Source organism: Asterias amurensis, chromosome 10 (genome assembly GCF_032118995.1).
Source record: "Asterias amurensis chromosome 10, ASM3211899v1".
Classification (NCBI taxonomy): Eukaryota; Metazoa; Echinodermata; class Asteroidea; order Forcipulatida; family Asteriidae; genus Asterias; species Asterias amurensis.
Window position 1 is genome coordinate 15,651,012 of NC_092657.1, and position 144,179 is coordinate 15,795,190.

Sequence of the window (144,179 nt, forward strand, 5' to 3'; positions counted from 1 at the left end):
ACCGATCTTCGTAAGGAGGTGGAGAATGACTTGTGAACGTAGTGAATTTGTGGAGATGTTGTGAGTTTTTAGCAATTGTTAAATATTTCCCTTCGTAAGCACATTCGCTAGCATATTCTCCCTAGTGTGAGAGTAGTTTTGTGGCGATGTTGTGAAGTTTAAGCGATTGTTAAATATTTCCCTAGTGTGAGAGTAGCGTTAGCATTAGTGTTACGCACGGGCCATCTTAGCAGTAGTGTTACGCACGGGCCATCTTAGCATTAGTGTTACGCACAGGCCATCTTAGCATTAGTGTTACGCACGGGCCATCTTAGCATTAGTGTTACGCACGGGCCATCTTAGCATCAGTGTTACGCACGGGCCATCTTAGCATTAGTGTTACGCACGGGCCATCTTAGCATTAGTGTTACGCACGGGCCATCTTAGCATTAGTGTTACGCACGGGCCATCTTAGCATTAGTGTTACGCACGGGCCATCTTAGCATTAGTGTTACGCACGGGCCATCTTACACTGCAAAAACGTTGGTTAAATCATTTGTTGGGCAAAGTAACTTCAACAATTATTGGTCGATAATTGGCCAACAAAACAAATAATTGGTCTTGTTGGGCAAAAATTTTGTTTGCCCATTCTTTGTTTAAAAAGCGGAACAAAAGTTGGGCAAGTGTTGGGAAAATATTTCGTAATCTGAATTCATCATAACTGTTGGTTACACTTTTGCTTATTTATTGGGCAACTTTTTGGTAATCTTGATTGTTGGTTAAAATTATGCACTTCAGTTGGTCAAAATCGTCCGATCATGCGCACTACGATTAAAGAGTTGCCAAAAAGTAGGGCATTAAACAGTAGAACAAAGATATTTTCCAACATGGCGAGTGGAGGAGTGGCTGTGACAAGCGGGGTTGTCCAGTGGATACAGATCCAATTTGAAGGTGAGTTTTTAACTAAATATGAAGTTGTGTTTTCTATTCAGTCGCACATATAGTCGTGACAATTGCAGAGCGAGCAACACATTGACACTACTGCGATAGTTTCAGTTTTATCATGCCATTATGTGCAACGACGGTTGTGGCATGTATGCGTGGTTGTGTTGCTTTGTGTATGAAATACATGCATGGAACTATCACTGCATTGCTTGCGCTGCAACTGTCACGACTGTGTACAACAACTGAACAGGAAACGAACTGTATTTAGTTAAAAACTAACCTTCCAAAGCATCTACAAACCACTGAGCACCCTCACGATTTTGAGAGAGATGCCAAGGTCACAACTCACCACCGTTTGCCATCGTGGAAAATATATTTTATATGCCTGGTTGTATGACGTATCACAGGAGAAACTGTAAATCAAAGGGTTAAATACATTAACCATTTGTTGGATAACACCGAAAATGGTTAAACATATTAACTAGATCATGAATAAAATCATCGCCCAATAAGTGGGTATTGATAATTATTAAATACCCAGAAAATGGGTAAACAAAAAATTACCCAACTGTTGGTTACCAAATTATACCCAACTATTGATGATGAAATATTACCCAATTATTTGGCAATCAGAGCGCCCAACTTTGATGGGTAATACTTTGCCCAAAAGTTGGAGGAGTTCACTATTCGCCCTTAAATGGGTAAAAAGTTGGGCATTTTTTTACCCAATTTTTTTACAGTGTAGCATTAGTGTTACGCACGGGCCATCTTAGCATTAGTGTTACGTACGGGCCATCTTAGCATTAGTGTTACGCACGGGCCCATGACACACAAAGCAATACAGTTAAATACAATAAAATTAAATTAAATACAATACTTTAAATAAGATACCATTCTTAAAACATAGTTTTTTTGTCTCCACAGTTTAGTAAAACGTATTGTTTCTTTTAAGGCCTTTGTGCCACGTTTTTCTGTTGAAAAATATGTTACTTTAATTATTATTCTGCTCAGTCGCAGCTTACATGTAATAACTTTTAAAAACTATTTTTTGTTTAAACCTAGCTTTAAAAAAGGTTTCCGAGATGAAATTTTTACCAGTTTTATCGTAACAATTAACACCAATAGTCTTAAAACACAGATATTAATACGACTGGTGCAGATATTAATTAAATAATAATTAATTAATTAAATAAGTTACAATTGAGTGAAAACCGAATGTGACATAAGTTCTTGAATCAAGCTGGAATGTGATACTGGACAGTTTTGGTAAAGGTGTTCCCAGTATGTTAAAGCACAAGTACCACTTCTCTGCTCGTTTATTATTTTAGCAGTCGTTTTTGAAGGTTTCTGTTCACATTGCAAAAACAATTTGTTTTCCCTGTCCAGGCTAAACTTGTTGTCTAGTGTCATACAAGGCAATACAGTCAACCAGTTCCAAGCAAAATCCACAAAGAAAAGCCATTCACAATTCATTGTTCACATATTATTTTTCTTGTATTAAAGGCACCTGGAAATATGATTTTGTTCTTTTTTAAACATAAGAGTATATGTTTATTAACAATAAAACAATTTGTTGAGTAATTGTTTGTCACGATTTATATGTTAAAAAAAATAATAAGTGACTGTGGGTTGACTCCGCCTACCCCCTTTGTGACGTAGGAAAAGGAAGACTTTGCCTCGATCAAACATAGACCCCCCTCGATGCATAGATAAACACACGTGCAAAAGTACCTGTAATTCTAAGACGTGACTGAGTTTGTACGCTGCGAAAAAGTTTGTTTTTTCTTGCATTTTTCCGGCAATGTCGACAAGGTGTATTGCTGCTGGATGCAGCAAAACAACTAAAGATGGGGTCAGTATTCATGTGTTTCCTGCAGATCCCAAGTATAGGCGGTTGTGGGCTGCGAAAGTCAGATTAACTAGAGCAAAGTAGTCCGGTCCGACGTCTTTTTCAGCGCTGCAGCGAACCCTTAGAGCCGTCGTGCTTTGAATCCTGGACCCACATCTTACAACCCATTTGGTCACTAAAAAGTCGCATAGTTAAATAAAAATAGCAGCAATAGCTTTTGTACAAACCACTAGGCGTTCAACATGTTCAAGTTTCAATGTACGTATGTGTGTAAAATCGTGTCTAAATTTGTTTTGATGTGCCAAGACGTAATGTACGGGGGCCCGACTACAAATTTTCTCTCCAAACATCGCGCCTTGAAGTACGTCACCAACAGCGCCCTCTCGGGTCGGGGCCTACTCGTAAATTTGTAAATACAATCAAAACTAATATTTTTAAACCTTAGTTAATTTTTTATTTACATTCCTCTCATAAAAACACATATATTAGTGACAAAAGCTTTATTTAAAAAAAAATACCACTTCCAGGTGACTTTAAAAAGTACTCATGCGCCACCAAAGTAGTGCTGTTACATTCACAGCAGTTGGTGTGCCTCCCTGTAAAAGTTGCCTCGTGTGACAAGGCCCGTACACTATTTATAACGGAATAACCTTAACCCGCACGAGAATTAGGCATGTGGACACAATGTCATAATATTCCTTCAATGTTGTTATGGTATGTTGGGGAGATGTTGATCACCGCAGAGCGCATGACCTGTTTTAAGAATGTTTTAGTTTTACTGTAAAACAAAAAAAACAAAAAAAAACAGGGCAACTCTTTCATTTTTTTTTTGTCACGGTACCCACAGTTTGATATTGTTGTTTTTACAAGCTAGATTAAAGAGTAATTTAAGCTTGGGAATAAAGGGAAAAAATGCTGTGCCGTTTTGTTTGTATGAAATAACAGTCAAAGTATTGCGTTATTTTGATGAAGTCACTTGACAGTTATCTGATGTAATAACTATAAAAGCGGCAATGCTAATTACTTGTTACTTCTACTTTGCAAATTGTGCTGAAAAAGTAAATCGTGCGTCGCTAGGTTCTTAAACACTTTTAAATATGTTGTTTATATCAACTTCTACAAGAAACCATTCTTAAAATTAGAAATCTGTAAATACTAAACTCAATCAATTACAAAGGTTTGGTTTTCTTTAAGTTAAACCGCACTCATTGCTGATAAATTCATTTCTAGACATGTGTTTCCCCTAAACTGTAACTTGTTTTACCAGTTTCCCTTGTGTACGGAAGTAAACTTTACTTTACATTAATGTAATAAGCAGCTATCTTCGAAATACAATACAAACTTACTACAATTAAAACAATGCTTAATGAGTGTAACATGAATTAATTAAGATTTAAGGGCAGATCCGGCAAAACTAGTTTACGTATATCAATACATTTTCATCCGAAAACCGTTTTTGTTACCACACTGAGAGCATGATTTCAGTAGAAGAGCTATGAGATAAATTATAAGATAACTTATAACTTACTTGTCTACACAATTCGCCATCTGATGAACATGATCTCTCGTCACACCAGTGCAACACAAGTTTGTTAAACACACTACACCGAGTTGTGCCGATAATGCGTCCGTTGCTTTTAAATTGTTCTACTATTGCACCATTCGTATGTTCTTGTATTTTAGTTAGCTCCGTCTTGACTGGCATCAAGACTCTTTCGAGACATGGATGCTTTGCTTGTATAAGAAATTCATCGGTGTAGACGTATAGATGGTGCCGAACAGGATGAGCAGACCAATGAAGACCAAGACGCTACATCAGTGGTTCCAATGACTATTATTAACTGATACTGGCCTGACAGTTTAGTTAGAAGCTAAAAGGATCATAATTTATGACGTTGGGCTGCCGGACCAGTTTATTGGGTGCTGAATAACACTGTAGTATATTGCTAACATTAACATATATTTAGTTAGTTGTTTATAATAATGCTTATGCGAGATCTTAAACAAAAGGCATAGCAACTTAAAATTATACAGAGTAATTACCAATAGTGTCCAGTGTATTTAAACTATGTACAGTGTGGCTATAGTTTATCCTGGAAGATTTCCCGTTAACGCAGAAGTATACATTTGTAGAATACACTCAGCCCGGTGCAAATGTTTTAGAAAATTGCGTGAAAACAGTGTTTACAGACAGGAACATCACACGAAGTTGTTTGAAACCTTACCCGATTCTTGGTGCCGAAACATCCTGTGGCATGAACCTAGACCTTGTCAAATGTTGATTATCAAATAGAGTAACTACCATTTAGCCAACCACTCTCTTGTAAATTTAGATACATGGGATTCATGCTGCACCCTGCTGCATCAGCATACCTCAAATCAATCAGTCTTTGATGTGTTGTTTCCCGTTAGTTACAGTCACCTTGAAGTGGTATTTTTTTTAAATGAAGCTTTTGTCACTAAGATAATGTGTTTTGATGAGTGGAATGTGAATAAACAGCTAACTAAGGTTCTAAAAAAATTGTTTTAATTTTGTTTACAAATTTAAGAGTAGGCCCCGACCCGAGAGTGCGCTGTTCGTGACGTCAATCGAGGCGCGATATTTGAAGGGAAAATGTGTAGTCTGGCACCGTACACTACGTCTGGGTACCTGATCGGTATGATGCCTACGTACATAACTACGGTCACGGAGCAGACTGCACGCACTACGGCTGTTGTGCGGACGATCCACTCGGATTACCCTGCACGGTGACTCGCAAGCTAAAAACATGCCCTCAAAGTTCAAACTTACATGAACTGTTCACGTTTGGCATACGCTCCTCTAGGTTCGTGACGTCTTTCAGGTACCTTCTTTGACTTCCCACTCTGGAAAAGTTGTTGGGATGGCGTCATGTTTTATAATAACTTTTATCTTCATGTCAAATGTGTGGTGTACTCCGGATTCGAAGCACGACGGCTCGAAGTGTTCGCTGCGCAGCGCTGAAAAAGACGTCGGACCGGACCACTATTGCTCTTGTGAGTCTGACTTTCGCGGCCCAAAACCGCCCATACTTGGGATCTGCAGGAAACACATGCAACCTGACCCGATCTTTAGATGTTTTGCTGCATCCAGCAGCAATACACCTAGTCGGCATTGCCGGAAAAATGAAAAAAAAAAAAAAAATCGAAACGTAAAAAAGTCGAAACGTACAAACTCACGATTTCCTGTTTTAGGGGGTCTAATGTTATTAAACATTGAGACTGGAATTGGACTTTACTAACATAATGATAAACTGGGTAATATTTTACGAGTTTTTTTCACCGCATTATTGAGTTTATCATTCACTGCTGAACTAAATGTATAAACGAATGGGTCTTCCGTTATGGTCTGAAGGTTCAATACTCCGGAAGGTTCGATAGTCTGAATGCAAATTTTTTCCACAACAGGGGGTTCATTAGTCCGAAAATGAAAAAGGGTTCGTTTATCCGAACATTTAATACGATAGTTCGAAGGTTCATTAGTCCGAAGGTTCGTTGATCCGAAGGTTCACTGTTCCGAAAGTTCGGTAGTCCGAATCGACGATAAGGTCCGATAGTCCGAATCGACAATCGAACCTTATTGTCAATTCGGACTATCGGACCTTCGGACTATCGAACCTTCGGACTATTGAACATTCGGACGAACGAACCTTCGGACAAACGAACCTTCGGACTAACGAACCTTCGGACTAACGAACCTTCGGACTAACGAACCTTCGGACCATCGAACCTTCGGACTATCGAGCTGTAACCGATAGTTACAGGGCCCTTTCACGTAAATAAAAACAACTGTTTAGCATTTTAATGTTATACCAAATAAAAGTAAAGGGACTTCCTAAGCGGTATGAAGCCACTGGGTCATATTAAAGACCTGCTTGCGCGAAAGTGTCAAGTCGTGAACTTTGCTGAATTTCACTTCAAATGTGTCAATCAATAAGGAAATCCAGTCATATGACTAAACATGTAAATACATTTTAATTGTGTAAACAAAATCATTTCGAATAATTATTACCCTCCTCCCGTGCTTTTCATGAAAGATTCGCGAACAGCTCCGTTACGTTTTTACACACAGACATGTTACGTCATAGTTGGGAGCTCCAATTTGTATAGCCTCCAATTAGTTTGTTGCAGCAAGTAGGTATAACAAAGCAAATTCCCAGACATTACATCAAAGCATTGTCATTTTAGGTTGGGGAATGATGTTTTAATCGATAATTACGAAAAAATCAGAAGTGTACACATATCAAAATTACATTTAAATGGTGAACAAACGCATCATAAACAAGTTAAAATAGCATTTCCGTAAAAAAAAAAAATTCCGCTCAAGTAGCTGTTTAACCTTGCACTTGTTGGTTCAACCCAGGACAACAATCGTCATGGTTCATTTGTCACAGTATTTCGTAATTTGGTAAAATTTATTGGGAAACCCCACTCCCAGCCAAACATGAAATCTTTTGTTAGGTACCATTCATACAAAAACATGAATAGAACTGGGATTTTTACGTACAATGCACACGTAGCTTTAGAAAGTACCCCTGAGTTGTGTAAACAATAACACGTCTCGTATGATGATGTAGTGTTATTTCCTTTATAAACTTGAATTTATATAGTTTCGATCAGAACTATCAGGACAGCGGTCACTGTGGTTTTCTGTATAAATAATAACCTAATCCCGGTAGTTTACAAATGGCGAAGGGAAATATTGTTTCCCCCCTTTAGCCATGTGTCTTCGTTTCGTGCATGTGACCTCTTAATAGTGACCATTGTTTTGTTTTCTCGGGGAAGTAATGTTTAAATTTTAAATTCAAATATTCAATTTCTAGGAGATTTTACATCCGAGTGTTGCTTCTAAAACAGCCCTTGACTCCCCTGAGGAAGTTGGAATGTGCATTCAGCTCCCTAGATACTTGAGTGGGGGTTGGGTGTATGTGGGGTGTACATTTACTCGAGGGACACACATGAAAAAATTAATGTAATCAATAAATTAAAAAATTCACACAAAGCATAATTCTAGTACAGAATTCTACCCTAAATAGTTGAAGGTATTGAACACGTTTGGTTAATTTGTCAAAGACCAGTATTCTCACTTGGTGTATCCCAACATATGCAAACAAATAACAAGCCTGTGTGAATATTTGGACTCAATTGGTCATTGATGACAAGAAAAAGCTGGAATAAAAACAGTAATAAAAGGCTTCTGGTCAGAAGTCTTTGAAAATTTTAGTAAGAATATACCTCTTTCTCAAAAACCGTGTTACTTCAGAGGGAGTCGTTTCTCGCAATGTTTTATACTATCATTAGCTCTCCGTTGCTCGTTACCAAGTAAATTTGTATGCCGATTTATATTTTTTTTATTTACTAAACGTGTACAGTGTCTTTAACAAGCTAACCAACAATAAATAAATAAATAAATAAAATGGCGCGAAATGGACCAAAATGGCTTAAAATTGCCCCCCTGCTTAGTATTGCAGGCGATCGGCGGCACTAATTTTTTACAAACTCCCGGGAAAATCCCTGGAGTTTTTAACCCCACCGTCACCACAGCAATCGTTCTCACCATCCCATTTTATATAGGTAACTTCCGGGAGTACTATTTCAAAAGGAATATGCACGGCCGTTTCATAATTACGATCAAACCCAAGAAAATACTTATGGTGTGAAAAGGGCTTTTCTTAGTAGTTCAAAAAGATCGACCAAAGGTTCCCGGGAATTTTCCCGGGAATATCTCGGGAATGACTATAGTGCGAAAAAGTAACATGAGATTCTACACTTCACTCAATTCAATTTGGCGGGTTGAACCAACGTCATGTGGTTACACGTGCCGGGGCTCTAAGTTGTCCCACTGCACACGACTATCTCTTCTGTCAGGAGGTATGCCCATCCTTTGTGTGCCACAATTGGACAATAAGGCTACAGGTTAATCTGGGCATGGTCGTGGTGCGCCCTGCAGACCGCCTCTCGGACAATACAGATTTGCATACGTTCCAGATGGTTGCAGTAATGAGGGGACAGGCAGTGCTGCTGGTGCAAGAGTATCGAGTGACCAATCAAATTCTGGTTACACGCCCGAGCATTTATCATACGTCCTATTTAGGTTTCGGTACGTCCTTTCGTTTAGATTCTGGTACATCCCTATTTTGACCAACGAAACCTTTAGTCGCATACGCACACCCCGAATCACTGATTCTACAGAGATTTTTTTTTTTTTTTTTTTTTTTTATGGGGGGGGGCGCTGTATACATAAACGAACTCAAAACAAATAAGAATCCTTGCTTTTAAATTGTTCTACTATTGCACCATTTGTATGTTCTTGTATTTTAGTTAGCTCCGTCTGGACTGGCATCAAGACTCTTTCGAGGCATGGATGCTTTGCTTGTATAAGAAATTCATCGGTGCAGATGTATAGATGGTGGCGAACAGGATGAGCAGACCAATGAAGACCAAGACGCTACATCAGTGGTTCCAATGACTATTATTAACTGATACTGGCCTGACAGTTTAGTTAGAAGCTAAAAGGATCATAATTTTTGACGCTGGGCTCCCGGACCAGTTTATTGGCTGGTGAATAACACTGTAGTATATTGCTAACATAATCATATATTTAGTTAGTTGTTTATAATAATGCTTATGCGAGATCTTAAACAAAAGGCATAGCAACTTAAAATTATACAGAGTAATTACCAATAGTGTCCAGTGTATTTAAACAAAGATACTATAAAAGGAAGATAGGACACTGAGTGCGCAACCGTGAAACGCAAAATGGCGGGAGCATGGAAGGGCGCCCGCTATTGTCGGGCAAGTAAAACCAAAGTCGGCTCTGCGCTACTACACTGCACACTATGGCTATGGAAAACTTGCAACCAATAGGCGCTAGCTCAGCACAGCAAACATGTCACTATGGTGCTCTGCAGTGAATTGTGTGAACAATTCACAACGGAATATAAATATTCACTTTTACAGGTTTCCTAAAAGCAAAGAAAGGTAGGGCGAACTTTATGGCAGAACATTTTGATGTAATAATGACATTAACATCGACATCGTCCAGGCAGAAATTGGCAATGATTGGCTGGAGTTGTTTTCTGCAAAATGTTATCAATGTTTACACAGAAAGGCATGATTAATTATTATATTAGGCTACTCTACAATCATATCGTTTTTTTAATGATCAGGAAACAAACATTCATGACCCCAAAGTGTACAATGGAGTAGCTGTGTAGCAGTGTTCTTGTATTTATTCCAGCCATTTAAGTGTTTATTTTGTAATCGACTAACAACAGTATTATAAATTTGTGAATGTGATGGTAGTCTTGAATAATTTATTTGTAATGTTTTGATAAACCAGGTCAACCCAAATAATCAATCAAGATGGAGGTGTTTGATTTTAATTTGGCCTCTAGTATTAAAATCTGCACAGATCACATGGGGTTTATTATGATGCTTTTGTTTATTTCATTTGTGGTACCACAAATCAGACCGATGGGTTCAGTCTACGAGAAGATCAGATCAGCTTAGAATAGGTAAGCAGCGTTTGAAGGGCAGACGATACACAAACAAGGATAAACTCTTTGCCTTTGCCCTTCACTACCAAAGTCCGAGTGCTTACAGGTATTGCCGCAAAAATGTTGCTTTGCCATGTGAGAGATCTCTTCGAAGATGGCTGGAAAAAGTGAGAGTACAACCTGGCTTTAATAACACAAGCTTTGAAATATTGCAGCGAAAGGCTAAAACTATGTCCGAAAGAGATCAAGTTTGCGTACTAACACTAGATGAAATGAGTCTCAAGTCAGGGCTGTACTATGATTTGCAAAAGGACATCATTGAAGGAATGGAAGATTTTGGCTCTCTTGGCAAGTCCAACAATTTTGCGACTCAAGCACTTGTATTCATGGTACGAGGCCTTGCATGTAAGTGGAAGCAACCAGTGGGCTATTTCTTGGCTAATGCAGCCACACGTGGCAGTAAACAAAAGGTTATCTTACTTGAATGCATTGAGAAAATAGAAGAGGCAGGCTTCACTGTAAAGGAAGTCATTGGGGATCAGGGATCAAACAATCGAAAAATGTTTCGTATGATGGGTGTGAGTGCGGACAAGCCATTCATTGAGAGAAAGGCAAGTGAAGGTAATGTCCAGAAGGTATATTGCATGTTTGATCCACCTCATCTGTTAAAGAGTGTCCGCAACAACTTGAAACAGCACATTTTTGTAGTTGATGGATACGAAGTTAATTGGAATTACATTGTTGAGTTTTACAATCATGATTCCAAGTTGCCTCTCAGAACGGCACCTAAGCTGACAGCCAAACATATAGAGCTCCCACCATTCACAAAACTGAGGGTTTGCCTTGCTTCCCAGGTCTTGAGCCATAGCGTTGCATCTGGGATACTAACCTACTCGTCACTTGGTAAATTACCATCAGAAGCAGTGTATACTGCCGAGTTTCTAGAGCGGATGGACAAACTGTTTGATTCCTTTAGTTCCAGAAAGTTGAGGGAAACTAAAACATACAGAGCAGCAGCAACACCAAGCTCAGTTCATGTTAGCTTCTGGAAAGATTGTATTGAATGGATAAAGAAATGGAAAGTTAAAGACGGGTCTACAGACAAAATTGCTTGCTTTCAGGGATGGGTAACCACTATCACAGCTGTTGTCCAATTGTTTAATGAGTTGAGTCAGACAGTGATAGTTTTCTGGACTTGACAGCTTCTTTCAAATCACAGGGAAATTTTGGAACCTCTGAGGGGTCTACAGAAACAAATGATGACCATTTCAACCATAGCTGTGATAACTTGGATAAAATGATAGACCAGCCTCAAAAAAAAATGTAATAGTGTATGTGGCTGGTTATCTGGCCAAGCAGATACTTGTCAAGCATAAAACTTGTGAGACTTGTAAAAATGCATTGTTGAAAAATGCTGCATTCATGGAAGATCCATCTGAATTACTATTAAATTATGAGGCCTACTGTGTTGAAGAATCGGATTTTGGTGGTTTAACTGTTCCAAGTGACAATTTTTCTGACTTTGTTGTTGTATGTGAGAAAGTGTTTGTCAAATGTTTTAATGATTATTTCCACATCAATGCCATCGGCGAAAGGATTGTAGAGAGAATCCATATTGGTTTGACCAATAATAACCTTCATCTTGATTTGTGCAGTAGTGAAAGGGCAACATCGTTCATCTAATTTTTTGTGAGATTTAGGTTGCATGCTGCAGTAAAGTTTATAACAAGAGCTTGTTTAACAAGAAAGTTGTGGACTGTGAAAAGAAAGTGGAAAGGAAGAGTAGAAAGTTGGTAAAAATTTCTCCTCTGTAATTCCTGTGATCTGTAATCGATAATGACTGACAAGGCTAGTAGTGTGTGTGTGTGTGGGGGGGGGGGGGCAAGCGGGACAAGTACATAATTTGGAGGGGGCTTTTTAAGTACCAAACCATTCATTTGTTCATTTGTTCGATCTCATTTGGGATCAAGAAGGGTGCTGAGCAGAGGGGCTCTGTTGATTAAAAGAAAGTAATAATGACTTAATATGTTTAAGAATATAATATGTTTATTAAATTATATAAACATTAATTAAATTAATATATAATATATTTATGTTACAAAGATTGGTAAAAAAGCGGAACAAAGACATAATTTGGAGTGGGCTGTTTAATGTAGCAAACCATGCTAACCCTACTCATCATTAAATGTGGTATACCTACTAACTCATGTATTTATTGTTTACAAACAGAGTTGTGAATCTGGGCCGAATTGCATGGCTTTGCTTACTGCGTAGAAACCTGCATAAGCAGAGTCATGGATTTGGTCCCAGCTGGTCATTAATTGAACCTTGTTATCGTCTGTAACCAACTTGCAAGTGATTATTAGAAATGATTGATGCACAGGATACAATGTCATACTTTTGCACTTTGTTGATGTAATTAAAAGATCCAAGTATTCAGTATCCCCATATCACCACATTTACTATGAAATTAAAAGCTTTTTGTAAACTACCTCAAATAATAGTAATACAAAGGCAGGGTCAAAAATAAAACAAGATTAATTGGAGTCAAAGATTACCACTTGTAGACAATTGTGCAGAAAAACCTCATCGACCAAGAAACACTCTTTTATCTAAGACACATCCTTTGAAATCCCTAAGAAACACCCTTTTGAATTTTTAAGAAAAAAACCTTTAAATCCCTAGTAAACACACTTTCAAATCCTTCAGAAACACCCTTTTAAATCCTAAGAAACGCCCTTTTAAATCTAAGAAATCTTATTGTTTTATCGCAAATTGCCAACATTTGCCATGACCATCCTATTTATTTCTATACTGCGCTTAACGTCGCCTGCTTCGTTTTACTTGCCCACCGAGTGATGGCGCCCGTCCCCACGTTCCAATTGTGCCGAGTCATCGCGTTACAACGGCCTGCGTGTAAAACAGAGCTAGTGTCCTATCTTCCTTTTATAGTATCTTTGATTTAAACTATGTACAGTGTGGCTATAGTTTATCATGGAAGAGTTCGCGTTAACGCAGAAGTATACATTTGTAAGAATACACTCAGCCCTGTGCAAATCTTTTAGAAAATTGCGTGAAAACAGTGTTTACAGACAGGAACATCACACGAAGTTGTTTGAAACCTTACCCGATTCTTGGTGCCGAAACATCCTGTGGCATGAACCTAGACCTTGTCAAATGTTGATTATCAAATAGAGTAACTACCATTTAGCCAACATCTCTCTTGTAAATTTAGATACATGGGATTCATGCTGCACCCTGCTGCATCAGAAAAAAATCGAAACGTAAAAAAATCGAAACGTACAAACTCACGATTTCCTGTTTTTGGGGTCCAATGTTGCTAAACATTGAGACTGGAATTGGACTTTATTAATATAATGATAAACTGGGTAATATTTTACGAGTTTTTTTCATCGCATTAATGAGTTTAGCATTCACTGCTGAACTAAATGTATAAACGAAAGGGTCTTCCGTTATGGTCCGAAGGTTCAATACTCCGGAAGGTTCGATAGTCCGAACGCAAAATTTGTCTACAACAGGGGGTTCATTAGTCCGAAAATGAAATAGGGTTCGTTAATTCGAACATTTAATACGATAGTCCGAAGGTTCATTAGTCCGAAGGTTCATTGATCCGAAGGTTAACTGGTCCGAAAGTTCGGTAGTCCGAATTGACGATAAGGTCCGATAGTCCGAATCGACAATCGAACCTTATTGTCAATTCGGACTATCGGACCTTCGGACTATCGAACCTTCGGACTATTGAACATTCGGACGAACGAACCTTCGGACAAACGAACCTTCGGACAAACGAACCTTCGGACTAACGAACCTTCGGACTAACGAACCTTCGGACTAACGAACCTTCGGACCATCGAACCTTCGGACTATCGAATCTGTAACCGATAGTTACAGGGCCCTTTCACGTAAATAAAAACAACTATTTAGCATTTTAATGTTATACCAAATAAAAATAAGGGACTTCCTATGAGCGGTATGAAGCCACTGGGTCATATTAAAGACCTGCTTGCACGAAAATGTCAAGTTGTGAACTTTGCTGAATTTCACTTCAAATGTTTTCAATCAATAAGGAAATCCAGTCATATGACTAAACATGTAAATACCTTTTAATTGTGTAAATAAATCATTTCGAATAATTATTACCCTCCTCCCGTGCTTTTTTGATGAAAGATTCGCGAACAGCTCCGTTACGTTTTTACACACAAACATGTTACGTCATAGTTGGGAGCTCCAATTTGTATAGCCTCCAATTTGTATGTTGCAGCAAGTAGGTATAACAAAGCAAATTCCCAGACATTACATCAAAGCATTGTCATTTTAGGTTGGTGCATGATGTTTTAATCGATAATTACGAAAAAATCAGAAGTGTACACATATCAAAATTACATTTAAATGGTGAACAAACGCATCATAAACAAGTTAAAATAGCATTTCCGTAAAAACAAAAAAATCCGCTCAAGTAGCTGTTTAACCTTGCACTTTTTTGTTCAACCCAGAACAACAATCGTCATGGTTCATTTGTCACAGTATTTCGTAATTTGGTAAAATTTATTGGGAAACCCCACTCCTAGCCAAACATGAAATCTTTTGTTAGGTACCATTCATACAAAAACATGAATAGAACTGGGATTTTTACGTACAATGCACACGTAGCTTTAGAAAGTACCCCTAGAAAGTACCCCTGAGTTGTGTAAACAATAACACGTCTCGTATGATGATATAGTGTTATTTCCTTTATAAACTTGATTTTATATAGTTTCGATCAGAACTATCAGGACAGCGGTCACTGTGGTTTTCTTGATAAATAATAGCCTAATCCCGGTGGTTTACAAATGGCGAAGGGAAATATTGTTTCCCCCCTTTAGCCATGTGTCTTCGTTTCGTGCATGTGACCTCTTAATAGTGACCATTGTTTTGTTTTCTCGGGGAAGTAATGTTTAAATTTTAAATTCAAATATTCAATTTCTAGGAGATTTTACATCCGAGTGTTGCTTCTAAAACAGCCCTTGACTCCCCTGAGGAAGTTGGAATGTGCATTCAGCTCCTTAGATACTTGAGTGGGGGTTGGGTGTGTGTGGGGTGTACATTTACTCGAGGGACACACATGAAAAAAATTAATGTAATCAATAAATTAAAAAATTCACACAAAGCATATTTCTAGTACAGAATTCTACCCTAAATAGTTGAAGGTATTGAACACGTTTGGTTAATTTGTCAAAGACCAGTATTCTCACTTGGTGTATCCCAATATATGCAAACAAATAACAAGCCTGTGTGAATATTTGGACTCAATTGGTCATTGATGACAAGAAAAAGCTGGAATAAAAAACAGTAATAAAAGGCTTCTGGTCAGAAGTCTTTGAAAATTTTAGTAAGAATATACCTCTTTCTCAAAAACCGCGTTACTTCAGAGGGAGTCGTTTCTCGCAATGTTTTATACTATCAATAGCTCTCCGTTGCTCGTTACCAAGTAAATTTGTATGCTGATTTATATTTTTATTATTTACTAAACGTGTACAGTGTCTTTAACAAGCTAACCAACAATAAATAAATAAATAAATAAAATAGCGCGAAATGGACCAAAATGGCTTAAAATTGCCCCCCCCCCCTAGTATTGCAGGCGATCGGCGGCACTAATTTTTTACAAACTCCCGGGAAAATCCATGGAGTTTTTAACCCCACCGTCACCACAGCAATCGTTCTCACCATCCCATTTTATATAGGTAACTTCCGGGAGCACTATTTCAAAAGGAATATGCACGGCCGTTTCACACTTACGATCAAACCCAAGAAAATACTTATGGTGTGAAAAGGGTTTTTCTTAGTAGTTCAAAAAGATCGACCAAAGGTTCCCGGGAATTTTCCCGGGAATATCTCGGGAATAACTATAGTGCGAAAAAGTAACATGAGATTCTACACTTCACTCAATTCAATTTGGCGGGTTGAACCAACGTCATGTGGTTACACGTGCCGGGGCTCTAAGTTGTCCCACTGCACACGACTATCTCTTCTGTCAGGAGGTATGCCCATCCTTTGTGTGCCACAATTGGACAATAAGGCTACAGGTTAATCTGGGCATGGTCGTGGTGCGCACTGCAGACCGCCTCTCGGACAATAAAGATTTGCATACGTTCCAGATGGTTGCAGTAATGAGGGGACAGGCAGTGCTGCTGGTGCAAGAGTATCGAGTGACCAATCAAATTCTGGTTACACGCCCGAGCATTTACCATACGGTTTCGGTACGTCCTTTCGTTTAGGTTCTGGTACATCCCTATTTTGACCAACGAAACCTTTAGTCGCATACGCACGCCCCTAATCACTGATTCTAGATTTTTTTTTTTTTTTTTTTTTTATGGGGTGGGGGGGGGGGGCGCTGTGTACATAAACGAACTCAAAACAAATAAGAAGCCTTGCTTTTAAATTGTTCTACTATTGCACCATTTGTATGTTCTTGTATTTTAGTTAGCTCCGTCTGGACTGGCATCAAGACTCTTTTGAGGCATGGATGCTTTGCTTGTATAAGAAATTCATCGGTGCAGATGTATAGATGTTGCCGAACAGGATGAGCAGACCAATGAAGACCAAGACGCTACATCAGTGGTTCCAATGACTATTATTAACTGATACTGGCCTGACAGTTTAGTTAGAAGCTAAAAGGATCATAATTTTTTACGCTGGGCTCCCGGACCAGTTTATTGGCTGGTGAATAACACTGTAGTATATTGCTAACATAATCATAAATTTAGTTAGTTGTTTATAATAATGCTTATGCGAGATCTTAAACAAAAGGCATAGCAACTTAAAATTATAAAGAGTAATTACCAACAGTGTCCAGTGTATTTAAACTATGTACAGTGTGGCTATAGTTTATCCTGGAAGAGTTCGCGTTAACGCAGAAGTATACATTTGTAAGAATACACTTAGCCCGGTGCAAATGTTTTAGAAAATTGCGTGAAAACAGTGTTTACAGACAGGAACATCACACGAAGTTGTTTGAAACCTTACCCGATTCTTGGTGCCGAAACCTCCTGTTCCATGAACCTAGACCTTGTCAAATGTTGATTATCAAATGGAGTAACTACCATTTAGCCAACATCTCTCTTGTAAATTTAGATACATGGGATTCATGCTGCACCCTGCTGCATTAGCATACCTCAAATCGATCAGTCTTTGATGTGTTGTTCCCCGTTAGTCACCTTGAAGTGGTATTTTTTTTTTAAATGAAGCTTTTGTCACTAAGATAATGTGTTTTGATGAGTGGAATGTGAATAAACAGTTAACTAAGGTTATAAAAAATTAGTTCAAATTTTATTTACAAATTTAAGAGTAGGCCCCGACCCGAGAGTGCGCTGTTCGTGACGTCAATCGAGGCGCGACATTTGAAGAGAAAATGTGTTGTCTGGCACCGTACACTACGCCTGGGTACCTGATCGGTATGATGCCTACGTACATCACTACGGTCACGGAGCAGACTGCACGCACTACGGCTGCTGTGCGGACGGTCCACTCGGATAACCCTGCACGGTGACTCGCAAGCTAAAAACATGCCCTCAAAGTTCCTGTTTTTGGGGTCTTATGTTATTAAACATTGAGACTGGAATTGGACTTTATTAACATAATGATAAACTGGGTAATATTGTACGAGTTTTGTTTAACCGCATTAATGAGTTTAGCATTCACTGCTGAACTAAATGTATAAACGAAAGGGTCTTCCGTTATGGTCCGAAGGTTCAATACTCCGGAAGGTTCGATAGTCCGAACGCAAATTTTTTCCACAACAGGGGGTTCATTAGTCCGAAAATGAAATAGGGTTCGTTTATCCGAACATTTAATACGATAGTTCGAAGGTTTATTAGTCCGAAGGTTCGTTGATCCGAAGGTTCACTGGTCCGAAAGTTCGGTAGTCCGAATCGACGATAAGGTCCGATAGTCCGAATCGACAATCGAACCTTATTGTCAATTCGGACTATCGGACCTTCGGACTATCGAACCTTCGGACTATTGAACATTTGGACGAACGAACCTTCGGACAAACGAACCTTCGGACAAACGAACCTTCGGACTAACGAACCTTCGGACTAACGAACCTTCGGACCATCGAACCTTCGGACTATCGAGCTGTAACCGATAGTTACAGGGCCCTTTCACGTAAATAAAAACAACTGTTTAGCATTTCAATGTTATACCAAATACAAGTAAAGGGACTTCCTAAGCGGTGTGAAGCCACTGGGTCACATTAAAGACCTGCTTGCACGGAAATGTCAAGTATGAACTTTGCTGAATTTCTCTTCATTTTCAATCAATAAGGAAATCCAGTCATATGACTAAACATGTAAATAAATTTTAATTGTGTAAACAAAATCATTTCGAATAATTATTACCCTCCTCCCGTGCTTTTTTGATGAAAGATTCGCGAACAGCTCCGTTACGTTTTTACACACATACATGTTACGTCATAGTTGGGAGCTCCAGTTTGTATAGCCTCCCATTTGTTTGTTGCAGCAAGTAGGTATAACAAAGCAAACTTCCAGACATTACATCAAAGCATTGTCATTTTAGGTTGGTGCATGATGTCTTAATCGATAATTACGAACAATTCAGATATGTACACATATCAAAATTACATTTAAATGGTGAACAAACGCATCATAAACAAGTTAAAACAGCATTTCCGTAAAAAAAAAAAATCCGCTCAAGTAGCTATTTAAAGCCATTATACACTTTTGGTGAACAGTATTGTCCAAGTCCCACACTTCGTGTATCACAACTTATATATAAAACAACAAACCTGTGAAAATTTAGGCTCAATCGGTCATCGCAGTCGGGAGAAAATAACGGGAAAACCCACTCTTGTTTCCGCGCATTTCGCCGTCTCATGACATGTGTTTTCTATAAATTCGTAATTCTTGTTAACGAGAATTTATATTGTTTTACTGTTTTCTCAAAAAGTAAAGCATTTCATGGACCAATATTTCAAGAGAAGTCTTTCACCATTACCTTCTGTAAACCCTGTAAATTAGTTGTAAATCTATGAACTTTTATTTTTGTTTCTGTACCGAAAGGGTCCAATGGCTTTAACCTTGCACTTTTTTTTCGATCCAGAACAACAATCGCCATGGTTCATTTGTCACAGTATGTCGTAATTTGGTAAAATTTATTGGGAAACCCCACTCCCAGCCAAACATGAAATATTTTGTTAGGTACCATTCATACAAAAACATGAATAGAACTGGGATGTTTACGTACAATGCATACGTAGCTTTAGAAAGTACCCCTGAGTTGTGTAAACAATAACACGTACCATATGATGATGTAGTGTTATTTCCTTTATAAACTTGAATTTATATAGTTTCGATCAGAACTATCAGGACAGCGGTCACAGAAGATTGGAACAAATTTCCAGAACAACATCTCCTGATATTGGTTACATTTAAACCTCATATCTTATGTTAAAGTTCATCTTACAGATTAACGCCAGAAATTTCCACAAACAGGCTACAGGTGACTTGTTATATTTGCAAGAAGGTTGCTTTGGGAAAATATGGCCGACCGTGGATTTAAAGGCGTCTTGCAACCTCTTTGTTTAGGTGTGATTGCTTGTGTACTGATCATTGGACTAGTTGGAGCCAGGGCTACGGGGGACGCGTGTGAGGTTTGCCATTGCGATAGACAGCCTATGACTGTTGACTGCAGCATTAGGGGTCTGACAGAGCTACCAATCGGCATACCAAATGACACTGCAAGACTGTAAGTAATTTTTAAATTAATGTTAATAATTATTTCAAGATGTGTTTAGTTAGAGTTGATATTATTAAGTATTTGGATTGGTTTTCGTTCTGTTTTTTATTGAGGTGAACGTTTCAGAAGAAAAACATAATATTTCGAATGACAACCAAACGGACAACGGACCTGTTTACGGAACAGCGGTATGTTAGAGTTACAGAGTGAGCACTGTACTCGGAATGAGCCTCACGCAGTTTGGTCACTCGGCTGCCGCAGTCCTTTAGTACAGACGTATCGATACACAGACGGTTGGCCAAACAATTTAAAGTCACCTGAAAGTGTTATTTTTTTTGTTTAAAGATAAAGCTTTTGTCACTCAGATATGTGTTTTGATGAGTGGAAGGTGAATAAACAGTTAACTAAGGTTCAACAAAGTTAGTTCTTATTTTATTTATAAATTTAAGAGTTTGCCCCGACCCGAGAGGGCGCTGTTCTTGACGTCAATCGAGGCGCGCTATTTGAAGAGAAAATGTGTAGTCTGGCCCCGTACACTACGTCTGGTACCTGATCGGTATGATGCCTACGTAGAGAACAAAGGTCCACGGAGCAGACTGCATGCACTACGGCTGCTGTGCGGATGGTCCACTCGGATTACCCTGCCCGGTGAATCGCATTAGGCCATGGGCCGAAGGGCAAAAAGTCCTCTAGAAATAGAAGAATGCTGCAGCCCCAGGGGTGAAGGGGAGATCTATACATCAAAATGTAGGGAATGGTGCCCTCTCCAAGAAAAAACAATGTTCATATAAAAAATATTGGTTCGCAAGCGAGAAATCCAAGATGGCGGCTAAAATTCAAGATAGCGGCTATTTATTTGTAGAAATGTCTAAGAAACACCCTAATATGAACAGCTCTTATACAACAATTTTGTCCTGTTGCATAAAAATTATGATCTGGAAAGATTTCACAAAACGTGGAAAGTGCCCGTTTACAAAATGGCTGCCATTTTTTAGTTAAATAGCTCATTTTAAGCAAAAAGTCAACAATTTACTATAAATACAGTCATTACATGCACAACTTTTGCATGCAGTGATGAAATTTTGTTGAGCCGAGTATAAAGTCGTTAGTTTTCCCTAACTGGCATACATAAACTAGTTTTATATGCTTTGAAAATCCAGAAAACCAGAAACTTTGGGGGGGGGGATAATGTGCCCCCATTTAGCCCTGGTAAGCCACGCCCACAAAAAATCTCAAAAATTTCACAATTACAAATGTACAAGTTTCCTCCAATATTATGAGGGGGAACAATATTTTGTGAATTGCATAATTTTTACAGTATGTACAGGTAAATGTAGATCATGGAAGTGGCTGCAGTGTCTGTGTCCCCCCCCCCCCCCCATCCCTGACAGAGACTTTTTAGAAGGAACCGCTGGCATCAATATGGAATATTGGAATAAAGTGACGTTTCTCACTTTAATGATTTAGCTATTAAAGGGAAGGTCACATAGAAGTCATGGCTGACACGAAAGAAAACCTGAACTAGCGCCCTGACTAGCCCAGCACAATTTTAAAGGGCAAGTTTATTTTCTAAGCCACCTACTGTGTTTGGAAAAGAAGAGTGAGATCATACTGTGAATTAAAGGGAAGACAGTGAAGCCACATATACAGTTCTATTTGTAATTTTCACAAGACACAGGTGCGTCAATTAACTTTGTTAGTGTATGTAAAGGCCTTAAGACAAACATAAAAAGTAAAACCGGTACATACTCGCATACTTTCAGATATCTGTAATAGTTAAGGCGCAATCATTGTAAAATGAAGAGCACTTTTATGGGACAGGCTATTCTGAAACTATTGGAGGCTTGTTTTTGTTATAAACAAACATTTGGACTGGAGAGAGGGAAGGGCATTGGATAAGTGGTGGGGGGAGAAAGGTGTGGTGAGGAAAAGCATACATCTTCCATGAAGTTTCCGATATATACGGTATGCCTAGAAACATTCCAAGTAAGACGTTGTAGTTTCTCATAACGTTTGAAATGTCATATATGTATTAAATAATAATTATTATTACGTAAAATGTAAGGCACCTTGTCAAAACTATCCCCGGGAAAACACAGGGATATTCTAACCCGGGGACGTTTTTCCTCCCGGTCCAATTAGTATAGCTTTCAAATTCATAACGGGATTATTCCGGGACACTTCACTGACAGCTGAGCTGTATGTTTACATTCTTTAAGATTAGCCCCAAGCACTCAGATCGTTATCTACTGGAAGCCTTGTTTGCGGTCACCACTGAGCGAGGTCACCTGCTTGTGGTTTTCTCCACCAGATAAAGCCAACACTGGGATATGAACTGGGATCTACACAAGTACACTAGTTTTTATGCAGTTATCATTTAGCATTTTGGTAAATCCTGGTAAATCCATCATGAAAACAATTCTCTCAAAACATTGTATAAGAACTATATGCGTGATGAAAACACTTTAATAATTTGCAGAGTTGGTTTGTTTTGTACTTTTTTGTTACTGATTTGTTACGTGTAAACATTAACTAACTTGGATTTAACTTTGAGTTTTATTTGCAGCGATTTTGTTTTGTTTATAATCCTACACACTTCGGACACAGTTCACATTTCTAACCATTTAACAAAACAAATTCCCACATAAGTAATAGTCTCACATATTTTTTACCTCACAGTACTTCAAACATCATTACATTTTTTTTTTTGTGGTACTGTACCTTTTTATATCTATTGTACTTGATTTTACTGTGGTTTTCTTTCACGTTTATTTTGAAAAGTCAGCCGCCCGTAAAAACGATCGCAACCTCCCCACACCCCGCCACGTTCAATGATTTAGCCGCCCTATCAATCATTTAACAGTGTTGAATGAAAGCAACTTCAAACATTTTTTTAATACTATTAAATGCTTCTCTATTATAAAAATATAAATCGAAAAGTTATGCTTCCAAAATGAGCATGCAACTATTTCAGACCGGTCTGCAATACTAGTATTTTTCAAAAGCTACTCTAGTGTATTCCATGCAGGGACTGATTATATTTTCCCGCAAGAAAAACGACGCTAAATTATTAATAAAAAATCACCGGCGACGACTAAAGCTTTCTTCCGCGATTTCATATACTTGTTTACACCGCTCTGTCAGTAGGGCAAAATTGACCAATGAAAACAATTCTTACGCGCTATGTGGATATTCAACAGCCTATGGAAACATTCGTCTCTGGGACAGTGGCGTCTCCCACACAGACACACACACACACACATTGTAGGCCTATGTACACAACTGGTGTGGACGAACTGCATGGAGACATATACATGTACATGTAAAGTTGTCACACACGTGTAAAGTTGTCACACTCCCTGTTTATTCTGAGCATGGACGGTGACTTGGGATTTTATAACTAAACTCTTATGAGTCAGTTCAGGTAAATAGTTGACATAGTTGCTCACGGTCAAAAAATGAATTTTTTTTATACTTTGTTGGTGGAAGGGCCTTGGGGTGCAAGTAAACAAAATTGCATTTTCAATTCTATATATAGCCCGTTGCCATGGTTACGGCTCATTTTGTTTTTTGGCCATTTTAGGCCGATTTTGGGGTCTAAAAAACTGGTTTTTAGCTCATATTTACAACTCCACCCCACCAAAATGCAACATTATTTCAAAAAACCTTTTATATCACTACAAAGTATCATCCTTGGCCTTCCTTGAGAAAAAAAATTATTGCTTTAAATATCACCCTTGTGCTATTTTTGCATCATGCATTACAGTATGTTTTTAGAACTTGCAAAATCGACATTTTTACCCTATTTTTGGACCCCAAAATGTCAACTTGCCAGGGGTCTCAGAAAATTTTCCTTTCGGCTGTGATTAGGGCCAACATGGGTCTTTCCATATCTGGTGTAAAAAAATTGGGCAATTGTATCCTGTTGTGACAGTACTGCCTCAAAACTTTTTTCCCCAAAACGTGAAAAATGCCTTTTTAAGGGTCTTTTCACATAATATCGAAATACGTGTCCATGGTAAAAAAAAAGGGAATATTTTTCTTATACTTTGTGGATGGTAGGGACTTGGGGTCCAAATAAACAACATTTACATTTCAAATCATAATATAACACGTTGCCATGGTAACAGTTCATTTGTGTTTAGGCCACTTTAGGCCGATCTTGGGGTATGAAAAACTGTTTTTTTAGTTAATATTTACAACTCCACACCACCAAAAAACAAAAATATTTCATAAAACCTTTTACATCACTACAAAGTATCATCCTTGGCTTTACTTGAGACAAAAAATACTGCTATAAATTTCACCCTTGTGCTATTTTTAGAACGTGCATTAGAGTATGTTTTTAGAACTTGCAAAATCAACATTTTTACCATATTTTTTGCCCTCAAAATTTCATTTTTTTCAGAGGTCTCAGAATATTTTTCTTTCGGTTTTGATCAGGGCCAAAATTTGTCTTTTTTATTTGAGGTAAGAAAAACTTGGGCAAGTGTATCCTGATGTTAACAGTACTGTCTCAAAAATAGACTTTTTTCCCCAAACAGAAAAATGCATTTTGAATTGTTTTTTCTTCATATTGAATTTCTAACATTAAAAAGTAATAATTCTATCAATCTCGCTGCTTTTCCTAAGCACTAGTGGATTACCCAACATTGATCAGGAACTGTTGATGACCTTAATTTTACAATTTGCCCGGCCCAGCCCCAATCATATATTTCTTGACATTGCATAAAACAATGTTTTGTGAATAGCGCCTCTTTTTTTGAAAGTGTTCCCTTTCGGTTGTTATTGGTGTTTTCATGTCTTCTGGGTAGAAACACTGTGTTTATTGTATCCTGTTGTGACTGATCATGCCTTAAGTATAGTAATTTTTCTAAAAACAATGCATGCTTGTTAAAAAATCTGGCACTGTTTCCATGCCCTTTGAGTAATGAATACAACGTTTTTATTTAAACATAATGGTATCCAACCAAACCATAACCAATGCTTTGCCACTGAGAGTTCTTGATTTGGCTACTTTACCTATTGTACATGGTATGATTCCCATTGCAAGTAGAGTGCGATGAGCATTCTTTACAAGTTGTCTTTAATACAGGGCCTACTCTCCTTGGTCCCTGCCTGCTACCAAATGTAAAACTTTTCATAGAGATAGAGATCATAAACAATGCAGTTTCTGTGCTTGAGGCAGATGGTTTGGAGCATCCAATCATGCCCAACACAAATGTGGGAAATTAAAAAGCCCGCTTAAAAGTGTTGGAAAAGTTTGCCAAGATCTTATTAAAAACAATGATACTAACGGTTTGCAAGATGAGCGTAAGAGATCATTTAAAAGGAACACGTTGCCTGGGATCGGTCAAGTTGGTCTTTGAAATGCGTTTGTAACCGTTTGTTATAAAATGCATGGTTAGAAAGATGTTTTTGAGTGATACTTGTATGGATCATTATATTCTACTTTTAAAATATCTTTCTAATCATATGCATTTTGTAATAAACGTTTACAAACGCTTTTCAAAGACCAACTCGACCGATCCAAGGCAACGTGTTCCTTTAATGAAACAACATTGAAAGAAGTTGTAAATACTTGCACCTGCTCAACATTAATAAATAAGATGCATTTGCAGTGACAAAAGTCTATTCAGGCTAGTTTGATTATTTTTTCCATTCACTATCTTACTAATTCATAATTATTATATATGTCTCTGAGAACGCTCAACAAAAAACATTGTCAAACATTACCTGCTGAATTGTTTATCACGTTAAATAAACCAACTCTTTTGTTGTTTGCAACAGTTCAATTGAAAGGAACCCCACCATAGAAGGGTGAACTGCTTACAGAAGGCCAAAGCAGGTGAATGGCCATTTAGATACTTTGGATACAGTACTTGCTCACTTTTAGAGCCTCTTTGTTCTGATAGGGATGAAAATGTTTAGTTTGGTACCGGGCAGGGGACCAAGAAGACTGTTATAAGGCCATGTATAGACAAGAATAGTAAAGAATGCTCATCGCACTACTTCTCTTCTTGCATTGTGAATCATACCTGTACAACTAGGTAAAGTAGTCATGACAAAACAAGAACTCTCAGTGGCAAAGCATGGTTATACACTTTTTATTTGTTACTTAAAGAGCATGGAAACAGTGCCATACTTATTTAACAAGCATGCTCGTTTTTGTTTTTTATCAATTCAAACTAAGTGATAACTTCAAAATGCATTTTTATTGTTTTTGGAAAAATTACCATGTTTGAGGCAGAAGTGTCACAGGATACAATAAACCAAAGTGTTTCTCCCCAGCAGACATGCAAACCATAATGATAGCCCAATCACAACAAAAAGGGAAATATTCTGAGAACCACCAAAACATTAAGACAGTACAAACTTTCTTGATGTGCAAGGGGAATTAAAAAATGTGACTTTCAAAAAAGAGATGCTGTTCACAAAACCTTTTTTTTATTTTATGCAATGTCATGAAATATGATTAGGCCGGGGTCGGGGTGAGGCCGGGGCGGGGCAAATTATAAGATTTAGGTCATCAACAGGTCCTGATCAATGTTTGATAATGCACTAAGCCTACAGAGTGCTTATGAAAAGCTGCCAGATTGATGGAATTATTACTAACTTCTTAATGTTAGAAATTCAAAATGCATTTCTCTATGTTTTCGGGGAAAAGGGTCTACTTTTGAGACAGTTCTGTTACATCAGGATACAATTGCCCGAGTTTTTCTTACCAGAAATAAAAAGACAAATTTTTGCCCTGATCAAAACCGAAAGGAAAATATTCTGAGACCCCTGAAAAAATGAAATTTTGAGGGCAAAAAATATGGTAAAAATGTTGATTTTGCAAGTTCAAAAAACATACTCTAATGCACGTTCTAAAAATAGCACAAGGGTGAAATTTTTAGCAATAATTTTTTTTCTCAAGTAAAGCAAAGGATGATACTTTGTAGTGATGTAAAAGGTTTTATGAAATATTTTTGTTTTTTGGTGGGGTGGAGTTGTAAATATTAACTAAAAAAACAGTTTTTCATACCCCAATATCGGCCTAAAGTGGCCTAAACACAAATGAACTGTTACCATGGCAACGTGTTATATTATGATTTGAAATGTAAATGTTGTTTATTTGGACCCCAAGTCCCTACTATCCACAAAGTATAAGAAAAATATTCCTTTTTTTTTTAACGTGGACACGTATGTCGATATTACGTGAAAAGACCCTTAAAAAGGCATTTTTCACGTTTTAGGGAAAAAAGTCTAGTTTTGAGGCAGTACTGTCACAACAGGATACAATTGCCCAAGTTTTTGACACCAGATATGGAAAGACCAATATTGGCCCTAATCACAGCCGAAAGGAAAATTTTCTGAGACCCCTGGCAAGTTGACATTTTGGGGTCCAAAAATAGGGTAAAAATGTCGATTTTGCAAGTTCTAAAAACATACTGTAATGCATGATGCAAAAATAGCACAAGGGTGATATTTAAAGCAATAATTTTTTTTCTCAAGGAAGGCCAAGGATGATACTTTGTAGTGATATAAAAGTTTTTTTGAAATAATGTTGCATTTTGGTGGGGTGGAGTTGTAAATATGAGCTAAAAACCAGTTTTTTAGACCCCAAAATCGGCCTAAAATGGCCAAAAAACAAAATGAGCCGTAACCATGGCAACGGGCTATATATAGAATTGAAAATGCAATTTTGTTAATTTGCACCCCAAGGCCCTTCCACCAACAAAGTATAAAAAAAATTCATTTTTTGACCGTGAGCAACTATGTCAATTATTTACCTGAACTGACTGTTATGTTTTCTACTTGCAAAGTAAGAACAAACAGTTGTTTATTTATGTTAAGAAATCATTTAAACTGTTGCTTTTTGGCATATATGAACTGGAGAAATGGAAGAACTTTGACCTATTGTTTTAATCGTGTGAAGAAATATCGCTTCACTATTGAGTCCTGCTATTAATGCTGCACAACTTTTGCGACGATCGTAGTACGTAACCCTCCCTCTCAAACTAAATATCATAGGTTCAAAAACAATCAACGTGTAGTTCATATGTTGTCCATGGAGGTAGGTTGTCCTAACAAAGGTTTTCCATGCAGTCTTCTTCCATGATGGGTAAAAAAAAAGCTCCACGTGAAAAAAATGTTGTGCCACGATGATGCCTAATCAAACAACTTTATTCATGATGGTTTTTTTCACAATAGGGGATCAATTGTAATACAAGTTATTTAAACACCATCCTAGCATACCAAAAACTAGCAGCACAGATTGATGTTTGGAACATTATTGTTTTGGCAAAGGTTATTTAAAAATCACAGTTGATAGATTTCAAGCCCCGTGCTGCTGAAAAGCCCTGGAGGGTGTGAGATCCCGGGGATAGTTTTGACAAGGTGCCTAATGCCGGCATGTTATATGTTTGATGAGTGCAAGGCATTAGTTCTTATACTACAACGCTTCATTTATATGACTTGGGAGGTCAGATGGTTGAGTTTAATGGAGGGGGTGGGGGTTGAGTGTAAATGATTAGAACATCATCTCTATATCTCATGACAACACCTATTGTTTGTTTATAGAATCTGTTATTAAACTCAAAGGCATTTGCGCCATTGATTAGTTCCAAAATACAACGTGCTTGTTTTTTATTTTATTTTTATTGTACAGCGTATAGCCCTGGATGTCCTCGTCTAAAGCATCACAAACTGAGTAGCCTCTTTTTGTAGACAGTTTGTTAACATTGAAACAATATCCAAGTTGATTAGGAGATAGTCTTTGTCCAATGTCAAAGTGTCAAGTTTTTGGAGAACCTGTGAAGAGTCTCGTGTGTATGTGCTTTGTTGCTTGACAATTGGAAGCAAGGAAAAATCCATGTATTTTGAAAATTGTTGAGTTGGGGCCCCGCAACCACTGATGGATCTTCAGCAGTAGGTATAGGCTGGGTGTTTTAATCATCTGGTGGTTGTGGGGCCGGGGTCGAGAAACTTGAATATTTCCTTGGATATTATCCATTCTTTGAACAGATTAGTTACGGCCTGGTAGACCGCAGCTGTGATTTCACTTGTTAAATCCTCGTCAACCAACTTATAGTACGGCCCAGATAGTTGCCTAGTCCCCTCGTGTATATAGTCTGATTTATTGAGAACGCAAACACCCCTGGCTTTGTCAGATGGTTTTATGGAAATTTTTTGTTTTGTTTGACTTTGACGTCTGCTTTAGTCAATTTGTCGCACATTTTTTTTTTTTTTTTTTGAACAACTCCTCCAGTGTACCTTCAATGTACGAATCTAGGTATGTGTCGGGCGACTTGAAGATTCCGTATTGAGGGCATTCGGAAGGGGTGTACATAGGCTCCACCTTTGTTTCCCCGCCATTAAAACGCTTAGTCTTATTTTCCTGAAAAGCAGTTTCAAATGGCGTAGGATGGTAGACCGTTTGGGGATGAAGTTCAAACCACGCAAAAATACGATTAGCTCAATATCTGTAAAATGCGTGTCTGACAGACTTTTTTACAAATTGCTGATTTGTTTTGCTTTCTGCTTAAGAATATCCAAGAAGATCTAACCTCTCCATTCTCTTATTGGTTTTGGATATAACTGTTTCTGGAGAGGATAGATATAACATCTTCCTTCAACTGAAACCCATATCCAATACGCCTCCAGTAAAACGTTGGTACATGTAGTAGTATTAATATGTAACTAATACATACATGATGTTGTATGTCATACCCGTACAAATGTTTCTTTTCTAGGTCAAATTCCATGGCAGCTTTCTTCTCTAAACCATCTAACTCTTTCCATGTACTTACACATTCAATAACTTTATCCCAAGAAGACTCTTTAAATGCAATAACAGGTTCAAATTCGTCTTTTGTTACGCGACAAACACCCACTGCAACCCCTCCATTGCATGCACTGTCTGACATCTGTGTTGTTACACAAACAAACAAACAATCTCACACTCGTTCCCATGGGTAGTGAATTTATGTGTACTTAAGACCCATATCACCATTTTCGTGATATTTGGGAACAAGGTTGTAACTCCAATAATTTGCCTAAAATAGGGGCTTAGAAAATCGCTTTTTTTGAGGAGCCAAACCAAACTTTGAACTTGAACATTGTAAATTATTTATTATGAATACCTTCTCTATGATATTATGACCTCAAACCTTCTTCACCCCTGACCCTGCAGCATTTTGACAAAATAAATGGCTTGGGCCCATGGCCTACATGCAGTGCCAACCAAAACAAAAATCGTGACGCTAGGCGCACGCTAAAAACATGCCCTCAAAGTTCAAACTTACCTGAAATTTTGTTCACGTTCTCCTTTATGTTCGTAACGTCTTCCAGGTACCTTTTTCGACTTCCCACTAGCTGGAACAATTGTTGGGATGGCGTAATTTGTTTTAATAACTTTTCTCTTCATGTGAAATGTTTGGTGTGTTCCGCATTCTAAGCACGGCGGCTCGAAGTGTTCGCTGCACGCAGCGCTGAACAAGACGTCGGACCGGACAGCTATTGCTCTTGTGAGTCTGACTATGCAAACAGACCCCATCTTTTGTTTTGCTGCTTCAAGCAGCAATACACCTGGTCGACATTGCCGGGAAAATGAAAGAAAAACAAACGTACAAACTCACGACTCCACTTACGTGTACTTTGCACGTGTGTTTACTCTACGCGTTGCAGGCAAATTCGAGGGGGTCTTTGTTCGATCGAGGCAAAGTCTGCCTTGATTGACGTCACAAAAGGGGTAGGCGGAGTCACCCCCAAACAACTTTATATATTTTTAAACATATAAATCGTGACAAACAAATACTAACAAAATATGTCCAGGTGACTTTAATATAAAACAAATCATCGGTTAATCTTATGATACAAGTCGGACAGCGCATTTATTTCATTGTATGCATGAATATCCAACACAACCAGTTCGAAAATGGGACGGCTACTTTTTCAGAAAAATTGCTGGATATAACTCTTCAAATCTATTATCTAACAAATAAATTAGCACATTATGAACATAGTCAAGAGTAATTTTTGTTAGAATGCTTTCTATAAGTCTTGTTTGTAAACAGTCGTGTATTAATTTTGAAGGAGGTTTCTACATGTTGGTATTTGACATCGTGACGCTGAAGTAACATGCTGATATGAATGATCCGCGATAAGTTTAAACTGAACTGCATACAGTTTGAACGGCACCCTTTCAAGCAGAGCATTGTATTTTTTATTGGAAACCCCCAGGCGAAGTCAAGCATCATTACTCCCTTTGTGTCAGCTTATATTCTACCATTTTGCCAAAGATTACAAATCTGGGGAAATCTGATTCTTTATAAAGAGAACGAGCCTTCCTCGTAAAAAAATGTTCTTTTGTTATGTAAAAACAAAATGTAGGGGAGCGCGAGTTCAACTTCACACGGTCATATGAGGAACTCATTGATTAAAGGAGGTAACATGGCTGGTTGTCCCGAAATTGTACACGTCAAATGAAGATATCATGTTACTTATTTGTATACTACAAAGGCTTAAAGATTTGTAGTAAGCACACTTTGCGGTAGCACCATTTCGTTTTTGAGCATGTGTTGGACTCACGGGGACTGCTTGATTATAAGCTGACACTTGGCTTGTTCAAAACATAATATGCAAAGCTAAACCTAAACTAAAAGTCATTTTCATGTGGGGTGTTTAATTTTATCATTACATGAGTTTTTAAATTTAATGGGCATGTAATCTGCCCGAGCAGTCAGCAGCATGACTGGTTTATTCTTGGTCCAATTACCAGCTTAAGGTGCAATGTTTGGATCCGGGAGTATAAGGATATAACAGGTGTAGTAGGCTGATATAACGTATTGTTTATGCCATTATTGAAACTGCATGAGCAGACTTGACCCTGATACCGAGTTCAAAGCGGCCTGACCCATGGCCTATTGGACAGTGTGACCTTGGAACTGTGGTTGTTTTATCAAACAAAGACAAAGAATCCAAATAAATTCTACCCCGAAAGTTTTTAGATGGTATTTTTTCTTTCTTTTGTTTTCTTTGTTCTTGCTTGTGCTACAGAGACCTCAGTACGAACTTCTTGCGAGAGATACCAGAAGATTGGTTGTTGCAGTTTGATCGTCTCGTTTACCTGTACGTATGATAATGTGTGATTGATTAATAATAATGATCTACATAGCTCAACGACCATCACCTATTAACCCTAGCAAAGGCTCTTTTCGATTCCAAGGCCAGCTTGCGTGCGCGCTCATCTTCACACGAGAGGACGGAGCCTGAAGCAGAATCCAAAGCCGAAGCCATTGTTTCGAAAAGGGCCATAGTCTCTCATTAGAGAATGCAAAAAATAATTAGCTTAGTTTGTGTTGAACTGTGAATTTTCGATTGGTATTTAAATCCCTGCATTGTGTGGATCTCTGTTGTTCTGAATGTTTACACACAGTGCTGAATAACGTTGTATAAAGTGTACGTCACGAAGGAACGCCACCGGGTTTCTAGTAGCCTTTAGTCGAGGCGCACGCGGCACACCGGATGGCACGCACAACCCCAAAAATGTAACGCACGAATAGATACTACCAGCGCGAGCGGCATAAGCCGCTAAGCGCCTTTAGCAACTCGTTTTAGAGCCTTTTGTTTTTCTTTACATTTGCCACGTTTTTGGTGGGAGAAAATGTATCGAATTTGCATCGAACGTTCTTGTGACGTCATGCAACTAATTGTGGCTACTTATTTGCCAGCAAATCACCACGCTAATGTATTATGCATTGCATTTTCTCCCTCCAAAATCGTTGGCAAATGTAAAGAAAAACAAAAGGCCCCAAAACGAGTTGCTAAAGGTGCTTCGCGGCTTACGCCGCTCGCGCTGATATATATTTGTTTCTTTCGTGCGTTACATTTTTGGGGTTGTGCGTGCCATCCGGTGTGCCGCGTGCGCCTTGACTAAAGGCTAGGTTTCTAGTAAAACTAGGACATTTCATGTGTCGCGCTTTAAACCAATGCAAATATAGAATTTTTGTAAGATTTTGTAAGGGGTGTTATAAAGTGTATACTTTGTTAATATCCTCAGTTTCCATATGTACCGAACAGGAGCAGACATAGACAATTAAACTACACAAGAATGCTGTGAATAAATCAGTTCAGTAAAATGGTACCCATGCAATTAGAAAACGTTATATTTTCCATGTAAAAAGTTATTTAGCTGGCGTTCTTTGGGTATAATGTTTGCCCCAAACTGTTGGGGCTTTCCCAATATGTGTAGTAAATGTAAACTGAGGAGAGTGTTTATTTGTTAGGGACATCGAGATAAGGGAAGAGGGGGGACATGATTTGCATAAAGACGATCTAAGATTGTGTTGACTTTGTTCTTTTAATTTCAGGAATGTATCCAAGAATCTTATTTCGAATTCATTTAAAGTACCACCGTTCCTCAGGTCTCTGTAAGTTTAATACGTGTTTGTCTCATTTTGGGATTAAAGCTCATTATTTCACTAGACCAGTTGCTCGTTGACTCGATGCCTGTTTTGTTGTAGTATTTCATCGAACGCGTGGAGTATATCATCCACTATCCTATACCGTGCGGTTCAATAAACTGTCATCTTTTTGTGATATATTTTTAGAAGTACTGTACGGTTGGAAAAGGTACACAGTGTTAAAGTTGGTGAACCAAATCCATTGTTATGATATTTTCAATATAAATGTTATTTCAATAAGAATGTTATTGGGAGAGCAGTGCCACAATTCTAAATAAATGGCGATTAGCCAGCCGAAAGAGGTTGGTTGCACAATCGCTAAAATTTCACAGATTTACAAATAACTTACAGGGTTTACAGAAGGTAATGGTGAAAGACTTCCCTCGAAATATTATTCCATGAAATGCTTGACTTTTTGAGAAAACATTAAAACAATTATCAATTCTCGATCATGAGAATAATGGATTTATTTTAAACCATGTCATGACACGGCGAAAACAATTATAATACATTTATAACCACAATGGTCCTGTCAGATGTCCATTTCGAGTGATAACATTCTATAAGATTTGAAATACAGACAAGCTAAATTAAATAAAGACAATTTAAATTATCCAAATGTTTCTGCGACTTAATTTTCGGGTTGCAACATCGTTTTTATTTTTTTTTTTCTTCAAAGGTATGCTTCTGATAACCAGTTGCAAGATATAGGAATGATGATGGAAACCGGACGAAAACTATGGAAAGTGTAAGTACCTACTTTTTGTTTGCCAAACTAATCATGATGTTTAAATGATGGACCCAGTTCACCCGGGTACATTATAATGGTGAATGGTTGTGTTCATCATTAAGCCACGCCCATTTCATGTGCCCCCCTAACATTACCCATACATTGCGTACGTAAAGAGCTCATGCACCACGCTTACATGTTCACCCGGGTACATTATAATGGTGAATGGTTGTGTTCATCATTAAGCCACGCCCATTTCATGTGCCCCCCTAACATTACCCATACATTGCGTACGTAAAGAGCTCATGCACCACGCTTACATGTCCAGGTCACATGCACGTGTTCAACCACCAATGGAAGCTATCTTCTGATGATCTGCTTCGCTCGTCCCCAGCGCCTTGCTTAAACCAAAGGCGCTGGGATGGGCAAACGTATCATGCACTGTCATTGGTTTAATAATGCGCAGTCCCATCATGCATCACACTCACACTGCGCCATATTTCCATGCACTTTAATGTACGCATGACGTACTTCCTGAACAAGAATCTGTGCAAGCGATTAGCCCATCCCAGCGGTCCTGGATAGACTGGCCGCTGGGGCCGAGCGAAATGATCTGCCTGTTTGCCTGAATGATTCAACGAGGGCGCCGTTCTAGTTTGAGATTGTCAAAAATACATTTTCGCGAATATCCATTGCGCAAACGCTAACTGTTAAATTGGCTGCATGCTAATCTAGCTGGCGATCAAACTTGATTGCTAGGTAGACCACCATGCACCTCATTCACGCCTAATGCACGCGTTCCAAGTATCTGTGTGAGGTCTATGGACATCCTTAAATAACGCATGCAGTCACGCGCACGTTCTAACTCACAAAAAAAAAAAAAAAAACTTTTGTTCATCGATCTCCAGCTTTTGCCTCAAGAAGGGCGTTGATAGAGAGTGTGACGTCATATGAAGGGGTATTTAGCACATCTGAATTATAGCCGAGTGTTTAAGCATCGATTTAAAGTTTAGCTGGTTAAGTCATCGGAGTGTGTGTGTTAGAATCGCGGTCGTGACACTTGTGTCTTTGAGCAATACAGTTTACCATGATTGCTTCCCTTCACCCAGGGGTATAAATGGAAACCCGCGAGGGTAAAGGTTGATATTGTACACGAGAAGGCCTCTGGAGCGTTACTGTTGCCCAAGTTGAATACTCCCAAGGGAGCTGTAAGGCGCAATGAGAAGGTTATTGTGTTATGCGCTGTATACAAATTTGTTATTGTTTTGTTATTTTAAGCGAACATATAATATATCCATCATTTGCCTCGGGGGGGGGGAGGGGGGGGGGGCTGATAGAGAGTGTGACGTCATATGTAGGGATAATTGGCAGTTTTTAAACCTGATAAGCGAACAAATGGGCCTCCATCAGCAGACACGTTGACCTGTCATATGTCCGACGCAGTAACCATTTTGTTCCACTTTTCCCCCAGATCCTTCGAAAGAAACAAGTTGGGAGTAATTCGAAAGGATACATTTAGAAACTGCAATGACCTAGTTCTAGTGTAAGAACTATTAGTTTTAGTGTTTTGAATATACAACTCATTTCTCCCTTGTATTAAACTGTCTGTTTGTGAAGTTAATCTTTAAGTTCATATTAACGCTACTTCGACCAGCCAGTGCAGTTTCCCTGTCACTTTTATAGTAACGTAATGTTTGCGGAACAAGTTTTTAAGATTCAGTGTCTTAGTTGTTAAAGACAGTGGACAATATTGGTAAGTGTCAAAGACCAGTCTTCTCACTTGGTGTACCTACAAAAAAAAATCTTGAAATAACAAACCTGTGAAATTGCGAGATAATAATGAAAGAAAAACACCCTGGTCACATGAAGTTGTGTGCTTTCAGATGCTTGATTTCGTGACCTCAAATTATAAATCTGAGGTCTCGAAATCAATTTCGTGGAAAATTATTTATTTTTCGAAAACTACGTCTCTTCAGAGGGAGCCGTTTCTCACAATGTGTTATACTATCAACCTCTCCCCATTTCTCGTTACCAAGTGAGGTTTTATGCTATCATTATTTTGAGTAAATAATAATACATGATCTTTGCTCTGTACAATGTTTAGTCTTTTAAAATAAAAAAAAATTACTGCGTCATAGACATTTGACACCCCTTAACAGTTTTAACTATGTTGTTTTTATTCTAAGGGTGCTTTCTTCAAACAAGATATCTCAAATCGAGCCCGGTGGTCTTACTGTGTCTGATCTAACCAAAATGTAAGTCCCAAATGTAAATATTAAAGATGCATACTTAAAATATTTGTGGGTGTGGCAGCCCCGCCAAAAATTACTGTCGAAGGTTAGAATATTTCCTGTCCAGTGTCCACACTATCCGATATTTATTAAGTTAAAAACAATTGTGCATTATGTGTAAATCTTACTGACTTATATAAACCATGAATGTCAACACACAATGCCCACTAACTCATTGTCAGTAAGCCGACTATCACCAACTACCACAAGGCCGATGTTTATAAATTACCTTTATATCTTCCGCTAGACGAAGCCAGCCATATCTCGTTTTAGATAAAATAATATGGAATCGTCCGTTCTTAGTACATTCAATGAATTGGCTCTTCGGTAATACCACATAGGATGATTGGCTTTAATTAGTCGTTTTTTGGACGTATATGATCATTGACCAAGTTAACGGTACACACAAATTGAAAAACTTAAAGTCTTTGAACAAGATTATTAACACTGATTTGTATCAGTGGTTGATATAATGGTTGCGGCAATTGGGGGAACCCCCACCCCTAAAAAAAAATATCAGTAAAAAATAAAATAAAAAAAACTACAATCAAACACAAATGTTAATTATTTCATAATGAAATGCTAATACAGTAAAATAATTGTGTTTATTAAACAAGTAACAGTACACCAACTCAGAATAAAAAAGGACTGTAAGACAAGGCAGAGTAGTGGAAATCTAACCTTTGTTGTTTGTAATTTTCGTAAAATTTTGAATAATGTTTAACTTAAGAGGGTTAACATTATTATAATTATTTGTTGTTTTAAGTCGACAGACACACAAGGCCTGAAAGCCACTTCAAGGTGTGGGCTATATACCCTTATTTTTTCAAGAGGCCGTTGCCACCTACTCTTAGGGCTGAAACAGGGTTACCCCTTTTACAGTTCATACGGATGTAGGCTTGGGTATCATCAATCCGAAGCCTGGCCGGTAGAGCAGAAAACACTCCCTCCCCAATTTTACGTAGCAAGTGTCACGATCGGGTTTTCAAACACCAGATATTGAATCAGGTGCTCTAAACCGCTCGGCCATGACACGCCGAATTGACTTGAAACATACTAGTGAATGGGTTTACTATACAGTGGCAGTGTTTTACATAGACACAAATTGTTTTTGAAACCATCTCTTGGTACCGGCTCATGTATCATGCATAGCTCGTTTGTTCGAAGTACGTTTTCAAGAAACACTGAGGTAGCACGAGCCACAACTCTAGCCAAAACATTGGTTTCGTATTGATATACATTATTTTCATAAATAAATAAATGTTTGATTGTTGTTGTTGTTTTTTGTATTTATTTACTTACTTTTTTAGGCGTGGGGGTTCCCCCAAGGGCCGCAGGGAACAATATCAACAACTGATACAAATCAGTGTTAATGGGTTTTGTTCAAATATGTTAAGTTTTTCAATTTGTGTGTATCTTTATCTTAGTCATTGGTCCTATAAATCCAAATAACGAATGTTTTGTATGATTCAAGTTTGACACGTTTTATTTGTTCTTCCTTTGGCAGATTTCTGAACGACAACCCAGGTGTAAAGCTAAGTCCCGCCACGTTTGGTGGTAGACGTTTTAAATCGATGTAATGCAAAACAACACCTTGATTTGTAAATAAATAAAACTACTACGAAAAGTTTGTCCCGTCAAGAATGAAGCCTGTTAAGAAGAAAATAAATGTATTTAAAAGCTTCCGAGATAAGAAATTCAGATTTTACTTATAATTTTGTTTAGTAACAAAACATGTTATGTTTCTAAACTCGTTCGTGTGTGATTTTGCATTGTATAACACCGGCAACACATTTATTTTAATGAAAACAAAAAAACTCTCATTGTTCTAATTTGGTTTATGCTCCACATTTATAGTTAAATAAAACTGCACAAATTCAAAAAGATTTTTAACATTCAATAAAAATGTTGTTCTGTAAGGTAAACGATCTGCCGCAATGTACCACCAATGGGCCGAAGATATTAAATGGGCAGAGGGATTGTTGAATGGCGTTAGTTTTACACTGGCAGTGCAAGGAATTTCAAGTTAATAAAACACACGCACTCACTTAAGGAACCAATCCCCATGCCAAGCTCCGGACTTGGATTGTAATCAGGGTCAACAGAGGAGAAATGCATGACAGATACAACTGAGTAAACTTGACACCCATTGATTGAAAAGTCACTGTCTTGGTTTCATTTGTATTAGCAATGTATTGATGTAAATCTTAACATTTCTTCCAGACAATACAACAGCAATCATTTTACAAGTATAGAGAGCTACACATTTGGAGGCTTTATTAATTATGTGTGAGTGGTTTAGTACAATGTTGAAGTTAAGAGAGTAAACGAATGGTGAGGTAGTCCCAAGTTTGACTGTTGATTCTTGTGTATTGGGTGGTTGTTTATGACATATCCAAAATGGGACAAGAGTTTCAACCCAGAATTTTCCTAATTTGCATCTTTAAATTAGGTGGTAATTATCAAACTTTAAGGTAAATTATCTCTAAAACTATTCATTATCAGGACAAGCATTGTAATAGAGGTGAATATAAACCTGACCTCGGGAAAAAAAAACATATTTGTCTACTCGAATGACTCTTTCCGAACAACTAGGTCAAAGGTCAAGGGGTGAAACATACGTTAAATTGGTTTTCTCCACTTAAAGCCATTGGACCCTTTCGGTACAGAAAAAAAAAAAAGTTCACAGATTTACAAATAATTTACAGGGTTTACAGAAGGTAATGGTGAAAGACTTCTCTTGAAATATTAGTCCATGAAATGCTTTACTTTTTGAGAAAACGGTAAAACAATATAAATTCTCGTTAACGAGAATTACGGAGTTGTTATAAACACATGTCATGGCACGGCGAAACGCGCGAAAACAGGAGTGGGTTTTCCCGTTATTTTCTCCCGACTCCGATGTCCGATTGAGCCTAAATTTCCACAGGATTGTTATTTTATATACAAGTTGTGATACACGAAGTGTGGGCCTTGGACAATACTGTTTACCGAAAGTGTATAATGGCTTTAAATGCATCATTACATGGCATACCATTACAGAGAAATTAATAATGAATTAATTGTTTTGTCCCAATTGACCTCAATTGATGACATTCAATAAAATCAAATAAATTAATAATCAAATTCTTCCGATGGAATCTTGGTGCCAATGCCTTCTAGTCATTTTCCAAGCGAGTAGGTGCAAATTTTAACTAACAAAATTGTTATTGCACAAACATCATGCTATCATTATGCCTAGTTTTCATTAGTACTCTGGTGCGGGATCGATGTGCATTTTCTGCAAATATACCCTGTATGAGTGATACTTTGAACCATCATCTGTCCATGTGTACATGGCAAAAGTTGAAGAACAGACGTTTGACACACTATATGGATGCAATGCCTGATGATAATATGTCTTAAAAATAGTGATTCGTTTTAAATGAATTGTCGTTTTCTAGGTACTCATGAATGATTGCTGTCTTTGCCATACAATAATTTAGCTTATTACGTTATTGTAGCTACTCAGCTTTTCTGTGCATAATCAGGCATCGTCAGCAGCAACCTTGTCCGCTGTGCCTCGTCCATCCCAGTCCATGTGATTTACCACGATGCTCTCGACATTAAGATCAGTTGCCTCCCCTGTTGGTGCCTCCCCCGTTGGTGTCACTCTCAAGTTGTTGCCCCACAGTTGTATCCACCCCCGGTTGCATCAACACTGTTGACTACCCGTCAAAGCGTCCATCGCTGTTGCCTCCCCAGTTGTTGCCTCCCATGTTACTGCCTCCCCAGTTGTTGCCTCCCGTGTTGTTGCCTCCCCTGTCGTTGCCTCCCCAGCTGTTGCGTCCCAAGTTAATGCCTCCCATGTTGTTGCCTCCCTAGTTGTTGTCTCCCATGTTGTTGCCTCCCGTATTGATGCCTCCCCTCGTTATTGCCTCCCCATGTGATGCCTCCCCTGTTGTAGTCTCCCCAGTTGTTGCCTCACCAGTTGCTATCTTCCCCAGATGTTGTCTTCCTTGTTGTTAGCTCCCATGTTGTTGCCTACCCAGTCGCTGCCTCCCCAAACCCGTTGTTGCCTCCCCAGGTGTTGCCTGGGCAGTTGTTGCCTCCCCAGTTGTTGCCTCCCCTGTTTCTGCCTCCTCAGTTGTTGCCTCCCCTGTTGTTGCCTCCCCGCTGGTGCCACATTCCTGCCTCTAATCCGGTTCTTGCCTCATTAAACTTCTTTCAAGCATTGTTAATTACCTGTTGGTATTCATCATGTATGGACCGCCATTGTCTTACACTGAGAGAAAAGGAGAAAGAAAATATTCCAAAGGAGATCAAGAGAAGCTATCGCTCCCAGGAGTTACCAGCGAAGCCATTGCTCCCAGCAGAAGCTACGAGAGAAGCTATCGCTCCCAGAAGCTTCCAGGGAAGCTATCGATCACAGAAGCTACCAGAGAAACCATCGCTCCTAGATAAGCTATTGCTCGAACAAGCTACCAGAGAAGCTATCGCTTCCAGAAGCTACCAGAGAAGCTATCGCTCACAGTAGCTACCAGATAAGCTTTCGCTCCCAGAAGCTACCAGAGAAGCTCTCGCTCCAAGAAGCTACCAGAGAAGCTCTCGCTCCCAGAAGCTACCAGAGAAGCTCTCGCTCTGGCGTTTGCTACAGACCCTTTGAATAGCGGAGCTTCATTATAGAACAGACAAAGCCCTTTCCCATACAACCTTGTTGGTGAGCTCCATGAAACCAAACATAAAATGCAAAAACATTGGCAAACTTCTGGTACACTCCTGTCAGTCTCCGCTTTCCTGATTACAAATGCGGATACTAATAAACTGCGATGATAAAAATATAGCTGTGCTGTTAAAGCCCAGCACACCATTTGTTTTGTCTTTTTACGTACTGTTGAAACCTTGACCCCTGACCTACCTGTAGAGAGGTCATTTGAATGTATTTTATTTCATTGGATGTCATTTTTTAAGATTGTTTGGGACAGGGTGGATTATTTTAAACCCAAAAAATACATTCATTATTATTTTCACTGTGACGTTATGAAATGTAATAATGCATTTGAGTAGAGAAAACCAATTTAACGTATTATTGACCCCCTTGACCTTTGACCTAGTTGTTTGGAAAGGGTCATTCGAGTATACAAATACGTTTTTTTAGATTCTCGGGGTCAGGTTTCTATTCACCTCTAACACAATGTTTGTCCTGAAAATGAATAGTTTTAGAGATAATTGACTATAAAGTTTGATAATTACCACCTAATTTAAATATGCAAATTAGGTCACTTCCGGGTTGAAACTCTTTTCCCATTTTGGATGTGTCATCAATAACCACCCAATAAACAACAATCAACAATAAAACAGGCGTTTGCAATTTGTTTGACTCAACATGAACACAATTCTCAATCTAGTCCTCTATAGTGTGCTTTAATTTGAAGCCACAAAAAGGCCTTGTATTTTTTTAAGTTAGTAGTTTCATTGTAACAATGCAACGAAATAAACATGAAGTTATCATAAGGACAAACTGAAACTCTTTGAAATTACCTGTACACAATGTCAAGTCTTACACAAACCCTCCTACACCATTTTGACGAGAGCTGAATTCAAAAAATGTTCGGAATAACTGATTTTCGGTTAACTGTACATCATCATAATAAGCAGCCACGCTGACCTTTTTAAAATTGCCCTGTAATTTGGGGCGGTTTTAGTAATCACCTATCGCCGTAAGACTCATTTTTCGCAGTGCAATTACTAATTTACAAAGAGACTATTCAGAACAGTTCATACGCTCTGTTTTGGCTATAGACGATGTGACCTCTGACGTCACTCGAAAAACATAACATGATTCACTCGCATACCGCCGGGCAAAACATTTGTGTTTTGGCAGCCAGCTAGAAAGTGTATTCAATCTTACCGTGACCACGCGTTTTTTTTTTTTTGCATGGCGAAACGTGACGTATACAGTGTTTTGTCAACAGAGGGCGGTTGAATGTAAACACAGGTCACATCGTCTATACTTACCTCGAAATTTTGCGCTGACGATCACCATTTCCGTTTTACTGTGCAAGCGCTGGTTTTCTTCGCTAGATGTGAAAGGCGTGAGATATATTCTTCCACGGTAAAACAAAAATCCCCTGGTGTCTTACAACTAGGGCCCAATTTCATAGAGCTGCTTAACGGTAAGCATATTTGTTTGTTTAACATAGCGAAACAAATTGCTTAAGCGTAAACTTGTTTCACGAGCGGTTGCTAGCTTATGCACGTAAGCAAACTGCGCGCGCAACATTTAAAATCGTTTGCTTAAGCAAAAAAAAGAAGAAGGTGCTGACATAATGGCGGGTGAAATAAATGCATTGGCGATAACAAAATCATCACATTCTCTGTGTGATATGTATTGTTTGTAATGGTTAAAAGTGCCCCTTGAGAGGTTTACACACTAACTTAAGAGTAAACAAGAAGGAGATACATTGTAAAAAAATTCTGAAACATTTTAGACACTCGTTTACTTCGATTCACCTACCGCACACACACGAAAAAATACACAGCTGCGCCGCCACACTGACATCGTATTGCAATGATGTTGCACAATGCGCTGTGCTTAAACAGGGTGTTAAGCTATAAAAAAAAAAAAAAAAAAAAAAAAAAAAAAAAAAAAAAAAAAAAAGGAATGACCCTTTTTGCTTGCTTACCGCTTTAAGCAAACAACATTGCTTAAGCAAGGCTGAGAAATGAAAACAATTGCTAGGTGCGCCCGTTTAGCACAAAATCGACTGTTGCGCAGCTCTATGAATTGGGCACATGGTAAGCAACCAGGTGTACTGGCCCGTTCCCTTTAGGTCCATTGTTGTTCAGTCCACAACCAGGGCTCCCTTCCTGGAACCAAACAATAGACACACCTTAAGTTGGGATTCCCAAGAGTAAATAGTCATTTTAATTGCCCATTATACTCACCAGGAAGTATGGTCAAGAAGACGGCTAAGGCCATTTCGCTTCCATAACGTTATACAAACAGCTCCAGACCGGACAGGAAACGGGTCTGGAAGAAACTGCCAGGTGGAATAGACATTACGAGCTTATCAAGTGTTTGCGTGTGCATAGGCTATAATTTCCCGATAACCCGCGACGTACGTTAGATGTTAGAGAGGAAACCATAACAATGAAATATGGCAATAATCTATTTTATTTTTTTACGGATTTATCGATCAATTGTAGACAGCTCAGCAACAACAATTTACAGGAACTTCCAGACGGATTGTTTTCAGATAAGACAGACTCAGAACGAACTGTAAAAAGTATGTGAGTATTATGTTTTGCTCCTCCGAAAGTAGTTTAAAAAAAGTGTTATGTTGTTGTTTAAACCGTGTTTTGTTTCATTTTATTTGTTTGCTTTGTCTACTGCTAGTTCTTCTAATCATAGTTACTAAAACTTTGTATACGTTTCGTTCTTTCTTTTTCAAAAAGGCATAATTATTTTCGAGGAGGCCAAAATGGAACATGCTTTATGTCTTAACTGATCTTATGACGACACCTCTACGATAGTTTAAATTAATCAGTCTTCGAAATCGTACTATTCCGTATGGAGTTTATCTTAACATCTTTATCAAGGCTAAGGTTGATTCCCTAAAAAGTGACTTGCTATGTTGCCCATTCGTATCTTCTTTGATTGGTTGTTGCTGAATAACCATGACTTAAGTAATGACTGATCATAACGCAAGAGCCCTATACTGAGGGAAGAAAAATGTAGCGACGAGTTCTTAAACGGCCGTGTAATACCGGCAGGGTCGTTGCCGTGTGATAAAGGCCCGAGCCGAAGGCGAGGGCCTTTTTCGCACGGCAACTGCAACGTTTTAAACGGCCGTTTAAGAACGAGTAACTACTCTTTTATTCCCATTCATAAATGCCCTTTTGTTAAAAAACGTTAAACAAATACAATTATAGACACTTTGACAATTGAAAATTCGAAGTTTGAAATAATTGTTTTTCAAAAACTTTGTAAAGAATTTGTTTGATGCGCGTGGGTTGTGTGTATATGAATTGCGTGACTGATGAGTTGAAGAGAGTTGATGAGTTGATGAGACTGAAGAGAGTGACTGATGAGTTTTAAGAAGTTTACAAGATGACCCTAATCTCCTCTGATAATGAGCCTTTGCAGCTTGTTGATCGACGGTACGATGGTGATGAACCCCCATTACTGAACTTGTTTATTTTGGGCTTTGTAATTCAACAAAACAATAGCAATTAACTGGAAGGTATAACGTTTTTACTTGTTGCGTATACAACGTAAAACAAATACAACAGACCGTGGCTCGTTTATTATGCGGAAATCGATAGTTTGTTACGTCGGTTTTCATGTTGCTTGTGTGCGGCGTGATTTAAACACAATTTTACAATTCAACAAGTGGATACTACTAAGTTCTTATCAAACACATACTTAGTAGAGTACGTTCTTAAAGTAAGTTATATATTTTTTACACTTTATAGCTTCGATTATGTTCTTTAACCTTCTGTTTCGCCTTTTTGCCATTTTGTTCTAGCAATATAAATCATAACAAGTTGCCATGTTATTATGTGTTTACAGTGATCTTGCTAACAATCAAATTCGAAAGGTGTCTCCATCAACTTTCAAAGGTTTAAAAGAAGGCTTTGTTTTGTAAGTAAACAAATACTATGTTTTGTTAATGTACATGATTTTATATGTGGGGGCATGGTTTGCTTATGCGTAAAGCGCTCGCCTCTCACCAAGGTGACCCCGGTTCGATACTCGGCCAAGACCATTATGTGAGTTGAGTTGTGCGTTGGTTCTCTGCTGTGCCACGAGGTTTTTCCAGACCATTCGGTGACAATTTGACAGTTAATTCATTTTCCATAATATTAACTTTTAACATCAATTTGGGGAGCAGTGTCGAAACTTGGGTAAAAGTTCAGAGTGGTTTTGTGGGTGCAAACTTTTTGTTGAGGTCCTATTTCCTGAACGAGCCCTTTTTTTAGAGCTCATGTTTTGACATGTTTTATTTGTCTGATAATCTAGCATGATGAGTGTAACAACAAACACGTCGTCTGCATTAAACTGACAATTCTAGTACAGCAAAACGTAATTTCACAATTCTGACTAATGTGTATAATTCTCATCAAAAAAGAAATCGAACTTATCTAGGGTCTTTCATCACATCACACCACTGTGATAGACCCAAACTAGGCTGTGTTAAATAACAACAGTCTCCTGGCGATTACTAGAGCAAGCTATAGTCGAAACGTTGAGACCGACTCAAGAACTGACTCTGCGGTAGTACCGTTAATTACGATCCTATACGCGAAAGTAGTAGTGATAGCCAATTTACTATACCTTCCGCCCGGGTAGTAGTTAAAAAGCAGGAAAGTTCTTTTTAGAACTGAGAATTCTCCCGAATATCCGATAAATCTACTTTGCGGTAGTATAATAAAGAAAGACGGTTATGTAAGAACAAACTCTACTTGGCAAGTAGATACACACATGGTGTTACCGCAAACTAAATATATATTTAAATAATGTATTGTCTGTTTGTGTACTATACATCACATATGTGGTCATGCATTCCAGGCGCATCAACTCGACCCTGGTGCATCCACTGATCCCTGCCTTGGTTGCTTAGATAACTACCAAGGCTTTAAAATCACATTATATTAAAACATTGACCTGCATTATTGATCGTATCTTGCTGGTTATTTGTTCTAGACTATGTTCAGGCTCCACATTGTGTAACATCTTAACTATGGTAATGTTCCTTTTAAAAGTAAATTTTTAAAAACTGGCAAGAGCTCAGACTACATGAATAGTATTAGGGGCAGGTACCCAAGGGGCAACTTACCTTTTGCTAATAGCGACTGGGAAGATAAATTTCCGAAAATATTATTTCATTTCAAAGTCCCGATAAAGTAACCAATGAACGTCGCTGAACGACTGACGTTATTTACAAACTTGCCTAATGTTTCACTTTTTGCTTTTCAGATCTTTAGCTTCAAACAAGCTGAATGATGAAACACTACCGAATGATCTATTGATCAACTTTACGCTTAATACTTTGATGTAAGTAGTCAGTAATTATTCATGTTAAGCGTGGCGGTACCCTGTTTGTTTAAGATGCTTGTATTATTAGCTGTTCCGACAATTCAGTCTGAACAGCTATTCTTATCGTCGAGATTTAAATTTTTAGATGTTCCGACATTTCAGTCGGAACAGCTATTAAAATCGTCCAGATTTTTATTAGCTGTTCCGACATTTCAGTCGGAACAGCTATTGTAATCGTGGAGATTTATTTTTTGTTTATTATTAGCTGTTCCGAACTTTAGTTGGAACAGCTACCGTAATCGTGGAGATTTAAAATTTTTATTATTATTATTTTTTTTTCTTCTTTATTATTATTATTTATTTCCTCAAAATCGTATTGACTTAACACTTGACTTTTCAAATTATTAAAATGTCAAAATTACAATTATCAGAATGAGACAAATCATATACCATATTAAAGATTATGGCCTAACTTAAATTTGAGATTTGTTTAGATTAAAATTCTTAATTAATTATTCACGTGACAGCCGTGTTTTTTTTTTATTTTCAGCTAATGACGGAAACTAATTAGCATAATTATGCAAATTTGACGGCTTTCCGCCATTTGCATTTTGGAGGACTTGAGTGTTTATGGAACCCATAACCGTTGAAATCAATTCTGCTGCAATTTTTTCCAGGTCAAGCCAGTATTTCTGATAGGATGACTGGACTATAAGTTACATACCATCTTGTACCTTATGAAATGTATTAGTACGACAAACACAATTTTGAGACTGTGGCGTCATCAGGTGTCAAATTACGCTAATTAGAAGCTTTAATGAGTTTTTATTTGCAACACTATATCTCAAGAAGTATACAGCCGATTTCAAATTTGTTTCCAGTAATAGACTCGTGACCCGGATTTGACCTGAACTTCCGGGTCAACCGGAACTGCACAACCAATGTACAAACTTTTTCAGTTATAGACTCCTTGGGCATGCAAAATCGAGCTTGCGTTACCGTGACCCAGTATACACCTTCACTTCCGGGTCAACCGGAACTAGGACCATATCTCAAGAACTACACAACCGATTTTTGAACTTGGGTAAAATTCAATCAAAATAATTACCATTACGCCGTGTTGACCTTTAATTCTGGTTTTAAAGCTTCTTTCGATTTAGTATCACATACAAGACCAGGTTATCCCATGTTGTAAAGTCATAATGCGTATGTTTTATTGTAGCATAGCAAACTTTTATTAACAAACATTCCGGAACAGCTTTGTGATTGTTGACAATCACATTAGATCTAGTAATTTATTTATTATTTATTACATGTTTTGGTCAATGTATAATTTTAAACCGACGTGAAATCCAGCTGCCGGGCACTGAACAATTGATCTAAACAAGTCACAAAGTTTAATTGACTTTTGGCAAAGCAAAAGTGATCCGAAAGATAGGACAGCAAAAGTTTGAACTCACTTTGGACGGCATAGTTTGTTAATGACTGGCATCATAACTAGACATATGATCATGGCATCGGGAAGACTGTGGATGCCGCGCTTGAGTTAAAACACAGGTCAAAAAAGTCCAAAATTAATTATTTAAAAATTGATATAAACTGAAAAAAAAACCTATACTGTTAACTCATGTTGATATGCCAAACCTTCGTAATTAACAGTTAATTACCTTGTACTTAAATTTGAAAAAGAAACCCGTAAAAGCACGGTTTTCTTGAAAAGTGCATACTTGACTATACCGAAATGGCTGCACCCCCATACCAATTGGCATTATTGTTTTAACAACTTTGTTTTCATAGGTAAATACACCCAGGAATGTTTTTATTCAAATGATAATTAATATAACACCTTAATGTTTGGTAATGTTGAGGTCAAACTATCAACTAACCTGAAAGTTTTGACATTTTAGATTTTTCACCAAATGTTACCCCAAGTTTTAGATATATCCATAAATTATCACAATGACATGCTAAGCCTAAAAATGACATTAAGAGTTAGTATTTTGTTGTTTGCACACATGTGAAGTAGAATTAAATCTAACAGTATGATTTTCTCAAAAGGTGCACATCTTAAGCATATTAAAGTTGTTTGCACGCCCTATCTCAACACTGTAATTTGTATGGTTGGCCACACCATTGTGGACAATGGAGTTAAAAGCCACTTATTGATTGATCGAATGAATAATTGATTAAATGATTGATTATTGATTGATCAATTAATATGTCAAACCTGTGACAGACATAGCGCATTATAAGTTTCCTATAATATTATTATTATTATTATTATTAGTATTTCTGAAGTGTTGTGCTGTTTTGTTATGTTTCATACAGTGATCTATCAATGAACGAGCTGACAAAATTTCCAAGAGAACTTCTACGTACACAAAACCAGCTCGTGCACCTTTACCTCCAACGCAACCACATCACTGCTCTAGACGAAACCATGTTCAACAAACTTCAGTCTCTTGCTTCACTGTAAGTTTTGTTTTCAATTTATTTGTTGTGTGTCCAAAGTAGGGTGATTAATGTTACGGTTATCACATTTACAGGGAGGGTCGTCGTTCCGTTCCGTTGTTAAAAACGTAATGTTCACTTATTTTATAACATTTATTACAAATATTGGACCTGGTTTGACTTTCTTAAGAGCTTTAATGTAACTGACAAATAATGTGTTTGATGTTGTGTTATACTGTGCAAACACTAGTCTTGGCCCAAGACGATGGTGCTTGATTCTGGATAGTGTACTACGCGCGGTTGAATCGCCAAAGCGCGCCCGACACGGTATGATTTAGTTACGTGGACGGCTCGAAATCTAGACTACACTCTGCAAGCTACCGTCGTCTTGGCAATCCTGCAGCGCTGCGTGCACTGTGGGCGTTGCCGTATTATGTAAATAAGGCCGTTAACGAGGTTGTGTAATGCGTATTCAACATGTGAACAACATGGCAGCGCCCAGCAGCATGAAATGAAGTCGGGCCACGGTCGGACGTACGGGACGAACGAGTGATACTATAGTATGGTTTGCCTAGCCATACTTAACGCACGCAATGCAGGGATTTAAATTCGACATCCCCTTTTCCAGGAAAACCAATTGATAATTATTGTCGTTATTCTGAAGAATAGCTGACTACAGTATGTCTGAGAGAAAACTGAATAAGGAGGAATTAAGTAACAAAATGCTTGCATCTTCGTTACGTGTCGTGTTTGTTTTATGGTTTTATACTTCCCGAATGATTTGTCGTGGGCAGATCACATGAACCACAGGCAGACGAACTGCCCCCAGTGCATATATTATACTACGGAGGTACCTCCATGATTATACTCACATGGAAACCTCCATGATACTACCGTATATAGTAGTTTTACTACAGCAAACACTATTCACTGTACATGTACAGTTTATTGTCGCTCTGAGGCATCGACTCATATGACTTTGCACATGTATTAAACTTTAGGGCTACTCATTGTCTCACAATCACACGAATACCTAATAGTCAGTGTATTATAATTAGCAATGATGTATTGTGTCTAAAAACAATTGATACAGTTTAATTCAAATTATTTCTAAATAAAGGCCAACACAAATTACTTGTTCATAAAATTGATTTCTTTATTGCCAAACACAAATTCTTCACAGAACAGTGGCTATTAAAATGATCAGGTTTGTAAACAGGCTATAACAACGATACCCCACAATTAAAGCCTGAGCGACTAGTGAAATTTGCTTCTCAACTATTCGTGCCTCAAATAGTCGCAACTTCAACACACTAGTATACAAATATTGACTGCTTCGAGTGCTATGGTTAAAACTATGACTCCCGAGGTGATCCCCGGAGCGTTCTATTTTCCCGAGGCGAAGCCGAGGGAAAATAGAACGCTACGGGGATCACCGAGGGAGTCATAGTTTTTAACCATTGCACGAGTAAAAGCAGTCAATATTTGTTTTATTACACCCCAAACATTTCTAAATACTGTACTGTTATTATTAAGGTACAGACCTGAATGCTACAATCCACGGACGACGCGAATACAGATTGCATACACTTTTACTTACTGTGTTGCATGTAGTGTCGTGCAATTCGCAGTGGTTACAGACTATTAATTTATAATCCTCGTACACGCACAGGACGTCTGGGTATTGCACGCCATGTGCTAGTCTGTCGGACTAGCGCATGGCAAACCGGCGCTCTATCACACGGCCGTCGTCTGGCAAAACTAAGACATGTCATGTGACGCCCTCTAAACCAATGAGCAGGCAGAATACTTGCAAGGGGTGTTATAATAATTGTTCATGCCCCAAAATGCATTGCGACGTATTATTTGCTGCAGGTGCAATAGAGTAAAACTCACGCTGAAAGGATTTAAGGATTGTGTCACTTTATGTCTAACGCTGGGCGGGTAGTGCGACACAGTGTCAAACTTGTCGCACAGTCGAGATTATTAAAATCACTAGTCGTGTTGCGACTACTTTTTTTAATTCCTAATTGAATAATCGTGTACTACAAAAATAGTAACAACTTCCTGTTTGGTGAACTGTCTATTGTATCACTCACGACTATTCATGGCAACATAATTTACTTACGAAACACAGTCAGTGACACCAGTGACAATCCTTCTATCCTCTAAGCACGAAATTTACCATATTGCCCCTGCGGCAAACAAGTCGTGACTAGTGTCGTAGTCATGACTTTTTGAGGTGTGACTAGTCGAGTAGTAACTTACACAAGTGGCCCAGGCTTACTGATGTCTGGTTGTGTTTCATAGGTAAATTATGTTGTCATGAAAAGTCGTGACTGTGAGCGACACAATTTTTTTCAGCAAGCAGGAATAGTCGCAACTATTTTAGTTGTTGTGGTGGCTCGATTTACGGAGTAGGTGAATAATGGCAGTCGCAACTCGACTAAGCAATAACTAGTTGCGATTTCGACATCAATCGTAGTGCGTACCACTAATCGCCAATCACAGGCTTTCCCACAGCAGCATTTAAAGTGCACAGGTATCACAGCAGTTATACACAATACTGTTTGTACTATGTACTTGTGTGAGCGGCTGAGCCTACGACCACTCTTCTTTATTGTGGGGTGCAATGCAGTTTTCATCTGATTCTCTGTGTCTTAGATAGTTTATGGCAGTTGAAAGACCATGTTGCTCATATCGCCCAACTCTTCCACTTAGTTTTACATTTTCAACTTGGTGTTCAAAATAATGACAGACATCAACCCCAGTCCAAAAGCATCGGTTGCTAAGAGTATGCACACAGTTTCCACAGTGTTGAAAAAGCTATGTAAACTCATCTTGAAAGTCAATCTCTGTATTGGTATGGTATGATTCATGTGGACAATAAATTGTGATACAGTGGTGGAACTTTGCAGCAAAATGTAGAGTACAGTTCTTCACATACATCTTTCTTGATTGACAGTTAATATGATGTTCCATCTTTTCCTTTTCTCTTGAGACTTCCTCTGCAAAACAGCAAAATATCTCTTCCACAATTATATACGCTTGAATCTTGATTCTGTCTTAGATTTGTCTCTCTTGAATCAATAACTCCATTCCTTAATTGAAGAGCAGTCGACTACCCATTCATCTGACAAGACGAGGCCTAACAAGTATCAGTACTCCAAGGTGGGCATGCAGCAGTTCTCTAAAAGCAGACTCCTTTCCTGGAAATGTGCCCTATCAGAAGAATGAAACAAATACAAATCATAGAATAAGTTCAGTGATTATATTGGGTCTCATTGTGCTAAACTTTTTCTGCATCAAGCTTAATGTAAAATGTATATCTTTTTTGATTATTAATATTAAACCGTTCACCAGCGAGTGTTACGATCATCAATCAACCCAACTATAACAATTGCTTTGTGCACAGAAGAACAATGTAAGTAAAAACAAAAAAATGTCAGCCAATGAGCCATTTTCAAATCGAGGGATATGAATCTGTGTGCATTGAAGTGATGATGACTCAAGTCAGACAAATCCAATCTCACAGAAAGCTGGGCTATGTTCGTTCCAAACCGAAACAAAACCAAGGAGTAGGCTCATACTTCCTTCGAATGCGAATGCAAAGTGGATTTTGGTGAGGCAATACTTTTACGAGCTGCCCTTCCATAAGTGAGACACAAGAAAAATGTGCTTCGCATCACAAAATAGCACTGCTATTTAGCAGGAAGGAGGTCTACCTACATAAATAACAACAAGTTTTGAAGTATTCAAACATGACAAACAATGACTACTTACAAATGTATGACTTTACGTTTTCTAATTATATACAGATTCGATCAATATAAACAAGATTCTCTCCACTCACCACTTTGTGACACTGACAGTTACATAATGACTTGGGTTCCATGACTTGCTCAGTTGCAAACGTTGGTCGTATGTGGTATGGTATCATGCTCTAGTTCCCTATAGTTATTCACACCCGGACATCCTACCTCCATAGTCATGACTTTTTGAGGTGTGACTAGTCGAGTAGTAACTTACACAAGTGGCCCAGGCTTACTGATGTCTGGTTGTGTTTCATAGGTAAATTATGTTGTCATGAAAAGTCGTGACTGTGAGCGACACAATTTTTTTCAGCAAGCAGGAATAGTCGCAACTATTTTAGTTGTTGTGGTGGCTCGATTTACGGAGTAGGTGAATAATGGCAGTCGCAACTCGACTAAGCAATAACTAGTTGCGATTTCGACATCAATCGTAGTGCGTACCACTAATCGCCAATCACAGGCTTTCCCACAGCAGCATTTAAAGTGCACAGGTATCACAGCAGTTATACACAATACTGTTTGTACTATGTACTTGTGTGAGCGGCTGAGCCTACGACCACTCTTCTTTATTGTGGGGTGCAATGCAGTTTTCATCTGATTCTCTGTGTCTTAGATAGTTTATGGCAGTTGAAAGACCATGTTGCTCATATCGCCCAACTCTTCCACTTAGTTTTACATTTTCAACTTGGTGTTCAAAATAATGACAGACATCAACCCCAGTCCAAAAGCATCGGTTGCTAAGAGTATGCACACAGTTTCCACAGTGTTGAAAAAGCTATGTAAACTCATCTTGAAAGTCAATCTCTGTATTGGTATGGTATGATTCATGTGGACAATAAATTGTGATACAGTGGTGGAACTTTGCAGCAAAATGTAGAGTACAGTTCTTCACATACATCTTTCTTGATTGACAGTTAATATGATGTTCCATCTTTTCCTTTTCTCTTGAGACTTCCTCTGCAAAACAGCAAAATATCTCTTCCACAATTATATACGCTTGAATCTTGATTCTGTCTTAGATTTGTCTCTCTTGAATCAATAACTCCATTCCTTAATTGAAGAGCAGTCGACTACCCATTCATCTGACAAGACGAGGCCTAACAAGTATCAGTACTCCAAGGTGGGCATGCAGCAGTTCTCTAAAAGCAGACTCCTTTCCTGGAAATGTGCCCTATCAGAAGAATGAAACAAATACAAATCATAGAATAAGTTCAGTGATTATATTGGGTCTCATTGTGCTAAACTTTTTCTGCATCAAGCTTAATGTAAAATGTATATCTTTTTTGATTATTAATATTAAACCGTTCACCAGCGAGTGTTACGATCATCAATCAACCCAACTATAACAATTGCTTTGTGCACAGAAGAACAATGTAAGTAAAAACAAAAAAATGTCAGCCAATGAGCCATTTTCAAATCGAGGGATATGAATCTGTGTGCATTGAAGTGATGATGACTCAAGTCAGACAAATTCAATCTCACAGAAAGCTGGGCTATGTTCGTTCCAAACCGAAACAAAACCAAGGAGTAGGCTCATACTTCCTTCGAATGCGAATGCAAAGTGGATTTTGGTGAGGCAATACTTTTACGAGCTGCCCTTCTATAAGTGAGACACAAGAAAAATGTGCTTCGCATCACAAAATAGCACTGCTATTTAGCAGGAAGGAGGTCTACCTACATAAATAACAACAAGTTTTGAAGTATTCAAACATGACAAACAATGACTACTTACAAATGTATGACTTTACGTTTTCTAATTATATACAGATTCGATCAATATAAACAAGATTCTCTCCACTCACCACTTTGTGACACTGACAGTTACATAATGACTTGGGTTCCATGACTTGCTCAGTTGCAAACGTTGGTCGTATGTGGTATGGTATCATGCTCTAGTTCCCTATAGTTATTCACACCCGGACATCCTACCTCCATGGTCCAACTGCTGCCTGCATGCAGCAGACGAAGCACACGAGAACTGACGGAGTTTATCGCCAAACCAGACCGTCCGCAGAGAGGGCACTAGCTGGTATATTTTGACATAGTCGTTCATTAATTGCCATCTAGATAGCAGATCAATATAGCTTCGGCTCACTTGTTCATCTTTAACATTCATAATCGTGAATATTTCCTATTTTCTTACGATTTCTCCTCCACGACAAACACGGAGCTGCCAATGCCGTGTAATCATAACATGAATGACCCCGGGGTCAACTAAACATTATGTTAATTTATTACAACGATCGCATGCTGATTGGTCCTACACAAAGCTGTAGAAGAAAACAATGAAAAAGTTAACACAGCGCTGCAGGATTGCCAAGACGATGGTAGCTTGCAGAGTGTAGTCTAGATGTCGAGCCGTCCACGTAACTAAATCATACCGTGTCGGGCGCGCTTTGGCGATTCAACCGCGCGTAGTACACTATCCAGAATCAAGCACCATCGTCTCGGGCCAAGACTATGCGAACACTTACATTGTGACAATGAATAGTAACCAACACATTAGTTTATACAGCTATTACATTTTGCAATGTTTTACTCATTAAGGGGTCTCTCACTTCCTATAATATTGTTGTTCTAGTCATCATTACGAAAAACGTTTATCATTTTATGCTTAGTTCTTACGGTTTGGCATATACATTTTATTAACCAGATTAGTCATATACAACTTTGGATTTTCTTGCAGATACATCTATCAAAATCCGATAACGAAGATGGCAGACTTTCAGTTTTTTGAGACAAACCTAGAAGTTCTGTAAGTAAATGTTGGATTGACACCATTGACCATGACATTCTTGCAAACAAATTACATGGCTGCTTCGAAATTAGGAGCAGAGTCTATGACTGGCTGAATTATTTTATGCGTGGAATAATACAAAGGGGGGGGGGGGCAATTGGGTCTTTGTTGTCCAGGCGGCAGACTCTCCAATTTGGAGTGCAACAAGGTTCTATTATGGGACCTGTTTTTATCTTTACATGGATCCACTCGAGGAAACGATGGCCGGGTAATCTCAGGACAAAGATGTAAGTTTAAAACAGTACACATTAAAAACGCATGGACCCGTCCAGGTAGAGTGACAACCGTGATATACAACCATTTTGTTGACGATCACAGAGAAAACAAAATCCATGCAAAAATCCATCCCCCAAAAAATATATGTCAGAGCGGTAGGACGATAATAGAAGGGCACAGAATATTCTGCACACAGTAATTAGCTGTTCCGACCTACCGTCGGAACAGGTACTGTTTCTGTCGAGATTTTTATTTTATTTTTTTCTTATTCTTTGTTTCCGCCTAAAACCCATAGCAATTGCACACGTTTTTTTCTTTAAACTTAATCTCCTAGACCATAACTTCAAAACAGTGAAATCATATACCAAATTGAAGCTTAGAACATAAGCTTTACTCTAAATGTAAACAAAATTAAACAAATTATTTAATTAGCCACGTAATCTTCATTTGAATATAACTGGATGCAGTCGCTTCCATTTTATTGTTAAATATTCTCTTTGGTAAATGCCATACAGTCCAGTCATACTGCAGCTGGACCTGGACAAAAATTGCAACATAATTTATTTCAACTGTTATGGGGTCTATAGACACCCAAGTTTAACATATCAAAAGTCCTCCAAAATCCAAGTGGCGGAAAGCCGTCAAATTTGCATAATTATGTTAATTAGTTTCCGCCATTAGCTGAAAATGAAAAAACATGCACATCTTGACAACAAAGAGGGCTAGCATGCTCAAAATGGTTTCCGTACCCATGTTTCCATGGTCAAGGAGTCCAATGAAAAAAGGAATAATCTTTAAAAAGTGACGAAAAGTCTTCAAATTTGCATTATTGTGTTAATTAGTTTCTGTCATTAGCTGAAAATGAAAAACCATGCATATCTTGACAACAAAGAGGGCTAGCATGCTCAAAATGGTGTCTATACCCATGTTTTCATGGTCAAAGAGTCCAATGAAGAATGGGATAACCTTTAAAAAGTGACGAAAAGTCTTCAAATTTGCATAATTGTGTTAATTAGTTTCCGCCATTAGCTGAAAATGAAAAACCATGCATATCTTGACAACAAAGAGGGCTAGCATGCTCAAAATGGTGTCTATATACCCATGTTTTTATGGTCAAGAAGTCCAATGAAGAAAGGGATAACCTTTTAAAAGTGTTATGTTAATTAGTTTCTGCTATTAACTAGCTGAAAATGAAAAAAAGGCATATCTTTAAAAAAAAGAAGGCTAACATGCTTAAAATGGTGTCTATATCCATGTTTTCATGGTCAAGGAGTTAAATGAAAAAAATTAATTACCTTTCAAAAGTGTTGGAAAGCCTTCAAATTTGCAAAGGTATGTGAATTAGTTTCTTCCATTGGTGGAAAAACATGCATATATTTCATTAGGTGCAGGTGGCAAGTCAGTTTTCACTGGCAACAGGTTTCGTTTGACCATTGGCAATTCAGTTGAGCGAGAGGTTGTCTTCAGCCGACGCACTCTCGGGATCGTGTTGCATCATTCGTCAGCTGATCTACGAATATACGTCTCATCCTGCCCTTGCTGTTGTTTACATCCATGGAATCCCAAAGAATAAGGGTGCCAACAGCTAGCTCTGGATGTCGGACAGAGTGGCCAGTCAGCCTCATCCTTCGTTCCCTGATTGATAGATGATTGACGATGCCCTTGGTAGGGAATCGTAGGGCTTGGAGTTGGGCATAAGGTCCTCTTAAATATAGTGCACATCAAGGGTCATCCGTGTATACCATTCTTGTTAAGACGCCGTCTAGTGCTCTTTCTTGATTGGCTATCAGAGCTCATGTCTTGACTCGATACAGAAGTACAGACTCAACTGTAGCAACGAACAGCGACTCTTGATGATATCGTTGAGACCAGCTCTTCACAGATGCTCTTGCCAGGAAGGGCCTTCCGTGCCAAAGCTCTCCTCACTCTTTCTCACACTTAGTTGATCATATTATGAGGACGCCAAGGTATTTAAGTTCTTCAATGACCTCTAGGGGAGCTCTATGGTCTGCCCATCTGAGTTGATTTGTCAACTCAGTGGGCAGACCGTTAATATTGTTGTCTTCTTCGAGTTGAGCTGCAGCCAACTCGGCTGCACTAGAGCTAACCAGCTGCAGGCAGTTTTTGTGCCTCAGCCACTGTGTCTGAGAGGAGAGATGTCGTCAGCATAGGCTCTTCCTCCCTGCCATTGATAGCAGACCTCAAAGCAATCCAAGACGAGCACGAACACGAATAATGCCAGTGTGTCCCCCTGCAAAGCTCCAGCCGTGATTTCAAAGAGGTATGTGGTACCATCTGGGGTGACCACCTTAGCACACAAATTGTTGTAGCTTGCAGTGATTGCCTTTTCTGGACTACATGCTCGAAGGATCTGAATGAGCTTGCATCGGTGTACGGTGCCATTGGCTTTCTTGAAGTCGATGAAGGTAATGACACATGACATGTTCTTGTCACTGACTCCGACCAGTATTTGCCTCAGGGCAAGAATCTGCCCAGTTGTGGTTCTCTTTGGACGGAAACCATGAGTCAGGATCAGACAGTTGTATGTCTTCCTGACAAGATAAGATATAGGTATAGTTAGGGAGCACGTATCTATTTAACCGCCCGAGAGGTAGGCCGAAACTGGCCGAATCGCCCGGCGCTGTAATGAGCTTCATCATCAACAGGTGAATGCACACCGCTCGGTTTCCTTGATCTCCTTGCCCCTGCTACCCAACTTTTGGTACACAAAGGAATAGATGGGCGACTGTTAATCCCTGATGACTTGGACAAAGGCCCTTTGTGCCCGGATTAGAGAAGGGTCCGATACCATAAACTTCCAACTAGTCCATAGAAAGGTGTTCTGGAATCCATGAGTTCTATTGCGGTTTTTTTTTATAGACTGCATTTATTTTGCAAAAATAAGTAAACAAAATAGGAATTATCTCAGCTCAATGCTGATGTTAAAATGCTACTAACCCTTGATTGGACATCTTTGGTGGTGCAGAGATGAATACGAATTTAAGGATGGACTTACAGTTTAACGGCACAGGACCAAAGAAGAATACAAATATTTCTCCCTAAAATACCTAATCTCCATTTATAATCCAAAAATAAATTGTGGATTCAGCCATGTTTACATTCCACAACTGACAAATTGTTTCTTTAAATTATGGTGTTGCACGATTTAAACGGGCTGTGTTCATTCTTTTTTTTTTTTTTTTTTTTTGCTCATCACGCCTACTTCATTGACGACAGCAAAATTAAGCCCAACGGGGAAAAAACTTACAACAACCTTAATGCATTACTCAATATTTTATTCAGCTTACACGATAAATTTAGTCAGATATAAATACTTTTATCGCACTATCTATATTGTGTACTGACACAAATTTACTAACGTATAATCATTTCTAGATACATGTCTTTGAAATAAACGAACACTTGGCTTAGGCTGCATGGTACAGAAAAAAAAAGATTTATTCAAACGGGCGCAATTTTGCATGGTTCCTTATATTGTATCACGCACGCAGACGTACCAACACGTCTGGCATACGACCTGTGAAGACATCGTTGTGAGCAAACCGACGACAGATTCTAGTGAAGATTTACTTCTAAGTATTTATTCGAATTTGTTTTAATCAGTTGTTTTAATGAGTATGTTCAAACTAAACGATTATATTAAGCTTTGATATCAGATGCATATGTCAATTTGAAAAGGAGGTAGATACGGCTGTTGGCTAAACGTTTGGAGCGAAGTCTTTCCAGCTTATTCAGTCTGTAGTTGCAGGCAGTAATCCTATAATCCCTTAATTGTCAGCCACTTGACAAAGGACCCGTCGAGCCTATTGTTAGTGCCCCTGGCCCATCCAGACCCAACACCATTGTGTTGAGGTTGTGAAGGTTTAATGAGCAAAGGTGGGCAACTTTAACCCCTGATATGCGGATTATTCATGACACCAGTCGTTTCTTTTGTTGATCGGCAAACCGCCAGATTCGGCCCGTTTCGGCCTAGCTCTCGGGCGGTTAAATAGATACGTGCTCCCTTATCTGGTGTAGAGAGGTGGCCCGATTTGGGTAGTGGTATGATGTTAAGAGTTAAAACCAACTCATCGTGGGTAGATCTCCCAACTTGTTGGCTTTGTTCCAGTGGGACATCATGAGTAGCTAGTGTGCCCAACCACAATCCAGTGAATTTAAGTCATCGAAAATCATTGACACAACAATTTGCAAATTTGAAGGCTTTTCGACACTTGTGACAGGTTATCCCTTCCTACCACTAGACTCCTTGATCATGAAAACACGGGTATATACACCATTTTTAGCATGCTAGCCCTCTTTGATGTCAAGATATGCATGTTTTGCCACTAATGACAGAAACTAATTAACATTATTATGCAAATTTGAAGGCTTTTCGACACTTTTAAAAGGTTATTTATTTCTTCACTTGACTCCATGACCGCGAAAACGTGGATATAGACATCATTTTGAGCATGCTAGCCCTCTTTGTTACCGAGATATGCATGTTTTGCCACTAATGACAGAAACCAATTAACATAATTATGCAAATTTGAAGGCTTTCCAGTGCTTTTTGAAGGTTATTCCTTTCTTATGACTCCTTGACCATGAAAACATGGGTATAGACACCATTTTGAGCATGCTAGCCCTCTTTGTTGTCAAGATATGAATGGTTTCTCATTTTCAGCTAATGGCGGGAACTAACTAACATAATTATGCAAATTTGAGGCCTTTTCGTCACTTTTTTAAAGATTACTCCTTTCTTTATTGGACTCCTTGACCATGAAAACATGGGTATAGACACCATTTTGAGCATGCTAGCCCTCTTTGTTACCGATAGAAGCATGTTTTTTTTATTTTCAGCTAATGGCGGAAACTAATTAACAAAATTATGCAAATTTGACGGCTTTCCGCCACTAGGATTTTGGAGGACTTTTGATATGTTAAACTTGGGTGTTTATGGAACCCATAACCGTTGAAATCAATTCTGTTGCAATTTTGTCCAGGTCAAGCCAGTATTTCTGATAGATTGACTGGACTATAAGTTACAGTATGTACCTTTTATGAGTTGTGACTTCTTGAGATGAGTCTACGCATTTGAATATAACTGGATGCAGTCGCTTCCATTTATTGTTAAACGTTCTCTATGGTAAATGCAATTCAGTATGTACCTATTATGAGTTGTGACTTCTTGAGAAGAGTCTACCAATTCTGTTTTCCTACCATCGTTAAGGACATATTACTTTCTAACCGGCTTCCGGGCCCATTAGTTTACGCTTGTACAAAGTACGAAGGTTTGAGGTTTTCGTTCAAATGAACGTGCGTAATTAAATATGGGTTTTCGACGACGACGACACACCATCGTGTCCAAAGATGTAAACTAAACTTAAACAGTTTGAAGATAATGACAGTTGAAAGCTTCCCTTAAAACATTGCTTGCTGTGGTGTTGTCGCTTTTGAGAAATGAGTGAAAAATGTCAAATTTAGACTCCGAGGTGGCGTCGTCCGGGACGAACGTGCGTAAATTAAATATGGGTCTTTGACGACGTTGTCGTCAAAAAACCCTACAGGCATTTAATACTACACTTCAACCCTACTTAATAGTTATAGGCGTTAGCAGTTCGTATTTAGTGACAATGTTCGCAAAATCATGAAACGAGAATTATTTCGCCGGATCATAATCCCCTTTGTTGATAAATAAGCACATGTAATCCTTTAATGTATGCATTGGTCTTTATAGCCTAGTGGTCACCAGTCGCGATTACATAGCTGATATTAGCTAGTTCGAATCAACTACGACCTCATAATTTTTTTTTTAGTCTCCAAAAACTAAAAAGATGTTTATTTTTGTAATATTTAAGGTAGATTCTTATCTTTATATCGATAGTGTTGCCTTTTCTTTTTCTCAATTGTTAGCCCAACATAACCTGTGTGCATGCATGACACGATGATGTTTGAAAAACACAGTAAGCGAGTTTGGTGGTTAAGAGTTCTGTGAAATCAAATCGTTCTCGATCAAACATCAAACCACCGACCCCAAACAAATTTTAAAATCGTAATTAATTAACCACGTGACCCATAGTTGCATATTTAATTGGGAAATTTTTGTAGCACCATATCTCAAGAAGTACACGGCCGTTTAACAGAATGTTTGTAGTTATAGACTTCTTGGGGATTGGAGATTAGATTAATTTCGAAAAACCGTGACCTGAAGTTGACCTATACTTCCGGGTCAACCGGAAGTGGGACCATATCTCAAGTACTGCACAACCGATTTTCAAACTTGTTTTAAGTTTTAGACCCCTAAGGCGTTAAAAATAAACTTTGAAAAACCGTGACCTCAAGTTGACCTCTAATTCGGGGTCAACCGGAAGTGGGACCATATCTCAAGAAGTATATCTCACGGCCGATTTTTAGACTGATGTTAGTTATAGACTCCTTGGGATTGGAGATAAATTGCAAAAAACCGTGACCTCAACTTGACCTCTTTTTCTTGGTCAACCGGTAGTGGCATCATATAAACTCAAGACACTATTCAACATTTTAAAACTTTTTGTTCAGTTATAGACTCCTTGTTCATTTTAGCACATAATCCAAGCAAGAGAACACGGAACAGCTTCGTGTTTGTTCACAAACACCTAATGTCTACTTTTTTGGTTGCTTTCCTTTCCCCTTTGTACAGTCTTATGTTTCAGTGTGATTTATCAAAAGTTGGAACAAGACCGTTTGCTACGAAAGGAAACACCATGAAGCAAATGTGAGTCAAATATGTGTAAATATTTGTTATAATTCCGTTCAACATTAATTGTGATGACTCATACATATTTCAATTGAGTAATCGCTTTTCACTATGATTGTTGCTTGTTTCTGTGTTCATTTTGTCTTGATCTATTTTCCTATGCCATCCTATTTCGAAAGATATTGATCTTCGTAACGGCTTATTATTTGTATTTGTGTTAATTGACTGATTAGATTGATGCACGGAAATCCAATTGAACATATTTCCAACACCGTATGGCGTGACTTGAGACATGACTGTTACGTGTAAGTACATTAAAGGCAGTGACACTATTGGTAATTACTAACAATAATTAATGGCATAAAACCTTACTTGGTAACGAGTAATGGGAAGAGGTCGATAGTATAAAACATTGTGAGGAACAGCTCCCTCTGAAGTGACAAAGTTATCGAGAAAGAAGTAATTTTCCACGAATTTGATTTCGAGACCTCAGATTTAGAATTTGAGGTCTTTAAATCAAGCATCTGAAAGCACACAACATCGTGTGACCAGGGTGTTTTTCTGTCATTATTATCTCGCAACTTCAATGACCAATTGAGCTCAAATTGTCACAGGTTTGTTATTTTATCCATATGTTGAGATACACAAAGTGGTCTTTGATAATTACCAAAAGTGTCCACTGGCTTTAACAAACGGTAAGCAAAAGACAGTCTAACTGTCCGGATTTAATCAAATAAAAGGACAATCGTTGAAACAAACCGATTTAATAGTATCATGATGAGAGCAGGGTAAAACAAAATAAAATATCTTACTTTACATTCATTTATTATATATCGCGTCATTTTACATGTGATTAGATTATTTTAGAAATGGATTTAACATTCCGAAAAAAGGTTGCGTGACAGTAAAAATGTATAATTGTATTATTACAACTCACCAACGTTTAGCGATCTGTCAACCATATAATTGGCCGCAACATTCTTAAGTTTACCCCGTTCTTAGTACATTTCTACATTATGTTGGTTTTATTTTTAAATTTTTGAGCTTTGGTTTTATATATATTTATTTCAAGTCTTAACTTTGTTCACACTGTAACGTACTGCCAACGGGTCATTGTTTGCTCTGTAGCCAAACGCATACCGAAAACAAACGAATCAATGTTGTTCAATATAAAACACACTTATTTTTTAATTCTTCGAGACCGACAATTTATTCGATGCTCACTCACTGAACTCAGCATTTGGTATTTCTACACAACTTAATCATGAACAATACATTGCTAGAAAGGGCGCCAAAACAACGCACCCGGTCAGCGCACATTAATAAAATCTTACCATTATGTTATACAATGTTATACATCATCAATTGCGTGCGATAGTTCGTCCAATCACTGAACAGTTCACCACGAGTTCAAGCCAGCTGCGTCAGCGTATTTTTTCCTAGGACGAACGTGGGCAATTTACATAAATGGACGTAGTTAACTTTACATTTTCCCATGCACATGCGTACTCCGACGTAATAACAGTTGTGCAAATACACTCACGCATAACATGTACATACACGCATTCACGTACACATGTTACATGTACAATGTACATGTATATTTAGTACCATGTACAACTGGGTATTTTTAGTACAACTTGTACTCTACCTTTTGTCCATAAAGTGCGTCGCGCTTGCCAAGTCTTGATTGCCCTAGGAAATAGGTTTGGATAGGGTTGGGAGGGGGAGGGAGGGCAATTAGAAAATAGACTAACGGTCATAATGGACGGTTGTGGTCCTAAATGTTTTTTTTTGATGAAATTTGTACACTGCATTACAAACAGCACTTAAGCATCTGGCCAAGCACACAAAATTAATATGCAACAACAATATTTTTTTATCACAGGTTTGTTAATTTAATGTATGCATGTTGGGATACATCAAGTAAAAATACTGGACAATAATTACCAAGTGTGTCCAGCTTTTTTGTAGACCATAACTGCGGTTATCACTAAAGTTCGTGCATGCGCGAGAGTATTTTTCGGGCAAAAACATGCCCATTTTATGTTAATTGCCCACGTTCGTCCTAGGAAAAAACAAATACGCCCTCGGGAACGTTGTCCTCCAAGATCCGGCGGAGCCACTCCATACGCACCGGCGGGGCGTACAGTTTCAATTCGTCACATTACCCTTTCAAATTAGTTTGCACAATAAACAGAAAATTTATATTTTTTTAGTGTTTTAACATTATAAATATATGACCATGCATTAAAACACGTAATAACATTAAGTAATGCTGGTAGCCCACAATCATGCCCTCACCGATAACTGCACTGTGTTTGTTTGTTCAAATTGATTTTAATCATAATTACCGAAGAGCGAGCTTGTAATTATTTGAAAAAAAGACTGAACTGTACACCAAAACTATATGAACATTATCTGTTTTATTTTAACATTGCATATGTAAATAATTTATATTGCATAGGTTAACCAAATTGATGTAATTAAATTACTTTGTACACTCGAAATATGATTTCAGTCCGTAACCTAAGAATATCATTTCGTTCCTCTGATTTATTTTCAGTTAACTGATTTTCTTTTTAGATCTGTTGATAAAAGTCTTCAAGAAGCACCACAAACGAATCGGACAGACATTACTGTGTGAGTACCCAAATGGAACATATGGGAAACCTAAAAACAGAAACACAAAATAATTTAAAGGCAAATGTCATCATTAATTTCTTCTATCGAAGTAACTATTCGTTCCCTCTTTAAAATGTGTAATATTGTTCAATAACATGTACAATCACATGTTACTTTCGCAGGAAATTAGTCGGAGACGACTTTATACTTCCATTCGACGTGCTGTATTTCGGATACAGTGACTTTTCATCATCGGGTTTTGTGTGCCAACGAATTTCACAATTCGAGCGTAAATGCAGGCCCTGTCATCAGGGCCATTTCGGGTCGCAGTCAGGCTGTAGTCCATGTCCGCCAGGTGAGTTTGCAAGAAAATGTAATTATAGTAAGGTGCTCCCAAACAGAAAGGGATATACTATTTATTTAAAAAGGTAAACAAACACTTATTTTTTTCCCCTCGAAATACTATTGCATTCCGTTGAAAAATTAATTCGTTTCTTGTTTTTGTTTACTTGAAACGATGCTACGTTTCCTCAAACTCATTTCATTCCCTAAAGATACTTGTTTCTTTCCTATAAATTATTATTTGTTTGTTCCCTCAAACATATACAGAAATCATTACCAGATCGCCGCACAATTGGAACATCCATTAATTTGTGTGTTGTTTGTATATATTTTTTCATTTATTTTTGATGTTATAGTTTTATAAATTGTTTTCGTTATTTATTTATGTAGCAACAAATAAAAATATAAAAAGATACACAAAATTAGGGGGAACTCAGACCTTTTAACTATTAATTAAATTCAAGTTTCATCGTGCTATCAATAAGAGTGAAAAGAGACTTAAAGCCATTGGACATTTTCGGTAAACAGTATTGTCTAAAGGTCCACACTTCGTGTATCACAACTTATAATTTATATAAAACAACAAACCTGTGAAAATTTAGGCTTAATCAGTCATCGGAGTCGGGAGAAAATAACGGTAAAACCCACCCCTGTTTCCGCACGTTTCGCCGTGTCATGACTTGTGTTTAAAGATCGGTGTTAACGGTACTCCTACAATAAAATCACTATCAGAACTTGTTAATGTTGTGTTCAGCTATCAATTCATTGTACTGGTAAATTTTTCTCCAAATAATTTGGCTACAATTTTCCCGAAAAAAAATTGACCTCGATTCTTCGATTTTGAAATTTCCCGCCCCGTACTGGTTCCCGGCTATTAAACCAAAACTGAAATCCAAGCGGATTTGTAAACCAGCGAACGCAATGAACGTGGTCAAAAAGTGATGATGTCATACCCATGAAGCAACGAGAGTAAACAAACATTACGCCATGTTACTCCGTGTGTTGTGTATGCGTTTTCATACATACTAAAGGCGTGCGTGTTACGAAGCTTTTTGTTTATAGTGTATCAGCTATACTACTGCCGACTATTTGGTTGTTTGTGGATGCAATAGAAGTTTCAAAATGTGTGTAAGAAGCCTGGATCGATCCCGAAATTTAAAGTTTAACATCGAGAGAATTCAGGGGGATTTACTACCACCAGGCCCCAGCCAGTGCTGCTTGTGCATGCTACGACGTCGGCGGGGTCGTCGGCTTGGCCCTGGTCGCAAGTGGCTGTGGAACAGCAAAATAATCAAGTGGCATTACAGAAAAGAGAGGGAGAGAAGCCTGGTAAGTACTTGTTCATAAAAAAAAATAAAAAACATATACTACTGTACTGAGAAGTCTATCTCCATTATTAATTCAGGCCCAAGACATGCAATAAGACAAATCGTAAACAATCGCTACTCTTTTCATGCAAGGAACAATCAACTTGTTGTCAAATGACACGTTGTGCATGCTCTGAATCTGACCTGACTACCATAAAATGGCTACATAGTGTATTGACTCTGTTGAGTGATGTAATGTACATCCATGTAGCCACCCTAGTGCTTTTGGCATGTTTTTGCCCTGGTTTACACGTTCTGGCATGTTCATGCTCAACCATGTGTGAATACTATATTAATCCATTTAAAAAGTTGACTGTTACAATTAACAGTTTACTGGCCTTGCTGACATGTATTTATTTTGGTCTATGCTGGATTGCTGGACATTGTTTTTGCCAAAGCTACCTAAGAATTGTTCACTCTTTTTTGTTAAGGCACAGCTCAAAAATATGTTCAAACTCCCATCCATTAAATTGCCCATCCATGGTCATTCAGGTTTTTTTTTCCTAATTCAGAAATTACCAATTCCATAGAAGTTTAGTGTGAAGTTTTCCTATAATTGTTGTTAATTGGCTTGACACGGTTAATTACATGGAGTGTTTACTATATTTGAATTTGTAAAATAAGGCCAGTTCTTTTTCAGCACTAGTTTTTTTATTTATTTATTTATTTTTGTTTTTATATATTTTTGTACAAAAATAACTCGCAGCTCTACACTACAATGCGAATGCAGGACGAAGACAATGCAGGACGGAGACATGCTAGCCAGAACTAGAAATGGAGACCTAAGATTCTCAGTCGTTCACCCTCCATCAAAACAATACAGAACCACTTGTCAATAGCACTTTCGGTATGTAGTATGCATGCACATTTTCAGTGGAACAGATGATTTCTTCATTTTTAGTTTTTCAGCTGCCCCTTTGAAAACTGTTCACGGTAGAGGGGGAGGGGATGGGGGTGTTGAATCGGCAAGCCACCGCCCCCTTCCCCCCATCTGCACCTGAACAGGTTTGTACTAGTTGTAGATCTGGGTGAGGGGGGTTGGAGGTCAGGTTTTCTATCAGACATAAAGAAAATTTGCCCCCTTGCTGTTGTTGCATGTGGACTCCTTATGTTCTGGTTTTGCGTTAACTCATGTAAGGTTCTTTTCAAAACTACGCCAACTCACAGAGAGAATGTCATTACATCGTGTTACGTCAAACCTTACGAGATTGTATTTCTGCCTTGTAAATTTTTAAGAAATCCCACATAACGATTATTATTTTGTTTTCTTTTCATTAAACAGATACGCAAATAATGCATGCACAATGCACTGGTTCTTTGTCAGCAGGGTTACAAGACATTAAAACAACTCCTTCCGCAGCTGGGAAAAGATGCAGCATTTTATTTTTTTTTTTTGGGGGGGGGGGTTTAAGGTAGTGGATTCAACTTTGTTTGAAGAAAGAATGACATGTGCCCAGTTTCATGGATCTGTTCACCACCAAGTTCTGCGCTATGATCACCGTTCTCTGCTTACATCCAAACACTAATTTATGCAGAGGCTGTGTAACCAGGGTAACCAGGGTAGTACAATCAACTTTGTTTGAAAACAGATTGACATCGTCTGTACACAATGATTTTAGTATATTCGTTTAATGTACAATTTAATTTACAAAGAGAACCACAGCTAACTTGGTACATAACATGGCTCATTTTTTTTAGGGGGGCGTTTACAGGGTTGTACAGTTAACTTTATTTGAAGAATGAATGTTCAGATGATTTCGCTATAACTAGGCAACTTTTTTTCAATTTTGATATTTTAAACTCAAAAATAAACTATTTTTGTTTGCAAATACATACATTTTTTGTGTTGTCGTTATTATGGAAGTGTACATGTAGGCTCACCAAGTTGAATGTTGTTAGCATGTTAATCATAGTGTATTGTTGACAACATGGGACAAGTTTATTGCACATTTAAAGTGCTAAATTAATCAATTTGAACCACACACCTAATTTTATAAGCCATAATAATTTACAATTTGTGTCTTTCAGAGGGTTGGGTGGTTCAAATTAAATTAAATTAATCAATTTGAGCCACCCATCCCTCTGAAAGACACAAAATGAAACTAGACATTAGGTGTTTGTGAACAAACACAAAGCTGTTCCGTGTTTTTTTTTGCTTTGATTATGTGCTTCAATGACCAAGAGCTATACTCTGAAAAAAAGTTTGAAAAATGTCAAGTAGTTCTTGTGATATGGTCCCACTTCCGCTTGACCCGGAAGTAGGGGTCAACACGAGGTCACGGTTTATCAAAGTCACTATTATGCCTAAGGAGTCTATAACTGAAAAAAAGATGAAAATCGGTTGTGTAGTTCTTTAAATATGTCCCAGTTCCGGTTGACCCGGAAGTAGAGGTCAAGTTGGGGTCAAAGTTTATTTTGCAATGCCTAAGGAGTCTATAACTAAAAAAAAGGATCAAAAATCGATTGTGTAGTTCTTAAAATATGGTCCCACTTCCGGTTGACCCGGAAGTACAGAACAACTTAAGGTCATGGTTTTTCAAAATTAATCTCTAATCCCTAAGGAGTCTTTAACTGAAAACAGTCGAAAATTCGGCCATGTACTTATTGATATATTGTCCCACTTCCGGTTGACCCGGAAGTGGGACCTTATCTCAAGAGGTCAATTTGAGGTCACGTTTTTTTTTGGCAATTAATCTCCAATCCCAAAGGAGTCTATAACTACAAACAGTCTAAAAATCGGCCGTGTACTTATTGAGATATTGTCCCACTTCCGGTTGACCCGGAAGTGGGACCATATCTCACGAGGTCAATTTGAGGTCACGTTTTGTTTGCAAGTTATCTCCAATCCCCAAGGAGTCTTATTACAAACAGTCTAAAAATCGGCCGTGTACTTATTGAGATAAGGTCCCACTTGCAGTTGACCCGGAAGTAAAGGTCAACTTGAGGTCACAGTTTTTCGAAATTAATTTCCATGCCCAAAGGAGTATTTAACTACAGACGGTTTAAAAATTATATATAAGATGAGTGGTCCCTAAAGTTAAATAAATGTAAAAACTTGTATTTGACTCAGGATTGTTTGATTTGGTTGCTTTCTTGAGTTCATGACAGTAGTTGTATAGTCCATTGTCATGTGACAAGGTACTTAAAGATAAAATCCTTGTATTTGGTTGGTGGTTTGATGTTTGGTCTAGTACGAGTGGATTTTACTGAACTCTTAACCACCAAACTCTGTGCTTAAGATCACCATTTTCCGCTTACTGTGCAAGCGCGGAATATAATGTGCAAGCTTGGAAGCACACAAACAAAACAAATCCTTGCTAAGCAGTGTATTTCGCTTGACGTAAGAACAGAATTCACTGCTTCTGCTAAGCACTGAGTCTTTGCTTCCAGAGCAGAGCATGACATTGGGCCCCTTCGCACAAGATTTTTCGTTATGCAAGTTCCCATCATGATAGGCCTGGGTGACCAGTGAAATTTACTACTCGACTAAATTCGAGAGATAAATTACGGATTCTCAAGATTTGTGCCGCTATGTGCTTCACCAAACAGGTAGTCGGGGCTATTTTTGTAGTTAACGTGTGGGCACAATTATAACGGAGTTGGGAAAAACAGTAGTCGCAACTCTAATAATACAGAGGTTTCGCAAGTGTACGGATACACATACAGAAACCGATACGTCGAAACTTTGTGTGTTCCTGTGACGCGGAGTTCATACACGTCGGAAATAAACGGATACTGTTTTGCAGACTTTTACTTTTTTTTTTTTTTCCCCAGAACAAAAACATTTCCCACGGAATAGATTTCACATCGTGCTTGATATAGATATAATTTGTTAAGTCATTTGCAAACAAAACGACGAGAACATGCAATGTATAAAACACGGGGTCTCTAATCGGTCATGTATATGTCAGAAAAAAACACTCTTGATGAATGCGAGCGCACTCAAGTGAAACATACCTATAGTTTGCGAAACAAAATTCAACACGTGGCTGATGTGAACGGATACGGTTCGCATATCCGTATCTATAGTTTCCGAAACAAAATTAAACACAAGCTGATGTGAACAAATACGGTTATCATATCCGTATCTGTATCTGTATCTGCACGCTTGTGAAACCTCTTAGTCGCGACTGTAACACTAAAGCACACTAGTCGCCCCGGCCTACTTTTGCACAAGTAATTATAAAGCACGGTTATCCTGCGAATACAAATAACAATTTTAACTCAATGTTTTTGCAGTGAAAGTTCCACAGGAGTTCAGCACAATTAGTCACATGTAGTAAACAAAAAAAAATGTGCGAATTGTGACGCTCAATAACACAATTCCCTGATAACGTAAGCGCTGCAATTCTTTTCTGTAAAAAGCCATTTTCAACACAAAAACAGCTAAACACAGTAAACACCATTCCTCATTTTGTACAAGTTGTAACTCCAGGTATTCTGCTCAATTTCTGCATTTTTATAAAGCAAAATGTTTTGCCTAATATCAGCAACTCTATAACATTGAGCCACTCAACAACCAGAGAAACGTTAGCATAATAAATCATCTGCTGTTGTATTCCTGTCAAAGAGTTTCTGTTTGTCTTGGTCTAATTTCCGAAAGTAAAGCGAAATACTAGAATTAGTTAAGGCAAATTGCGCGAACAAGGTGACTTCACCCGTAAATGATTCCAAATCCCAGGCGGTCTATTTTCGTCGTCCACGCTCGTCGCCTGAAACGAACCCGGTCCACGGAGGACGCCACCTCATATTCTAAATACGTTGACATTTTGTTCACTCATTTACTCCAAAACTACAACACTACAGCAAGTAATATTATAAGGGAAGCCTTCAACCCTCATTATCTTCAAACTGTTTAAGTTTAGTGTAAATCTGTGGACACATGATAATGTCGTCGTCGTCGTCAAAAACCCCTATTTGAATACGCACGTTCGTTGTCGTCAAAAACACCTTTTAATTACGCACGTTCGTTAAACGAAAACCGTGTGTCCAAAGTATAGGTCCAGAACGCGGTTAGAAAACCAAGAAAAAAAGACTGCGCTGTACACTAAGTAATGGGTCCAGAACGCGGGTAGAAAAACAATAAAAAGGGACTTAAGTAGACTCTTCTCAAGAAGTCACAACTCATGATAGGTACATACTGAATTGCCGTTACCATAGAGAATGTTTAACAATAACGTGGAAGTGACTGCATCCAATTTCAAGAGAAGTCTTTAACCACTACCTTCTCTAAACCATGTGAGTAATTTGTAAAAATCTATGTACTTTTTTTTTTCTGTTCCGAAAGTGTCCAATGGCAGGGTTTGTGTACTTTGTGTATGACACAAAGCAAAACGTTAACAAATTTACTCGAAATTACTCAATTAAACTCAAACGGTTTGAAGGTAACGATAGAAGAAAGCCTCCTTTAAAATATTGCTTGCCGAGGTGCTTCGGTTTTTGAGAAATGATTACAGGACGTACGCAATCCTAAATTGAACGTATGGTAACGTTCGGGCAATGAAACCTGAATTTTGATTGATCACCCGATATTCTTACACCGTACCTTACTGATTACATAAATGTAAGGCCATGCACATATTGTTGTTTAAGGGATGATTTAACCTCCGTTAAAACCGAGGTGTGCGGGCTGAATGACTACAATCCCGGCCATATGTAAACCACAATTTTCTCAAAGTGGATTCGTTAAGACAGGTTATGGTAACTACCACATATATTTACTCCACAGGTGGGTTTTACTAGAGCAAAACTGGTCAGTATTCGAATGACGGTTTGAACTGTGAAGTATGAAAATATTCACTTAAAGGAACACGTTGCCTTGAATCGGTCGAGATGGTCTTTGAAAAGCGTTTGTAACCGTTTGTTATAAAATGCATATGGGTAGAAAGATGTTGTAAAAGTAGAATACAATGATCCACACAAACATGCCTCGAAATTGCGTGGTTTTCCTTTTACCTCGTCGACTAACACGTCGGCCATTTATGGGGGTCAAAATTTTGACTCCCATAAATGGCCGACCATGTTAGTTCGCACAGTAGAAGGAAAACCACGCAATTTCGAGGCAAACTTGTGTGGATCATTGTATTCTACTTTTAAAACATCTTTCCAACCATATGCATTTTATAAAAAACGGTTACAAACGCTTTTATTATGACCAACTCGTCCGATCCAAGGCAACGTGTTCCTTTAAAGGGAAGGTACACATTTGGTAGTTACTCAAAACAAATATTAACTTAAAAACTGACTTGGTAACGAGCAAGGGAGAGCTGTTGATAGTATAAAACATTATGGGAAATGACTCCCTCTGAAGTAACTTAGTTTTTGAGAAAGAGGTTATTTCTCACTAAAATAATGAAAGACTAGAAGTCTTTTATTCTTACCTAAAAACACACAAATCGTCCAACAATATTTTTTTTACTTTCATCATTTCCTCGCAACTTCGATGACCAATTGAGCCCACATTTTCACAGGCTTGTTATTTTATGGTTATGATGGGATACACCAAGTGATCAGTAAAGTGATCAGGTAAACTCACCGCGAGCTTCAAATGTTCACATTCGCAAGAGTATTCGCCACAGTGTGAGAGCAGCATCAATGCTGTTCTAATGACACATCTGTTTACTCCACAGGTGGGTTTTACCAAAGCAAAACTGGTCAGTATTCGAATGGCGATTTCAACTGTGAAATATGCAATAAAGGAACTTACGTCTCGCCTGAAGCTTCACCTGGCACGAGAGCTACTGATTGCAAGGTGTGTCCAACAGGAACAGATAAAAGTACCACTGCAGGGTTCCGGGCTTGTCCATGTGTGGACAACTATTACCGCACTGACCGGTTTGGCGAATGTCATCAGTGTCCCCACGAAGGAATCAACTGCTCCGGGGAATATCAACATCTTCGTCCGGGCTACTGGTGGACGTGGAACTGGACCTCACAAGAAGACCATATCTCGCAGGAAAACCACGATTCCTATATGAATTTTGTCAGCAATATAGGCATTATGAGTGACTCGTATGACAACAACACGCAGAGATTTAGCGGGAAGTTACCAAAGGTACACAAATGTTCCCGCGATGACGTGTGTCCAAATGGTGGATTCGGTATCGACTCAACTTGCAGTGAAGGTTACAAAGGCTGGCTGTGTTCCGAATGTGCAAACAAGTATTACTCTTGGCTTGGTCATTGTTTGAAATGTCCGGAGTGGCCGTTATTTGCTGTAGAAGTCTTCTGCATCTTGCTTGTTGTCTGCCTCGTAGTCTGTTTCTTTGTGTGGGATGCATATAGAAGGCATCGTCGGAATGAACGAAATATCGTGAGCGTCTTCTTAGCACGCGGGAAAATCGTAGTTGGTTTTTGCCAGGTCATGGGGGAAATATTTTCCGCTCTAGATGACATTCCTTGGCCAAAGAATTTGCAGACATTAGGATCAGTCTTTAAGACAATGGAGGTTAGCATAGTTGGTTGGTTGATTAGTCCTCGATGCTTTATTCCGGATTTCACCTACCACAATATTTACATTGAATTCTTGGTCGGTTTCAGCTTCATCATATTTGTTGTTCTGGTTGCTTTTTGTTACTATGTATTCAGAAAATGTTACATAAGAGACGCGCAAGGGTTGCCTGCGCACTACAGAAATGATCTCAGTAAAAGTAAACAAAGATGTTTCCTTATTGTCGTCATTTTGCTCTTTCTGTCGTACCCAAGCGTATGCAGCGTTGTTATCACTCTGTTGCCGACTGGGTGTAAGCTGTTTTACATGGATGAGGATAAAGAACTCAACATCACCTTGCTGAGGTATGATTACGCAATAGACTGTGAGAGCCCAGAACACAATGTTTACAACTATGCCGCCCAAACAGCTATGGTATACGTTGTGGGTTTCCCGCTCGCATTGTTCATTCTTCTGTGGTATAGCAAAACAAAGACCACCAATGGAGAAGATCAAGCATCCGTTTCGAGTCAGGATTCAGATCAAGTGTTGCCCGGTACCTCCAATGATGGGATAGAGAATACAGAAGCACCCGTGTCGAGTCAGAATTCGAGTCAAGTACTGTTTGTCACCCATGATAAGACAGATGACTTTAATAACCTTGTCACAGAGTCAGATGCGACTGTATTTCATGACACCTCAGAGCCAGATGCGAAAATTAGCTGGCAGAGTTTTCTGTGTGAAAACTACAAAGCCGAGTTCTGGTACTGGGAGATCATTGAACTTACCCGTAAGATCATGCAGACGCTCTTCATACTGCTGTTTGGACCCGAGGACCACTTCACGCTCTTTGTGTCTGTCTTCTTGTCTGTCTTCTTCTTGCTCATCCACGCCTACCTGAAACCAATGAAGGATGCAATTGAACAGCGGCTTCAGTTGTGCTCACTTGGGATCATCTTCATAAACATGCTGGCGGCGTCCTTGCTCCTCATTCCAAATGAAGATGGGTCACTTGTAGATGATAGAAAGGGAATTCTTTCAACTGCGTTAGTTCTTCTTAATCTCAGCATTATTGTTTTCGTTGCAAGTAAGTAAACAATTGGGTTTATCACAACTGCAGTTTTAATTTATTTCTAATGCATGTGTGTTGTTTTTTTTGCATGAATGTCAAATACAAAACACACAAACAAACCGGTGACATGACAGAAATCTTGCCATTAAACAGATTTTACAAGATGTTATTTGGTTCGCACACGCCCTCATACGGTTACAACCATCTATTTCGGTTATATTTAATACTAGCATGTTTCTCCATCCCACAGTTCACTCGTAAAATACAATGCCAATCTAAAAAAATCCATAAATAACTCACACACATTTTGAAACGGCGTCTTCAACATTTTACGATGTAAGGAGTGTTTGTGTACCCATAAGTAAGATTGACGATGACATGAAAAATAAGTGACCAAGTGGCGCTATGATATAGATTACAAGATCACTTATAATTGGCTACACGAGTCGCCAATTGATAAACATGATCTCTTGTCACTCCGATTTCACACACGGTTGAAAAAAAACCGACAATACGTCTGTTAAAGAGCCCCATTTTGACCAATGAAACTTCCTAAAGTCGCACACGCACACCCCGAAACATTGATTCTACAGAGAGTAATGGTTTGTGGGGGGGGGGGGGGGGGTGGCGCTGTGTACATAAACAAACTCAAACAAAATATGAAAATGTTGCTTTTCAATTGTTGTACTATTGCACCATTCGTATGTTCTTGTATTTTAGTTAGCTCCGTCTGGACTGGCATCAAGACTCTTTCGAGACATGGATGCTTTGCTTGTATAAGAAATTCATCGGTGCAGATGTATAGAAGGTGCCGAAGACGCTACACGAGAGAGCAATATGGCTATCTGGACGACGAACACTTTCCACATTTTGACGAACAGGATGAGCAGACCAATGAATACCAAGACGCTTCATCAGTGGTTCCATGAATAAGTAACTATTATTGGCTTGACAGTGTAGTTACAAGCTAAAATGAATATAATTGTAGACGCTGGGCTGCCGGACCAGTTTATTGGGTAGTGAATAACACTGTAGTATATTGCTATATTTAGTTAGTTGTTTCATAAGAAGGCTGATGCAAGATCTTAAACAAAAATCATAGCAACTTAAAATTGATGTTTTGTTCGAGGCTGATGATTCAATAGGGCAAGCCGTATTTTGTATTAAAAAACAAGTTATGGATTACATTTTTTTTCGGACACTTTGTATTGTACTTAGGGGCGTTTTAATATCTTTTTATACTTTGTAGTTGCCCTTTTTCGGCAATCTAAAGGTAAAACGGACATGCTTTCTTTCAAACTCAGAAGGCAAAACCTTCTATCATCGCTATAACGAAATGAAAACTATTTCAAACTCCCTTAACTCTTGACACGTAATTCATATTATTCACAATATTTAAAATGTATACCCAATTCCATTTAAAAACACTGGACACTAATGGTAACTGTCAAGACCAGTCTTCCCACTTAGTGTACAAAATAACTCAACTGCACAAAATAACAAACTAGTGAAAATTTGAACTCAATTGGTCGTCGAAGTTGCGAGATATTATAATGGAAGAAAAACATTATTGTCACACGAAGTTGTGTGCTTTCGAATACTTGATTTCGGGACCTCAAAATCTAATTATGAGGTCTCAAAATCAAAGTCGTTTGAAATCTTGCCGAAACCTTAGTTTTGAAAAGGTAACGAAGCTCCATCAATGCACGCCTTCCTGTTCCATGAACCCTAGACCTTGTCAGATGTTGATTCTCGAATAGAGTAACTGCAATTAAAGGAACATTACATAATTGGTTTTGCTAACAAAACATTTGCTGGCAGTGTAAGCAATCTATGTAATCACCATATTATACATCAACTGACAAACCTGTAGAAGTTTGATATCGATCAGCCTATTGGGTCACAATTAGACCGTGTGAGTTTGATGTAAATCTGTGAACTTCACGATTTTGTTTCTTACAAATTCTGTAACGTTCCTTTAAGCCAACATCTCTTTTGTAAATTAAGATCAAATGGAAATCATGTTGCACCCTGCTGCATCCGCATACCTTAAATCCATCTGGCTTTCATATTTATGTGTCGCTCCCCTGTTAGCTAAAATCACAGTTAAGTATAATTTTTTTTTTCCCATTGTGCTTTTCAAGACAACTTGTGAAACGGTTGCTTTCAGATTCGCTTTAACTGACAAAAGAACCGTTTTGGGGAGATGTACGGAACTGTCTATTTTTGGAACGCGCACGAATTATAATAATGATTTACTTGATATAACTGTTGAGGGTGTATTGCATTATGTGCTTTAAAAGAGCTGTGTATTACTGTTGTGAATATTTTGTCTAACATAGGTGTGAAACGGTTGCTATAGGATTCGATCTAACCGTTGAAACGGGGAAAAAAGACGTTTGGGTAACCCGTACCGAACTATGCATGTTTGGAACGCGTACGAATAAGAATAATGATTTACTTGATATAAACTGTTGAGGGTGTATTGTATATGCGTTTTAAAAGAGCTGTGTATTACTGTTAAGAATTGTATTAGTATGATTTTATAGATACTAAGTTTTGTAAAATCGTTGAAAACGTATCTTTGCAGTATATTTTTGTTTGTAAATAATGTACTTTCTTTAGATGGTATAATCTTGTTAAATGACTCTGAACACTTTTAGTATTGTCAATGACCAGTCTTCTCACTTTATGTATCTCAACATGGACAAAATAACAAACCTGTGATAATTTGAACTCAATTGGTTGTCGAAGTTGCGAGATAATAATGGAAAGAAAAAAAAAGCTTGTCACACGAAATTGTGTGATTCCAGATGTTTGATTTCGGGACCTCAAAATCTAATTCTGAGGTCTCGAAATCAAATTCTTTGAAAATTATTTCTTTGTCGAAAACTTTGTTACTTCAGAGGGAGCCGTTTCTCATGTTTTTGTTTTACTATTAAAGGCAGTGGACGTTATTGGTTATTACTTAAAATAATTTTAGCATAAAACCCTTATTGGTAACGATAATGGGGAGAAGCTGATAGATACACTTTGCTTTCTTTACATGTTATATTGTGTTGACTGTTTAATTCTTTACGATAATTGGCATGCATTGTCAAAAGTCTACTTATATTGTGTATATGGTTGTTATGAACTGGTATGGAAACGAAGAGCTGTTCTTGTATGGACACGAACAGCTATTCCTGTTTGATAATTTTGTAAAAGGTATAAATTTAGTGGATTTATTCATTGAGACTTTGACCGACCGCCGAAAATGGTTTCGGTAGCAATAAATGTGGTTAAATGCTTATCTGAACAAGGGGGAAAAACAACAGCTTGATTGAAAGCGATTCTAGACAAGTTCAGAATACTCGCACCTCAACCATAGACCTTTCCAAACTACAGAGCCAGTTCCCGGTAAATAACGTTCTGGGAAAATCCCTGGAGTGTTTTCCCTAACCACCACCCCAGCAACCATTCTCATTATCCAAACTTGGTAACTGAAGGGAGAACTATTTCATGGACTTTTTACACTTATAATCAAACCCCAGGAAATGTGGTAAACATGTTAGCCCATGCGAAGGTTAGGGTAAGTTAAACCCGCTTTTGTTCTCACCAGCTGTTTTCCCCGAAATAAAAAGTTACACCGGGGTTAACCCCCTTTACCCTACCCCTGTGCATGGTTAATTATTTTCCGGGAAAAAAGTAATATCTGAGATTTCATTTGTAGTGTGAAAAGATCGACCAAAATTGCCCGCTTATTTCCCGGGGAATAACTATAGTGTGAAAAGGGCTGATAAAAGCAAAACACATACCGGATACAACTTCAGAAACGCACCATCCACTCATAGTCTTAAGGTATCGGAGGCAGCGTTGTAATAATTGTGGTGGTTTTAATTTGAAGTGTTGTTTTGTATTAGTTATTTTGTTTAACTAAGTTTTGTAAAGGTTATTATGTAATGCAGAATAACTGAAATAAAAACAGTACAATTCATTTGATTTTTTATAAACCTAAACATTGTTTAGTAATTTATTGTTTTTATTTCTGTGGGGTCTTCTTTTCGGTTTCATAAAACAAAATTGACTCGTTTAAATGTCATACAATAACTACCTGTGTCGGTTAAATGTTATCACTGCCTTTGCGTTTTATTTAAAGCTACAAAAGCAAGCACAACGTTGTTTTACAAAATTGTTTCGTTCTTATTTCCGTAGGTTTTGATTTATACAAAGTATGACGACCCACAAAACCGAAATCTTTATTTAATACACAATATAACCAATTTATCGTTTATGTAATGGTCATCGGTAGAAACATCAACTCTTTTTTTTTAACTACGCCCCTATCTATATGTTCATCACACTGATCTTGCAAGTGATTGAGATGTTACATGTAAAAGTCAAACACTCCACTCTCCGGGATTTTAGACAGTGAAGTTCATGCTGTCCAAAACGGGCGGATAGTGATTTGTCAATTAATCCAACATTATGTTGGCAGGATAACAAGTTTCTGTATGCAGTTTCTTAATCATGAGACATTCATTTATTCAAGCTATGCTTCTTGTTTTCAAGTTTAAGTTAGACAACCCCCGTTATATATTTGGCACTTATCTGAGACACTAGGTGGTAGCAGACTACCAGCTAGCCTGAACATCTGACGTAACACTTCGAGGCTCGTGAATAACGCCAGAGACCGGAATCCAAAACCGGCGTGTAGATTCACCTTTGACATCAGTTATTTCACATAAAGATACGCAGTCAAATTAAATTGCGGACTTGACAGCAGTGACTGTTTGGGCATTTTGTTTTTTATGTCACTGCACATTTATGATATCATTGTTTCAAATGGAATCACTGGATCTAGCGGCAGGGACCTGTTTTTATCCTTGTGGCCCAGTCTAACTACCAGCAGGCAATGGGGGACTTTTTGGACGCTTGGTGGCAGCAGAATTACCAGGCCAAATCCATTGTTCTCGGTTGTTTGCGCATGCTTAGAACTACGTCAACAATGACAAGTCTGCTGCTACCTTGCGCCTCAAACACTGGGACTATTTACCACTCGTTCACGGCAGTGCAAGAACCTTTTCCGAGTGTTTAATGTGAACGATGTCAATTTTTCCATTTTCTGTCCGATTAACATGCAAAGGCCTACAACAAAAACCCATGATTTTTGTTGATTTTTATTGATTGAACATCAAGCACAATGCTATTTGTTTTTCGTTGCTACGATGTGCGTGTGTTACATTTTTATTATCACACGCGCGGCCGAGTTAGATGTGGGACGCAGACGCACTATTTTGTTCATATTCCACTCGCGCTTGTGTGAGAACTTATAATTTCGTCGAACGAGCCTGTAAATCGACATCCTTTTTTATTCAGGGGTTTGAAGAAATACACTGTATGTTATAATGGTACAGTGTGGGAAAGAAACACGATAATGCTTCGAATGACGTCACCCACATCGCAGGCTTCCGATAATTTAAGATCACTCTTTGTCGCCGTAATTGTTTCCTTTCGGGATTCGGTGCATGATTTTCGCCAAGCAACAGCAAGTAATGGATTTTCTGTATTTTATTTCATACCTACATAAACAAAATTGCGTGGTCCAAAAGTGAGGGTTACGGTTTTGAACAATTCTAGCGATCATCCCATGGTCTAAAAGTATCCCATTGTTTAAGGAAATGTGAACAGATGGGTTGCAATACGCGTCATTGACCGCCTTTGTTAAACAATTGAAAAGTGCGCGAGTGTATGCGCTGCGCGTGACTCTCAGCCAATGGTGGCTCTTCACATCAAGCATCGCGGCCGATGACGCCTCTTCGATCAAAATGACGTAAACATTGGACATTTCCATTGTGAGTGTGCTGCCACATTATTGTTCAAAAGCATTCCATTGTCCAAAAGTACTTAAAATGGATTAAATCGTTATTGGTTTATAAACGATCAGCAGAGTAAAATCCTTCACCGTTGAGCAATTTTAGGCAAGAAAGGGGTACAACCTGCAACGTTTAGGTATTACACCATATTTTTTATTAGCGTCCTCTTTCTACAACAAAACATAACAATAGTTCAAGTACTATAATGTTATAACCTTTCATGACATAATGTTATTACATTTCACTGACATGCTCTGTGTCTTAAGTAACCCATGTAATGGAAAACCTTTATTGGGCACCAAATTATTCTTTAAGGTTTCTGAACAATTTATAATTCGCGGGAAGTTCTGTCAAACTTAGTCTTAGAGCTAAATCTCAGCGGAAAACAACTAATTTACACAAAGTCAGCGAAACACGATTGTTTGGCCTGCTTAACAATCGGTACCTGATACCGAAGTTAAGCAATCGAGAGGTAAGAGAGGGCATCATTATCAAACACGCTGTAATGCCTTGTTGTGTAGCGAGGTACAACAAGGTTACAATAATGTATTGCCGATCTAGGTTTTGGGAATGGAAATCCTGTGATTCATGAATACTCAGTAGGCAATAGGTCAAGAAGGAGAAACTGAGACTCATTAAAATTTACTGAGCTATTGTTATAGGATTAAGGGATTATCGGATTACAACCGTGAACCTCTGATTGCATTTTGTTAGATTGTCCAAGATAAGCGGGGATTAAGGTCATCTAGACTGGTCCCTTTGTGCCTCCCCCTTTAACTGGTGAGCTTGTGTAGGTCATGAATATGCCAGTGAAAGAAAACAACTATAACGGTTGAGGTTTGTCTGAAACATTTTTGTTCGGTCAGTCATCTTTTGTTCTTCCTTTTAAGGTGAACTTTATCCTTCATAAGTTATAGTAACGAGTTTTGGTGACTTAGGGGGAAATTATAAAACATGTATACAAATGTGTGATGAACCCCAGCAAATGCGCGTGGACAATAGCTGAATTTAAATTACAACACTATACTAGGCGCGCCAAGACATACTGTACGTACATTTCCACAACAAATCAATGGACTGTGTAAGTCGACCTCGATACAATCTGGACTTCCTGAAACGTTTAAAAGCAGCTTTACATTGTGTGTTATTAACGTTTTGTGCACTTGTATGGTGATGTAATATAAAATTTCATTCAATGAATCGCGTAAAAAAAAAAAAAAAATAATAATAATAATAATAATAGTAATAAGAAAAAATAAAAATAAAAATAAATAAATAAATGTTTGGTTCTAAGTTTTAAAGTATTAAGTCCACAACATGTGTTAGGGTCTTTAAAAACAGTGAAAACCAACGCGGTGCAACGGTTCTTTTCAGAACCACCACATATCATTCAGAGATTATCGTTACATGTTGTTACCGCAAACCTTTTAATAAAAACAAAGGTAATGATAAATCTGTCATCGTTGGACTCAAGTTTACTTGACGATGCAAATCACAATCGAGGAACAAAATGTAAGATTTTAAAAGTGGCAAGGATAATGATTTGTTTTTGATAATTCAACAACGTAGCAGTTGACCCCCTTTTTGATTGGTAAGTGGTACCATTATTCATAATAATTTTACAGCCCTACTCATCGAGGCATTTTGTGTTGGCCTGATACCTTTTTGTATCGACAAAGATTCGAATCCACAAACAGATTATCTTTGCCACTTTACTTTGATTCCAGTGCAAAACAAACATTCAATTAAATTCAAACATTCAAACATGCCATTGAAGTAAAATATAAGTCAGACATTCTTAAATCAGAAACCATTCGTAAAGCTCGAAATCTTAACTATCGTTCTCAATAAACGTTCTATGCTTTTTGAAAGTTGTGTTTTTTTTATATATTTTTTTTTTCAAATTCATTATTTGTTTATTCATAACAAAAAACAGTAAAACTATAAGCCGTCCAATTCGTTCTCCTGGTCGTAAGCGTTTTTTTTTTTTTTTTTTTTTTTTTTTAAACAGAAAGATAATTCTAGCATTTCAAAATGATTTCAATTTATTACCATTAATACATACACCGTTAAACATTACATAATAACTCAACAAATGTTGAAAGGTTTAAAAGTTATTATGACTGATTATATAATAAGGTTACCTAGATAAAGATTATTGATTTCTTAATTGATTGTGAATTGTTCAGAATTCAAAACTTTAACAAACCGTCTTTGATAGTGTAAAAGACATGCTTGGTCACCATATGTATATGAACTCCGTTGCTTACCATAGCGAACTATAAAACAAGTACCAGTTGCTGCTCCATACCATCGTTTGCCTTTACCTTTTGACAGTCAGTGTTCAGAAATAAATGTCAATTATGATATTTTCGTTGTTCAAAAAATATCTGTCTGGTACCATTTTAGCTTGTTAGTCTTTTTTTTTAAACTGGCAGTAGGAGAGCACAATAATTATGATCTACTTCTTATTTAAAATTTAGTTGAATGATTTTTAACAGGTTTCTGTGACCTATTTTAAAAGATTAAACAATAAAATTGTGTTCATGTTTTTGTCTCGTCTTACATAACACATAACACCAACATTGGTTGTTCTGTTTACAATTTCCATCTGTTTTACGGATCACTTGTTTTATCCCCTAAACTAGTTCAGCTCCCTGTAGACAGACATCATTATTCTGTCACTTATAATTCACTAACTAAAGTCAAACACTCACAACGGTTTTCTCTCATCTGTGACCATACATACCAAGCGTTTAGAATTTGAACCAACACCACATTGCTCTAGCTACTAACTTTGTTAACTAATTTACGCCAAGTATTACAAATATTTTTATTTTATATTTAGGAGCTTTTAAAAACACAATTAAATTACAACACTTTTAATCAGAAACCATTTTTATAACATTTTTTCCCCAGCAGTTTGGTAACAAGTAATTGTTCTTTGAAGGCTTTTTTCACGTTTTATCTCTTGAAAAATATGAAACTGTATTTATTCTTCTACTCAATCGCAGATTACATGTATTTATTTTTAAAAACATTTTTGTTTTAAACCTTGTCATAAAAATGGTTCCTGATAATACAATTTTACCAATAATTTATGATAACAATTAACACCAATATAAAACTACCTTAACACACAAACATTGATTATTATGTGTAGATATTAATTAAATAAGTTACAAATGAGTGAATATTGAATGTGACAGAAGTTCTTTAATCAAGCTGGAATGTGATACTGGAGATTGGAAAGGTTTTGATAAAAGTATTCCCACCTATGTCAAAGCACAGGTACCACTTATCTGTTCATTTATCATTTATTTTAGCAGTTTGTTTACGCCATGATATGTTTTTGAATGTTTCTGTTAACATTGCCAGAACTAATCTTCCCTTGTCCATTGCCTTATGCTACTGTCAACACTTGGGCGAATATCTTGCGAATATGAATGTTGCGCACGCTTTACCAACAGTACCAATGGCTTACCAAATGCTTACGTAATCCGATGGCGAATTGCAACGGAAGCGCTTCGCATTGCCTCTCTCACAGAGTGGCGAATGTTCTTGCGAACATGAATATTTGAATTTCGCGTTGAATTCGTCCAAAATGGCGGTTGAATAGTGAATATTTTCATCTCGGTCTCAACCCTCGATCGTCCTCGGTCGGCCCTCTCTTTACCAAAATCTTACGAATATATTACGAATGCTTACCAACGCTTGACAATGCCTTTACGAATGTTGCCAACGCTTACGCATGCATTACCAACGTGGGCAATGCTTACGAAAATCACGCCGAATGACCGTCTTCGCAACATTCGCTAAAATTTACAAACCGGTTTGTAAGTTGAGCGATCTTCGTAAAAAGGTGGGGAATAATTAGTGAACTTTCCGAATTTGTTACCAACGCTTACGAAGACACTGCGGATGTTGCGAAGTTTGAGCAATTGTCAATTATGTCCTTCCGATAGCATTTTCGATAGTATATTCGCCGTGTGAGAGCAGCATAAAGTGACCGATCTTCGTAAGGAGGTGGAGAATGACTTGTGAACGTAGTGAATTTGTGGAGATGTTGTGAAGTTTTAGCGATTGTTAAATATTTCCCTTCGTAAGCACATTCGCTAGCATATTCTCCCTAGTGTGAGAGTAGCGTTAGCATTAGTGTTACGCACGGGCCATCTTAGCATTAGTGTTACGCACGGGCCATCTTAGCATTAGTGTTACGCACGGGCCATCTTAGCATTAGTGTTACGCACGGGCCCATGGCACACAAAGCAATACAGTTACAATTATATACAATACTTTAAATCAGATACCATTCTTAAAACATAGTTTTTTTGTCTCCACAGTTTAGTAAAACGTAATGTTTCTTTTAAGGCCTTTGTTCCACGTTTTTCTGTTGAAAAATATGTTACTTTAATTATTATTCTGCTCAGTCGCAGCTTACATGTAATAACTTTTAAAAGGGATGGGTAACCACTATCACAGCTGTTGTCCAATTGTTTAATGAGTTGAGTCAGACAGTGATAGTTTTCTGGACTTGACAGCTTCTTTCAAATCACAGGGAAATTTTGGAACCTCTGAGGGGTCTACAGAAACAAATGATGACCATTTCAACCATATCTGTGATAACTTGGATAAAATGATAGACCAGCCTCAAAAAAAAATGTAATAGTGTATGTGGCTGGTTATCTGGGCAAGCAGATACTTGCCAAGCATAAAACTTGTGAGACTTGTAAAAATGCATTGTTGAAAAATGCTGCATTCATGGAAGATCCATCTGAATTACTATTAAATTATGAGGCCTACTGTGTTGAAGAATCGGATTTTGGTGGTTTAACTGTTCCAAGTGACAATTTTTCTGACTTTGTTGTTGTATGATAAATGTAACCACACTATAGGATTGTTCTTGGACCTTTCAAAGGCATTCGACACTATTGATCATGTTATCTTACTTTCAAAGCTTGAGAGGTATGGAATTAGGGGAAAGGCCTTGAACTGGTTCAAAAGCTATCTCTCTGATAGGAAACAATTCGTTCATTGGAAAGATTATGACTCTACATCTAAAACTATTAAATGTGGCGTACCTCAAGGCTCAATTCTAGGTGCAATACTCTTTCTCTTATATATAAACGATATCTGTAATTCTTCGAAATTGTTATCCTTTATTCTTTTTACCGATGACACCAATGTTTTCTTTAGTCATAGTAACTTAAAGGAGGCAGTTTCAGTAATGAACTCAGAACTGCATAAGGTTTCATTGTGGTTTAAATGTAACAAACTATCAATTAATGAAAAGAAAACTTGCTTTATGTTATTTTCAAATATATGTAAAGATGACAAAATCAATATTTATATAAATAACTCTAAAATAAGCCAAGTTAATTCTTTTAGATTCCTAGGTGTTATAATTGACAGCAACCTTACATTGAAGTCTCACTGCCAAAAGATTCACACATCAGTTTCCCAAATGTTGGGTGTTCTACGTAAACTTAAACATATTCTGCCTAGAAATGTGCTTTTCTCTATTTATAATACGCTGGCATTGCCCCACTTTCAATACGGAATTCTAGCCTGGGGAAATACTCATGCTTCTTACCTGAACAAGCTATTAATCGTACAGAAGAAATCCTTGAGAGTTATAGCCAATTCTAGCTTTAGAGAGCACACTGCACCCCTTTTCAAGCAATTTAAAACACTCGATATTTTTAAACTGTATAAATATCATCTTGGGGTCCTTATGTTTAAGTTTGAATCTAACTTGTTACCAGGTAACGTAAGACTCCTCTTTACACGAAATATTGACATCCATTCACATAACACTAGATCAGCTACTAAAATTCATATTGGAAAGGCTCGGACCACTTTATTTATGAAAACAGTCAGACATCAAGGCCCCCTACTCTGGAATCAGCTCACCCCAATACCTTCATTTAGAACTGTGCACAGCTTCAAAAAATACATGAAAAACCTACTTATAACCAGTATCGTCTAAAATGACACCACCTGTAACTACACGCGTACCATGATTATCCATTCCAAATTATCAAGTTTTGTAATTTCCTAAATAATGTTCTGTTAATTTTCCTTTTTGTTATCAACTCTCAATATGTATTTATGGCTGCATAGCAAACAAATTTTTTTCAAAACAGTTTAATTACAAACAATCATTGTGTTATTTTTGCTGTTTGCACTATACCTTTCACCGTACCTTAATTTCAATAATCAATATTGTTATTGTTATAAACTAAAACCTATTAATTTACATAATAAAGGGTCCAGGCTCTGTACAAGCCTAGGCTTTTTCCTGGTGCCCTCCTCTTATCACTCGTTGTTCTTATTTCTTGTATGTTTCATGATTATTTATTGTGATATTTGGAAATAAAAAAACAAACAAACAAACAAACAAACAAACAAGTGTTTGTCAAATGTTTTAATGATTATTTCCACATCAATGCCATCGGCGAAAGGATTGTAGAGAGAATCCATATTGGTTTGACCAATAATAACCTTCATCTTGATTTGTGCAGTAGTGAAAGGGCAACATCGTTCATCTCATTTTTTGTGAGATTTAGGTTGCATGCTGCAGTAAAGTTTATAACAAGAGCTTGTTTAACAAGAAAGTTGTGGACTGTGAAAAGAAAGTGGAAAGGAAGAGTAGAAAGTTGGTTAAAATTTCTCATCTGTAATTCCTGTGATCTGTAATCGATAATGACTGACAAGGCTAGTAGTGTGTGTGTGTGTGGGGGGGGGGGGCAAGCGGGACAAGTACATAATTTGGAGGGGGCTTTTTAAGTACCAAACCATTCATTTGTTCATGTGTTCGATCTCATTTGGGATCAAGAAGGGTGCTGAGCAGAGGGGCTCTGTTGATTAAAAGAAAGTAATAATGACTTAATATGTTTAGGAATATATTATGTTTATTAAATTATATAAACATTAATTAAATTAATATATAATATAGTTATGTTACAAAGATTGGTAAAAAAGCGGAACAAAGACATAATTTGGAGTGGGCTGTTTAATGTAGCAAACCATGCTAACCCTACTCATCAATAAATGTGCTATACCTACTAACTCATGTATTTATTGTTTACAAACAGAGTTGTGAATCTGGGCCGAATTGCATGGCTTTGCTTACTGCGTAGAAACCTGCATAAGCAGAGTCATGGATTTGGTCCCAGCTGGTCATTAATTGAACCTTGTTATCGTCTGTAACCAACTTGCAAGTGATTATTAGAAATGATTGATGCACAGGATACAATGTCATACTTTTGCACTTTGTTGATGTAATTAAAAGATCCAAGTATTCAGTATCCCCATATCACCACATTTACTATGAAATTAAAAGCTTTTTGAAAACTACCTCAAATAATAGTAATACAAAGGCAGGGTCAAAAATAAAACAAGATTAATTGGAATCAAAGATTACCACATGTAGACAATTGTGCAGAAAAACCTCATCGACCAAGAAACACTCTTTTATCTAAGACACATCCTTTGAAATCCCTAAGAAACACCCTTCTGAATTTTTAAGAAAAAACTTTTAAATCCCTAGTAAACACACTTTCAAATCCTTCAGAAACACCCTGTTAAATCCTAAGAAACGCCCTTTTAAATCTAAGAAATCTTATTGTTTTATCGCAAATTGCCAACATTTGCCATGACCATCCTATTTATTTCTATACTGCGCTTAACGTCGCCTGCTTCGTTTTACTTGCCCACCGAGTGATGGCGCCCGTCCCCACGTTCCAATTGTGCCGAGTCATCGCGTTAAAACGGCCTGCGTGTAAAACAGAGCTAGTGTCCTATCTTCCTTTTATAGTATCTTTGATTTAAACTATGTACAGTGTGGCTATAGTTTATCATGGAAGAGTTCGCGTTAACGCAGAAGTATACATTTGTAAGAATACACTCAGCCCTGTGCAAATCTTTTAGAAAATTGCGTGAAAACAGTGTTTACAGACAGGAACATCACACGAAGTTGTTTGAAACCTTACCCGATTCTTGGTGCCGAAACATCCTGTGGCATGAACCTAGACCTTGTCAAATGTTGATTATCAAATAGAGTAACTACCATTTAGCCAACATCTCTCTTGTAAATTTAGATACATGGGATTCATGCTGCACCCTGCTGCATCAGAAAAAAATCGAAACGTACGAGTTTTTTTATCGCATTAATGAGTTTAGCATTCACTGCTGAACTAAATGTATAAACGAAAGGGTCTTCCGTTATGGTCCGAAGGTTCAATACTCCGGAAGGTTCGATAGTCCGAACGCAAAATTTGTCTACAACAGGGGGTTCATTAGTCCGAAAATGAAATAGGGTTCGTTAATTCGAACATTTAATACGATAGTCCGAAGATTCATTAGTCCGAAGGTTCATTGATCCGAAGGTTAACTGGTCCGAAAGTTCGGTAATCCGAATTGACGATAAGGTCCGATAGTCCGAATCGACCATCGAACCTTATTGTCAATTCGGACTATCGGACCTTCGGACTATCGAACCTTCGGACTATTGAACATTCGGACGAACGAACCTTCGGACAAACGAACCTTCGGACAAACGAACCTTCGGACTAACGAACCTTCGGACTAACGAACCTTCGGACTAACGAACCTTCGGACCATCGAACCTTCGGACTATCGAATCTGTAACCGATAGTTACAGGGCCCTTTCACGTAAATAAAAACAACTATTTAGCATTTTAATGTTATACCAAATAAAAATAAGGGACTTCCTATGAGCGGTATGAAGCCACTGGGTCATATTAAAGACCTGCTTGCACGAAAATGTCAAGTTGTGAACTTTGCTGAATTTCACTTCAAATGTTTTCAATCAATAAGGAAATCCAGTCATATGACTAAACATGTAAATACCTTTTAATTGTGTAAATAAATCATTTCGAATAATTATTACCCTCCTCCCGTGCTTTTTTGATGAAAGATTCGCGAACAGCTCCGTTACGTTTTTACACACAAACATGTTACGTCATAGTTGGGAGCTCCAATTTGTATAGCCTCCAATTTGTATGTTGCAGAAAAAATCAGAAGTGTACACATATCAAAATTACATTTAAATGGTGAACAAATGCATCATAAACAAGTTAAAATAGCATTTCCGTAAAAACAAAAAAATCCGCTCAAGTAGCTGTTTAACCTTGCACTTTTTTGTTCAACCCAGAACAACAATCGTCATGGTTCATTTGTCACAGTATTTCGTAATTTGGTAAAATTTATTGGGAAACCCCACTCCCAGCCAAACATGAAATCTTTTGTTAGGTACCATTCATACAAAAACATGAATAGAACTGGGATTTTTACTTACAATGCATACGTAGCTTTAGAAAGTACCCCTAGAAAGTACCCCTGAGTTGTGTAAACAATAACACGTCTCGTATGATGATGTAGTGTTATTTCCTTTATAAACTTGAATTTATATAGTTTCGATCAGAACTATCAGGACAGCGGTCACTGTGGTTTTCTTTATAAATAATAGCCTAATCCCGGTGGTTTACAAATGGCGAAGGGAAATATTGTTTCCCCCCTTTAGCCATGTGTCTTCGTTTCGTGCATGTGACCTCTTAATAGTGACCATTGTTTTGTTTTCTAGGGGAAGTAATGTTTAAATTTTAAATTCAAATATTCAATTTCTAGGAGATTTTACATCCTAATGTTGCTTCTAAAACAGCCCTTGACTCCCCTGAGGAAGTTGGAATGTGCATTCAGCTCCTTAGATACTTGAGTGGGGGTTGGGTGTATGTGGGGTGTACATTTACTCGAGGGACACACATGAAAAAATTAATGTAATCAATAAATTAAAAAATTCACACAAAGCATAATTCTAGTACAGAATTCTACCCTTAATAGTTGAAGGTATTGAACACGTTTGGTTAATTTGTCAAAGACCAGTATTCTCACTTGGTGTATCCCAATATATGCAAACAAATAACAAGCCTGTGTGAATATTTGGACTCAATTGGTCATTGATGACAAGAAAAAACTGGAATAAAAACAGTAATAAAAGACTTCAGAAGTCTTTGAAAGTTTTAGTAAGAATATACCTCTTTCTCAAAAACCGTGTTTTTTCAGAGGGAGTCGTTTTTCGCAATGTTTTATACTATCAATAGCTCTCCGTTGCTCGTTACCAAGTAAATTTGTATGCTGATTTATATTTTTATTATTTACTAAACGTGTACAGTGTCTTTAACAAGCTAACCAACAATAAATAAATAAATAAATAAATAAGCGCGAAATGGACCAAAATGGCTTAAACTTGCCCCCCCCCCCCTTAGTATTGCAGGCGATTGGCGGCACTAATTTTTTACAAACTCCCGGGAATATCCCTGGAGTTTTTAACCCCACCGTCACCACAGCAATCGTTCTCACCATCCCATTTTATATAGGTAACTTCCGGGAGTACTATTTCAAAAGGAATATGCACGGCCGTTTCACACTTACGATCAAACCCAAGAAAATACTTATGGTGTGAAAAGGGTTTTTCTTAGTAGTTCAAAAAGATCGACGAAAGGTTCCCGGGAATTTTCCCGGGAATATCTCGGGAATAACTATAGTGCGAAAAAGTAACATGAGATTCTACACTTCACTCAATTCAATTTGGCGGGTTGAACCAACGTCATGTGGTTACACGTGCCGGGGCTCTAAGTTGTCCCACTGCACACGACTATCTCTTCTGTCAGGAGGTATGCCCATCCTTTGTGTGCAACAATTGGACAATAAGGCTACAGGTTAATCTGTGCATGGTCGTGGTGCGCCCTGCAGACCGCCTCTCGGACAATAAAGATTTGCATACGTTCCAGATGGTTGCAGTAATGAGGGGACAGGCAGTGCTGCTGGTGCAAGAGTATCGAGTGACCAATCAAAATTCTGGTTACACGCCCGAGCATTTACCATACGTCCTATTTAGGATTCGGTACGTCCTTTCGTTTAGGTTCTGGTACATCCCTATTTTGACCAACGAAACCTTAAGTCGCATACGCACACCCCGAATCACTGATTCTACAGAGAGTACATTGCCAAAAGGGGGAATGTTTTTTTTTTTTTTTTTTTTTTTAGGGGTGGGGGGGGGGGGCTGTGTACATAAACGAACTCAAACAAATAAGAAGCCTTGCTTTTAAATTGTTCTACTATTGCACCATTTGTATGTTCTTGTATTTTAGTAAGCTCCGTCTGGACTGGCATCAAGACTCTTTCGAGGCATGGATGCTTTGCTTGTATAAGAAATTCATCGGTGCAGATGTATAGATGGTGCCGAACAGGATGAGCAGACCAATGAAGACCAAGACGCTACATCAGTGGTTCCAGTGACTATTATTAACTGATACTGGCCTGACAGTTTAGTTAGAAGCTAAAAGGATCATAATTTTTGACGCTGGGCTGCCGGACCAGTTTATTGAGTGCTGAATAACACTGTAGTATATTGCTAACATAATCATATATTTAGTTAGTTGTTTATAATAATGCTTATGCGAGATCTTAAACAAAAGGCATAGCAACTTAAAATTATACAGAGTAATTACCAATAGTGTCCAGTGTATTTAAACTATGTACAGTGTGGCTATAGTTTATCCTAGAAGATTTCCCGTTAACGCAGAAGTATACATTTGTAAGGATACACTCAGCCCGGTGCAACTGTTTTAGAAAATTGCGTGAAAACAGTGTTTACAGACAGGAACATCACACGAAGTTGTTTGAAACCTTACCCGATTCTTGGTGCCGAAACATCCTGTGGCATGAACCTAGACCTTGTCAAATGTTGATTATCAAATAGAGTAACTACCATTTAGCCAACATCTCTCTTGTAAATTTAGATACATGGGATTCATGCTGCACCCTGCTGCATCAGCATACCTAAAATCAATCAGTCTTTGATGTGTTGTTTCCCGTTAGTTACAGTCACCTTGAAGTGGTATTTTTTTTTAAATGAAGCTTTTGTCACTAAGATAATGTGTTTAGATGAGTGGAATGTGAATAAACAGCTAACTAAGGTTCTAAAAAAATTGTTCTAATTTTATTTACAAATTTAAGAGTAGGCCCCGACCCGAGAGTGCGCTTTTCGTGACGTCAATCGAGGCGCGATATTTGAAGGGAAAATGTGTAGTCTGGCACCGTACACTACGTCTGGGTATCTGATCGGTATGATGCCTACGTACATAACTACGGTCACTGAGCAGACTGCACGCACTACGGCTGCTGTGCGGACGGTCCACTCGGATTACCCTGCACGGTGACTCGCAAGCTAAACACATGCCCTCAAAGTTCAAACTTACATGAACTGTTCACGTTTGGCATACGCTCCTCTAGGTTCGTGACGTCTTTCAGGTACCTTCTTTGACTTCCCACTCTGGAAAAGTTGTTGGGATGGCGTCATGTTTTATAATAACTTTTATCTTCATGTCAAATGTGTGGTGTACTCCGGATTCGAAGCACGACGGCTCGAAGTGTTCGCTGCGCAGCGCTGAAAAAGACGTCGGACCGGACCACTATTGCTCTTGTGAGTCTGACTTTCGCGGCCCAAAACCGCCCATACTTGGGATCTGCAGGAAACACATGCAACCTGACCCGATCTTTAGATGTTTTGCTGCATCCAGCAGCAATACACTTAGTCGGCATTGCCGGAAAAATGAAAAAAAAAAAAAAAAAAAAAAAAAAAAATCGAAACGTAAAAAATTCGAAACGTACAAACTCACGATTTCCTGTTTTAGGGGGTCTAATGTTATTAAACATTGAGACTGGAATTGGACTTTATTAACATAATGATAAACTGGGTAATATTTTACGAGTTTTTTTCACCGCATTAATGAGTTTATCATTCACTGCTGAACTAAATGTATAAACGAAAGGGTCTTCCGTTATGGTCCGAAGGTTCAATACTCCGGAAGGTTCGATAGTCCGAACGCAAAATTTTTCCACAACAGGGGGTTCATTAGTCCGAAAATGAAATAGGGTTCGTTTATCCGAACATTTAATACGGTAGTTCGAAGGTTCATTAGTCCGAAGGTTCGTTGATCCGAAGGTTCACTGGTCCGAAAGTTCGGTAGTCCGAATCGACGATAAGGTCCGATAGACCGAATCGACAATCGAACCTTATTGTCAATTCGGACTATCGGACCTTCGGACTATCGAACCTTCGGACTATTGAACATTCGGACGAACGAACCTTTGGACAAACGAACCTTCGGACAAACGAACCTTCGGACTAACGAACCTTCGGACTAACGAACCTTCGGACTAACGAACCTTCGGACCATCGAACCTTCGGACTATCGAGCTGTAACCGATAGTTACAGGGCCCTTTCACGTAAATGAAAACGACTGTTTAGCATTTTAATGTTATACCAAATAAAAGTAAAGGGACTTACTAAGCGGTATGAAGCCACTGGGTCATATTAAAGACCTGCTTGCACGAAAATGTCAAGTCGTGAACTTTGCTGAATTTCACTTCAAATGTTTTCAATCAATAAGGAAATCCAGTCATATGACTAAACATGTAAATACATTTTAATTGTGTAAACAAAATCATTTTGAACAATTATTACCCTCCTCCCGTGCTTTTCATGAAAGATTCGCGAACAGCTCCGTTACGTTTTTACACACAGACATGTTACGTCATAGTTGGGAGCTCCAATATGTACAGCCTCCAATTTGTTTGTTGCAGCAAGTAGGTATAACAAAGCAAACTCCCAGACATTACATCAAAGCATTGTCATTTTAGGTTGGTGCATGATGTTTTAATCGATAATTACGAACAATTCAGATATGTACACATATCAAAATTACATTTAAATGGTGAACAAACGCATCATAAACAAGTTAAAACAGCATATCCGTAAAACAAAAATTCCGCTCAAGTAGCTGTTTAAAGCCATTATACACTTTTGGTAAACAGTATTGTCCAAGTCCCACACTTCGTGTATCACAAATTATATATAAAACAACAAACCTGTGAAAATTTAGACTTAATCGGTCATCGGAGTCGGGAGAAAATAACGGGAAAACCCACTCTTGTTTCCGCGCGTTTCGCCGTGTCATGGCATGTGTTTTCTATAAATTCGTAATTCTTGTTAACGAGCATTTATGTTGTTTTACTGTTTTCTCAAAAAGTAAAGCATTTCATGGACTTCAAGAGAAGTCTTTCACCATTACCTTCTGTAAACCCTGTAAATTAGTTGTAAATCTATGAACTTTTATTTTTGTTTCTGTACCGAAAGGGTCCAATGGCTTTAACCTTGCACTTTTTTTTCAACCCAGAACAACAATCGTCATGGTTCATTTGTCACAGTATTTCGTAATTTGGTAAAATTTATTGGGAAACCCCACTCCCAGCCAAACATGAAATCTTTTGTTAGGTACCATTCATACAAAAACATGAATAGAACTGGGATTTTTACGTACAATGCATACGTAGCTTTAGAAAGTACCTCTGAGTTGTGTAAACAATAACACGTCTCGTATGATGATGTAGTGTTATTTCCTTCATAAACTTGAATTTATATAGTTTCGATCAGAACTATCAGGACAGCGGTCACAGAAGATTGGAACAAATTTTCAGAACAACATCTCCTGATATTGGTTACATTTAAACCTCATATCTTATGTTAAAGTTCATCTTACAGATTAACGCCAGAAATTTCCACAAACAGGCTACAGGTGACTTGTTATATTTGCAAGAAGGTTGCTTTGGGAAAATATGGCCGACCGTGGATTTAAAGGCGTCTTGCGACCTCTTTGTTTAGGTGTGATTGCTTGTGTACTGATCATTGGACTAGTTGGAGCCAGGGCTACGGGGGACGCGTGTGAGGTTTGCCATTGCGATAGACAGTCATTGACTGTTGACTGCAGCAATAGGGGTCTGACAGAGTTACCAATCGGCATACCAAATGACACCGCAAAACTGTAAGTGATTTTTAAATTAATGTTGATAATTATTTCAAGATGTGTTTAGTTAGAGTTGATATTATTAAGTATTTGGGTTGGTTTATTTATTTATTTTTTATTTATTTTTTTTTTTTTTTGAGGTGAACGTTTCAGAAGAAGAACCAAATATTTCGAGAACTGTACTCGGAGTGAGAACTGTACTCGGAATGAACCCCTCACCCAGTTTGGTTACTCGGCTGCCGCAGTCCTATGGTACAGACGTATCGATACACAGACGGGTGGCCAAACAATTTAAAGTCACCTGGAAGTGTTATTATTTTTTATTTTTTTTCAAAATAAAGCTTTTGTCACTCAGATATGTGGTTTGATGAGTGGAATGTGAATAAACAGTTAACTAAGGTTCAACAAAGTTAGTTCTTATTTTATTTCCAAATTTAAGAGTTTGCCCCGACCCGAGAGGGCGCTGTTCTTGACGTCAATCGAGGCGCGCTATTTTAAGAGAAAATGTGTAGTGTGGCCCAGTACACTACGTCTGGTACCTGATCGGTATGATGCCTACGTAGAGAACAAAGGTCCACAGAGCAGACTGCATGCACTACGGCTGCTGTGCGGATGGTCCACTCGGATTACCCTGCCCGGTGAATCGCATTAGGCCATGGGCCGAAGGGCAAAACGTCCTTTAGAAATAGAAGAATGCTGCAGCCCCAGGGGTGAAGGGGAGATCTATACATCAAAATGTAGGGAATGGTGCCCTCTCCAAGAAAAAACAATGTTCTCATAAAATATTGGTTCGCAAGCGAGAAATCCAAGATGGTGGCTAAAATTCAAGATGGCGGCTATTTTTTTGTAGAAATGTCTAAGAAACACCCTAAAATGAACAGCTATTATACAAAAATGTTGTCCTGTTGCATACAAATTATGATCTGGAAGGATTTCACAAAACATGGAAAGTGCCCGTTTACAAAATGGCTGCCATTTTTTAGTTAAATAGCTCATTTTTAGCAAAAAGTCAACAATTTAATATAAATACAGTCTTTACATGCACAACTTTTGCATGCAGTGATGAAATTTTGTTGAGCCGAGTATAAAGTCGTTAGATTTCCCTAACTGGCATACATGAACTAGTTTTATATGCTTTGAAAATCCAGAAAACCAGAAACTGGGGGGAGGGGGGGGGGATAATGTGCCCCCATTTAGCCCTGGTTAGCCACGCCCACAAAAAATCTCAAAAATTTCACAATTACAAATGCACAAGTTTCCTCCAATATTATGAGGGGGAAACATATTTTGTGAATTGCATAATTTTTTACAGTATGTACAGGTAAGTGTAGATCATGGAAGTGGCTCCAGTGTCTCTGCCCCCCCCCCTCCCTGACAGATACTTTTTAGAAGGAACCGCTGGCATCAATATGGAATATTGGAATAAAGTGACGTTTCTCACTTTAATGATTTAGCTATTAAAGGGAAGGTCAGATAGAAGTCATGACTGACAAGAAAGAAAACCTGAACTAGCGCCCTGACTAGGGCAAGTTTATTTTCTAAGCCACCTACTGTGTTTGGAAAAGAAGAGTGAAATCATACTGTGAATTAAAGGGAAGACAGTGAAGCCACATATACAGTTCTATTTGTAATTTTCACAAGACACAGGTGCGTCAAACAACTTTGTTAGTGTATGTAAAGGCCTTAAGAAAAACATAAAAAGTAAAACCGGTACATACTCGCATACTTTCAGATATCTGTAATAGTTAAGGCGCAATCATTGTACAATGATGAGCACTTTTATGGGACAGGCTATTCTGAAACTATTGGAGGCTTGTTTTTGTTATAAACAAACATTTGGACTGGAGAGAGGGAAGGGCATTGGATAAGTGGTGGGGGGGGGGAAGAAAGGTGTGGTGAGGAAAAGCATACATCTTCCATGAAGTTTCCAATATATATGGTATGCCTAGAAACAATCCAAGTAAGATGTTGTAGTTTCTCATAACGTTTGAAATGTCATATATGTATTAAATAATAATTATTATTACGTAAAATGTAATGCCGGCATGTTATATGTTTGATGAGTGCAAGGCATTAGTTCTTATACTACAACGCTTCATTTATATGACTTGGGAGGTCAGATGGTTGAGTTTAATGGAGGGGTGGGGGTTGAGGGGGGGGGGGGGGGCAAGCCACAGGTTTGCTCAGTCTCCAATCAATTAAAGGGACACACCGGCTCACCGTTTACGCAATTTAGGGCTGTAGAATCATCAATAATGTTTTTATAGATGGTTGCTGTAAAATAAAATCATCAAAATGTCACGTAATTAGCGAAAAATTATTAAAAAACCCCAAAGCGGCAAAAGGCCAGCGTGTACGTGTTTCCAGCCGTTGCAACTGTCAAATCTTCGTGACATTGTCGCACAATGTTGTAAGTACGCTGGTGCTTTGTTTATAGCAACGTTTTACTACGACGCAGCATAAGGACCCAGTCTATCCATAAATTACAAACAACCAACATAGACGGATCAGGCAAATCCTTCGACGGTGGAAGTAGTCGTGCTTCGACGTACATCCAAAGATCGTCACGAAGAACACAAAAAACTAACCCAGAAAATGATGGGACAGTGACAAGTTAATAAAGCATTCCTGGCACAAACTAGGCATACTACTGCAGTGCATAGGCATGATGCAGTTTGGAATGCGATCGTGGCGTACAATCATGCTCCCGACGTGCTACTCCTAGAACTATTTCAGTTTCGTCCGGCTGAAATCGAAATAGTTCTAGGAGTACCGACGTGCCAGGACCCGTTCAATGCCTGTAGGCGCCTACAGTCGCACAGAAATTTGCTTAGCACAAAAAAGTATTGCATAGCAGAAACCAGCCAAATTTTAAAATTTGAAATGATGTGAACTTGTGGCTAGTGCCCAACAAAATTTTTGAATAGAAAGATATTTTGTAAGCAGTATTTTTTTGCTAAACAGATGAAACTGACGGATAAATGGGCCTTGTTATTCACAGTGAAACATTTTGTAATCTCGGGTGGGGGGGGGTGGGGTGGGGGTCGGGAGGGGAGGGGGGAGGGAATCGTGAGGGATTCAAAAACGTCCTTGTGAGAATGTATTTTGAAACGTAAGCGTAGTTGCAAATCTTGAAACGTAAGCCAAGCTTGACTCGGGATTGAAAGCGTAATTTTTGATTATAGCGTAACAAATCTAAAAAATGTATATGGATTGTATAGTAGCTGCGTAGCTTGGAACGTAACCATATCTTTTGGAACGTAAGCATATCTTGAAACGTAAGCGTAGCTAGGTATCTTGGAACATAAACGTAGCTGCATATGGAGTGTAAGCGTAACTTGACTCAGGATTGAAGGGTACCTTTTGTAAATATAGCGTAACTTGAGAAGGAACGTAAGCAAAAACTTGGAATGTAGGCGTATCTTGGAACGTCATATCTTGGAAGGTAAACGTAGCTGGATATCTTGGAACGTAAACGTAGCTGCGTATGGAACGTAAGCGTAACTTGACTCAGGATTGAAAGCGTACCTTTTGTTAATATAGCGTAACTTGACGAAACGAGTATCTTGTAATGTAAGCATAGCTGAGAAGCTGTGTAGCTTCGTAACCTTATGTTTTGGAACGTAAGCATATCTTGGAACGTAAGCGTAGCTAGGTATCTTGGAACGTAAACGTAGTTGCGTATGGAAAGTATGCGTAACTTGACTCAGGATTGAAAGCATACCTTTTGTAATTACAGCATAACTTGAGAAGGAACGGAAGCAAAAACTTGGAATGTAAGCGTAGCTTGATATCTTGCAACGTAAACATAGCTGCATATGGAACGTAAGCGTAGCTTGACTCGGCTTGAAAACGTACCTTTTGATATTATAGCGTAACTTGAAGGAACGCAAGCGTAGCTGAGTAGCTGCATAGCTTGGAACGTAACCAAATAATACCTCAACAATCTCAAAAATAACACTTCATTCACAGAATTAAAAAACATTTTTGACAAAATTATGCTTTGAGAGAATTTTGTTGAACCTTTTTTTTCAACCTTTTGTACAAAATTATTATTCAACTGTTGTTTTTTCGATCGGGGGCTCCGATTTTTTTATCCTTTTTTCTTCTTCATAAAACATTTTTAAATCTACTCACACAATAACACTGTCAATATAACAAAATGCGCTATTTCTACGTTTGGACATCATCAATCTTTTTTTTATTGTTACCTGAAAACTCCTAGCAAAATAAAATTAGGAGCCATGAAACAAAACAGAGCATAATATTGGAACGTTGCGATCATAAGAAATAACGGATTCGACACGAGGTGTACCGACTGACAAACCCACGATGACAAACCTCCCAAGCTCACGGCGAGACCCGCAAGCTGAGAGTTCATAGCGCCTGGGATTACACCTCGAGCCCCCCACGAGACACGGCATGCGCGGTATGGTATAATGCACCGAGGCTTAATAATAATAATAATAATAATAATAATAATAATAATAATAATAATAATAATAATAATAATAATAATAATAATAATAATAATAATAATAATAATAATAATAATAATAATAATAATAATAATAATAATAATAATAATAATAATAATAATAATAATAATAATAATAATAATAATAATAATAATAATAATAATAATAATAATAATAATAATAATAATAATAATAATAATAATAATAATAATAATAATAATAATAATAATAATAATAATAATAATAATAATAATAATAATAATAATAATAATAATAATAATAATAATAATAATAATAATAATAATAATAATAATAATAATAATAATAATAATAATAATAATAATAATAATAATAATAATAATAATAATAATAATAATAAACCGTTTTTATATAGCGCTTTTCACACCCGGAGGGCGTACCAAAGCGCTTCACATTATTACCCCTCGTCACTGGGCCTTAAATCACTCCTTAAACCATCTCAGCTCCCTGGTGGGGAGTATACAGCCTTGTGCAACATTAATATGCGCTACTCGGCTAAATCAGTCACAAGAACCATCTCTGCCCTCGCAGGTACCCATTTACCCCTGGGTGGAGAGTAGCAATTATAGTTAAGTGTCTTGCTCAGGGACACAAGTTTCACGACCGGGATTCGAACCCACACTCTGCTGAACAGAAGCACCAGAGCTTGAGTCCGGTGCTCTTATCCCCTCGGCCACGACACCCTTACGTTCTGATTGCTCCACGCCGTTACACGGACTCTTTGAATGTGAATCTTACGTTAGATTTTTCACCATTATTTACATTTTGTAGCGATAACTTGAATACATGATATTTTCCGTCAATTACTCGTTAATAATTTTGTAAAAAAAAAAATTAAATTTGGTTTAGTAAGTTACTTTTTGACGACTGGAAGTAAAACTAGCCCGGAAGGTCACGTGATTGTTTGTACCACTTTTTGGTTAGAACAATCACGCGACCTAAGTTTTTGTTTTAAAATGCTCAAAAACGGCCAAATTTGATGTGTTTTTTTTATGGACTGTTCTTCTTCATTCCTGGAAGTATTTCTTAGTCTACTTTGTAGCCCAAATAGTCCAATTCCGCCGGTGTGTCCCTTTAACGTTGTGTAGACTTGTGTGCGGGAAATTTGAAAGATATCCATTCTTCCGTATGTGTTGGACTCTAAGTGAAAGGTGATGAACATTCGTGTTTATATGTTGGGTTAATGTATCACCCCTTTCACTTGAGTCTTGTTTCTCTATGTGTTTATTCAGCCAAGTATTGCTAACTTCTTGAGCCAGTCTTTTTCTGTAGGGTCTGGCAATCTAGATCGTATTTTTGTTTTATGTAAATTGTAGGCCAGCAGTGGTGGGGCTGGGAAGAGTTTTTTGAGATGTATAAGCATTCCCTTCCAAGAGGTGCCAGTGTTTAAGGAAAGCCCATTTAAGGGTGGAATGATGGATCTGTGCAAAGTATGGCAGGATGAACACGAGTGGGGGATTAGATATAGTCTGTTGTTTTAAATAAGGTGAGGCAGCCAACATTGAGTTCCGGTGGTCTTCGTTTACTTTAAGTGTGAAGCGAGCGGGTTAATTATCCGTGTTGTAGCCCGTTCTGACAGTTTAATCTTGAAGAAATTAACCTTCTCCTCAAAGTCTTTTGAGTGTGTACATATAACGTTTGTATCTTGTCGTTTCACCCTTAATAACGCTGCCAAATACTGATTGGGTGTGCTGAATCTCGAGCAAGATATTGGAATGTGTCTGCTTTTTGTGTAGCTATACTCGAGTATCCAGTTTCCCTTCTTTTTGAAAACGTTCTCCTTTGTTAAGGACAAGGTCTAAAAAGGTAACTTGTTGTTCAGATATCTCCGAGATGAATAGATGTTGGATGCAAGTTGTTTAGTGTCCTAATGAAATCCTCCGCCCTGCTTCGGTTGCCATTGTAAATGATTAGAACATCATCTCTATATCTCATGACCACGCCTATTGTTTGTTTATAGAATCTGTTATTAAACTCAAAGACATTTGCGCCATTGATTAGTTCCAAAATACAACGTGCTTGTTTTTTATTTTTTTTTTTATTGTACAGCGTATAGCCCTGGATGTCCTCGTCTAAAGCATCACAAACTGAGTAGCCTCATTTTGTAGACAGTTTGTTAACATTGAAACAATATCCAAGTTGATTAGGAGATAGTCTTTGTCCAATGTCAAAGTGTCAAGTTTTTGGAGAACCTGTGAAAAGTCTCGTGTGTATGTGCTTTGTTGCTTGACAATTGGAAGCAAGGAAAAATCCATGTATTTTGAAATTTGTTGAGTTGGGGCCCCGCAACCACTGATGGATCTTCAGCAGTAGGTATAGGCTGGGTGTTTTAATCATCTGGTGGTTGTGGGGCCGGGGTCGAGAAACTTGAATATTTCTTTGGATATTATCCATTCTTTGAACAGATTAGTTACGGCCTGGTAGACCGCAGCTGTGATTTCACTTGCTAAATCCTCGTCAACCAACTTATAGTGCGGCCCAGATAGTTGCCTAGTCCCCTCGTGTATATAGTCTGATTTATTGAGAACGCAAACACCCCTGGCTTTGTCAGATGGTTGAACAACTCCTCCAGTGTACCTTCAATGTACGAATCTAGGTATGTGTCGGGCGACTTGAAGATTCCGTATTGAGGGCATTCTGAAGGGGTGTATATAGGCTCCACCTTTGTTTCCCCGCCATTAAAACGCTTAGTCTTATTTTCCTGAAAAGCAGTTTCAAATGGCGTAGGATGGAAGACCGTTTGGGGATGAAGTTCAAACCACGCAAAAATACGATTAGTTCAATATATGTAAAATGCGTGTCTGACAGACTTTTTTACAAATTGCTGATTTGTTTTGCTTTTTGCTTAAGAATATCCAAGAAGATCTAACCTCTCCATTCTCTTATTGGTTTTGGATATAACTGTTTCTGGAGAGGATAGATATAACATCTTCCTTCAACTGAAACCCATATCCAATACGCCTCCAGTAAAACGTTGGTACATGTAGTAGTAATACTATGTAACTAATACATACATGATGTTGTATGTCATACCCGTACAAATGTTTCTTTTCTAGGTCAAATTCCATGGCAGCTTTCTTCTCTAAACCATCTAACTCTTTCCATGTACTTACACATTCAATAACTTTATCCCAAGAAGACTCTTTAAATGCAATAACAGGTTCAAATTCGTCTTTTGTTACGCGACAAACACCCACTGCAACCCCTCCATTGCATGCACTGTCTGACATCTGTGTTGTTACACAAACAAACAAACAATCTCACACTCGTTCCCATGGGTAGTGAATTTATGTGTACTTAAGACCCATATCACCATTTTCGTGATATTTGGGAACAAGGTTGTAACTCCAATAATTTGCCTAAAATAGAGGCTTAGAAAATCGCCAAACCAAACTTTGAACTTGAACATTGTAAATTATTTATTATGAATACCTTCTCTATGATATTATGACCTCAAACCTTCTTCACCCCTGACCCTGCAGCATTTTGACAAAATAAATGGCTTGGGCCCATGGCCTACATGCAGTGCCAACCAAAACAAAAATCGTGACGCTAGGCGCACGCTAAAAACATGCCCTCAAAGTTCAAACTTACCTGAAATTTTGTTCACGTTCTCCTTTTTGTTCGTAACGTCTTCCAGGTACCTTTTTCGACTTCCCACTAGCTGGAACAATTGTTGTGATGGCGTATTTTGTTTTAATAACTTTTCTCTTCATGTGAAATGTTTGGTGTGTTCCGCATTCTAAGCACGGCGGCTCGAAGTGTTCGCTGCACGCAGCGCTGAACAAGACGTCGGACCGGACAGCTATTGCTCTTGTGAGTCTGACTATGCAAACAGACCCCATCTTTTGTTTTGCTGCTTCAAGCAGCAATACACCTGGTCGACATTGCCGGAAAAATGAAAGAAAAACAAACGTACAAACTCACGAATCCACTTACGTGTACTTTGCACGTGTGTTTACTCTACGCGTTGCAGGCAAATTCGAGGGGGTCTTTGTTCGATCGAGGCAAAGTCTGCCTTGATTGACGTCACAAAAGGGGTAGGCGGAGTCACCCCCAAACAACTTTATATATTTTTAAACATATAAATCGTGACAAACAAATACTAACAAAATATGTCCAGGTGACTTTAATATAAAACAAATCATCGGTTAATCTTATGATACAAGTCGGACAGCGCATTTATTTCATTGTATGCATGAATATCCAACACAACCAGTTCGAAAATGGGACGGCTACTTTTTCAGAAAAATTGCTGGATATAACTCTTCAAATCTATTATCTAACAAATAAATTAGCACATTATGGACATAGTCAAGAGTAATTTTTGTTAGAATGCTTTCTATAAGTCTTGTTTGTAAACAGTCGTGTATTAATTTTGAAGGAGGTTTCTACATGTTGGTATTTGACATCGTGACGCTGAAGTAACATGCTGATATGAATGATCCGCGATAAGTTTAAACTGAACTGCATACAGTTTGAACGGCACCCTTTCAAGCAGAGCATTGTATTTTTTATTGGAAACCCCCAGGCGAAGTCAAGCATCATTACTCCCTTTGTGTCAGCTTATATTCTACCATTTTGCCAAAGATTACAAATCTGGGGAAATCTGATTCTTTATAAAGAGAACGAGCCTTCCTCGTAAAAAAATGTTCTTTTGTTATGTAAAAACAAAATGTAGGGGGGCGCGAGTTCAACTTCACACGGTCATAAGAGGAACTCATTGATTAAAGGAGGTAACATGGCTGGTTGTCCCGAAATTTTACACGTCAAATGAAGATATCATGTTACTTATTTGTATACTACAAAGGCTTAAAGATTTGTAGTAAGCACACTTTGCGGTAGCACCATTTCGTTTTTGAGCATGTGTTGGACTCACGGGGACTGCTTGATTATAAGCTGACACTTGGCTTGTTCAAAACATAATATGCAAAGCTAAACCTAAACTAAAAGTCATTTTCATGTGGGGTTTTTAATTTTATCATTACATGAGTTTTAAATTTAATAGGCATGTAATCTGCCCGAGCAGTCAGCAGCATGACTGGTTTATTCTTGGTCCAATTACCAGCTTAAGGTGCAATGTTTGGATCCGGGAGTATAAGGATATAACAGGTGTAGTAGGCTGATATAACGTATTGTTTATGCCATTCTTGAAACTGCATGAGCAGACTTGACCCTGATACCGAGTTCAAAGCGGCCTGACCCATGGCCTATTGGACAGTGTGACATTGGAACTGTGGTTGTTTTATCATAATGAACTGATGTGTCAATTATACGCAGATTAAGGTTCGTTAGGAAATGGGACAGGCCAAACGTGACAAAGAATCCAAATAAATTCTACCCCGAAAGTTTTTAGATGGTATTTTTTCTTTCTTTTGTTTTCTTTGTTCTTGCTTGTGCTACAGAGACCTCAGTACGAACTTCTTGCGAGAGATACCAGAAGATTGGTTGTTGCAGTTTGATCGTCTCGTTTACCTGTACGTATGATAATGTGTGATTCATTAATAATAATGATCTACATAGCTCAACGACCATCACCTATTAACCCTAGCAAAGGCTCTTTTCGATTCCAAGGCCAGCTTGCGTGCGCGCTCATCTTCACACGAGAGGACGGAGCCTGAAGCAGAATCCAAAGCCGAAGCCATTGTTTCGAAAAGGGCCATAGTCTCTCATTAGAGAATGCAAAAAATAATTAGCTTAGTTTGTGTTGAACTGTGAATTTTCGATTGGTATTTAAATCCCTGCATTGTGTGGATCTCTGTTGTTCTGAATGTTTACACACAGTGCTGAATAACGTTGTATAAAGTGTACGTCACGAAGGAACGCCGCCGGGTTTCTAGTAGCCTTTAGTCGAGGCGCACGCGGCACACCGGATGGCACGCACAACCCCAAAAATGTAACGCACGAATAGATACTACCAGCGCGAGCGGCATAAGCCGCTAAGCGCCTTTAGCAACTCGTTTTAGAGCCTTTTGTTTTTCTTTACATTTGCCACGTTTTTGGTGGGAGAAAATGTATCGAATTTGCATCGAACGTTCTTGTGACGTCATGCAACTAATTGTGGCTACTTATTTGCCAGCAAATCACCACGCTAATGTATTATGCATTACATTTTCTCCCTCCAAAATCGTTGGCAAATGTAAAGAAAAACAAAAGGCCCCAAAACGAGTTGCTAAAGGTGCTTCGCGGCTTACGCCGCTCGCGCTGATATATATTTGTTTCTTTCGTGCGTTACATTTTTGGGGTTGTGCGTGCATCCGGTGTGCCGCGTGCGCCTTGACTAAAGGCTAGGTTTCTAGTAAAACTAGGACATTTCATGTGTCGCGCTTTAAACCAATGCAAATATAGAATTTTTGTAAGATTTTGTAAGGGGTGTTATAAAGTGTATACTTTGTTAATATCCTCAGTTTCCATATGTACCGAACAGGAGCAGACATAGACAATTAAACTACACAAGAATGCTGTGAATAAATCAGTTCAGTAAAATGGTACCCATGCAATTAGAAAACGTTATATTTTCCATGTAAAAAGTTATTTAGCTGGCGTTCTTTGGGTATAATGTTTGCCCCAAACTGTTGGGGCTTTCCCAATATGTGTAGTAAATGTAAACTGAGGAGAGTGTTTATTTGTTAGGGACATCGAGATAAGGGAAGAGGGGGACATGATTTGCATAAAGACGATCTAAGATTGTGTTGACTTTGTTCTTTTAATTCCAGGAATGTATCCAAGAATCTTATTTCGAATTCATTTAAAGTACCACCGTTCCTCAGGTCTCTGTAAGTTTAATACGTGTTTGTCTCATTTGGGGATTAAAGCTCATTATTTCACTAGACCAGTTGCTCGTTGACTCGATGCCTGTTTTGTTGTAGTATTTCATCGAACGCGTGGAGTATATCATCCACTATCCTATACCGTGCGGTTCAATAAACTGTCATCTTTTTGTGATATATTTTTAGAAGTACTGTACGGTTGGAAAAGGTACACAGTGTTAAAGTTGGTGAACCAAATCCATTGTTATGATATTTTCAATATAAATGTTATTTCAATAAGAATGTTATTGGGAGAGCAGTGCCACAATTCTAAATAAATGGCGATTAGCCAGCCGAAAGAGGTTGGTTGCTAAAATTTCACAGATTTACAAATAACTTACAGGGTTTACAAAAGGTAATGGTGGAAGACTTCCCTCGAAATATTATTCCATGAAATGCTTGACTTTTTGAGAAAACATTAAAACAATTATCAATTCTCGATCATGAGAATAATGGATTTATTTTAAACCATGTCATGACACGGCGAAAACAAATATAATACATTTATAACCACAATGGTCCTGTCAGATGTCCATTTCGAGTGATAACATTCTATAAGATTTGAAATACAGACAAGCTAAATTAAATAAAGACAATTTAAATTATCCAAATGTTTCTGCGATTTAATTTTCGGGTTGCAACATCGTTTTTATTTTTTTTTTTCTTCAAAGGTATGCTTCTGATAACCAGTTGCAAGATATAGGAATGATGATGGAAACCGGACGAAAACTATGGAAAGTGTAAGTACCTACTTTTTGTTTGCCAAACTAATCATGATGTTTAAATGATGGACCCAGTTCACCCGGGTGCATTATAATGGTGAATGGTTGTGTTCATCATTAAGCCACGCCCATTTCATGTGCCCCCCCTAACATTACCCATACATTGCGTACGTAAAGAGCTCATGCACCACGCTTACATGTCCAGGTCACATGCACGTGTTCAACCACCAATGGAAGCTATCTTCTGATGATCTGCTTCGCTCGTCCCCAGCGCCTTGCTTAAACCAAAGGCGCTGGATGGGCAAACGTATCATGCACTGTCATTGGTTTAATAATGCGCAGGTCCCATCATGCATCACACTCACACTGCGCCATATTTCCATGCACTTTAATGTACGCATGACGTACTTCCTGAACAAGAATCTGTGCAAGCGATTAGCCCATCCTAGCGGTCCTGGATAGACTGGCCGCTGGGGCCGAGTGAAATGATCTGCCTGTTTGCCTGAATGATTCAACGAGGGCGCCGTTCTAGTTTGAGATTGTCAAAAATACATTTTCGCGAATATCCATTGCGCAAACGCTAACTGTTAAATTGGCTGCATGCTAATCTAGCTGGCGATCAAACTTGATTGCTAGGTAGACCACCATGCACCTCATTCACGCCTAATGCACGCGTTCCAAGTATCTGTGTGAGGTCTATGGACATCCTTAAATAACGCATGCAGTCACGCGCACGTTCTAACTCACAAAAAAAACAAAAAAAAACTTTTGTTCATCGATCTCCAGCTTTTGCCTCAAGAAGGGCGTTGATAGAGAGTGTGACGTCATATGAAGGGGTATTTAGCACATCTGAATTATAGCCGAGTGTTTAAGCATCGATTTAAAGTTTAGCTGGTTAAGTCATCGGAGTGTGTGTGTTAGAATCGCGGTCGTGATACTTGTGTCTTTGAGCAATACAGTTTACCATGATTGCTTCCCTTCACCCCAGGGGTATAAATGGAAACCCGCGAGGGTAAAGGTTGATATTGTACATGAGAAGGCCTCTGGAGCGTTACTGTTGCCCAAGTTGAATACTCCCAAGGGAGCTGTAAGGCGCAATGAGAAGGTTATTGTGTTATGCGCTGTATACAAATTTGTTATTGTTTTGTTATTTTAAGCGAACATATAATATATCCATCATTTGCCTCGGGGGGGGGGGGGGGTGGGAGGGGGGGGCTGATAGAGAGTGTGACGTCATATGTAGGGATAATTGGCAGTTTTTAAACCTGATAAGCGAACAAATGGGCCTCCATCAGCAGACACGTTGACACGTCATATGTCCGACGCAGTAACCATTTTGTTCCACTTTTCCCCCAGATCCTTCGAAAGAAACAAGTTGGGAGTAATTCGAAAGGATACATTTAGAAACTGCAATGACCTAGTTCTAGTGTAAGAACTATTAGTTTTAGTGTTTTGAATATACAACTCATTTCTCCCTTGTATTAAACTGTCTGTTTGTGAAGTTAATCTTTAAGTTCATATTAACGCTACTTCGACCAGCCAGTGCAGTTTCCCTGTCACTTTTATAGTAACGTAATGTTTGCGGAACAAGTTTTTAAGATTCAGTGTCTTAGTTGTTAAAGACAGTGGACAATATTGGTAAGTGTCAAAGACCAGTCTTCTCACTTGGTGTACCTACAAAACAAATCTTGAAATAACAAACCTGTGAAATTGCGAGATAATAATGAAAGAAAAACACCCTGGTCACATGAAGTTGTGTGCTTTCAGATGCTTGATTTCGTGACCTCAAATTATAAATCTGAGGTCTCAAAATCAATTTCGTGGAAAATTATTTATTTTTCGAAAACTACGTCTCTTCAGAGGGAGCCGTTTCTCACAATGTGTTATACTATCAACCTCTCCCCATTTCTCGTTACCAAGTGAGGTTTTATGCTATCATTATTTTGAGTAAATAATACATGATCTTTGCTCTGTACAATGTTTAGTCTTGGTGCCATTTATGAGTAACTGAAAACACCAGTGAATCGTTTCACCTTATACTAATGACAGAACTGCGTAAAAAAAAAAATAAAAAAAAAAATTACTGCGTCATAGACATTTGACACCCCTTAACAGTTTTAACTATGTTGTTTTTATTCTAAGGGTGCTTTCTTCAAACAAGATATCTCAAATCGAGCCCGGTGGTCTTACTGTGTCTGATTCAACCGACATGTAAGTCCCAAATGTAAATATTAAAGATGCATACTTAAAATATTTGTGGGTGTGGCAGCCCCGCCAAAAATTACTGTCGAAGGTTAGAATATTTCCTGTCCAGTGTCCACACTATCCGATATTTATTAAGTTAAAAACAATTGTGCATAATGTGTAAATCTTACTGACTTATATAAACCATGAATGTTAACACACAATGCCCACTAACTCACTGTCAGTAAGCCGACTATCACCAACTACCACAAGGCCGATGTTTATAAATTACCTTTATATCTTCCGCTAGACGAAGCCAGCCATATCTCGTTTTAGATAAAATAATATGGAATCGTCCGTTCTTAGTACATTCAATGAATTGGCTCTTCGGTAAAACCACATAGGATGATTGGCTTTAATTAGTCGTTTTTTGGACGTATATGATCATTGACCAAGTTAACGGTACACACAAATTGAAAAACTTAAAGTCTTTGAACAAGATTATTAACACTGATTTGTATCAGTGGTTGATATAATGGTTGCGGCAATTGGGGGAACCCCCACCCCTAAAAAAAAATATCAGTAAAAAATAAAATAAAAAAAAACTACAATCAAACACAAATATTAATTGTTTCATAATGAAATGCTAATACAGTAAAATAATTGTGTTTATTAAACAAGTAACAGTACACCAACTCAGAATAAAAAAAGACTGTAAGACAAGGCAGAGTAGTGGAAATCTAACCTTTGTTGTTTGTAATTTTCGTAAAATTTTGAAAAATGTTTAACTTAAGAGGGTTAACATTATTATAATTATTTGTTGTTTTAAGTCGACAGACACACAAGGCCTGAAAGCCACTTCAAGGTGTGGGCTATATACCCTTATTTTTTCAAGAGGCCGTTGCCACCTACTCTTAGGGCTGAAACAGGGTTACCCCTTTTACAGTTCATACGGATGTAGGCTTGGGTATCATCAATCCGAAGCCTGGCCGGTAGAGCAGAAAACACTCCCTCCCCAATTTTACGAAGCAAGTGTCACGATCGGGTTTTCAAACACCAGATATTGAATGAGGTGCTCTAAACCGCTCGGCCATGACACGCCGAATTGACTTGAAACATACTAGTGAATGGGTTTACTATACAGTGGCAGTGTTTTACATAGACACAAATTGTTTTTGAAACCATCTCTTGGTACCGGCTCATGTATCATGCATAGCTCGTTTGCTTGAAGTACGTTTTCAAGAAACACTGAGGTAGCACGAGCCACAACTCTAGCCAAAACATTGGTTTCGTATTGATATACATTATTTGCATAAATAAATAAATGTTTGTTTGTTGTTGTTGTTTTTTGTATTTATTTACTTACTTTTTTAGGCGTGGGGGTTCCCCCAAGGGCCGCAGGGAACAATATCAACAACTGATACAAATCAGTGTTAATGGGTTTTGTTCAAATATGTGACCCGCTCTGACGAAATGAGGATTGTCTAGTGAATTTCACTTTTGCATTTTTCATAATAATCCAATTAAGCAAGTCTTAATATTTTAAATGAACTAAAAATCAAGACCATACGACCTTCCTGTCTGAAATAATGTGGAATTTTCGACGACCTTGACGCTTAATGTTATGACGCGTTTTGGAAAAACACAAACTTCAGAAAAATTAATTTGAAAAAACGCGACGTCTCACACACACTCATTAAAATAATAATTTTTATTTGTTTACGATAATGAAAACATCAATTTTTAACCCCCCGTGGTCAGGCAAACAAAATTACCAAAATGAACAAACAACTCAACGAGAAGTAAGATTATGATGAGTAGACAATTTCAACAATAAGTTTGACAATGTTTACCTGAAATTTTAGAGCCATTTGCGTTGATATTTCCAACTTGAAATGCGAGTTTTGTTTGCGTCAAGTCAAAACATAGTAAAGACAGCTGTCACTCAGCGCACAGCATCAACCCCCACGGGTATACTCGGCTTGAAGACCAGGGAACATTCGCAATTTCCCCGTGCATGTTTCTCATGATTTTAGCGAAATTTCTCACCCAGCATGAAGTTTAACTGAAAGATTATTCCTTTAACATTCAGAATTATTTGGGTTTGGAACAATTCAACCTTGAAAAACCACGAAACAATGATGGAAATTAGACACTGTTTTCCCAACGTTCGATAAACATTCCACTGTCCACACGTCGTACGTGTAGCAAAGTTTGTGCATGGTACCCGCGCAGTGTCCGTGTGTACATTGCGTATTACCAGCGCTGCAACTGCATGGTACCCGCGCAGTGTCCGTGTGAACATTGTCGTATTACCAGCGCTGCAACGAGCTATGGCAACAAGACCGGGTCGGGTGACGGACTCTCACGCTGAATGGATAAACATACGCCTCGGTCTGTAAGCCATACTAATCTCGCGACGCGGATTTATGAATGAGAGATGTCATCGCTGATAAAACAGGGGTTGCCTTTGGTGACCTTTGAACCCCTTTCAGTGTTGACACGTGTTTTTGGTGGCTATATTTAGACAGCTCGGATCTTTGGCTTTCCAATGGTACTCTTGGTGGCGCTATGCAAGTTGTGTGAAAGGTTTTGCGACAGCGCCAAATTTGGTGTTTTCAATGAATGTTCGCTGTCTGTCCCGTGGGATTTGGAACATTTTTGGATAATTACGTCAAGAACATGGCTCAGAAATCGTCTGTTTTTACATCTTTAGTAATCTTTTGACGAAAAGGTAAGACCATAGTAAGTTTCATCAAGATTTAGGCAACCCAAAAGTGTAGAAATAAAAAAATTAAAAATTTCAATAATTTTCAATAATTTTTTTGTTATGATTATGTTCGGTGTCAAATTACACGAAATGAAAGTTTACTAGACATTCCTCATTTCGTCAGAGCGGGTCACATATGTTAAGTTTTTCAATTTGTGTGTACCTTTAACTTAGTCAATGGTCCTAGAAGTCCAAATAACGAATGTTTTGTATGATTCAAGTTTGACACGTTTTATTTGTTCTTCCTTTGGCAGATTTCTGAACGACAACCCAGGTGTAGAGCTAAGTCCCGCCACGTTTGGTGGTAGACGTTTTCATTCGATGTAATGCAATACAACACCTTGATTTATAAATAAATAAAACTACTACGAAAAGTTTGTCCCGTCAAGAATGAAGCCTGTTGAGAAGAAAATAATTGTATTTAAAAGCTTCCGAGATAAGAAATTCAGATTTTACTTATAATTCTGTTTAGTAACAAAACATGTTATGTTTCTAAACTCGTTCGTGTGTGATTTTGCATTATATAGCACCGGCAACACATTTATTTTAATGAAAACAAAATCAAACTCTCATTGTTCTAATTTGGTTTATGCTCCACATTTATAGTTAAATAAAACTGCACAAATTCAAAAAGATTGTTAACATTCAATAAAAATGTTGTTCTGTAAGGTAAACGATCTGCCGCAATGTACCACCAATGGGCCGAAGATAATAAATGGGCAGAGGGATTGTTGAATGGCGTTAGTTTTACACTGGCAGTGCAAGGAATTTCAAGTTAATAAAACACACGCACTCACTTAAGGAACCAGTCCCCATGCCAAGCTCCGGACTTGGATTGTAATCAGGGTCAACAGAGGAGAAATGCATGACAGATACAACTGAGTAAACTTGACACCCATTAATTGAAAAGTCACTGTCTTGGTCTCATTTATATTAGCAATGTATTGATGTAAATCTTAACATTTCTTCCAGAGAGCTCGACGGCAATCATTTTACAAGTATAGAGAGCTACACATTTGGAGGCTTTGTTGATTCTGTGTGAGTGGTTTAGTACATTGTTGAAGTTAAGAGAGTAAACGAAGGGTGAGGTAGTCCCAAGTTTGACTGTTGATTCTTGTTTATTGGGTGGTTGTTTATGACATATCCAAAATGGGACAAGAGTTTCAACCCAGAATTTACCTAATTTTCATATTAAAATTAGGTGGTAATTATCAAACTTTAAGGTAAATTATCTCTAAAACTATTCATTATCAGGACAAGCATTGTAATAGAGGTGAATATAAACCTGACCTCGGGAATCTAAAAAACATATTTGTCTACTCGAATGACTCTTTCCGAACAACTAGGTCAATGGTAAAGGGGTCAAACATACGTTAAATTGGTTTTCTCCACTTAAATGCATCATTACATGGCATACCATTACAGATAAATTAATAATGAATGAATTATTTGTCCCAATTGACCTCTATTGATGACATTCAATAAAATCAAATAAATTAATAATCAAATTCATCCGATGGAATCTTGGTGCCAATGCCTTCTAGTCATTTTCCATGCGAGTAGGTGCAAATTTAAACTAAAAATGTTTTTATTGCACAAACATTATGCTATCATTATGCCTAGTTTTCATTAATCCTCTAGGGCGGGATTGATGTGCATTTTCTGCAAATATACCCTGTATGAGTGATACTTTGAACCATCATCTGTCCATGTGTACATGGCAAAAGTTGAAGAACAGACGTTTGACACACTATACGGATGCAATGCCTGAGTGATTCTTTTCAAATGAATTGTCGTTTTCTAGGTACTCAAGAATGATTGCTGTCTTTGCCATACAATAATTTAGCTTATTACGTTATTGTAGCTACTCAGCTTTTCTGTGCATAATCAGGCACCGTCAGCAGCAACCTTGTCCGCTGTGCCTCGTCCATCCCCGTCCATGTGATTTACCACGATGCTCTCGACATTAAGATCAGTTGCCTCCCCTGTTGGTGCCTCCCCCGTTGGTGTCACTCTCAAGTTGTTGCCCCACAGTTGTATCCACCCCCGGTTGCATCAGCACTGTTGACTACCCGTCAAAGCGTCCATCGTTGTTTCCTCCCATGTTGTTGCCTCCCCAGTTGTTGCCTCCCGTGTTGTTGCCTCCCCTGTCGTTGCCTCCCCAGCTGTTGCGTCCCCAGTTAATGCCTCCCATGTTGTTGCCTCCCTAGTTGTTGTCTCCCATGTTGTTGTCTCCCATGTTGATGCCTCCACTCGTGACTGCCTCCCCATGTGATGCCTCCACTGTTGTAGTATCCCCAGTTGTTGCCTCACCAGTTGCTATCTTCCCCAGATGTTGTCTTCCTTGTTGTTAGCTCCCATGTTGTTGCCTACCCAGTTGCTGCCTCCCCAAACCCGTTGTTGCCTCCCCAGTTGTTGCCTGGGCAGTTGTTGCCTCCCCAGTTGTTGCCTCCCCTGTTTCTGCCTCCTCAGTTGTTGCCTCCCCTGTTGTTGCCTCCCCGCTGGTGCCACATTCCTGCCTCTAATCCGGTTCTTGCCTCATTAAACTTCTTTCAAGCACTGTTGGTATTCCTCATGTATGGACCGCCATTGTCATACACTGAGAGAAAAGGAGAAAGGAAATATTCCAAAGGAGATCAAGAGAAGCTATCGCTCCCAGAAGCTACCAGGGAAGCTATCGATCACATAAGCTACCAGAGAAACTACCGCTCCCAGATAAGCTATTGCTCGAACAAGCTACCAGAGAAGCTATCGCTCCCAGAAGCTACCAGAGAAGCTCTCGCTCCCAGAAGCTACCAGAGAAGCTTTCGCTCCCAGAAGCTACCAGAGAAGCTCTCGCTCCCAGAAGCTACCAGAGAAGCTCTCGCTCCCAGAAGCTACCAGAGAAGCTCTCGCTCCTAGAAGCTACCAGACAAGCTCTCGCTCCCAGAAGCTACCAGAGAAGCTATCGCTCTCAGAAGATGCCAAAGAAGTTATCACTCCCAGAAAGCTACAAGAGAAGCGATCACTTACAGAAACTACCAGATAAGCTATCACTACAAGAAGCTACCAGATAAGCTATCACTCCCAGAAGCTACCAGAGGAGCTATCGCTCCCAGAAGCTGCCAAGAAGCTATCGGTCACAGAAGCTACCAGAACAGCTATCGCTCCCAGAAGCTACCAGAGAAGCTATCGCTCTCAGAAGCTACTAGAGAAGCTATCGCTCTCAGAAAATGCCAGAGAAGTTATCACTCTCAGAAAACTACCAGAGAGGCTATCACTCCCGGAAGCTACCATAGAAGCTATCACTACAAGAAGCTACCAGATAAGCTATCACTCCCAGAAACTACCAGAGAAGCTATCGCTCCCAGAAGCTGCCAGAGAAGCTATCGGTCACATAAGCTACCAGACCCTTTGGATAGCGGAGCTTCATTATAGAACAGACAAAGCCCTTTCCCATACAACCTGTTAGTGAGCTCCATGAAACCAAACATAAAATGCAAGAACATTGGCAAACTTCTTGTACACTTCTGTCAGTCTCCGCTTTCCTGATTACAAATGCGGATAATAATAAACTGCGATGAGACAAAGCTAGCTGTGCTGTTAAAGCCCAGCACACCATTTGATTTGTCTTTTTACGTACTGTTGAAACCTTGACTCCTGACGTACCTGTAGAGAGGTCATTTGAATGTTTTTTATTTCATTGGATGTCATTTTTTAAGATTGTTTGGGACAGGGTGGATTATTTTAAACGAACAAATACATTCATTATTATTTTTACTGTGATCTTATGAAATGTAATAATGCATTTGAGTGGAGAAAACCGATTTAACGTATGTTTGACCCCCTTGACATTTGACCTAGTTGTTTTGGAAAGGGTCATTCGAGTATACAAATACATTTTATAGATTCTCTGGGTCAGGTTTCTATTCACCTCTAACACAATGTTTGTCCTGAAAATGAAGAGTTTTAGATATAATTTACCATAAAGTTTGATAATTACCACCTAATTTAAATATGCAAATTAGGTCACTTCCGGGTTGAAACTCTTGTCCCATTGTTGATGTGTCATCAATAACCACCCAACAAACAAGAATCAACAATAAAACAGGCGTTTGCAATTTTGTTTGACTCAACATGAAAACAATTCTCAATCTAGTCCTCTATAGTGTGCTTTAATTTTAAGCCACAAAAGGCCTTGTATTAACACTTTCTACATTGTTTATTTTTTTAAGTTAGTAGTTTCATTGTAACTAACAATGCAACGAAACAAACATGAAGTTATCCTAAGGTCAAACTGAAACTCTATGAAATTAACTGTACAAAATGTCAAGTCTTACACAAACCCTTCTACACCATTTTGACGAGAACTGAATTAAAAAAATGTTCGGAATAACTGATTTTCGGTTAACTGTACATCATCATAATAAGCAGCCACGCTGACCTTTTAAAAATTGCCCTGTAATTTGGGGCGGTTTTAGTAATCACCTATCGCCGTAAGACTCATTTTTCGCAGTGCAATTGCTAGTTTACAAGAGACTATTCAGAACAGTTCATACGCTCTGTTTTGGCTCTGGACGATGTGACCTCTGACGTCACTCGAAAAACATAACATGATTCACTCGCATACCGCCGGGCAAAACATTTGTGTTTTGGCAGCCAGCTAGAAAGTGTATGCAATCTTACCGCGAAACGTGACGTATACAGTGTTTTGTCAACAGAGGGCGGTTGAATGTAAACACAGGTCACATCGTCTATACTTACCTCAAAATTTAGCGCTGACGATCACCATTTCCGTTTTACTGTGCAAGCGCTGGTTTTCTTCGCTAGATGTGAAAGGCGTGAGATATTTTCTTCCACGGTAAAACAAAAATCCCCTGGTGTCTTACAACCAGGGCCCAATTTCATAGAGCTGCTTAACGGTAAGCAAATTTGTTTGTTTAACATAGCGAAACAAATTGCTTAAGCGTAAACATGTTTCACGCACGGTTGCTAGCTTGTGCACGTAAGCAAACTGCGCGCGCAACATTTAAGATCGTTTGCTTAAGCAAAAACAAGAAAAAGGTGCTGACATAATGGCGGGTGAAATAAATGCACTGGCGATAACAAAATCATCACATTCTCTGTGTGATGTGTATTGTTTGTAATGGTTAAAAGTGCCCCTTGAAAGGTTTACACACTAACTTAAAAGTAAACCAGAAGGAGATACATTGTAAAAAAAATTCTGAAACATTTTAGACACTCGTTTACTTCGATTCACCTACCGCACACACACGCAAAACACACACAGCTGCGCCGCCACACTAACAACGTATTGCAATGATATTGCACAATGCGCTGTGCTTAAACAGGGTGTTAAGCTAAACAAAAAATTTAAAAAAAAGGGGAGGGGGGCTTTAATGACCCTTTTTGCTTGCTTACCGCTTTAAGCAAACAACATTGCTTAAGCAAGGCTGAGAAATGAAAACAATTGCTAGGTGCGCCCGTTTAGCACAAAATCGACCGTTGCGCAGCTCTATGAAATTGGGCACATGGTGAGCAACCAGGTGTACTGGCCCGGCTTTAAGACGTTCCCTTTAGGTCCATTGTTGTTCAGTCCACAACCAGGGCTCCCTTCCTGGAACCAAACAATAGACACACCTTCCCTCGGATTCTAATTAGTAATTAATCCTTTTAATTGCCCATTATACCCACCAGAAAGTATGTCCAGGGAGATGGCTCAGGCCATTTCGCTTCCATAACTTTATACCAACAGCTCGAGACCGGACAGGAAACGGGTCTGGAAGAAACTGCCAGGTGGAATAGACATTACGAGCTTATCATTTTTTTGCGTGTGCATAGGCTGTAACTTCCCGATAACCCGCGACGTACGTTAGATGTGAGCGAGTAAATCATAGCAATGAAATATGGCAATAATCTACTTTATTTTGTACGTATTTATCGATCAATTGTAGAAGGCTCCGCTTCAACAATTTTCAGGAACTTCCAGACGGATTGTTTTCAGATAAGACAGACTCAGAACGAAATGTAACAAGTATGTGAGTATTATGTTTTGCTCCTCCGAAAGTAGTTTAAAAAAAGTGTTATGTTGTTGTTTAAACCGTATTTTGTTTCATTTTATTTGTTTGCTTTGTCTACTGCTAGTTCTTCTAATCATAGTTAATAAAACGTTGTATACGTTTCGTTCTTTCTTTTTCAAAAAGGCATATTTTCGATGAGCCTAAAATGGAACATGCTTTTAGAATAAGTACTAAAAGGGTCAACGAAAAGCCACATTACAATTTATTAACCATCCTAACAAGCAAGTTATGTCTAAACTGATCTTATGACGACACCTCTACGATAGTTTAAATTAACCAGTCTTCGAAATCGTACTATTTCGTGTGGAGTTTACATATTTATCAAGGCTAAGGTTGATTCCCTAAAAAGTGACCTGCTCTGTTGCCCATTCGTATCTTCTTTGATTGGTTGTTGCTGAATAACCATGACTTAAGTAATGACTGATCATAACGCAAGAGCCCTATACTGAGAGAAGAAAAGTGTGGCGACGAGTTCTTAAACGGCCATTTAAAACCGGCAGGGTCGTTGCCGTGTGATAAAGGCCGAGTAACTACTCTTTTATTCCCATTCATAAATGCCCTTTTGTTAAAAAACGTTAAACAAATACAATTATAGACACTTTGACAATTGAAAATTCGAAGTTTGAAAAAAATTGTTTTTCAAAAACTTTGTGAAGAATTTGTTTGATGCGCGTGGGTTGTGTGTATATGAATTGCGTGACTGATGAGTTAAAGAGAGTTGATGAGTTGATGAGACTGAAGAGAGTGACTGATGAGTTTTAAGAAGTTTACAAGATGACCCTAATCTCCTCTGATAATGAGCCTTTGCAGCTTGTTGATCGAAGGTACGATGGTGATGAACCCCCATTACTGAACTTGTTTATTTTGGGCTTTGTAATTAAACAAAACAATAGCAATTAACTGGAAGGTATAACGTTTTTACTTGTTGCGTATACAACGTAAAACAAATACAACAGACCGTGGCTCGTTTACTATGCGGAAATCGATAGTTTGTTACGTCGGTTTTCATGTTGTTTGTGTGCGGCGTGATTTAAACACAATTTTACAATTCCAGTAACAGTTTTATTCCTGCGTCGTAAAGTTTTACTGCGGGGTTATGGGCTTAATCACAAGTGGATCTACTAAGTTCTTATCAAACACATACTTAGTAGAGTACGTTCTTAAAGTAAGTTATATATTTTTTACACTTTATAGCTTCGACTATGTTCTTTAACCTTCTGTTTCGCCTTTTTGCCATTTTGTTTTAGCAATATAAATCATAACAAGTTGCCATGTTATTATGTGTTTACAGTGATCTTGCTAACAATCAATTTCGAAAGGTGTCTCCATCAACTTTCAAAGGTTTAAAAGAAGGCATTATTTTGTAAGTAAACAAATACTATGTTTTGTTCATGTACATGATTCTATCTGTGGGGGCATGGTTTGCTTGTGCGTAAAGCGCTCGCCTCTCACCAAGGTGACCCCGGTTTGATACTCGGCCAAGACCATTATGTGAGTTGAGTTGTGCGTTGTTTATCTGCTGTGCCACGAGGTTTTTCCAGACCATTCGGTGACAATTCGACAGTTAATTAATTTTCCATAATATTAACTTTTAACATCAATTTGGGGAGCAGTGTCGAAACTTGGGTAAAAGTTCACAGTGGTATGGTGGGTGCAAACTTTTTGTTGAGGTCCTATTTCCTGAACGAGCCCTTTTTTTAGAGCTCATGTTTTGACATTTATTATTTGTCTGCATTAAACTGACAATTCTAGTACAGCAAAACGTAATTTCACAATTCTGACTAATGTGTTTAATTCTCATCAAAAAATAAATCGAACTTCTCTAGGGTCTTTCATCACAGCACACCACTCTGATAGACCTAAACTAGGCAGTGTTAAATAACAACAGTCTCCTAGCGATTACTAGAGCAAGCTATAGTCGAAACGTTGAGACCGACTCAAGAACTGACTCTGCGGTAGTACCGTTAATTACGATCCTATAAGCGAAAGTAGTAGTGATAGCCAATTTACTATACCTTCCGCCCGGGTAGTAGTTAAAAAGCAGGAAAGTTCTTTTCAGAACTGAGAAGTCTCCCGAATATCCGATAAATCTACTCTGCGATAGTATAATAAAGAAAGACGGTTATGTAAGAACAAACTCTACCTGGCAAGTAGATACACACATGGTGTTACCGCAAACTAAATATATATTTAAATAATTTATTGTCTGTTTGTGTACTATACATCACATATCTGGTCATGCATTCCAGGCGCATCAACTCGACCCCGGTGCATCCACTGATCCCTACTTTGGTTGCTTAGATAACTACCAAGGCTTTGAAATCACATTATATTAAAACATTGACCTGCATTATTGATCGTATCTTGCTGGTTATTTGTTCTAGACTATGTTCAGGCTCCACATTTTGTAACATCTTAACTATGGTAATGTTCCTTTTAAAAGTAATTTTTTAAAAACTGGCAAGAGCTCAGACTACATGAAAAGTATTAGGGGCAGGTACCCAAGGGGCAACTTACCTTTAGCTAATAGCGATTGGGAAGATAAATTTCCGAAAATAGGCAAATATTATTTCATTTCAAAGTCCCGATAAAGTAACCAATGAACGTTGCTGAACGCCTGACGTTATTTACAAACTTGCCTAATGTTTCACTTTTTGCTTTTCAGATCTTTAGCTTCAAACAAGCTGAATGATGAGTCACTACCGAATGATCTATTGGTCAACTTTACGCTTAAAGGTTTGATGTAAGTAGTCAGTAATTATTCATGTTAAGCGTGGCGGTACCCTTTTTGTTTAAGATGCTTGTATTATTAGCTGTTCCGACAATTCAGTCTGAACAGCTATTCTTATCGTCGAGATTTAAATTTTTAGCTGTTCCGACATTTCAGTCGGAACAGCTATTGTAATCGTGGAGATTTATTTTTATTTTTTTTATTATTAGCTGTTCCGAACTTTAGTTGGAACAGCTACCGTAATTGTGGAGATTTAAAATTTTAATTATTGTTATTTTTTTTCTTCTTTATTATTATTATTTATTTCCTCTAAATCGTATTGACTTAACACTTGACTTTTCAAATTATTAAAATGTCAAAATTACAATTATCAGAATGAGACAAATCATATACCATTAAAGATTATGGCCTAACTTAAATTTGAGATTTGTTTAGATTAAAATTCTTAAATAATTATTCACGTGACAGCCGTGTTTTTTTCATTTTCAGCTAATGACAGAAACTAATAAGCATAATTATGCAAATTTGACGGCTTTCCGCCATTTGGATTTTGGAGGACTTGAGTGTTTATGGAACCCATAACCGTTGAAATCAATTCTGCTGCAATTTTTTTCCAGGTCAAGCCAGTATTTCTGATAGGATGACTGGACTATAAGTTACATACCATCTTGTACCTTATGAAATGTATTAGTACGACAAACACAATTTTGAGACTGTGGCGTCATCAGGTGTCAAATTACGCTAATTAGAAGCCTTAATGAGTTTTTCTTTGCAACACTATATCTCAAGAAGTATACAGCCGATTTCAAATTTGTTTTCAGTAATAGACTCGTGACCCGGATTTGACCTGAACTTCCGGGTCAACCGGAACTGCACAACCAATGTACAAACTTTTTCAGTTATAGACTCCTTTGGCATGCAAAATCGAGCTTGCGTTACCGTCACCCAGTATACACCTTCACTTCCGGGTCAACCGGAACTAGGACCATATCTCAAGAACTACACAACCGAGTTTTGAACTTGGGTTAAATTCAATCAAAATAATTACCATTACGCCGTGTTGACCTTTAATTCTGGTTTTAAAGCTTCTTTCGATTTAGTATCACATACAAGACCATGTTATCCCATGTCGTTAAGTCATAATGCGTATGTTTTATTGTAGCATAGAAAACTTTTATTAACAAACATTCCGGAACAGCTTTGTGATTGTTGACAATCACATTAGATCTAGTAATTTATTTATTATTTATTACATGTTTTGGTCAATGTATAATTTTAAACCGACGTGAAATCCAGCTGCCGGGCACTGAACAATTGATTTAAACAAGTCACAAAGTTATTGATAGACTTTTGGCAAAGCAAAAGTGATCCGAAAGATAGGACAGCAAAAGTTTGAAGTCACTTTGGACGGCATAGTTTGTTAATGACTGGCATCATAACTAGACATATGATCATGGCATCGGGAAGACTGTGGATGCCGCGCTTGAGTTAAAACACAAGTCAAAAAAGTCCAAAATTAATAATTAAAAAATTGATATAAACTGAAAAAAAAAACCTATACTGTTAACTCATGTTGATATGCCAAACCTTCGTAATTAACAGTTAATTACCTTGTACTTAAATTTGAAAAAGAAACCCGTAAAAGCACGGTTTTCTTGAAAAGTGCATACTTGACTATACCGAAATGGTTGCACCCCCATACCAATTGGCATTATTGTTTTAACAACTTTGTTTTCATAGGTAAATACACCCAGAAATGTTTTTATTAAAATAATAATTCGAATAACACCTTAATGTTTGGTAATGTTGAGGTCAAACTATCAAATAAACTGAAAGTTTTGACATTTTAGATTTTTCACCAAATGTTACCCCAAGTTTTAGATATATCCATACATTATCACAATGACATGCTAAACCTAAAAATGACATTAAGAGTTAGTAATTTTTTGTTTGCACACATGTGAAGTAGAATTAAATCTAACAGTGTGATTTTCTCAAAAGGTGCGCATCTTAAGCATATCAAAGTTGTTTGCACGCCCTATCCCAACACTGTAATTTGTATGGTTGGCCACACCATTGTGGACAATGGAGTTAAAAGCCACTTATTGATTGATCGAATGATAGTTGATTGAATGATTGATTATTGATTGATCAATTAATATGTCAAACCTGTGACAGACATAGCGCATTATAAGTTTCCTATAATATTATTATTATTATTATTATTATTTCTGAAGTGTTGTGCTGTTTTGTTATGTTTCATACAGTGATCTATCAATGAATGAGCTGACAAAATTTCCAAGAGAACTTCTACGTACACAAAACCAGCTCGTGCATCTTTACCTCCAACGCAACCACATCACTGCTCTAGACGAAACCATGTTCAACAAACTTAAGTCTCTTGCTTCACTGTAAGTTTTGTTTTCAATTTATTTGTTGTGTGTCCAAAGTAGGGTGGTTAATGTTACGGTTATCACATTTACAGGGAGGGTCGTCGTTTTGTTCCGTTGTTAAAAACGTAATGTTCACTTATTTTATAACAATTATTACAAATATTGGACCTGGTTGACTTTCTTAAGAGCTTTAATGTAACTGACAAATAATGTGTTTGATGTTGTGTTATACTGTGCAAACACTAGTCTTGGCCCAAGACGATGGTGCTTGATTCTGGATAGTGTACTACGCGCTGTTGAATCGCCAAAGCGCGCCCGCCACGGTATGATTTAGTTACGTGGACGGCTCGAAATCTAGACTACACTCTGCAAGCTACCGTCGTCTTGGCAATCCTGCAGCGCTGCGTGCACTGTGGGCGTTGCCGTATTATGTAAATAAGGCCGTTGTCGAGGTTGTGTAATGCGTATTCAACATGTGAACAACATGGCAGCACCCAGCAGCATGAAATGAAGTCGGGCCACGGTCGGACGTACGGGACGAACGAGTGATACTATAGTATGGTTTGCCTAGCCATACTTAACGAACGCAATGCAGGGATTTAAATTCGACATCCCCTTTTACAAGAAAAACCAATTCATAATTATTGTCGTTATTCTGACGAATAGCTGACTACAGTATGTCTGAGAGAAAACTGAATAAGGAGGAATTAAGTAACAAAATGCTTGCATCTTCGTTACGTGTCGTGTTTGTTTTATGGTTTTATACTTCCCGAATGATTTGTCGTGGGCAGATCACATGAACCACAGGCAGACGAACTACCCCCAGTGCATATATTATACTACGGAGGTACCTCCATGATTATACTCACATGGAAACCTCCATGATACTACCGTATATAGTAGTTTTACTACAGCAAACACTATTCACTGTACATGTACAATTTATTGTCGTTCTGAGGCATCGACTCATATGACTTTGCACATGTATTAAACTTTAGGGCTACTAATTGTGTCACAATCACATGAATACCTAGCAGTCAGTATGTTATAATTAGCAATGATGTATTGTGTCGAAAAACAATTGATACAGTTTAATTCAAATTATTTCTAAATAAAGGCCAACACAAATTACTTGTTCATAAAATTTATTTCTCTATTGCCAAACACAAATTCTTCACCGAACAGTGGCTATTAAAATGATCAGGTTTGTAAACAGGCTATAACAACGATACCCCACAATTAAAGCCTGAGCGACTAGTGAAATTTGCTTCTCAACTATTCGTGCCTCAAATAGTCGCAACTTCAACACACTAGTCATTTTTCATGCCCCAAAATGCATTGCGACGTATTATTTGCTGCAGGTGCAATAGAGTAAAACTCACGCTGAAAGGATTTAAGGATTGTGTCACTTTATGTCTAGGTCTGGGCGACTAGTGCGACACAGTGTCAAACTTGTCGCACAGTCGAGATTATTAAAATCACTAGTCGTGTTGCGACTACTTTTTTTAATTCCTAATTGAATAATCGTGTACTACAAAAATAGTAACAACTTCCTGTTTGGTGAACTGTCTATTGTATCGCTCACGACTATTCATGGCAACATAATTTACTTACGAAACACAGTCAGTGACACCAGTGACAATCCTTCAATCCTCTAAGCACGAAATTTACCATATTGCCACTGCGGCAAACAAGTCGTGACTAGTGTCGTAGTCATGACTTTTTGAGGTGTGACTAGTCGAGTAGTAACCTACACAAGTGGCCCAGGCTTACTGATGTATGGTTGTGTTTCATAGGTAAATTATGTTGTCATGAAAAGTCGTGACTGTGAGCGACACAATTTTTTCAGCAAGCAGGAATAGTCGCAACTATTTTAGTTGCTGTGGTGGCTCGATTTACGGAGTAGGTGAATAATGGCAGTCGCAACTCGACTAAGCAATAGCTAGTTGCGACTTCGACATCAATCGTAGTGCGTACCACTAATCGCCAATCACAGGCTTTCCCACAGCATTTAAAGTGCACAGGTATCACAGCAGTTATACACAATACTGTTTGTACTTTGTACTTGTGTGAGCGGCTGAGCCTACGACCACTCTTCTTTATTGTGGGGTGCAATGCAGTTTTCATCTGATTCTCTGTGTCTTAGATAGTTTGTGGCAGTTGAAAGACCATGTTGCTCATCTCGCCCAACTCTTCCACTTAGTTGTACATTTTCAACTTGGTGTTCAAAATAATGACAAACATCAACCCCAGTCCAAAAGCATCGGTTGCTAAGAGTATGCACACAGTTCCCACAGTGTTGAAAAAGCTATGTAAACTCATCTTGAAAGTCAATCTCTGTACTGGTATGGTATGATTCATGTCGACAATAAATTGTGATACAGTGGTGGAACTTTGCTGCAAAATGTAGAGTACAGTTCTTCACATACATCTTTCTTGATTGACAGTTAATATGATGTTCCATCTTTTCCTTTTCTCTTGAGACTTCCTCTGCAAAACAGCAAAATATCTCTTCCACAATTATATACGCTTGAATCTTGATTCTGTCACAGATTTGTCTCTCTTGAATCAAGAACTCCATTCCTTAATTGCAGAGCAGTCGACTACCCATTCATCTGACAAGACGAGGTCTAACAAGTATCAGTCCTCTAAGGTGGGCATGCAGCAGTTCTCTAAAAGCAGACTCCTTTCCTGGAAATGTGCCCTATCAGAAGAACGAAACAAATACAAATCATAGAATAAGTTCAGTGATTATATTGGGTCTCATTGTGCTAAACTTTTTCTGCATCAAGCTTAATGTAAAATGTTTATCTTTTTTGATTATTAATATTAAACCGTTGACCAGCGAGTGTTACGATCATCAATCAACCCAACTATAGCAATTGCAAACAAGTGTTAATTGCTTTTTGCACAGAAGAAAAATGTAAGTAAAAACAAAAAAATGTCAGCCAATGAGCCATTTTCAAATCGAGGGATATGAATCTGTGTGCATTGGAGTGATGGTGACTCAAGTCAGACAAATCCAATCTCACATAAAGCTGGGCTATGTTCGTTCCAAACCGAAACAAAACCAAGGAGTAGGCTCATACTTCCTTCGAATGCGAATGCAAAGTGGATTTTGGTGAGGCAATACTTTTACGAGCTGCCCTTCCATAAGTGAGACACAAGAAAATTGTGCTTCGCATCACGAAATAGCACTGCTATTTAGCAGGAAGGAGGTCTACCTACATAAATAACAACAAGTTTTGAAGTATTCAAACATGACAAACAATGACTACTTACAAATGTATGACTTTATGTTTTCTAATTCTATACAGATTCGATCAATATAAACAAGATTCTCTATACTCACCACTTTGTGACACTGAGTTACATAATGACTTGGGATCCATGACTTGCTCAGTTGCAAACGTTGGTCGTATGTGGTATGATATCATGCTCTAGTTCCCTATAGTTATTCACACCCGGACATCCTACCTCCCTGGTCCAACTGCTGCCTGCATGCAGCAGACGAAGCACACGAGAACTGACGGAGTTTATCGCCAAACCAGACCGTCCGCAGAGAGGGCACTAGCTGGTATATTTTGACTTAGTCGTTCATTAATTGCCATCTAGATAGCAGATTAATATAGCTTCGGCTCACTTGTTCATCTTTAACATTCATAATCGTGAATATTTCCTATTTTCTTACGATTTTTCCTCCACAACAAACACGGAGCTGCCAATGCCGTGTAATCATGACAAGAATGACCCCGGGGTCAACTAAACATTATGTTAATTTACTACAACGATCGCACGCTGATTGGTCCTACACAAAGCTGTAGAAGAAAACAATGACAAAGTTAACACAGCGCTGCAGGATTGCCAAGACGATGGTAGCTTGCAGAGTGTAGTCTAGATTTCGAGCCGTCCACGTAACTAAATCATACCGTGGCGGGCGCGCTTTGGCGATTCAACCGCGCGTAGTACACTATCCAGAATCAAGCACCATCGTCTTGGGCCAAGACTATGCGAACACTTACATTGTGACAATGAATAGTAACCAACACATTAGATTATACAGCTATTACATTATTGCAATGTTTTACACATTAAGGGGTGTCTGACTTCCTATAATATTGTTGTTCTAGTCATCATTACGAAAAACGTTTATCATTTTATGCTTAGTTCTTACGGTTTGGCATATACATTTTATTAACCAGATTAGTCATATACAACTTTGGATTTTCTTGCAGATACATCTATCAAAATCCGATAACGAAGATGGCAGACTTTCAGTTTTTTGAGACAAACCTAGAAGTTCTGTAAGTAAATAAACTAAAAGTTCAATAATTTGAATTTTGCAATAACTTATAGTAATGTTTTGCGATATTTTAGTAATGTTGGATTGACACCATTGACCATGACATTCTTGCAAACAAATTACATGGCTGCTTCGAAATTAGGAGCAGAGTCTATGACTGGCTGAATTATTTTATGCGTGGAATATTACAAGGGGGGGGGGGGCAATTGGGTCTTTGTTGTCCAGGCGGCAGACTCTCCAATTTGGAGTGCAACAAGGTTCTATTATGGGACCTGTTTTTATCTTTACATGAATCCACTCGAGGAAACGATGGCCGGGTAATCTCAGGACAAAGATGTAAGTTTAAAACAATACACATTAAAACGCATTGACCCGTCCAGGTAGAGTGACAACCGTGATATACAACCATTTTGTTCACGATCACAGAGAAAACAAAATCCATGCAAAAATCCATCCCCCAAAAGATATATGTCAGAGCGGTAGGACGATAATAGAAGGGCACAGTTAGAAGTTATAATGACATAATTAAGTGAATATTCTGCACACAGTAACTAGCTGTTCCGACCTACCGTCGGAACAGATACTGTTTCTGTCGAGATTTTTTATTTTTTTTTTCTTATTCTTTGTTTCCGCCTAAAACCCATAGCAATTGCACACGTTTTTTTCATAAAAACCTAATCTCCTAGACCATAACTTCAAAACAGTGAAATCATATACCAAATTGAAGCTTAGAACATAAGCTTTACTGTAAATGTAAAAAAAAATAAAAAAAATATTTAATTAGCCACGTAATCTCCATTTGAATATAACTGGATGCAGTCGCTTCCATTTTATTGTTAAATATTCTCTTTGGTAAATGTCATACAGTCCAGTCATACTGCAGCTGGACCTGGAAAAAAAATTGCAACATAATTTATTGCAACTGTTATGGGGTCTATAGACACCCAAGTTTAACATATCAAAAGTCCTCCAAAATCCAAGTGGCGGAAAGCCGTCAAATTTGCATAATTATGTTAATTAGTTTCCGCCATAAGCTGAAAATGAAAAAAACATGCACATCTTGACAACAAAGAGGGCTAGCATGCTCAACATGGTTTCCATACCCATGTTTCCATGGTCAAGGAGTCCAATTAATAAAGGAATAATCTTTAAAAAGTGACGAAAAGTCTTCAAATTTGCATAATTGTGTTAATTAGTTTTTGTCATTAGCTGAAAATGAAAAACCATGCACATCTTGACACCAAAGAGGGCTAGCATGCTCAAAATGGTGTCCATACCCATGTTTTCATGGTCAAAGAGTCCAATGCAGAATGGGATAACCTTTAAAAAGTGACGAAAAATCTTCAAATTTGCATAATTGTGTTAATTAGTTTCTGCCATTAGCTGAAAATGAAAAACCATGCATATCTGGACAACAAAGAGGGCTAGCATGCTCAAAATGGTGTCTATACCCATGTTTTTATGGTCAAGAAGTCCAATGAAGAAAGGGATAACCTTTTAAAAGTGTTGGAAAGCTTTAAAATTTCCAAAATTATGTTAATTAGTTTCCGCTATTAACTAGCTGAAAATGAAAATAGGCATATCTTTAAAACAAAGAAGGCTAACATGCTTAAAATGGTGTGTATACCCATGTTTTCATGGTCAAGGAGTTAAATGAAAAAATGAATTACCTTTCAAAAGTGTTGGAAAGCCTTCAAATTTGCAAAGGTATGTTAATTAGTTTCTTCCATTGGTGGAAAAACATGCATTTATTTCATTAGGTGCAGGTGGCAAGTCAGTTTTCACTGGCAACAGGTTCTGTTTGACCATTGGCAATTCAGTTGAGCGAGAGGTTGTCTTCAGCCGACGCACTATCGGGATCGTGTTGCATCATTCGTCAGCTGATCTACGAATATTAGTCTCCTCCTGCCCTTGCTGTTGTTTACATCCATGTAATTACAAAGAATAAGAGTGCCAACAGCTAGCTCTGGATGTCGGACAGAGTGGCCAGTCAGCCTCATCCTTCGTTCCCTGATTGAGAGATGATTGACGATGCCCTTGGTAGGGAATCGTAGGGCTTGGAGTTGGGCATAAGGTCCTCTTAAATACAGTTCACATCAAGGGTCATCCGTGTATACCATTCTTGTTAAGACGCCGTCTAGTGCTCTTTCTTGATTGGCTATCAGAGTTCATGTCTTGACTCGATACAGAAGTACAGACTCAACTGTAGCAACGAACAGCGACTCTTGATGATATCGTTGAGACCAGCTCTTCACAGATGCTCTTGCCAGGAAGGGCCTTCCGTGCCAAAGCTCTCCTCACTCTTTCTCACACTTAGTTGATCATATTATGAGGACGCCAAGGTATTTAAGTTCTTCAATGACCTCTAGGGGAGCTCTATGGTCTGCCCATCTGAGTTGATTTGTCAACTCAGTGGGCAGACCGTCAATATTGTGGTCTTCTTCGAGTTGAGCTGCAGGCCAACTCGGCTGCACTAGAGCTAACCAGCTGCAAGCAGTTTTTGTGCCTCAGCCACTGTGTCTGAGAGGAGAGATGTCGTCAGCATAGTCAAGGCCTGTAATCATTACAGCTGGCACTCTCCTTCTCCGGCGCTCGTCAAGCGTAGAGCCTAGCTCTTCCTCCCTGCCATTGATAGCAGACCTCAAAGCAATCCAAGACGAGCACGAACACGAATAATGCTAGTGTCTCTCCCTGTAAAGCTCCAGCCGTGATTTCAAAGAGGTATGTGGTACCATCTGGGGTGACCACCTTAGCCCACAAATTGTTGTAGCTTGCAGTGATTGCCTTTTCTGGACTCCCTGCTCGAAGGATCTGAATGAGCTTGCATCGGTGTACGGTGCCATTGGCTTTCTTGAAGTCGATGAAGGTAATGACACATGACATGTTCTTGTCACTGACTCCGACCAGTATTTGCCTCAGGGCAAAAATCTGCCCAGTTGTGGTTCTCTTTGGACGGAAACCATGAGTCAGGATCAGACAGTTGTATGTCTTCCTGACAAGATAAGATATAGGTATAGTTATCTGGTGTAGAGAGGTGGCCCGATTTGGGTAGTGGTATGATGTTAAGAGTTAAAACCAACTCATCGTGGGTAGATCTCCCAACTTGTTGGCTTTGTTCTAGTGGGACATCATGAGTAGCTAGTGTGCCCAACCACAACCCAGTCAATTTAAGTCATCGAAAATCATTAACACAAAAATTTGCAAATTTGAAGGCTTTTCGACACTTGTGACAGGTTATCCCTTCCTTCACTGGACTCCTTGATCATGAAAACACGGGTATATACACCATTTTTAGCATGCTAGCCCTCTTTGATGTCAAAATATGCATGCTTTGCCACTAATGACAGAAACTAATTAACATTATTATGCAAATTTGAAGGCTTTTCGACACTTTTAAAAGGTTATTTATTTCTTCACTTGACTCCATGACCACGAAAACGTGGGTATAGACATCATTTTGAGCATTCTAGCTCTCTTTGTTACCGAGATATGCATGTTTTGCCACTAATGGCAGAAACTAATTAACATAATTTTGCAAATTTGAAGGCTTTCCAGTGCTTTTTGAAGGTTATCCCTTTCTTCATTGGACTCCTTGACCATGAACACAAGGGTATAGACACCATTTTGACCATGCTAGCCCTCTTTGTTGTCAAGATATGAATGGTTTCTCATTTTCAGCTAATGGCGGAAACTAACTAACATAATTATGCAAATTTGAGGCCTTTTCGTCACTTTTTAAAGATTACTCCTTTCTTTATTGGACTCCTTGACCATGAAAGCATGGGTATAGACACCATTTTGAGCATGCTAGCCCTCTTTGTTACCGATAGATGCATGCTATTTTATTTTCAGCTAATGGCGGAAACTAATTAACAAAATTATGCAAATATGACGGCTTTCCGCCACTTGGATTTTGGAGGACTAATGATATGTTAAACTTGGGTGTTTATGGAACCCATAACCGTTGAAATCAATTCTGTTGCAATTTTTTCCAGGTCAAGCCAGTATTTCTGATAGATTGACTGGACTATAAGTTACAGTATGTACCTTTTATGAGTTGTGACTTCTTGAGATGGGTTTACGCATTTGAATATAACTGGATGCAGTCGCCTCCATTTATTGTTAAACATTCTCTATGGTAAATGCAATTCAGTATGTACCTATTATGAGTTGTGACTTCTTGAGAGGAGTCTACTAATTCTGTTTTCCTACCATCGTTAAGGACATATTACTTTCTAACCGGCTTCCGGGCCCATTAGTTTACGCTTGCACAAAGTACGAAGGTTTGAGGTTTTCGTTCAAATGAACGTGCGTAATTAAATATGGGTTTTCGACGACGACGACACACCATCGTGTCCAAAGATGTACACTAAACTTAAACAGTTTGAAGATAATGACAGTTGAAAGCTTCCCTTAAAACATTACTTGCTGTGGTGTTGTTGTTTTTGAGAAATGAGTGAAAAAATGTCAAATTTAGACTCCGAGGTGTTGTCGTCCGGGACGAACGTGCGTAAATTAAATATTATGGGTCTTTGACGACGTTGTCGTCAAAAAACCCTACAGGCATTTAATACTACACTTCAACCCTACTTAATAGTTATAGGCGTTAGCAGTTCGTATTTAGTGACAATGTTCGCAAAATCATGAAACGATAATTATTTCGCCGGATCATAATCCCCTCTGTTGATAAATAAGCACATAAAAACCTTTAATGTATGCATTGGTCTTTATAGCCTAGTGGTCACCAGTCGCGAATACATAGCTGATATTAGCTAGTTCGAATCAACTACGACTTCATAATTTTTTGTTATCTCCCAAAACTTAAAAAAAAATATTTTTTTTTGTAATATTTAAGGTAGATTCTTATCTTTATATCGATAGTGTTGCCTTTTCTATTTCTCAATTGTTAGCCCAACATAACCTGTGTGCATGCATGACACGATGATGTTTGAAAAACACAGTAAGCGGAAAATTGTGATCATAAGCGCAGAGTTTGGTGGTTAAGAGTTCTGTGAAATCAAATCGTACTCGATCAAACATCAAGCCACCGACCCCAAACAAATTTTAAAATCGTAATTAATTAACGACGTGACCCATATTTGCATATTTAATTGGGAAATTTTTGTAGCACCATATATCAAGAAGTACACGGCCGTTTAACAGAATGTTTGTAGTTATAGACTCCTTGGGGATGGGAGATTAGATTAATTTCGAAAAACCGTGACCTGAGGTTGACCTATACTTCCGGATCAACCGGAAGTGGGACCATATCTCAAGTACTGTACAACCGATTTTCAAACTTTTTTTTCAGTTTTAGACCCCTAAGGCGTTAAAAAGAAACTTTGAAAAACCGTGACCTCTAATTCGGGGTCAACCGGAAGTGGGACCATATCTCAAGAAGTATATCTCACGGCCGATTTTTAGACTGATGTTAGTTATAGACTCCTTGGGATTGGAGATAAATTGCAAAAAAACGTGACCTCAACTTGACCTCTTTTTCTTGGTCAACCGGTAGTGCCATCATATAAACTCAACACACTATTCAACATTTTAAAACTTTTTGTTCAGTTATAGACTCCTTGGTCATTTTAGCACACAATCCAAGCAAGAGAACACGGAACAGCTTTGTGTTTGTTCACAAACACCTAATGTATACTTTTTTTGTTGCTTTTCTTTCCCCTTTGTACAGTCTTATGTTTCAGTGTGATTTATCAAAAGTTGGAACGAGACCGTTTGCTACGAAAGGAAACACCATAAAGCAAATGTGAGTCAAATATTTGTAAATATTGTTATAATTCCGTTCAACATTAATTGTGTTGCCTCATTAATTGTGTTGATACATATTTCAATTGAGTAATCGCTTTTCACTATGATTGTTGCTTGTTTCTGTGTTCATTTTGTCTTGATCTATTTTCCTATGCCATCCTATTTCGAAAGATATTGATCTTCGTAACGGCTTATTATTTGTGTTTGTGTTAATTGACTGATTAGATTGATGCACGGAAATCCAATTGAACATATTTCCAACACCGTATGGCGTGACTTGAGACATGACTGCTACGTGTAAGTACATTAAAGGCAGTGGACACTATTGGTAATTACTAACAATAATTAATGGCATAAAACCTTACTTGGTAACGAGTAGTGGGAAGAGGTCGATAGTATAAAACATTGTGAGGAACAGCTCCCTCTGAAGTGACAAAGTTATCGAGAAAGAAGTAATTTTCCACGAATTTGATCAGACCTCAGAGTTAGAATTTGAGGTCATTAAATCAAGCATCTGAAAGCACACAACATCGTGTGACCAGGGTGTTTTTCTCTCATTGTTATCTCGCAACTTCAATGACCAATTGAGCTCAAATTGTCACAGGTTTGTTATTTATCCATATGTTGAGATACACCAAGTGGTCTTTGATAATTACCAAAAGTGTCCACTGGCTTTAACAAACGGTAAGCAAAAGACAGTCTAACTGTCCGGATTTAAACAAATAAAAGGCAATCGTTGAAACAAACCGATTTAATAGTATCATGATGAGAGCAGGGTAAAACAAAATAAAATATCTTAATTTACATTCATTTATTATATATCGCGTCATTTTACATGTAATTAGATTATTTTAGAAATGGATTTAACATTCCGAAAAAAAAGTTGCGTGACAGTAAAAATGTATAATTGTATTATTACAACTCACCAACGTTTAGCGAGCTGTCAACCATATAATTGGCCGCAACATTCTTAAGTTTACCCCGTTCTTAGTACATTTCTACATTATGTTGGTTTTATTTAAATTTTTGAGTTTTGGTTTTATATATATTTATTTCAAGTCTTAACTTTGTTCACACTGTAACGTACTGCCAACGGGTCATTGTTTGCTCTGTAGCCAAACGCATACCGAAAACAAACGAACCAATGTCGTTCAATATAAAATACACTTAATTTTTATTCTTCGAGACCGACAATTTATTCGATGCTCACTCACTAAACTCAGCATTTGGTATTTCAACACAACTTAATCATGAACAATACATTGCTAGAAAGGGCGCCAAAACAACGCACCCGGTCAGCGCACATTAATAAAATCTTACCATTATGTTATACAATGTTATACATCATCAATTGCGTGCGATAGTTCGTCCAATCACTGAACAGTTCACCACGAGTTCAAGCCAGCTGCGTCAGCGTATTTTTTCCTAGGACGAACGTGGGCAATTTACATAAATGGGCGTAGTTAACTTTACATTTTCCCATGCACATGCGTACTCCGACGTAATAACAGTTGTGCAAATACACTCACGCATAACATGTACATACACGCATTCACGTAAACATGTTACATGTACAATGTACATGTATATTTAGTACCATGTACAACTGGGTATTTTTAGTACAACTTGTACTGTACCTTTTGTCCTTAAAGTGCGTCGCTTGCCAAGTCTTGATTGCCCTAGGAAATAGGTTTGGATAGGGTTGGGAGGGGGAGGGAGGGCAATTATAAAATAGACTTACGGTCATAATGAACGGTTGTGGTCCTAAATGTTTTGTTGATGAAATTGGTACACTGCATTACAAACAGCACTTAAGTATCTGGCCAAGCACACGAAATTAATATGCAACAACAATAATGTTTTTTTTCACAGGTTTGTTATTTTATGCATGTTGGGATACATCAAGTAAAAGTACTGGTCTTCGACAAAAATTACCAAGTCTGTCCAGCTTTTGTGTACACTATGGATGGTATATATCCATGGTTAGACCATGGAAGAAGAAATAAGAGGTAGACTGGTTCATCACAACCTGTACACCATTGTGTGAAGCGATAGTAGAAGAAAAGCTTGTGTGTGGTCACCATTTATTTCACCATTACTATTTTCATTCCACATACCAAAAACACGCCCATTTTATGTTAATTGCCCACGTTCGTCCTAGGAAAAAGATCCGGCGGGGCCACTCCATACGCACCGGCGGGGCGTACAGTTTCAGTTCGTCACATAACCGTTTCAAATTAGTTTGCACAATAAACAGCAAATTTGTATTTTATTAATGTTTTAACATTATAAATATATGACCATGCATTAAAACACGTAATAATATTAAGTAATACTGGTAGCCCACAATCATGCCCTCACCGATAACTGCACTGTTTGTTCAAATTGATTTTAATCATAATTACCGAAGAGCGAGCTTGTAATTATTTGAAAAAAAAAGACTGAACTGTACACCAAAATTATATGAACATTATTTGTTTTATTTTAACATTGCATATGTGAATAATTTATATTGCATAGGTTAACCAAATTGATGTGATTAAATATTAAACTTTGTACACTCGAACTATGATTTCAGTCCGTAACCTAAGAATATCATTTCGTTCCTCTGATTTATTTTCAGTTAAACTGATTTTCTTTTTAGATCTGTTGATAAAAGTCTTCAAGAAGCACCACAAACGAATCGGAAAGACATTACTGTGTGAGTACCCAAATGGAACATATGGGAAACCTAAAAACAGAAACACAAAATAATTTAAAGGCAAATGTCACAATTAATTTCTTCTATCGAAGTAACTATTCGTTCACTCTTTAAAATGTGTAATATTGTTCAATAACATGTACAATCACATGTTACTTTCGCAGGAAATTAGCCGGAGACGACTTTATACGTCCATTCGACGTGATGTATTTCGGATACAGTGACTTTTCATCATCGGGTTTTGTGTGCCAACGAATTTCCTTATTCGAGCGTAAATGCAGGCCCTGTCATCAGGGAACTTTCGGGTCGCAGTCAGGCTGTAGTGAATGTCCGCCAGGTGAGTTTGCAAGAAATGTAATTATTGTAAGGTGCTCCCAAACAGAAAGGGATATACTATTTATTTAAAAAGGTAAACAAACACTTATTTTTTCCCCTCGAAATACTATTGCATTCCGTCGAAACATTAATTCGTTTCTTGTTTTCGTTTACTTGAAACGATGCTACGTTTCCTCAAACTCATTTCATTCCCTAAAGATATTTGTTTCTTTCCTATAAATATTTGTTTGTTCCCTCAAACATATACAGAAATCATTACCAGATCGCCGCACAATAGGAACATCCTTTAATTTGTGTGTTGTTTGTATATATTTTTCCATTTAATTTTGATGTTATCGTTTTATAAATTGTTTTCGTTATTTATTTATGTAGCAACAAATAAAATATAAAAAAATACAAAAAATTGGGGGAACTCAGACCTTTTAACTATTAATTAAATTCAAGTTTTATCATGCTATCAATAATAGTGAAAAGAGACTTAAAGCCATTGGACATTTTCGGTAAACAGTATTGTCTAAAGGTCCACACTTCGTGTATCACAACTTATAATTTATATAAAACAACAAACCTGAGAAAATGTAGGCTCAATCAGTCATCGGAGTCGGGAGAAAATAACGGTAAAACCCACCCTTGTTTCCACACGTTTCGCCGTGTCATGACTTGTGTTTAAAGATCGGTGTTAACGGTACTCCTACATTAAAATCACTATCAGAACTTGTTAATGTTGTGTTCAGCTATCAATTCATTGTACTGGTCAATTTTTGTCCAAATAATTTGGCTACAATTTTCCCGAAAAAAAATTGACCTCGATTCTTCGATTTCGAAACTTCCCGCCCCGTACTGGTTCCCGGCTATTAAACCAACACTGAAATCCAAGCGGATTTGTAAACCAGCGAACGCAATGAACGTGGTCAAAAAGTGATGATGTCATACCCATGAAGCAACGAGAGTAAACAAAGATTACTCCATGTTACTCCGTGTGTTGTGTACGCGTTTTCATACATACTATAGGCATGCGTGTTACGAAGCTTTTTGCTTATAGTGTATCAGCTATACTACTGCCAACTATTTGGTTGTTTGTGGATGCACTTGAAGTTTCAAAATGTGTGTAAGAAGCCTGGATCGATCCCGAAATTTAAAGCTAAGCATCGAGAGAATTCAGGGGGATTTACTACCACCAGGCCCAAGCCAGTGCTGCTTGTGCATGCTACGACGTCGGCGGGGTCGTCGGCTTGGCCCTGGTCGCAAGTGGCCGTGGAACAGCAAAATAATCAAGTGGCATTACAGAAAAGTGAGGGAGAGAAGCCTGGTAAGTACTTGTTAATAAAAAAAATAAAAAAACATATACTACTGTACTGAGAAGTCTATCTACATTATTAATTCAGGCCCAAGACATGCAATAAGACAAATAGTAAACAATCGCTACTCTTTTCATGCAAGGAACAATCAACTTGTTGTCAAATGACACGATGTGCATGCTCTGAATCTGACCTCACTACCATAAAATGGCTACATAGTGTATTGACTCTGTTGAGTTATGTAATGTACATCCATGTAGCCACCCTAGTGCTATTGGCATGTTTTTGCCCTGGTTTACACTTTCTGGCATGTTCATGCTCAACCATGTGTGAATACTATATTAATCCATTTAAAAAGTTGACTGTTACAATTAACAGTTTACTGGCCTTGCTGACATGTATTTATTTTGGTCTATGCTGGATTGCTGGACATTGTTTTTGCCAAAGCTGCCTAAGAATTGTTCACTCTTTTTTGTTAAGGCACAGCTCAAAAATATGTTCAAACTCCCATCCATTTAATTGCCCATCCATGGTCATTCAGGTTTTTTTTCCTAATTCAGAAATTACCAATTCCATAGAAGTTTAGTGTGAAGTTTTCCTATAATTGTAGTTAATTGGCTTGACACGGTTAATTACATGGAGTGTTTACTATATTTGAATTTGTAAAATAAGGCCAGTTCTTTTTCAGCACTAGTTTTTTTATTTATTTATTTGTTTTTGTTTTTATATACTTTTGTACAAAAATAACTCGCAGCTCTACACTACAATGCGAATGCAGGACGAAGACAATGCAGGACGGAGACATGCTAGCCAGAACTAGAAATGGAGACCTAAGATTCTCAGTCGTTCACCCTCCATCAAAACAATACAGAACCACTTGTCAATAGCATTTTCGGTAAGTAGTATGCATGCACATTTTCAGTGGAACAGATGATTTCTTCATTTTTAGTTTTTCAGCTGCCCCTTTGAAAACTGTTCACGGTAGAGGGGGAGGGGATGGGGGTGTTGAATCGGCAAACCCCCGCCCCCTTCCCCCCTGATCTGCACCTGAACAGGTTTGTACTAGTTGTAGATCTGGGTGAGGGGGTTGGAGGTCAGGTTTTCTATCAGACATAAAGAAAATTTGCCCCCTTGCTGTTGTTGCATGTGGACTCCTTATGTTCTGGTTTTGCGTTAACTCATGTAAGGTTCTTTTCAAAACTACGCCAACTCACAGAGAGAATGTCATTACATCGTGTTACGTCAAACCTTACGAGATTGTATTTCTGCCATGTAAATTTTTAAGAAATCCCACATAATGATTATTATTATTTTGTTTTCTTTTCATTAAACAGATACGCAAATTATGCATGCACAATGCACTGGTTCTTTGTCAGCAGGGTTACAATACATGAAAACAACTCCTTCCGCAGCTGGAAAAACATGCAGCATTTCATTAATTTTATTTATTTATTTATTTTTTTTTTTTGGGGGGGTTCAAAGGTAGTGGATTCAACTTTGTTTGAGGACAGAATGACCTGTGCCCAGTTTCATGGATCTGTTCACCACCAAGTTCTACGCTATGATCACCGTTCTCTGCTTACATCCAACCACTAAATTTCTGCGCTAGCTGCTGTGTAACCAGGGTAACCAGGGTAGTACAATCAACTTTGTTTGAAAACAGACTGACATGGTCAGTACACAATGATTTTATTATATTCGTTTAATGTACAATTTAATTTACAAAGAGAACCACAGCTAACTTGGTACATAACATGGCTCATTTTTTTTTAGGGGGCGTTTACAGGGTTGTACAGTTAACTTTATTTGAAGACTGAATGTTCAGATGATTTCGCTATAACTAGGCAACCTTTTTTCAATTTTGATATTTTAAACTCAAAAATAAACTATTTTTGTTTGCAAATACATACATTTTTTGTGTTGTCGTTATTATGGAAGTGTACATGTAGGCTTCTGTTTTTTTTCATATTTCTGCTCACCAAGTTGAATGTTGTTAGCATGTTAATCATAGTGTATTGTTGACAACATGGGACAAGTTTATTGCACATTTAAAGTGCTAAATTAATCAATTTGAACCACACACCTAATTTTATAAGCAACACAAAATTACATTTTGTTTCTTTCAGAGGGTTGGGTGGTTCAAATTAAATTAAATTAATCAATTTGAGCCACCCATCCCTCTGAAAGACACAAAATGAAACTATACAAAGCTGTTCCGTGTTTTTTTTGCTTTGATTATGTGCTTCAATGACCAAGGAGCTATACTCTGATAAAAAGTTTGAAAAATGTTTAGTAGTTCTTGAGATATGGTCCCACTTCCGCTTGACTCGGAAGTAGGGGTCAACACGAGGTCACGGTTTATCAAAGTCACTATTATGCCTAAGGAGTCTATAACTGAAAAAAGATGAAAATCGGTTGTGTAGTTCTTTAAATATGTCCAAGTTCCGGTTGACCCGGAAGTAGAGGTCAAGTTGGGGTCAAAGTTTATTTTGTAATGCCTAAGGAGTCTATAACTGAAAAAAAAAATCAAAAATCGATTGTGTAGTTCTTAAAATATGGTCCCACTTCCGGTTGACCCGGAAGTACAGATCAACTTAAGGTCATGGTTTTTCAAAATTAATATCTAATCCCTAAGGAGTCTTTAACTAAAAACAGTCTAAAATTCGGCCATGTACTTATTGATGTATTGTCCCACTTCCGGTTGACCTGGAAGTGAGACCATATCTCAAGAGGTCAGTTTGAGGTCACGTTTTTTGGCAATTAATCTCCAATCCCAAAGGAGTCTATAACTACAAACAGTCTAAAAATCGGCCGTGTACTTATTGAGATATTGTCACACTTCCGGTTGACCCGGAAGTGGGACCATATCTCAAGAGGTCAATTTGAGGTCACGTTTTGTTTGCAATTTATCTCCAATCCCCAAGGAGTCTTTTTACAAACAGTCTAAAAATCGGCCGTGTACTTATTGAGATAAGGTCCCACTTGCGGTTGACCCGGAAGTAAAGGTCAACTTGAGGTCACAGTTTTTCGAAGTTAATTTCCATGCCCAAAGGAGTATTTAACTACAGACGGTTTAAAAATTATATAAAAGATGAGTGATCCCTAAAGTTGAATAAATGTAAAAACTTGTATTTGACTCAGGATTGTTTGATTTGGTTGCTTTCTTGAGTTCATGACAGTAGTTGTATAGTCCATTGTCATGTGACAAGGTACTTAAAGATAAAATCCTTGTATTTGGTTGGTGGTTTGATGTTTGGTCTAGTACGAGTGGATTTTACTGAACTCTTAACCACCAAACTCTGCGCTTAAGATCACCATTTTCCGCTTACTGTGCAAGCGCGGAATATAATGTGCGAGCTTGGAAGCGCACAAACAAAACAAATCCTTGCTAAGCAGTGTATTTCGCTTGACGTAAGCACATAAATCACTGCTTCTGCTAAGGACTGAATCTTTGCTTCCAGAGCAGAGCATGACATTGGGCCCTTTCGCACAAGATTTTTCATTATGCAAGTTCCCATCATGATAGGCCTGGGTGACCAGTGAAATTTACTACTCGACGAAATTCGAGAGATAAATTACGGATTCTCAAGATTTGTGCCGCTATGTGCTTCACCAAACAGGTAGTCGGGGCTATTTTTGTAGTTAACGTGTGGGCACAATTATAATGGAGTTGAGAAAAACAGTAGTCGCAACTCTTATAATACAGAGGTTTCGCAAGTGTACGGATACACATACAGATACCGATACGTCGAAACAGTGTGTGTTCCTGTGACGCGGAGTTCATACACGTCGGAAATAAACGGATACTGCTTTGCAGAGTTTTACTTGTTTTTTGTTTTCCCCAGAACAAAAACATTTCCCACGGAATAGATTTCACATCGTGCTTGATATAGATATAATTCGTTTAGTCATTTGCAAACAAAACGACGAGAAAATGCAATGTATAAAACACGGGGTCTCTAATCAGTCATGTATATGTCAGAAAAACACTCGTGATGAATGCGAGCGCACTCAAGTGAAACATACCTATAGTTTGCGAAACAAAATTCAACACGTGGCTGATGTGAACGATTATCATATCCGTATCTGTATCTGTATCTGCACGCTTGCGAAACCTCTTAGTCGCGACTTTAACACTAAAGCACACTAGTCGCCCCGGCCTACTTTTGCACAAATAATTATAAAGCACGGTTATCCTGCGAACACAAATAACAATTTTACCTCAATGTTTTTGCAGTGAAAGTTCCACAGGAGTTCAGCACAATTAGTCACATGTAGTAAACCAAAAAAATGTGCGAGTTGTGACGCTCAATAACACATTCCCTGCTAAGCTGTTAAATACGCTTAGCGTATTATCACAATTCCCTGATAACGTAAGCGCTGCAATTCTTTTCTGTAAAAAGCCATTTTCAACACAAAACACAGCCAAACACAGTAAATACCATTCCTCATTTTGTACAAGTTGTAACTCCAGGTATTCTGGTCAATTTCTGCATTTTTATAAAGCAAAATGTTTTGCCTAATATCAGCAACTCTATAACATTGAGCCACTCAACAACCAGAGAAACGTCAGCATAATAAATAAATCATCTGCTGTTGTATTCCTGTCAAAGAGTTTCTGTTTGTCTTGGTCTAATTTCCGAAAGTAAAGCGAAATACTAGAGTTAGTTTAGGCAAGTTGCGCGAACAAGGTGACTTCACCCGTAAATGATTCCAAATCCCAGGCGGTCTATTTTCGTCGTCCACGCTCGTCGCCTGAAACGAACCCGGTCCACGGAGGACGCCACCTCATATTCTAAATACGTTGACATTTTGTTCACTCATTTCTCAAAAACTACAACACTACAGCAAGTAATATTATAAGGGAAGCTTCAACCCTCATTATCTTCAAACTGTTTAAGTTTAGTGTAAATCTGTGGACACATGATAATGTCGTCGTCGTCGTCAAAAACCCCTATTTGATTACGCACGTTCGTTGTCGTCAAAAACACCTATATGATTACGCACGTTCGTTGTCGTCAAAAACACCTTTTAATAACGCACGTTCGTTAAACGAAAACCGTGTGTCCAAAGTATAGGTCCAGAACGCGGTTAGAAAACCAAGAAAAAAAAACTGCGCTGTACACTAAGTAATGGGTCCAGAACGCGGGTAGAAAAACAAGAAAAAGGGACTTAAGTAGACTCTTCTCAAGAAGTCACAACTCATGATAGGTACATACTGAATTGCATTTACCATAGAGAATGTTTAACAATAACGTGGAAGTGACTGCATCCAATTTCAAGAGAAGTCTTTAACCACTACCTTCTCTAAACCATGTAAGTAATTTGTAAAAATCTATGTACTTTTTTTTTTTTTTTTTTTTTTTTTTTTTTCTGTTCCGAAAGTGTCCAATGGCAGGGTTTGTGTACTTTGTTTATGACACAAAGCAAAACGTTAACAAATTTACTCGAAATTACTCA

At 38.1% G+C, this 144,179-nt stretch overlaps 2 protein-coding genes across 3 annotated transcripts in view; both read left to right on the plus strand.

Moving 5' to 3' along the window:
* Positions 1–19,674: 19,674 nt before the first annotated feature.
* Positions 19,675–79,496, plus strand: LOC139942913 (uncharacterized). Of its 2 annotated transcripts, XM_071939733.1 has the most exons (19): positions 19,675–20,055; positions 32,089–32,160; positions 33,402–33,461; positions 34,174–34,242; positions 35,696–35,767; positions 36,411–36,479; positions 38,023–38,091; positions 38,739–38,804; positions 43,704–43,787; positions 45,070–45,141; positions 46,477–46,554; positions 48,865–49,008; positions 55,486–55,554; positions 62,492–62,566; positions 62,782–62,853; positions 65,135–65,191; positions 65,356–65,528; positions 73,512–75,398; positions 76,104–79,496. In XM_071939733.1, exons 1-19 carry the CDS (start codon positions 19,850–19,852, stop codon positions 76,310–76,312), a joined length of 3,603 nt encoding a protein of 1,200 aa, XP_071795834.1. In that variant the 5' UTR covers positions 19,675–19,849; the 3' UTR covers positions 76,313–79,496. The 2 variants fall into 2 exon arrangements, with proteins under 2 accessions (XP_071795834.1, XP_071795835.1); XM_071939734.1 differs by lacking the exon at positions 35,696–35,767.
* A 16,278-nt stretch (positions 79,497–95,774) lies between these two features.
* Positions 95,775–144,179, plus strand: part of LOC139943187 (uncharacterized) — a 55,691-nt gene continuing 7,286 nt past the window's right edge. Inside the window, exons 1-17 of the mRNA XM_071940003.1 lie at positions 95,775–96,148; positions 106,053–106,124; positions 107,364–107,423; positions 108,128–108,196; positions 109,535–109,606; positions 110,321–110,389; positions 113,387–113,455; positions 114,105–114,170; positions 119,066–119,149; positions 120,483–120,554; positions 121,857–121,934; positions 124,190–124,333; positions 128,551–128,619; positions 134,308–134,382; positions 134,610–134,681; positions 137,029–137,085; positions 137,250–137,422. Of these exons, the coding sequence (XP_071796104.1) occupies positions 95,943–96,148; positions 106,053–106,124; positions 107,364–107,423; positions 108,128–108,196; positions 109,535–109,606; positions 110,321–110,389; positions 113,387–113,455; positions 114,105–114,170; positions 119,066–119,149; positions 120,483–120,554; positions 121,857–121,934; positions 124,190–124,333; positions 128,551–128,619; positions 134,308–134,382; positions 134,610–134,681; positions 137,029–137,085; positions 137,250–137,422 (1,507 nt within the window). The 5' untranslated portion in view covers positions 95,775–95,942. The remainder of the gene's footprint in view (positions 96,149–106,052; positions 106,125–107,363; positions 107,424–108,127; positions 108,197–109,534; positions 109,607–110,320; positions 110,390–113,386; positions 113,456–114,104; positions 114,171–119,065; positions 119,150–120,482; positions 120,555–121,856; positions 121,935–124,189; positions 124,334–128,550; positions 128,620–134,307; positions 134,383–134,609; positions 134,682–137,028; positions 137,086–137,249; positions 137,423–144,179) is intronic.

Coding starts and splice junctions, on each gene's coding strand:
- LOC139942913 (XM_071939733.1), top strand. CDS start 19,850: ATGGCCGACCGTGGATTTAAAGGCGTCTTGCAACCTCTTTGTTTAGGT. Junction 38,805..43,703: donor GGAGGCTTTATTAATTATGT/GTGAGTGGTTTA, acceptor GATCAATTGTAG/ACAGCTCAGCAACAACAATT. Junction 45,142..46,476: donor TTAAAAGAAGGCTTTGTTTT/GTAAGTAAACAA, acceptor TTTGCTTTTCAG/ATCTTTAGCTTCAAACAAGC.